Here is a 144,179-nt window from a genome sequence, read left to right as displayed (position 1 = left end):
ATGAGCTAGGCAAATAAAATTAATGTGTCCCAAACCCTCTACAAGAGGATTCCAGAGGGAGAGAAAGCACTTGGCAAACCGATCAAACTGTTTACTCTCTATCCAAGGACTTTACAGCATAAACATACCCATATTATATAGTTTAGGGCAAGGGTGTGCAAGGTAGTTTGGAATCTACTGGCAAATTGCTGGGTGATCTGCAGTAGATTGGCAAGGGCTTCTATCTCCCAGTTATTTAAGAACAGCAACAAAATCACTCATCCCATCTAACTCAGCTGCTGAAATGAAGAATGCTTACACACACAAAGTTACTTTGCTACATACAGATTCAAGCAATGCAGGATGAAATTAAAGAGTCCAACTGCCAGACTCAAAAGATAGCAAGCTTCTATCTAAACAATGGCATACATTAAATAGCTATTGAGTGGAATCTCCCATTCTCCCCCCCCCCCCCCGGAAGACAGATACCTGTACATTTTGACATGTAGATTAAAGCATCTCAGACTTAAAATGAAATTTTGGGCACTTCGTCCCCTTTTATGGCATCCCTCTCACTGCTTGCTTCTTCCTTCAACCCTGTGATAAATTATAATTTCTCTCTCCCCTCCCTCTGCCTCTCATACAGTCATGCAGAACGTGCTGGTAGCTTTGTACAGCCAGTTTTTGTACCTGGAGCTCAACGGCAGACAACCAGCCAGGAAAAAATGAAATTGACATAGGAATAAAAACTATACATGTCTGCTGACTCTTTAAAAACAAATGCAAACTATGTGGCTTAAAAAAATAATCAATGTATTTCATGTTTAGATTAATATAACCCCTCATATTACAAGGACTCCAAATGGCGTGCCCTCTATTACTGATGGCAGAGGGGAAGATCTTTGCCCCCTCCCACATCTCCATTGCCTATGTTTTTGGGTGTGTGGGTGTGGGTGTCCGGGGGGGGGGTGTCTTCCTTCAATTCCAGCCTTAATGTCTCCTTCTTTGGAGGTCTTTAAGCGGAGGCTTGACAGCCATATGTCAAGAATGCTTTGATGGTGTTTCCTGCTTGGCAGGGGGTTGGACTGGATGGCCCTTGTGGTCTCTTCCAACTCTATGATTCTATGGCCAGTTCTATTTCCCATCATTCTGAGTATTGTTCATGCAGTACAAATCCTGGATTTTGAGCTGGAAGGCCTCTGTTCAAATTCTGAAGGAATAGTAAATTTGTTTCCATCAAATCTTTCCATCTCACCCCATTTCTTCCTCTGCAAGTAGTGATGACCCACTGCACTGGGCTGTTATGAAGACAAAATGCACCAGTGTTTTTTCCCCACTGGTTACAAATGTTCCAGAATCAATTTAACTGACAAATCAGGTCCTCCCTGCAAGAGAGGGCATGCGTTGTGGTGGGACCCGGCAATCAGGCCTAGGTGTTGGGGCGGGGACAATTGGAGCAGCCACAACACCCTATTGGTGGTCCCTCTGACAGGGAGCAATTGGGCGAAGGGCATGCCAGTCATAAGAGTCAGAGGGACCACTATTTAACTGCTGCACGTGACCCTCGAGATCCTCTTTTTGGGTCACAGTGCATCGGAACACCCGCCCACCTCTCCCTAATTTTAGGGCTTGCGCTTGACCTTGCTATGCCATCGTGTGTCGCCTGTCGTTGGGACAGGGGCACGGCAGGAATTTCCCCCACTTGGCTGATTGGCTGTTGCCACTTGGGTTTTGCCTGCCGCGGAGCAAATTGACACAACTTGTAAGGTTGGCGGATAGACTCTGGTTCTGGTTGATAGGGGTGGCAGGATTCCTAGCCAACCCTATGCATGGGTATTCCTGTAAAAGGAATCCTAGGACTCATGGTTGGTCTTCCCCGATAGGGGTTGTGCCCTGAGCCAGAGTTCAGGGTGCATCTGGGTGGACCTGGGCTCAGTCATCTGACTGGCTCCCTTCCCAGGTGTTCACCCAGGCTGACTCATGGTGCTACCAGAGTCAGCGCTACCGTAGGTAGCTTTTGAACCAGAGCCTATGCAACCACTCACTTGATTTGTAATCACTAAAGTTGTTGCCTAAATTCTGCCAAAAACCAAACCAAAATTTGAGTCATGTCTGAATTTATTTCTAGGCTGGGTAAAAGGGTCTCCACACACAAATATTTTTATGCTAGTAACAGTGTTTCGTGGTACAAGTGGGACCTGCAAAAAAAATGTTATGGTGTGGAGAGCTCCTGTTCAGGATGCCAGCCAGCCATGCCCCTTTCCAAAATACTCCATTCCTTTCCTACCCACAGTTTTCTGATCTCCTCCCCTGGCAACAGTCAGCATAGCTGCCAAGTTATCCCTTTTTTAAAGGGATTTTCCCTTATGCTGAATAGGCTTCCTCGCAAGAAAAGGGAAAACTTGGCAGCTATGACAGTCAGTCCATATTCAGTGCCCAGTGAGTTAGCTCACTCATCACCAAGCTGTTACCTCACCCGCTTTTAAGGTCCCCCCCCCACAACAGTTTTTCCAAACATTCACATTTCTCCAAGTCTGCTGACATCTCCTTCTTGAGCATGGATGGGGCACTTTTAAGCTTCTTAAGGAGCCACACTTATAAAATATGTTTGCTATTTGTACATCAACACCACCAATTATTTATGTGCTGCCCATCTGACTGGGTTCCCCAAGCCACTCTGGGTGCCTTCCAACAAATTAAAACAATACATCAAACATTAAAAACTTCCCTGAACAGGGCTGCCTTTAGCTGTCTTCTAAAAGTCAAATAGTTGTTTATTTCCTTGACATCTGATGGGAGGGTGTTCCACAGGGCAGGCGCCACTACCGAGAAGGCACTCAGCCTGGTTCCCTGTAACCTCACACCTCTCAGTGAAGGAACTGCCAGAAGGCCCTCAGAGCTAGATCTCAGTGTCCGGGCTTAATAATGGGGGTGGAGATGCTCCTTCATGTATACAGGGCCAAATAGGATTTGTGTTGTGTTTCTGTTGCTAAAGTTTCTCTCATTTAATAAATAATTTTAATGTGAGTTGTTGGTTTGTTTTTGTCTTATGTATTTTGTACTCTCATTTTGATTTTTTCTGTTATGAACCACCCTGGGATAGGAGGAGGAGGAGGAGGAGGAGGAGGAGGAGGAGGAGGAGGAGGAGGAGGAGAAGGAGGAGGAGAATCCCTTCTGCCTTGAAGTCTGCTTTGGGGTGCCTTATAAATGCCTTCTTTTGAAGGCCACAACATTCAGCTTAATGGCTGATACACTAGAATATCCTTTGCCAATCTGTTGCCTTCCGGATGTTTTAGGCTACAACTCCTATAAACTTCAGCTAGGCATGAGGGGGGAAATGAAATTAGTTCACATTTAATCTGACCTCATTCAAACTTTCCAACACAATATGTGAAACCCACCACCATTTGTCAGACCTGGTCTGTAGACTCTTATGTATTGAAAACAGAGGCGCTGTATTTTGCTACCCAAGAAAATCTTTTAATAATGTTTTTAATATAAAAAAAAATCTGCACTTCTTACTTCTGCAGTGCAGTTCTCCAGCCAAATGATGTGTAGAAAAATGCATATATTGGGATTGTGAAAATAGCATACAAAAAGCAAAAATCCCGGACAAAAATGTGTATTTTAGGAGAAATTCACACTAAAATGCCAATGAGTTTTCTTGAGGGCTTTCTTTGAAAAAATAATAGTTTCAAAGTGAAAGGGAGGACTGAAGAGTGGGGAAATAAGAAGCCAAGTCCAAAACTGACAGCTGCAACTATCCCTAGCCTCAGGCAGTACAGCTGTATGTGCTCATGGAAGCTGTAGTCCAAAACATTTTGAGGGCCCCAGGATGGCTAAAGCTGCACTAGAAGTCTTTTTAATTTGCAGTTGATGCCACTACAGTCCTAGGTGGTACCTTAGTTGCCTCACCTCTTTGGTCTCTCTTGCAGAAAAGGAGACTATCGTGGAATGGCAACCATCTTCTTCTGCTCCTACCCACCCCCTACCTGCATGGCTGTCCCTGCCATCTATGGACTCCTCTTACGATGTGAAGCAGATTAAAAACATCTCACAAAGAACACAGGCCGAGTGTAGCACATGTGTTTCTCTTCTAAAACATTTCCATCCAAAAACCCTGCTTCCCTGAAAACAGTTTTAGTGCAAGTTATTTTTGTGAGGCAAAAAGAGTACCTTTTAACTAGTTCAAGAATTATTACTTCAAAAAGATCTTTGGGCTGGGGTGGGTGAGATTCCAGAACTTTACTATCCTAGATACTCTCTTGCGCCTGAATTTAAATTTCTTTCTTTATATATGAAAAAATGGACATCCCACCTTGTTCGGCTCATGAACCACTCCAGGTGACTGACAACAATTTAAAGTGCAGGCTACAAAAATGCCCATAAAACAAAATAAAGACAATAAAAATACATGAGATACAGAACATTTTTTAAAAAGCAATAGAGATAAAAAAATGACGTTCACAGCTGAAACATCACAGACAAAAGTCTTTGCCAGCAGCATAATCAAATACAAAGCAGGAATGGCCTGTGCAACATGGTCTGTCTTCAGTTGCATATTAGTGTACAGAGACATGCAGCCACCTTCCCCAAAGTCAGGGCCGGCCCATCAAAGGTAGCCTCACACAGAGCACATTGCAGTAATCCAAGTGGGAGATAACCAGAGGACATACCACTCTGAAAATACCCATCCACTCCCCAAAGTGGCAACTGAAGTAGTTTGTTTCACCCTGTTGCAAGACAGGACTGATTTTGCATTTCCCGTGGGCATCTGGTTGGCTCCTGTGAGAACAGGAAGCTGGACTAGATTGGCTAACCTTATGTTCTTATGGCTGTGAAGACCAGGAAACAAAACCAGCCAGGAAAGGTATTTATTGCAGCTACGGTACAGCTTTGCCCCAAAGTATTCAGGAAGTTCGCCAACTAGGTCTCATTGGTAAAGGATTTCCTTATTTTCAAACCCTATGCCCTCTTCCAGAACATTATCACTCTATAAAACATGATAGATCTTCCCCTTTTTTTCCCTCTCCAGAACCCTGCAGTTCCACAACACTTATTTCCAAAACTAATTTACCATCCTCCAAGAGGAAGCTTTTTTTACCAGCCACTAACATATATATACTGTGTGTGTGTGTGTGTGTGTGTGTATATATATATATATATATATATATATATATATATATATATATGAGTGCAATTGTTTTACACATTGCCAAAAATACTTGGTTTTGTTGTAGAGCAATGTCCTTCCAGGGGAAACAGAACAGACATCTTGAACTTCTACAATAACCCACCAAAAACTGGAGACCATATGCATATGGGATTGGGAGCGTTTGGGGTGCATCTGGATTTTTTTATGTGCATTTCCATTTCTTGCCAGTGCCTCTACTTAACAAGGCACATGCCATGGATGACACCATACCTTCGGAGGGAGGTAGTGTGGTATAGTGGTTAGAGCATTGGACCTGGGAGACCAGAGTTCAAAACCCCACTTGGTCATAAAGCTCACTGGGTGATCTTGGGCCAGTCACTGCCTCTCAGCCTAACCTACCTCACAGGATAAAACAATTCCTTCCAGTAGCACCTTAGAGACCAAGTTTGTCATTGGTATGAGCTTCAGATACCTGAAGAAGTGTGCATGCACATGAAAGCTCACACCAATGACAAACTTAGTTGGTCTCTAAGGTGCTACTGGAAGGAATTTTTTTATTTTGTTTTGACTACGGCAGACCAACATGGCTACCTACCTGTAACTACCTCACAGGATTGTTGTGGGGGTTATTTTTAATATATATATATATATTGATTGATTGATTGATTTTTTTCTACCCCATACCAGACCATAAATTCATCACACACAACAAAATCTTCAATGCAGAAATTCATAATAGCAAAAGAAAAACAGTAAAAAAAATATTAAAGAAAGAAAAAACACACCAAAAAACTATCATTATATAAACACATTTCATGACTCAGCTTTGACTTCCCCTTTCAAATTATGGCCATATTATACTAAATCATTATACTTTACTATTCATTTATACTCATCACTCATTATTTTTTAAAAAAATATTAAACTAACTTTAATCAAATCACATTTCCAATTAATATATCTTCAAATTAAACCATATTATATTGAATCATTATACTGTATATAACTTCCATTGTTGTTGTTTAGTCGTGTCCGACTCTTCATGACCCCATGGACCATAGCACGCCAGGCAATCCTGTCTTCCACTGCCTCCCACAGTTTGGTCAAACTCATGTTCGTGTTTTCAAGAACACTGTCCCTTCATGGATCAATGCCTTGTCGTGGCGAAGGGGCTTGAATAACTCAGAGAAGCTATGAGCTATCCCATGCAGGGCCACCCAAGATGGACAGGTCATAGTGGAGAGTTTTGACTAAATGTGATCCACCTGGAGAAGGAACTGGCAAGCCACTCCAGTATCCCTGCCAAGAAAACTCCATGGACAAAGACAACAGGCATAACTTTCATATTTTACCATATTTCATATTTATATATAACTTTCATATTTTACCATATTTTACCAACCCTCTAATATCTCCCCTTAGCCTATTATTTTTCTTTTAAAATACTCTATTTTACCCATTCAAAAATCTATTTCTTAATCCCTTACCATTCCCACTACCCCCCTCTATCCCCTGGTTTGCAGTTCCCTGGATACCCTGACCAGCTCCTTCATACAATCAAATGTCAAACCATATAATCCAACCTTCACTTTCAACCCACCCCGTCTCTGATCCACTTCACCCCAGTCTCCTCTCTCCAGTCCATCTTCTGTTGTTCCAATTTCTTAGCCCCCTCCCACCTCCATCTTTTGCTTTTCTTATCCTCCCATATGTCTTGACTTTTGCCTGGTGTTCGCCTCCCTCCTCTCACTAGGAAGGTTCGGACCCAGGACATTTCTTGATCCTTTGCCACTGCATGATTGGTTTTACCAGGACCCTGTGGTCCCTCTCTCTCACTGAGGGAACAGCATCCTGGATTTTTTCTTCTTTTTGAGCTTCCTGGTTATAGTCAAAACTTTGTGCAACTTCTCTCACAAGTTGCACTGTTTCCACATTTTGACCATCCTCTCTTAAAACATTGATACAGTACTTTTAACTTCTAGGACCTCTGCATGTGGTACCTGATCATCTTTGCGGATAAGTTGTTGCAATGCTTCAGTAAAAAACTGTGTGTTTTTTCTATACATCTGCAATTCTTCCAGTACTTCTTGAGCTTGTTCCAAAATACATTGTATCCAGTTCTTTTCCATCTTGTGACTTGATGTTATGACTGGCCACATCCTTTGTCTTCTCATATTACAACATGGAGCTTGGGCTGCTGTGCCAGAGACAATGCATTTTCCTTTTTATGAACCTGTTGTGGGGGTTAAATGAGGAAGGGAGAGAGCTATGTAGGCCATTCCTGAGCTCATCGGAGGAAAAAGTATGATGTAAATGCAATAAATAAATAAATAACAGTTGCTACCAGTTGCTAACAGTTCTACCTCCACTTAATGTTCCACCTCCACTGTCAGAGAGACTATGCTTCTGAATACCAGTTGCTGGGAATCACAGTAAGCAGAGCAAGTCGAGTGTTGTTGTGCTCATGTCCCGCTTGCGGCCTTCAGACACCATCTGGCTGGCCACTGAGGAATAGGATGCTAGACTAGGCGGGCCATTGGCCTAATCCCAGCAGGCTTCTGACTGAGAAATCACCAAAGATCTTTGGACACTAAGCTGAAGGTTAAGAAATATACTTATTAAACTTGAGAAATAGCTCAGTCAATGGAGCAGATTTAATCTCAGAGCCGTGGGTTTCAGCCCCATGTTGGGTGAAAGATTCCTGCATTGCAGGGGGATAGGCTAGACAATCTTCATGGTCCCTTCCAACTCTATGATTCTATATATTGTTGGGTGTGTATTAGAATCTATTTTGGCTCACACATATCTCTTTGATTTGATCAAAGTCAACTAGACGCATATCAGCAAAAATGCAGGAGTTGATCTGGGTTTTTGGAGAGTGAAGGATTTCATAGGCATCCTCCTCCTGTCACTAGTTCCTGTAAAGCTTGTATTCAGATCTTTTATAAATCCATATATCACTCTCAAGTAACTGATTATCTGGGCAGTTCATAAAATAAAATAAAATTTCTGGGGGATAGAATCTGCTTGCTCTGAAGCAGACAAAATCTGGAGGAGATTCAAGCATTAGGTTCTGGTCTACCCATGTCTTGTCTATACAGTTCCCAGATCTCCCTGCATGCAGCCTTCCAGGCAATTCCTTCTGCAGGCTTTGTCTAGGGATTGGTCTTAGTAATGAAAGTGCTCAGTGGCACTGAGTCAGACTCTCCACAGTGGAGCAGTTTGTGATGATCCAGGATGACAACACTTGACTTACCAGAACAAGAAGTTTCCCAGAAAATGGGGAGAAATGAGGAATTTACTGTAAGCTCATGAAACTAGGCTATTTAAAAATAATATTGGCTTTCACTTTCTCTCTCACACACACTCCTCACTGCTCAATCTCTTTTTTTCATTAACCCATGTGTTTGTGATTTGGCAGGTATATTTACCTGTCAAATCAGGTTAGCCATGTATCTGATGAAATGGATTGTAGTCCACTGAAGCTTATACCATAGTCAATTTCTTAGCTGCGTCTAGACTCCCTGTAAGAGAACCTTGACCAACCATTCCCAAATACAACCCCTCTCACATTCTTCCCCAAAGCACACAGATTCATAAGAGAATGGAAACAGATGAAGAGAACAAGGGTGCTAGAGAGGAATCAAATTGTGTCAGGGTGGCAGAGGCAAGGTCCTGCCTTTGTCTGGAATCCCAAAACAGCCTGTTCTATCATGATTAATGAATGTGGATTTTCAGCTCAAATACCTCTTTCTTCCCACAAATGCAGTCTTTATTTTCTAAGGGTGCAACAGTTGTCCTTGGGATGCCCTTGCCATGTACCCTTAATCATTTTGGCAAGGGCTCATCAATTGCCATGACTTTTAAAGAGTCTTGCTGAAGCACAGGGAGAGGACACAGAGGAAATACACAAGACATCTAGGAAGGACGAATGGCTATGGATCAAGGGATAGATGAAAGGGAGACAGTTCAAATTTGAAGTTGTCTAACAATAGTCAAGGCCGCAACCTCACTTCAGGTGTTCCACCATACTTTTAAATACAGAAGCAGAATGAACACTGAACTGGATCAAGTTAAAGTTGACAAACATTACACGTTGGTCACAAAAACAGACACACACGTTGCATTATTAAAATCTGAATTATGTATGTTGAATAGCCCCCACAATTTTCAAGTCTACAGGGGAAAAGTTTGAGAATGGCTGATGGGCTTCTGTGTTGTGAAAGGGCCTTCCTTTTCTTTTCTTTTCTTTTTTTGCCAATGGGCACCATGAAACATGGAACATTTCCTTGACACTATTAAACAAAAGAATGTTTCAGCTAGTTCATACTAGCAGTAGCCTCAGTTGGAAAGGAAGCTGATGATGAATACAAAAAACATGTAACTACAGAAGATGATGGTCATGAACAAAATGTGAAGATATACCATGTCTGTCATAAAGAATAAGCTCAAATTTCAGCCCTACTTTTTACTGAGGTTTAAGGTAGGTTAGACCCAAAGCAGAGCCCTCAATAACTGTAATCCCTGCATGCAGGCCTATACAGAGCTTGTCTGAAGCCCAGGGTGTCTTGTTAAAATGAGTTATAAACTGAAACAAAAAAAGAAGCTGGTCCGGGGGAGGGGGGGCAGTCAGCTTAACCCTCTGAGGCCCAGGACAAGTGTACCGGGCTGTCCCCCACCCTGCACAGGCCTGCATGCATGAGTTACCTTGGACCTAACCCAAGGATGGGAAACCTGTGGCCCTTCAGATGTTGATGGATCTAAACTCCCATTGGTCCCAGGTGGCATGAGCAATGGTCAGGGATAATGGGATTTGTAGTTCAGCATCATCTGGAGGGCCACAGGTTACTCAGACTGTGTATATGTTTAATACTACCAACAGTACTGCAACTAATCCAGGCACCATGTTCCTTGCTCAAAATGGTCAGCAATGGATGGTACAAAGACTTTCTTCTTGTTAAGGGGTAGCCAAGCCAATAGCTAGACTCTGCTGGACCCCTCAGTTTTGATGTGCTCCGTTAACCTGCACTTTCTTCCTACCGATTCTCAGCCTCTCTCCTGCCTTCTTTTTCAGCCCTCCTAAAACTTCTCTCTGCATTTGTAAACCTTCCTGTCTTGGACAAACTCCCTGAAACTCAACCCTGTCCTGAACCCTATAAATAAATAACACTGCTGAGTTATACAGACTGACACCACCTCTCTAATCAAAACCATTTCTGAAAGCAATCAACCACCATGACATTAAAAACCATTTCTAGACACACCTGCACTAAGCACCACACACACACACACACATACACACACTCTTGTGATGAAGTAAACAAGAAATGGTTACTAATGGCAATGCTACCCCTCCTTGATCAGGAAAATAAAGGCATTCCTTGTACACCTGGCATACCTGGCTCTCCTTCAACCAGGGCTGGCCTGAGGTAGGACTTTGTAGCAAAAACACACTGCCCAGTCCAAAATGTAGCAAGTAGGAAAGTCCCTCTAACCCAAACAATGGCTTGATAGGCACACTTCTGTGCCTCAGAAGCAGGAAACAGTGGAAGAAGAACATCCAGCTTGATATTTTGGAAGGAGAAGGAATGGACAAACAACAAGCAAGGAAGATAAGTGGCAGTAGAAAGTAGCAAAGAGATGCCCCAGGACATTCAGGGATGGGTTTGTGACATGGTTAACTGAGCACATAGGCAGCACCAACAAGTAGCTCACTCACCTGCCTCCCCATTGCAGGATCCCTGGTTTATTGGAGGAAAGATACTTTTCACATACACATTATCAGAGTCAATTCTATCAAGGAGGTTGTGGACTCCCTTGGGAGGTGGTGGGGTCTTCTTCATTGGAGGTTTTTAAGCAGAGGCTGGGTGACCATCTGTCAAGGATGTTTTAGTTGAGATTCCAGCATTGCAGGGGGATAGATTAGATGACTCTAGGAGTCCTTTCCAACTTTATGATTCTATGTTTCTAAGGAGGTTTCACTGAGTTATCAGGGCTAGTTGCTCAGCAAGGCCACACCTCCAAGCAATCAGGGTTCAGAGTTGTTGGTCCAAGAGGACAAAGCAGGCAATGTGCTCCTTGCACAGTGGCAGGGCCTCACTGAATTCCAGTTGAGAAGTGACATCAGGAGAGGGCAATCCTCATCTCATTTGTACCTTTTCTAGAAGCATCTGATAGGTGAACGTGTGAGCACAATAGACGTTTGCTTAGATCAAACAGAGCTGCCTTTAACTTCTATTACAGCAAGCAATTAGGCCACGGGGCTACAATATTGTGTGCATTGGACTGGACCAATCCAATCCAGTGTGTTTGTTCTCCCTCACAGGAAGGCTTCAAGCAGCAGCCGGACAGTCATCTCTTTCCTGTTTCAAGCAGGGGAGTTGGACGAGATGGCACCCTCCAACTCTTAAGTGGCTGCAGTATTGCAAGGGATTCTGGGAAGGAGGTCTTAGCAAGCCACAACACAGCCATGAGAATAGATGGGTGGAAGAGCAATGAGATGCAACAGCCGCAGAATCCATTGAATTGATAGGTGGGTTGGCAATGACTTAACAATTTTGGTATCATTGGTGAAAAAAGTAAGAGTGTTGGAGGACAAGCCTTGTCCATCTCTCGGCTCAATTGTTTTGCAAAGTATGTGTGTCCAATAAAACCTGAGGACTGACCTTTCAGCCCAAGCTTTCACAAGGGGTGGCACAGTTGGGTGGCACAATCTGTAGTTTTTGCCCAAGAGAGCAATTCTCCAGTGGAATTACTCCTCACCACATCACACGTCACCACAGTCTGTTATGTAAATAAAATGAAAGAAGGGAAAGTATGCCATCCCTTTCCCTGCTGGGTTCTCCCATTACACATTCCAACCTCAGAGCATTTTTTAAGGACCACAGAAATGCATACTTTAAAACCTGTCTAGTAAACTTCCTTGACACTGAGGCATACACTTTGGATTTAGTCACTTTCTCTCCTCGCACTGCCCCTTGGAAGAATTTCTACTCCGGAGAGTACCTCTACCCCAGACAGCGGGTGATTCAACGTTTTCTGGGGTTGCTACGTTGACAGGATGAAACGAACCTGAACTGGCCACAGGAATAACCCTGTTTGGACTTAAGGAAATGCCTTGGGAGGTATCCAGCATCAGATGGTTCTGATGTTGAGTAATAAGACTATAATTCTCAACAGATTTGTAGTAAAGGTGCAAATGTGTCCATGACACTAGCTAGTAACCATTAGTGTCTGGTTTTCCACTCATAAATCTCTTAATTGCTGTGTAGAAGTCATAGCTGTTCACTGGCTTCCAAAAAGGGAAGAACAGATTCTGAATAGTGATTCTTGCAAGACTAAACATATTGTAGTCAAAGAGCAGTCACAGTACACGCACGGAACCTGGTGTCCTCCAGATGTTGTTGGACTCCAACTCCCATCAGCCCCAGCCAGCATGGCCAATGTTCAGGAGTGATGGCAACTGTAGTCCAAAGCATCAGAAGACATGAGATTGGGAACGCCAATTTATAGCTTAGAGTGAGGATGGGCAGAATATAGATTTGGATCTACTGGTGGATTTCTGGGCAATCAGCAGTAGATCTGCAAGAGTTTGTGGCTCCTAATGGTTTAAACCAGTTGTTCTCAAAGGGTGTGGCGTGCCTCACCGGTGTGGCAGGAGAGGATGGCAAGCATGGAGGGACAACATTTCAGTGTAGCGTAGCAAATACATATACATACTCTATACATATACATACATACACACAGAGGGGGGGGGGGCAGAAGCAGACTCCACACCTCTCTTCAAGAGCATTGCCTATTCTTCTACAGCTCTCCCTAATATTGTTGTGAACTGGGATTTTCAACTCAGACGAATATGAAAGATCAGAAAAGAGAAATGCTTATTTGTGTTGGTGAGGAGATGGGAGTTTGTCTCAAATTAGACCTAATAGGTATGAATTATCCAGCAAAAGCAAGCTCACACATCTCATTGAGTTTGTATACGTACTTAAGGTACATATGTAAGAGGCTCGTTTACAATTCTATTTAGGGAATTATTCCAGTTTTTATGTAGCTGCATTGCTACATAAATGACCATATTATAAAGTAGTGGTGTTCTATGTTATAAATCAAGCACTGCTACGAGTTGTTTCTTTTTGTTTTCCAGCAATATTTCTTATCAATAAAAAATTCAGTGTTGCACAAACCAATTTTTATTCTCCCAAAGAGGAAAAGTTTGAGAACCACTGCTTTAAACCGTAACAAATCATTTTCTTTCCAAATGAGGCCTCTCAAAATTTTAATTAAGGAAGTTTGGAGCTGAAAACCCGGAGTGGGTTTTTGTGTGAAAACTGACTTTTGGTACTAAAAATAATTCCTGTACTGGGCATGTGCTCAGAGGAATTCTGTTCCTTAATTATCTGTGCTCCAAATCTACTAGTTGACACCCACTGGCCTAGCTATTATTATTTTTCATTTCTATACCACTTTATATTTATGAACAAAATCGTAAGAGTTGTTTACAACACATTGAAGCATCAAATAAAACAATCCAGAATGAAACATTATGTAACGGGGAGGGCTTACAGAGAACAGCCCCCCCCCTCATCCGAAGCAGCTTGTCTCCCAGCAGTCATGAGAGCGAAGGGTCTGAGGGAGGGAGTCAGGAAACGGGAAAGAGAGTGCCAGGGCTCTGGCAACATCCAAGAGCCCCGGCTCCATAGGCAGGGAGAGAGGGAGGGGGAAAGAGAGGACAGGAATCAGTCAGACCAGAGACCTTCCCCTCTCCCCCAACGCCGGAATTGAGGAGGAGGAGGAAAAGGAGGCGCTTCTCAGTTCTGAGGCTTTTATGTTGGTCCAGAACGCGGAGGGGGGCAGTGCAGGAATCTGACTCTAGCGAGTAAACATGAAACCAGCAGTTCGTTACACTGTAAATAATGTGCACTAATAAAAGCTTCTGAAAGACAAGCATGTGGAAGGTCATTACTCAAGAGTAGTCACAACAACCCTGACACATTACTAAACAAAACCAAATATAAAGTATACGTTCTAAGCAACACAATTAACAGGAAATTAAAATATTATCTTGAGCATTTCAAAACAAAACATTACTAAAGGAAGTCAAATATAAAATGCACATTTCAAACAGCATAATTGGCAGGAGAATAAAATATCTGCTGCTTCTGCTGTCAACCCTGCCAATGGTGGCTCATGGTGGGCAATGGCTGTGGAAGCTGAGACTCAATGGCCTGCGTCTGCACTTTTGCATGACCTTTTTTTAATTGGCAGGTTCTTCTACCAGGGTTGCTGGATTTTATGGCTCAAGTAATAGAAAAAATAGAACCTGGAAGCCTGAAGTCTGCCCTCCTCTGGCCTAGAGGTAATTCCATCCTTTCAATATTGTCATTGCTTTCAAGATGCAATAGGCTCCTTACAGAGGTCTTGTTTGCCTTATGACACAGCAGTGGTGAATCAGCTCATAATAGTCGAGAAGATGACAAACATGTTGTCCTCGTTGTTCCATTGCCCTTTAATGATGGCTAAAATATAGTGTTGGCTTGCCACTAAGGACAGTCCAGGCTATTCATGAGTTCCCAGAAAGTGCAAAGATAGCCATCAAGATCACACAGAAGCTAGAAATGGCAAACACTTTGACTAATCACAGTCCAAGTTAATTTTCTTGGCTGGAAATAAAATTTGTGGTAAAAAAAACCTTTATAATCATACATTTCACCAGAGCAACCTTCCCCAACCGGGTGACCTCTAGATGTTTTGGACTATATGGTGCTGTGCTGGCTCTGGCTGATAGAAAGTATAATCCAAAACATCTAGAGACATAAGGTTAGGGAAGACTGCTCTAGTGAAAACACATTAGAGAAAAGGGCAAAGGTTCTTGGGCATGTTCCAGCATGTGTTATCTGGACTTGATGGCAGTATCTACTATATCTTTTGGGAAATCATTTGTGCTTCTGTGTGTTCTCTATGTGTTCAGATGCCTCTTGAGATATCACCCCCAAACTCAGCACAAGGGTTCCCAAGGTGAGGACAGTGGTATTCATAGATGTTTGGATGCTGAATGCCATTTTGAATCTAGATGAAGGACTGAAAAATCACTTTGGCATGACTTCACCCATTTTGACAGGTTCGGCTTGTTTTTTTAAATATCATTGCTAAATTTGGCATGAGGGTTCCTGAGGTGGTGGTCTAGGTCAACATTTGGGTGATAGGGTCCATGATGTACATTAGCTATAGGAACTAGGTGGAACCTCTGGGGGGAATTCAATGTTGCACTATCATGATCATTCCATAAGTGCAAGCATTTCTGCCTGCCCGATGAAATAATCTCCCATTGTGCACTGTACTGAGGTGTCCCCTCCCAAGCCAATTGGGGGACACACACAGGGGCAGGTGGAAATCCCTATCACACTAGCAGCACTCATTGCACTGGCTCATGCTACCTCAACTATTTAGTTGACTCCAGCCCTCAATGTTCAAAGACAATATTTAAGGACAGCTGTGATTCTTGCATTGTAGGGGGTTGGATAATGTGACCATTTGGGTCACTTGCAAGTCTACAATTCTATGACCCCTATGAATTCTAGATGTTGTGGACAAATAAGAGTGCAAAGGACCAAGCTGTACTAAAATTATGGCTCTGATATGTTGAAGTTGTCCATCCAGTTGTGCTAGTGTGACTAAAATATGGACAACTCATGCTACATCCCGCTCCGATATCAGCATTATCCCATTATGTCAGCTTGACATGTGATATAATGATGGCACTCATGGCAGCACAGCAATCCCAGGCCATGTCATCACAGAATTTTAGAGTTGAAACAGACCTCAGAGGGTGTTTAGTCTGGGGAGCCAAAATGATGTCATTCAGATGTTTTGAACTACAATAGTCAGGGATGAAGGGAGCTGTAGTCCATAGTAACTGGAAGGCATCATATTGGTTACTTCTGATCTATCCCGATCCCCTGCTCAAAGCAGGATGCACCTTCACCTCTGCCTAAATGCCTTCCAATGAAGGAGAGCCTCTTGCAGAAGTCTGTTCCACTGCTGGAAAGCTCTTGCTATCAGGAAGCTTCTCCTAGTATTTCTCCACCGTAGGCTGCTTCTCTACGATTCCCACCCATTGGTGCTGGTACTTTACTGTGGAGCAACGGAAAACTTCAGCTCTAAGTTCAGAATTTTAGCAAAGGAGTAGCCCTTCACTGTAAGCTGAACTTGGTTATCCAAGGTCCTGAGTTTGTTGTAACATCACTGAGAAAAGCTATCTTGTTCCCTCTTGCTGCTGAGAATTGGCTCAGGAATAAATATTTCTAAACAATGGCTTTGATAACTATAACTGCTTTTTCTGAGCATTTGCCAGATTCTGCAGGTGCCCTCTAGCTCAAAGGCTTCCCCAGAAAGGAAAATATATTTGGGGCTCAAATAATCCCATACAAATATATGAAGCCAAACCTAAACAATTTCATGAGGACTTCTGTTTTGTGACCTGTTTGGAGCCTTGTACCCTAGTGTTGCCTGACAATGCTAACAAACAAAACAAAAAATTCAGTGGTTACAATCAGTGCAGTTTTCAATGGTTCAGTCCACCATCTTGATTCAAAAGTACATCCAATTGTCTCCAAACATAGACAGAAACCTGCTCCTTGATCTCAGGAACCAACATGCAAATTTTGGTCACAATACCTTAACAGACATCCAAATGCATAACAAGCAAGCAAGCTATTAAAATATATAGCAAATAGTTCTGCTGGCCTGAGAAACCAGAATGCATTGGCTCCTGAAGGGATTCATCTTCAAGACTAGTGTGGCCCCTGCTACCTTGCTAGCCAATAAGGTACTTTGTGCCCATTGCTAGAGGAGGTTAATGCCCCTCCTGGCATCTTCACTGGGGCTATTCCAAATCTGTCATTTCTATCCTATAGAAAACCCTGTCATCCTGGTGCCCTTCATGCGTTTTGGATTACAGCTCCCAGTGCTTAATGAGAGCTGTAGTCCAAAGTGCCCAGAGAGCACCAGGTTGAGAAAGGCCGCTGTATACTAATAATGAACTCACTCTCTGAGTGCAGATTCTTATGTAGCCGAAACAACAACATCCACACAGGAAAAGAAAGCTCAAGGAAACACCAAGATTTGCAGATATAACAACAAAACTTTAAGGGAGAAATGAGGACTATGTATCCCCAGTGGGTCCATAATAGTGATTCTTGGGTGGCTGGATTGATAGAGAGGGAATGGAGTATCGTGCAAGTGGGACTGGAACCTCAGCAAGAAAACTTTACCCAGCAGCACTTTGCTCCAGTTCCAGCTTGTTTTACAATCCAAAATCATTTTGAGTTGGCCTGTGGGGGGCTCTGCTGGTTGAGCCAGCCTCCTGCTAGTCACCAGCTGGCAGTGGTGCTGCAAATGGCAGGAGGTCCACTGGTGCTACCAATGGAGCCCAGCAGAAAGCCTCCAAATGGGGCACTCTGATGGGGGAGGCACCAGTCAGTCTCACAGCAATTGGCCAGCATTAGGCTCAATCTGGACCCAATCAGCCTGATTTCCCTGCCATCCCATGCTGTCACCAAGAACAGCTGGGCTGCAGATGCAGCAATGGCCCCACCACTCTGCAGAGCCATGGTGGCAGTGGGAAGTTTGGATTGCACCCTTGATCTCTAAAAAATGTTGAGAAAATGTCACTCGGTGGTATAACACATTCTTTGCATGCAAATGACCTGAGCTTCAATCCCCAGCATTGCCAGGAAGGGCTTGGAAAGACTGAGCTTCACGGGCCAGTGGTCTGACTCAGTATAACAGTTCCCCATGTTGCTAAGGAAAATCAAGAAAGTGTATAATACAAGAAGGAAAATGGCCCCTCTTGCTGGCTCCTTCAGAACTCAACCAGAGCTCCATATCTCTCGGATCCATCAGTTAACAGAAAGGCTCAAGATAATGGGATTCAGGGTTGACTCATTTGAACATAATCAAGCAGCTTCCAACTGAGTCAGACCAATTTTTTCCATTTAGCCCACCATTCATTTTCTATTCTTCTGCACGCAAGGCATGTGGCACCTCCTCAGGCCCGTTGAGTGATTGGGGAAGGGTGTGACGGAACCAAAATAGTAAAAGGGAGCTGTACTTTCCTTCTGCCCTTATTGTTCTTCCCCTGCAGTCTATTTCCACAGCCAAATTCTAATAACAGAAATGGGCTCTGAAAGACTTAGCATGCTTGCAAGCAGGGGCACTGCTAGGGGGTGATCCAGGGGGCCTGCTCCTTCCTTTTCAAAAGGTTTGTTTACATGGTGGCTTGGTGCACTGCCACCTGAAATCCTGGAGAGCTCCTGCCAGTCTGAGTAGACAATATGGAGATAGATCAGGCATCCCCAAACTTGGCCCTCCAGCTGTTTTGGGGACTACAATTCCCATCATCCCTGACCACTGGTCCTGTTAGCTAGGGATGATGGGAATTGTAGTCCCAAACGAGCTGGAGGGCCAAGTTTGGGGGATGCCAGAGATAGATGGACCAATGTTCTAATAAGGCAGCTTCCTATGTTCCTAATTTGTCCAGAAGTACTTTACCCACTTGTTTGTACAACTTGGTGCTCCTGTTCGCATGGAGAGGCACTATGGGAAGGTAACAGGTAGGTTTGGCTTCTCTCACCAACATGCCCTTTTGCTCTAAAAATTCATTTCCTTCTCCCCTTTTATATATACATTGGGGCAGAGACCAGTTTAAACAAATGAAGGGTCCATAGAAGGGTCCATGGGGGAGACTCCATGCCTGGTATCAATTACTGGTATCAGTCCTTTGACAGCTTTCCAAAGAGCAGGGCTTCGAAATACCTCTGCTGGAAATCAAAGAGAGCTGCTGCCAGTACCGGGTTAGATCAGGTGTGGGTCACCTTTTCCAGCCCAAGGTCAACCTTACAAGGACCACATACCCTTGGGGCAATAGGCAAAAGCTGATGGAGCAAAAAACCATTGTACAATAGACTAGTTTCTACGGTACACATACACTATCCCCCATCCAGGTAATTCAAAGGCACATTCCAGCCAGGCAAAAACACTCGGGATACAAATTAGGGGCCATGAGGGGTGTTGCCGGGGATTGAGTTCTGAGAACCAGTAAGAAAGGCTTCCATGCTTGACATTCCCCACCCCAAAGCCTACAGGGCATCTTTGGAGGGCATTTGAGGGCTGGTGCAATAGACTAGTACTAAGAATTACTGTGCCGCCCCCTCTTCTACTGCTCTTGCCTGGCTTAGCTGCCCCCTCCAATTGTGTAAGCATAGGGACAGAATAAAGGAGCAGAAGGAACAGCCTCCATTTGCCTTGAGCTTTTGTCCTGGACAGTGGTGTGGATTAGGCCCAGAGGGAAAGGGCATGGAAATGGGCAGTGGCAAAGAAGCACCAGACAGGGAATACTGATTTAAAGAGAATGAAGATGATCGGGAACCTGGATTCTGGGTCCCAGTTCTATGTGCATTTGTGTAATGTCTTCATGGCATTGTGATATCCACAGAGCCCTGGATACAGTGGCAATATACTCTTAATATAATATCACCCTACGTGATACAGCAAAGGATAGTTCATAACCCATATGATTTCCCCCCCCCCCCCCAGCAGCTACTGAACAAACATCATGGCCATATAAAATACATATCTGTCTAAACCTGCCAACAACACAAATCAGAGCAACACAGCAAAACACTGCTACTACCTATGGAATCTTTTGATGGAAACCTTATATAATGGACAAACACAAAACACAACGAGCTGTATCATCTATGTTTTGACTATGGACACAAAGACATCGTTCTGGGGGCATACCTGCCATCTACAGATGCTGTCAGCATTGTCTGGAACCACCTTCGGAAAGTATGAAAGGCAAGCTTTGGAAAAATAACATTGTGGGCCAGTATCAGAATTCTCAGATACCCTGTTGTTGTTAAATGGTCTCTTGGCCAGAAAAGGCCCACCCAGTGGGACGAAACTGCCATGCTAAACTTCCTGGCAGCAGATTCTCTTCTGTTTACCAAAAGGAAGGGGAAGATGTTGGGGAGGGAGGTGCACCAATGGAGTGAATCTGGTGTTCCCGCCTGCACCAACCTCCACATCACCTCATCCCTTCCACTCCTAGTAAGCAACAGCACCACACCATCACAACCAGACATGGGTGTTTGCAAAAATAATTCTACCGGGAACAGGCAAAGTCTATAACTTGTAACTAAGGGCTCTTGACTTACAACTGAACCCCACACACTGTTACATGATGCTGAAGAGAGAAATTATGGCAATTTGCATGGGATTGTAGATTTCAGAGCTAACTTCTAACAAAGTGCTTTATTTGTCCATTTAACAGCAACAGAGTAAAGCACTAGAAAGACAGACAACTTTTATTTGTCCACTGAACAACAATACTGTCAGACTCTTAAGCCAAATTAAAAACCCCAAAGCTGAATTTCACACTTTTTTTAGGCAACATCAGCCTTGGCAAAGTCTGAAACCAGACTTTTTTTTGTTAATGCTTGTCTGTCCATTATATAAGGGAGGGGGGATAATACAAAGCAGACATCTTTTTAAGCAAAAACTGGATTCTTCCATGGCCTTGGCCATAACTTCTTCTATAAACTTCTCCATGGGATAGGTCTTCAGCATTTCTCTATGGACACAACACACACAAGCCAGAATGAGACCTAAATGCAGAAATATCTGGTGGCAAACAGGGAAAACTTTGGAAACAAAAAACCTCTGAAATCGGTCTCAGCAGCCACAAGAGAAAACATGCTGGAAATCATTTTTAGATGCCGTTTCACACAAATCACATTGAGTGATATGACGAAAGCTCTGAGCAAAACATGGTACCTATTTACACCTTTGGTGGCATTGTCCTATTATCCAAAAAACCTAGATCAGTCTTTGTCCTGAACCCATGGCAGCAAGTCAGTATGCCAAGTCAGCAGTCCAGGGTCAAAAGTCCAACCAAAGCATAGTCCCACAAGGATCCTGAAGCTTCCAGCCTGAGGGGCATCAACATAGGCAGTTGGGCAGACCCAGCACCTCAGCTCTGCTCCCCTTTTGTACTTTGTACTTTGCAAGCTGATTGCAGCATCTGGGCTTAGTGAGGCAGGTGACCCTGTTCTAAGCCTATTCCAGCTGAGGAATCGCACACCTCCTCACAGAACTAGCGGGCCTCACCTGGTCAGCTGGGAGCTGGGCTGTGGGCCTTGCCTGTCTCCCCTCCAACTTTTCCCTATGCCTCAGAGCCTACTGTGTTCATGGAGACCCCTCTGGCTCTGGGACCTACTGCTCTGGTTCCTGTGTTCTGACCCCCCCATCCCCTCATCATCCTCCATCACCTTATGAGTACTTCCTTCCCCATCCCCTGCTTGCCCTGGTGTGTCCCACTCCCGGCTACACCCCTCGCCGGGATCCTCTTCCTTCTCTCTGTTGCCCTGCCAGTTCATGACAGCCTTGCCCACACTGACTAGCAGGAGCTGTCCAATGTTTTGGGTAGGGATCTCCCCGGGATCTACCTTGACCCTAGAACCTCCTGCATGCTAAGCAAATGCTCTCTCCCAATGAGCCACAGCCCTTCCCCACATCGATGAACTGCAACTCTCACGATCCCTGACCACTGGTCATCCTGGCGGGGCTTCTTAGACTCAAGGAACATCTGGATTGCTCCAGGTTTCTTACTCCTGGGCTAAGGTAGAAGCAGCCTGTGTACGGGAGCAGAACATGCCACCATGAGATGCAGCAACCCAAAACAGGAGAGAAAACGGGGGATTTTCTAACCAGAAATTACAAGACAGTTGTCAGCTTATGTTTCATAAAATAAGCATTTGGGGGATCAGGGACAACCCAACTTCTGAACTTCTAACCTTCCAGGAATTTCCCAGGGAACAGCCTGCTTAAAATCTTGCGGCAGTGTGCAGCGTGCCTGTGGCGCATGGTTGATGCTCTCCCTATCATGGCACCTGTTAAGATGAGGCAAGGGGGGCAAGGAGGGGGAATCAGAATCATAGAATCATAGAGTTGGAAGAGACCACAAGGGCCATCCAGTCCAACCCCCTGCCAAGCAGGAAATTCCATCAAAGCATTCCTGACAGATGGCTGTCAAGCCTCCGCTTAAAGACCTCCAAAGAAGGAGACTCCACCACACTCCTTGGCAGCAAATTCCACTGCCGAACAGCTCTTACTGTCAGGAAGTTCTTCCTAATGTTTAGGTGGAATTTTCTTTCTTGTAGTTTGAATCCGTTGCTCCGTGTCCGCTTCTCTGGAGCAGCAGAAAACCTTTCTCCCTCCTCTATATGACATCCTTTTATATATTTGAACATGGTTATCATATCACCCCTTAACCTTCTCTTCTCCAGGCTAAACATACCCAGCTCCCTAAGCCGTTCCTCATAAGGCATCGTTTCCAGGCCTTTGACCATTTTGGTTGCCCTCTTCTGGACACGTTCCAGCTTATCAGTATCCTTCTTGAACTGTGGTGCCCAGAACTGGACACAGTACTCCAGTACTGTACTCCAGTACTGGACACAGTACTCCAGGTGAGGTCTGTCACTCGAGGATTCACTGAATTGTCACTCGAGGATTCACTGTGACACGGCAAAGCTTTTGATGGTGCCAGGATTGCATTTGCTTTGGACAAGCCTGGCTTTGTGCTAATTAGGACCCTCTGGGGGATTTCCGGCCCTGCAGGGTGACAGTTTTGTTGCTGCTACCATAACAGAGATCCCAAACCGCAACACTCTAAGGTACTGAGCATGCCAGCATGTTTTACCACCACCACCCCCTCAAACGGGGGGGGGGGGGGGGCGGCGGCTTTGAAATAGTGAGATCATGGTAAACTGAGCTCTTGTGGTTGCTTGGAAGTTTTTTTTTCTTTCCTACAAAAGGGATTTCTTCAAACTGACTTGTCAAAGTCTCTGCCTTCTTGCAACTTTAAAAATTACTCTATGGTGGCAATTACAAGAATTTGTGTGTGTTACTGGCCAGGCCAGTAGATGGCGCCAGCATGTATGTACAGTACAAGCTGGATCTAGACACATCAAATAAGCATTTCGGTTTAAAGCGTTGTAAATTTAAACAGGGAAAACAGGTAGAGAGAAACAGGACTCCACATCACCATCTGGTGGCACAATGTTATAGCACATATAGGTAAAGGTAAAGGGACCCCTGACCATTAGGTCCAGTCGTGACCGGCTCTGGGGTTGCGCGCTCATCTTGCATTATTGGCCGAGGGAGCCGGCATATAGCTTCCAGGTCATGTGGCCAGCATGACAAAGCCGCTTCTGGCAAACCAGAGCAGCACATGGAAACGCCGTTTACCTTCCCACTGTAGCGGTTCCTATTTATCTACTTGCATTTTGACGTGCTTTCGAACTGCTAGGTTGGCAGGAGCTGGGACCAAGCAACGGGAGCTCACCCCGTCACAGGGATTCGAACCGCCAACCTTCTGATCAGCAAGCCCTAGGCCCACAGCGCCACCTGGGTCCCTCCACATCGCCATCTGGTGGCACAATGTTATAGCACATATACAACGCATATAAATCACTTTTTCTTCACCAGTCCAGCTGCAGAAGAAGCTACAAGCTACCTCAGAAAGCTACCTATGGACCTAGCTACACATGTTACAGGTAAATGCCCATAATAAAGCCCCAAGACATTTCCCCTGCCCCCACTTTAGTGAAAAGGGAGAATTAGCGGGATGTGATTTTGACTAAAGTGTGAAGAGGGACAGGGGGCTGGGGAAAGTGTTATTGCCACCCTTGTGTTACCAGAACAGGGGCAAACAATATTGAAAGTGGGATTGTGTATAACTGCTCCAATACTATCATGATTACAAATAATCATGAATGCACAATAGAAAGGATAATAGTTCTTCCTTTCTGGCCCCAGCATCTCTTCCTTGTTTTTCACTCTTAGCTCACCCTCTGTCCTCAGTTCACCAGCCAGCCTATTATTGCCTCAAAAATAAATGTCTGGTTTCACGCAAACTGACATCAACCACTTTCTTGATTCTCTGTTGCTTACCGTCTTGTCACGCTGCTATATTATTTTCATATGTCTGGACTTTCCAGCGTTCAGTACTTTTGCCTGTACACTTAGTCTAGTCTAGAAACAGATCATAGACATGCTTTGGTCAGAATCTGCACTGGACCTATTTCTGCAAGGGACTGTGCCGACTCTGCTCATTTTGGACTAAACCCCTGAATTTGGGAGTTGCAAAAGCTACTGAACTAGGGGCATTTCTAAGAGGAAAAGGAAATGATAACCAAGGACCACTGTGAAGGCAGAGCATAGGCCAGAGAGTCGGGCTGGAAAAGAGCAACAGCAACACATTCCTCGCCAACCTTTCAGTCCCTGATGGTCTTCCACGTGTACATAGTGCAGACATCAGCATCAGGACAAGACTGCAGGCAGACAGACAGATCCAGCCAATGCTTGAGTCATTACCCAACAAAAACAGATGAGTGAGGGCCAGTGAGGTGATTTGAGCAGAGAGTCAAAGCAGGAGCCAAAGGCTTCTGCATGATTGCCTGGAATTTGAGATTAAACTGCAATTCCCAGAAAATTGCTCACTTGATATGCGAAATGTGACTTTTGAGATTGAAGGCTGAAGAAGAAACAATCTGCAGAGGGGAATAATTTTGGACTTGGCAAAAAAAAAGATTGAAGGCAGCACCATCAAAACAGGAAACCGGGAGAATTCTCTGCAAATGGTGGGATTCAGGTGAGTGCAAAGTTGTGCTCTTCAGAAAGAATTTACACACACACACACACACACACACACACACACACTACAGACATGGATCTAAAATCTCACAGTAAAGCAAAATAAGATAGATAGAGCTAACCACAGAAATGAAAATAAGTTACAAACACAGGTGCACAGTGTGTGGTGGAAGAAGAAGAAGAAGAAGAAGAAGAAGAAGAAGAAGAAGAAGAAGAAGAAGAAGAAGAAGAAGAAGAAGAAGAAGAAGAAGAAGAAGGAGGAGGAGGAGAAGGAGAAGGAGAAGGAGAAGGAGATTCATGCTCTGCATGAATCAAGACTAAAGCAGTTTGTTGAAGGAGCTGGGTATGTTTAGCCTGGAAAAGAGGAGACTAAGAGGAGGTATGATAGCCATCTTCAGAGATCTTAAGGGCTGTCACATTGAAGAGAGAGCGTGCTTCAAGTTATAAGAAAGGAGATTCCAATTAAACATTTGGGGGAAAACTTTCTGACACTACGAGCTGTTTGGCAGTGGAACACTCCCACAAAACGTAGTGGACTCTCCTTCCTTGGAAGTTTTTAAGCAGAGGTTGGATGGTCATCTATCATGAGTGCTTTAGCTGAGATTCCTGCATTGCAGGGGGTTGGACAAGATGACCCTTGGGTACCTTCCAACTCTAAGGTTCTAGGATCCATGACAGATGGCCATCCAACCTCTGCTTTAAAACTTCCAAGGAAGGAGAGTCCACCACCTCCCAAGGGAGATCATTCCACTGTTGAACAGCTCTTACTGTCAGAAAGTTCTTCCTGATATTTGGTCAGAATCTCTTTTCTTGTAACTTGAAGCCGCTGGTTTGGATCCTACCCTCTGGAGCAGGAGAAAACAAGCTTGCTCCACCTGCCATGTGACAGCCCTTGAGATACTTAAAGATGACTATCATATCTCTCAGACTCCTCTTTTTTAAACTAAACATACCCAGCTCCTTCAACTGTTCCTCATAAGGCTTGGTTTCCAGACCTTTGATCATCTTTGTCACTCTCCTCCTCCTGTTGCCTGTGAAATGTTGTGTTTTGATGTGTGTCCCCCCCAAAAAAAACAACAACCCAGCTTTGGGCATAATATGATGATAGAAGATTGGGAAAGGTTGTGGAAGAATATGAAGTTTACCGCGTGTAATGTATTGAAAGAATATGATGAAGATTATGTATAGATGGTATCTTACACCGGTAAAGCTAGCTAAGATTTATCATAAACAGGATAACAAATGCTGGAAATGTAAGAATGTGGAAGGAACCTTTTACCATATGTGGTGGACATGCCCCCAAGTAAAGAGCTTCTGGGATAAGATTTATAATGAATTGAAGAAAGTGTTGAAAAACACATTTGTTAAGAAACCGGAAGCTTTTTTACTTGGTATAATTAGAGAGGAATTACCCAAGAAAGATATTACATTTTTTTTGTATGCCACAACAGCAGCTAGAATTGTATTAGCAAGGAATTGGAAAACTGAAGATATACCTACGGTGGACGACTGGCAGATGAAGCTGAAAGAATTCATGGAACTGTCTGAGCTGACTGGGAGACTCCGGGACCAGGGCGAAGAATTGGTGGAAGAAGATTGGAATAAATTTAAAGTTTATTTAGAGAAGAATTGTAAGATTAGCAGTATTTAGCTCCAGATTTGGAAGTAAAAGAGGGTTGTAGAAGAGTGTTAGTTAAGTGTATTGTGTATTAAGATTTAGTTATTATGGTATTGAATTTTTAAGATTTAAGTAGAATAGACTTATATTTTAAGATAAGTATAAGAGATTTATTGTATTGATAAGGAATTAAGAGTATTAATAGGTTTAAATAATTATTAAAAGATTGGAATCAAGATTTGGAAAGTATTAAGGAAGTAATATATAGAAACGTAGTTGGGAGGGAATGGAGGAAGTCGACAAAGATATGAGATATAAGATTGATTGGGAATATTTTTGTTTTTGTTGTAATGGTGATATTTTGTTATGTTGTGTATGTATTGTGTTTGTTTGTTCTTTTTTATGTTGTGTTGTTGAAAAAATCAATAAATATATTTAAACAACAGCAACAACAACAACCCAGCTTTGATCCAAATCAAGAAAAATGACATACCTGCCCTTTAAGCCAGTCAAGAGCATAGCAGAGAAGAAGTGGAAGTTTCTGACAGATACTCCAGATCCCAAACACTAAAAGTCATTGTGGCCTACAGCCCTGCAAGGCATCAGTGAGAAGACCATGTCCCCAACTGCAACATCTTCACCCTTCCTTCACCCTTCACCCAACTCCTCCACCACCCAAGAAAAAAGAGATGGGCCACTTCCCTGGCAATTATGGGAAACCATGTACAGCACTAACTTTTTATTTTTTAAAAAAAAATATGAAGTCACATCTTTCTTAACAGGTGGAAGCTGTGTCCACACTCACACAGGTAAATGTTCACAAGTGAGTGTTTGCTGTGGCCTTGTTGGTGGTAGATCCCCCATGTGCAGGCAAGGTCCCCAGTGATAACAAAGAGGTGCCATGCACTCCACTCTCCTCATTGCCATTTCTGGTCAAACATTCATGGCTCATTCTTCCTTATAAAATCAGAGCTAGGGCACAAGGAGCAGAGCAAACAGAAACAGATATAGTTGGAGACCAAATTCCTCTCCCACCCCATTTTCACCAGACCACTCACCCCACACACAATCAGAGTGAAAGGGGAATTCACCCTGAGGCTTTATGAGGAGGCTGCTTAGTTACCCTTATAGCATATGTGGTTGCCAAGGGAGAACCACTTTTAAAAAATACCACTGTGGCTGCTCTTCCCAATGACTGTGATGCTCTCCTCGGTCCATGTTTTCCTGTGCCAGAATGCAGTGTAAACAATTCTGTGTAGTGTTGCGTTGTCCTCATATAGGCCTGAAGCAATGCAGTACAAGAGACCCAATGGACAATGTTGGGTTTCACTTGGAAATGGGTTTTGTTCAGTGTTCCACTGTGGACCATTTCCTTACCTGTAACACTTTTCTTTCGCTAGACTCTCTTGCTGTTGAACCATGTTCACATCATTACTACTAGGCAAATGGTCATTAGCACCAGTCCTCTTCCCTTGCCTGTTTGCTCCCTCTGCAGGTGAGAAGTTGAAGCACATGCGAGTCCTGTAGAATAACCAGAGTGCTGCTTTCCTCAACTCCGTACTAGCATGGGGATCCAGCCTTCATCAGGTTTAGGGTGTTGCAAACAGTACAGCTGAATCCGGCACCACACACACACACACACACACACACCTGGCCAAACCTTAATCCTTGGGAATGGGGGAGAGCAAATGCTGCGTAATTACACTTGCTTTCAATGTCAGGAAGGTGAGGTCAGATTAGAATCATAGCAATGTAGATCTGGAAGGGATCCTGAGGGTCATCTAGTCCTACCCCCAGCAATGCAGGAATGTGCAACTGTCCCATACAGGGATCGAACCTGCAACCTTGGCATTATCAGTACTATGCTCTAACTGACTGAGCTATCTAAGGATGGATAATAGCACGACCCATGGGCGTACCCAGCGAGGTAGCTGCCCCCCCGAAGCAAAAAAAATTTCAAATGGTTATAAAGTGATGAAACAAAACTAGGTAGGGCGGTGGCGAATAATCAGTTGTTTACCACATTGAAAAGGTGTAAAAACCGAGACGTATCTAGAGCCACCTAGCAACTGGTAGAGAAATCTATGTCAGCCAGACATTGGGATTCAAGGGAGAGAGAGGTCTCTAGCGGGTTCTAGCAGAGAGAAGAGGGAATCTTATAGACGGGTCTAGTGAGTTCCGCGTCACTAAACTGAGCCGCCCGCTATTAGTTTACCTTCATATTTACATTTAGAAGACATCGAGGCTGCCTAAATGGATATAAGAAACTGGTTCCAAAAAGGTAAGTTAAGTAATTTCTGTAGAAAATTAAATTTTGAAGGGTAAAGACCTGGCTCAGAAGTGCAATGGGAGAGGACAGACTGACTGGGTTGTGTTTGATGAGCATTCTTCAAGGAAAATCAGGACTGGATTGAAACGAAAGTTTTGAACAAGTTTTCTTCAAACCCAAGAAAAATAATATTAGTATAAGACATGTAACTAGAATAAAAAATTTTAAAAAATGCAAGCAAATAATTGTAATAACTACCGTAATAAAGCACTGCTATAATTATATATGATTTTCTTAAAATTTTGGTTTCATTCGCCTTTTCCGTGCTGAAATGTCACTAACTCAACGACCATGGCTTGCGCCCCCCCCCCCTAGTTTTGATCCTGGGTATGCCCCTGGCACAACCCATAGAAATCTCAGCCCTTAATTTTCTGGAGTGGGGAGAAGTGAAAGCAACTCCAATCAGCATCAGCTGCCACTACTTGAGTAGGTGTGGTCCTTACCAGACTGATAGATGCACAAGTAGAGCCCTCCTTTCAAATCATCAGACCACAGCTTCTTCCCAGCTGCTGCTGAGTGGGAAGCATCTTCTAGAATGCTTTCCCCACCAGCAGCAAATGGACCAAAAGTCCTCTCTCTAACCTGCTTATCTGTGGGTGGTACTACTGAGAGGATGATGTCCAAAACCCAACCTTGGGAAATGTTGCCTTCAGTCCACTTTTATCCTGTTCTGCTATCACTGATTTTTTAATGAACATTTTACATCTTTTTAAGTAAACCACTCAGATTTTTAGCAGTATATCAATCTCACCAACAGAAACAAAATGAAAATATTCCTACCAAAGGGCTGCACTGATGGAGTTGCTTCTTCCCTTTTTATCACCCACAGATGTATGGGAGGGATTCCTCCCCTTGCAGGAAATGGTGAGAGGAGCCCAAGGAATGGTGTTGCTTCCTAGAATCCTCATCCATGCTAGGCATCACTATCAAGACATCATCCTCAAGACCACCCTTAAAGATGCCCAATCCTTAAGACCACCTATCTTCTATGGCCATTCACATCACTAGATAGATATTCCCTTAAGCAATATTCTGAGTATTTTAATGAGGATATAGTGCACAGTACAGTACGAAGCGAAATAGTTGTGCTAGCACTATGGGGTTTGTTCCTCTCCACTCATGCATGCCCCATAATGTCCCCATATCTGCTCTGGAGGATGAGGGGAAACCCCAGAACAGATTTAAGGGGCATGGAGAAGATGGAGAGGGGCACAATGCTCCATTATTCAAGGAGAAATCATTGCACTCCCATATAAGTAAATGGTAATAAAACCTCATTCATATTGCAGTGAGTGGCATGATCAATAGGATAACCTATAAATGTCAAACTGGTGGCATTTCTCTTTTGACACAAGGAAACATCACAAAGCTATGCTAAATTAGAGAACTGCCAAGCACTAAGTATTTAATATATGTATCAAAAATGTAAGAAAAATACAAATCATTACCATGTTACATTATTTAATCACATCAAATAATTAAAAATGTCATGTGATCCAATAGTTGTCCAGAAGAGGGGGCTATGCCCCCTCAGGCATAGGAAACAGCAGTATGAATTTGTTTCCTGCCACAAAATCCTTTGCAAGTCGTGTGCCGATTTCAATAATAATAATAATAATAATAATAATAATAATATATTTATACTCCGCCCATCTGGCTGGGTTTCCACAGCCACTCTGGGCAGCTTCCAACCGAATATTAAAAACACAATACAGCATTAAACATTTAAAACTTCCCTAAACAGGGCTGCCTTCACATGTCTTTTAAAAGTAGGATAGTTGCTTATTTCCTTGACATCTGATGGGAAGGTGTTCCACATGGCAGGTGCCACTACCAAGAAGGCCCTCTGCCTAGTTCCCTGTGACTTCACTTCTCGCAATGAGGGAACCACCAGAAAGCCCTCAGCACTGGATCTCAGTGTCTGGGCTGAACGATGGGGGTGGAGATGCTCTTTCAGGTATACTGGGCCAAGAACTGTGTCCCAAATTGTGTAAAGCCACACAGAAAGTGAGGGCATTACTGATGCCATCCAGCAGTGTTGATCTTTTCACACTGTCCTCACGGCCCTTGGGAACTGTAGTTTTCCCAAGGCCTACCAACTTGCAGGTGAACTAGGATTTCCTCGGTGATCTGGCTTTTAATCGAGAGTGGAATTCAGGGGCTCATAAGGCCACCTCTTCTTTAAAGTGCCTGAGCCTGGCAAGTTGTGCTGGCGTCTCTGGTTGTTTTCTGGTTTGGGCAGTGATTAAAGGGAATACAGACCTTATAGGTCAGGAGTAAAACTATGAAAGGTATTTGCAAACTAATTCTTGAATTTCAAAAAAGCTCCTGCTACAAGTCCTGGTAGAAATGAGCAGGACTGTTGATTCACCTCACAAAATGTATCTCTGCTCAAAGGGCTTGTATAATAATGCTTCATTCTTTCCTCTGGTCTTTTTCTTCCCTTTTTCTTTCACATAGTTGTTAAACTTATTTAAGCCCTGGCATTGATGATTTTTAACACCAGGGGGCACCACCAACTCATGAAACAAGAGGCAATGGCTTTGTGGGAATATCTCAGATTTTTACATTTGTTTGATTGTCACATTTACACAAACAAATGAGCAGCACATCCATATAAGCCAATGGGGAACAGAGGATGGGTTGGGTAGCAGAGGCTATTTTTGAAACAACATGTTTTCTGTCACTAACAGAAAACAATCCTCAATCCCCTCCCCTCCCCACCCAACCCCCCACCCATCGGGCAGGGAATGCGGGGAACAGCCATGCACCAAACTGTGAACATTTCCTCTCTCTGGTTTTGTTTCATTTCCTGTTTCCATACAGGTTTTCAGCACTAGCCCAGTGGAATTATATGATTTATAAAAGCCAGAAAAATGCTTTCAGCTTCTCCCAAGGGCAGGCCATCCTTTTCGATGGCACAGAAACAGATTGCTTCCTAGTATTGAGCAGAGAAGAGGTTTGAAGGCTTGGCCAGCTGGAATGTCCTTCAGCAAACAAGTGGCAACCAGGAAATCTGGCTGTCCTGAATTTGTATATGTAGAAATTTGTTGAAAAGACGGTGCTGTCTGCGCAAATCAAACACAAGGACACTGAGCCCATCTCTCACGCAAAACAAGGGAGAATCCAAAGCTTGGAACCTGGGAAGAGGCAATTAGGCTACGTACACGTTACTGGTTTAAAATGTGTCTAGGTCATTATTATTATTTTTCTCAATTCAGATCGAAGCTGGTTTGGGTGGGGGACACCTCAAAATGCAGTATTTCATTAGAAATCTCAGGGCAGAATCAGTATAGAGCAGGCACCCCCAAACTGCAGCCCTCCAGATGTTTTGGCCTACAACTCCCATGATCCCTAGCTAACAGGACCAGTGGTTGGGGAAGATGGGAATTGTAGTCCAAAACATCTGGAGGGCCGAAGTTTGGGGATGTCTGGTATAGAGGCTAATGTGGTGGGAGACACTGCACACAGCCTTAGTCTTCTTGCTTTAGAGCTACTTCCACATGGCACAAGTCCCTCTCTTCTGGCACGTCTAGCAATGCTCTTTACAAAAAAGGCATCTTAAAACACATGCAGATGTCTCTTAAGGATAACCATGCTGAAGTTTATTTAATTAGTGGTGAATACTTTCAGAAAACTTCCAGAAACCAGCTCAACAAAGACAAAAGAATAATGAACCACACACACACACATACCACTTGTAAATTGTCTTTGATGGAACTTAGTGGCTGTTTTGCTCCCACAAAAGATCACGTTAGCACTATGGAGACATTGCTTTCCCCACAATTACCTGTAAGTGGGGTTAAAACAGATTCCACATAGCACAATATAGTGCAAATCACCCATCACTATCTTTGGTCCATCTAGCTCAGTATTGTCAGACACTGATTGGCAGTGGCTGTCTGGGATTTCAGTCTCTCCAAGCCCTACCTGGAAATACCAGGAGTTAAAACGGGGGGGGGGGCTTCTGCATGCAAAGCAGATGCTCTACCACAGAACTATGGCTATCACCATTTCTATGCATCTTGAAACTCCCTCTGGAAAACGCCTTCTTTAGATGCTGGGATGATGTCTACATCAAAGAATATTGCTTCTCCTGGCACAGTGTTTGGATAGAAATATTGGATTATGGGCCTACAGTGGCTACAATCAATTTGGCATATGGCAGCTACAAGCAAAGCTCAGTCTCTGCTGAGTTCCAGCAGCTCTCCGCATGTTTCAAACCAGTGATCTACTACATGCGCCACTTTGTGTTGGATTCGGCTCTTGGCATACAGACGCACAATTGCATTTAGGGTGGGTTGCAGTGGCACAGGGAACACTGAATTCAGGTCGTGGCGATGGCTGAACAGTACAGACTGGGCTGCTCCTTACAGCTACCGCCACATGCTCAATTGATCATAAAGCAGGCCTTGAAAGCTGCAACTCTACATACTTTTACAAGGGGGTAAGACTTATTGAACTCAGTGGGGTGGGGGCATGCTTGGGCTCATGCTGCAATGTGAGTTATTCCCACCCCCACCCCCACCAGACTTTGGTCCCAGTGAGAATGCAAATAAGCCACAATAGCTTCACAAGACAACTAGTATGGCATTGTCTCTGCACGTTAATGTCCCTTCTGCAAATTAAAAGAAATGTAAGGTACTACACTTGGGCAAAAAAAATGAAAGGCACAAATACAGGATGGGTGACACCTGGCTTGAGAGCAGTACATGTGAAAAGGATCTAGGAGTCTTGGTAGACCACAGACTTGACATGAGTCAGCAGTGTGATGCAGCAGCTAAAAAAGCCAATGCAATTCTGGGCTGCATCAATAGGAGTATAGCATCTAGATCAAGGGAAGTAATAGTACCACTGTATTCTGCTCTGGTCAGACCTCACCTGGAGTATTGTGTCCAGTTCTGGGCACCACAGTTCAAGAAGGATACTGATAAGCTGGAACGTGTCCAGAAGAGGGCAACCAAAATGGTCAAAGGCCTGGAAACGATGCCTTATGAGGAACGGCTTAGGGAGCTGGGTATGTTTAGCCTGGAGAAGAGAAGGTTAAGGGGTGATATGATAGCCATGTTCAAATAGATGAAAGGATGTCATATGGAGGAGGGAGAAAGGTTGTTTTCTGCTGCTCCAGAGAAGCGGACATGGAGCAATGGATTCAAACTTCAAGAAAGAAGATTCCACCTAAACATTAGGAAGAACTTCCTGACCGTAAGAGCTGTTCGGCAGTGGAATTTGCTACCAAGGAGTGTGGTTGAGTCTCCTTCTTTGGAGGTCTTTAAGCAGAGGCTTGACAGCCACATGTCAAGAATGCTTTGATGGTGTTTCCTGTTTGGCAGGGGGTTGGACTGGATGGCCCTTGTGGTCTCTTCCAACTCTATGATTCTATTATTCTAAAGGGGGAACAGCCTACTCCGCGGAGCTGATCTGTAAGAAAATAAGATACAAAACTTCACAGACTTAAAATTCCATTGTTAAAAAAGCAGCATGAGTACCAAAGCTGGTATTTCTCCCTTCCTTCTTGCATCCACCCCACTTCTCACAAAAACCAGGGTTGCTGCTGGTTTTCCTTCTGTGCTTCTTTTCCCTTTTCGCAAGTTAATTAGTTCTGCATGTCATTCTGCTGTTATGAAATTACAGCAAATAAACAGAGTAAATAGGAAACTGAGACTGTCTTTGGGTCATCTCTCTCGTTCATATTCATTTTCAATTTCACTGTGCTCTCTTGCAGCAAGCATCCTGCTCAAGAGGCCAAATTAATTCCTAGGCTTAGTAAATTATACTGTTTTCACATGTGACACAAGGCTACAATTGTCCAGACACTCACTAAAGAGAGTAAACCTCACTGAACGCATGCATAGGATTGCCGAGGCTGCAATTTTAGGAAAATGTACTAGGGAGTAAGCTCTGTTCAGTTCTGTTCTCAATGGGATTTAATTCTGAGTTAACAGTTTTTGGATTGCACAGTGACTCACACCTTTCAGCCTCCTGTATATTATTTGGCTCCAGAAAGAAGCACAGACCAAAAAAAAGGTAATATTCTCACCTCAATTTGCACAAATGTAAAATCTGTGATTATAGCAAAGAACAGAGATTTTAAAAATGCTTGGAGGTAATGTGAACTGATTCAAATTTTACCTTACAGATTCACCATTTCCATACGACAACATTTACAGAGAGGTCCGGATTTGTCACAGAAATCCAGGGCTTGATGAAGCTGTGCTATGGAGCTAGAAAGGGGTTTAGGCATGTGAGATTGCAAGAGTGCCTTTTTGATGTTGAAGTTTCTGGGTTAATCTTTGTCACTGTGGGCCGTTCGGTGACTTCCTGCTTCGCAGCTGCAAATATCCTTTTAAGACAGAGAATTTTGCAGAAATGGCCAAAACACTACTCTTCATGAAATGCTTCTGAGAAGAAATAATTGTCAACGGATTACTATAAATCCACATCAGATTATCTCCAATACACCCTACTAATACTGTGTAAAGAGCCGAACATCAAAGATAATGCGCTGCTTTTGACCAAGGCTGTTAACACACCCTTCTGGAAGTGATCAGAATATTAACATAAGACACTTCCTCAGCAGACACAGCTTAGAGAAGCAGCCACAGAGGGCAGGTTATATATGAGAGCAGTGGATGATGCAGTCATTTTTAAATTTCTGCACCCCTTCATCTGGTCACCTTCTGTCTCTGTCCACTGGTATTGCCTCCCCTTTCTCTCCTCCTCTCCTCAACCTTCACTCTCTGTCACTGCCTCTTCCCTCTTTGTTTCCCTTCTCTCTCTCTGCCTATATTATCCTTGCCTTGCCTTTCTAAGGCTGGGTATACACAAATAAACCCAAATCCACCACTCTGGATAAGGAAACCTATAGGCTTTTGTTTTACTGCAAACCTGTGTGTGTGTGTGTGTGTGTGTGTGTGTGTGTGTGTGTGTGTGTTTATCCCATGGGAGCTTTCCATAACAGACCCAACTTTAGGCTTGAGAAAGCCTCAGCTGCTTTTGAAGTTGAGTTGCCAATGATCTCACTCTACTGCAACAGGACTGAACTGGATTCAGATTTGAACAGGATCCAAATCATTCAGAAATTCAGAATGGCTCAGATTTTGCACGGTTACTGTTCTCATTCAGAAATGTGAGACCTTTGAAAACCTGAGGTCCTATATATGCCTAGCTGAGAACTGGTCTTTGGTGAAGGCAAAGCCCTGTTGTGCTTTCGCAAGCACTGGCAATCGGCTGACAGGTGGGGTTAGCAGAAGCACAGGGCTTGATCACAGGCTGCTCACCATCTTTGCCACTCTGCTCCGGAGGCATTCATGATTGTTGATATTGCACTTAAACTGCAATGCCCCAAACTGATTATTAATGCTTAAGAGCAGCAGTGCCAAACCTCCAGCCTCCCCATTTGGCTCAAGAGACTGTTTCAGCTAAGCCACACCCACCTATGACATCTGGTGTTCGGTCAGGTGTCCTATGACATCATATAGGTGGCATTAGGTGTTGGGCAGCAAGGTTTGCTGTGAGCCCTATGCTTTTGTAAGCATCACTGATCACCTGAATATCACGCCTGCACCAAGGTCCGAGGAGCATGAGTTACTGCTCAGAATGAAAACTGTGATTTGGATTTCTGTGAAAAAGAATATAGCCCTGGAATGGTTGGCTGGCAATGTTTAAAATTAGACCAGAAGGTCAAGCTTCAGTAACATGTAGTCTATAAATATCAGACAGAGGAACTCACCAAAGGAACGTGCTAACTGTAAATAGTCTAGTGAGAGGGGAATCTTTTTCCAACTAGTTTTTGCCTCCTACAATATTGCGCGATTTGGTTCTCTGCTTCCTTGTGTCCTGTGTTTGAGTTGGACTGGACTGGCGTTCTCTCCCTTGGAATATGGGAAAACAGCCCAGGCAAAACCTTGGCAAATAACTGCAGAAGGAAAACAAACACTGAGTTGGTTGTCATCAGAGTCCTTAACTTCACTGAAAGACAGTCTTTCCTTGCACTGGGGAGAAGGAACAACACAGCCCCCACCACGAACATGCATACTGTTCATTGCCACTCCAGTTGGCCCAATTGAGGCTAAACTCCAAGCCAGTGGAAATATACCCATCAGCCCAGTAGTTTAATATGGTCCAAATGCTCCATCTCACACAAAATATAGCATTCTTACTTAGCACTGAAATAGTGAATAGGTGGGTGAATACTGCCAGGACCATTTCGGTTTCCTTCCTGTACCAGCACAAACGAACATTCTATTTCTACTAAGCAAATGTTCATTTTGGTAATCAGGGAGAACCAAATACTAGATTGCTGAATACTGTGTGTGTGTGTGTGTGTGTGTGTGTGTGTGTGTGTGTGTGTGTGTTTCTCCTGCCTTTCTTCAATTCATGGTTACACACACATGCATAGAATCATAGAACTGTATAGTTGGAAGGGATGCCAAGAGTCATCTAAAGCAGGAATCTCAACTAAAGCATCCATGACAGATGACCATCCAACGTCTGCTTGGAAACCTCCAAGGAAGGAGAGTCCACAACCTTCCGCTAGGTTTGGGAGAGATCGCTGCCTCAAAATGTTGGTGCTGATCCTTAAAGCCCTAAATGGCCTCGGTCCAGTATACCTGAAGGAGCGTTTCTCCACCCCCATCGTTCTGCCCAGACACTGAGGTCCAGCGCTGAGGGCCTTCTGGCGGTTCCCTCGCTACGAGAAGCAAAGCTACAGAGAACCAGGCAGAGGGCCTTCTTGGTAGTGGCACCCGCCCTGTGGAACACCCTCCCACCAGATGTCAAAGAGAAAAACAACTACCAGACTTTTAGAGGACATCTGAAGGCAGCCCTGTTTAGGGAAGCTTTTAATGTTTAATAGATTGTTGTATTTTAATACTTCTGTTGGAAGCCGCCCAGAGTGGATGGGGAAACATAATAATAATAATGATTAAACCCAGATCTACTGCCAGTCACGTGTTGGCAATTCTGAGCTAGGCTAAACAATAGTGTGTGACTCAGAATAAGGCAGCTTCCTTTGCTCCCATTTATTTAAAAGCATTTCTAAACCGCTTAGTATTTTTAAATGTCCAGGTGGTAGAGATGGCTAGCTATTATTATCACTGTAGTCCCACATTAAATCCAGCTCCCAATATCTGATGGAGACATTCCTCGGCAGCCATCCCTATGACACAGTCCGGCAAACAATTTGGCTTCTCAGGTCCATCAGCTTTGTAGCTCCTCCACGGCTGCAAGTCTCACACATCCACTGAAGGCTCCATGTATGAGCTGGCAGCTGCTCCAGGACCTTCAGACTCAATCCTGATAAAGGTCAACTTGAAAGGTGTTCGTTCATGGAAAGTTTTCGGTGCAACTATGTTCCACTATATAATCTGTCAGGGAAAGGAACTCTCAGTCCCTCCACTGGGCAAAGCACATGTTGTGGTGATTTAATTCTTCCAGGCAACTCAGATGATCAGCATTTCCTATGAGCTAGATATTACTAAAAGTGTGTGTGTGTGTTTCTTTTCATTTAGGTATCAATTAAAATGAAAGACCATTTTCAGCAATATGTGGGAGCTTTTAATTAGTTAAAAGTGTGGCAATCCATGTCAAGACTTTAAATAAAGACATGTACTGAACTCTTCAGGTCATAAGGCAATTAATCACATCACATGGATTAATTCTGGACATGTTTACCCCTCCATAGAGCCCTTTGTATATTCAAACCGAGTCTCTTCTTATATGGCTAGTTCTGAATTCGGAGCAAAAGCAGGACTGGGGCTTGAGCTCTGCAGCGGGAGGGAAATGTTAGGAAACCAGCCTTCTTGCTTGCAAAGAGTTGTCCTAAAACTATGCACGTGATTGGCTGGACTTTATATTCAAGGGTGCCATTTAGGGAAGGCAATGGTGGCTGTTACACACAGAGATTTCAGATTCTTGTAAGGGCTAATCTACACTTCCTCTGGTCCAGGGTAAAACCACTCTTTTGTGCTCAGTCAGAGCAAACGACAATTCAGGTTTTCCCTGGGTTGTCATTTGTTCAGGTCTATCACTAAAGAGCAGCTTCCCTTGGAAAGGAGAGGGGCAAAGGGAAAACTGCTCAGACCGGTGCTTTCTAGGCATGGCACAAGCAGAAGTATAGACGAGCCCTCAGTTGGCATCTGTCCTGGAACTATTTTAAACTTTCTTTATCAATGGATTTGTTTTCAATATAGAATGGGCCTTTTCTGTGGACGCTCCGTGTTTGTGGAATGCTGTCTTCAGGGAAGCACACCTGGCCCTGTTTTAAGGGGCCGTGTGAAAACTTATTTATCTACCCATGTTTTTTTAACTGGGAGAGTTGTTAGATATTCCTGTGGCCTTTGTTGCACTCATCCTTTTAACTGGGGTGGGTAGGACTTATTCCTTTAAACGATATTGTCAGGTGATCATTTCAGCTATTGTTTATGGTTATTTTTATCTGATTTCAGTGTCTTTGTTATTATTATTATTATCTGTGTTTTTCCTGTATTTTTTCTTTATTTTATGCTTTGAGGCACTTGAGTGCAAAATGTGACTAATAATAATATACTGTATGGAGCTGTTTTAAATTGTTTTTATCCTTCTCTTATGGTTGTAACTGTTTATGCGTTTTATAATTGTACATTTTGTTCTTGTAACACATCCTGAAACCTAATCTATAAGTATAGTGTGGTGTGGGTGTTTGTGGGTGTGTGGGTGGGTGGGTGTTTCAGGAGAACCTTCATTTCTGACCATATCACTGGTTCTACACAACAAGTGACTTTTGTTAAAACTATTAGGGGGGTCCGTATACCAGAAATGGAAACCAAAGTGATGCAGGGTGCAGAGCATACATTATGCAGGTAGCTCACTTCATGAATCTCATTGTTGCTCCACATGAACATATGCATCCTGGAGCACAACCCAAACCCTTCTACAACCTGCACATTGTAAACTTTTCTGCTGCTACATATCTTCTCACTAAGGGGCACCTGATAAGCTTTGAGGCAATTCCCCAGAAAAGAGTTTGAAAGCCAGAGTAACCCGTTACCATCCATATTGTAATGTGTCACATGCAGAAGCAGTCAGGGTGACAAGACATGAGGAAGAACATGGCAGAAGAAGCCACAGCTGTGTCCCTGCTAATAGATCAGGGAGGAGGCTATTTGTTCCTTCATTTTGTAATCTTGCAATGCTAGCAGCTATTGGTGAAGGTTGCCTTGCCAGTTTTATGCAGATAGTTTGGCAACTTCTGGCTCTGTTGTTGAAAACATGTTTCAGTTATATAAGCAATATCTACATACTGCTTTTCAATGATAACAGTTTTCAAATCAGCCCATAACAATAATCGATCACAGTAATCAGTGCTTTTTTTCTGGGGGAGGGGGGGCTCAGGGGGGCACATACCCCTAAACATTATGTGAATCTAAGTTTGGCCTCATTGAGAGGCATTATTTCAAAATGAGTAGGAAAAGGAGAGTACCCCTAAACATTTTCTTAGAAAGAAAAAAAGCACTGACAGTAATAATATCAGTGAACTCAATGAAACAATTCACAACTATTACCAAAGCAAAGTGAAACAGTAATTCCCAGATAATAACAAATACGGCGGCATAGCATTAACACTCCAAGTCTATCAGATAATATCAAACAGGAAAGGCATAATGAAGCAGAAATGTTTTCACTCCCTTCTAAAAGTGAATGTACTAGGCTGCTCTTAATAGGAAAAGAATTCAACAGTTTTCCTTCAAGGCACAAAGAGAACATTCTGGTCATATTAGCTTATGTCCCAAGGATTTTATTAATTTTCCGCACCAGGCTCTAATTGTGGGAATAAGAGGTGCTCAACAGTCCCACTCCATCCATGGAGATGAGACCCCCATGCATAACTAGGTTTTTTCATTTTTGGTGGTTGTTTTCTAAGAGAATTTGTGTGCCTTTTACAATTGCATGTCAATATTCAAACAGGTGAAGTTTCCCCTTCCATCTTCTCTGCATACAGATTTGCCTGCTGAATTTGTGGTTTTTTAGGCAGCTGTTAGACACAGAAGCCCTAGCACTAAATATGCTAGTACAACTCCATGTTTTTTTCCTAGGGTTGACATCATCCACTTGCTACTATGCCTTTGGGCTTCTTACAGCAGTCCCTTTCATCTCAAATTTGAGCCTACAATTCTCTCCCAAACTAACTCCCTTAATCCCCACCTTCCCCCAACCCCACCTACCTCTTAACAGCTTATGGGAAACCTAAGCCTTTGAAGTGGGGTAGGGGACACATGTTCTTGCAGATGTTGTTGGACTCCCAGTGCCATCATCTCTGATCATTGGCTCTGGCAGACTGAGACTGATGGGAATCACTGTATTGTACATCGGGAGGATAGCTCTGTACCTTGACATCCCCAGGACCCTAATACCAAAAATGCACACCGTGAGTCCATCCCTCATCCCTACAAGCTCTTCCCCACCAAACAGCTACTTACCTCCAGCATCCAAGTAGACTCATGCAAAATGCATTCAGGTCAATAGAAATAAGCAATTCATTTATAAATGAGCCAACAGCAAATTGTCATTTTTACTACATGTGGGAGTCAGAAAATGCAGTTTTGCTTAAAAACCCTGATGTACAACCCACAGTCAGATGTTTCCTTTTAGTTCTACACAGCAAAATTTGCTTTTGAAATTCTATTCCCCAAAAATATCATGTGAAAAATGTGGTAAGATGACATTTGATTTATACTATTTATTTATTTTTTGCATCCCACTTTTCTTCCACCATGAAAGCAGAATACATGGGGTTCCTGAGTAGTCTCCCATCCAGGCCCTGACTAGAGCCAGACCTGCTCAACTTTAGCAAGGTGTCTACATCAAATACGCTTAGACCAGGGGTAGGCAACCTAAGGCCCATGGGCCGGATGCGGCCCAATCCCCTTCTAAATCTGGCCTGCAGATGGTCCAGGAATCAGCATGTTTTTGCATGAGTAGAATGTGTCCATTTATTTAAAATGCATCTCTGGGTTATTTGTGGGGCATAGGAATTCTTTCATTCCCCCCCCCAATATATATATATATATATATAGAGAGAGAGAGAGAGAGAGAGAGAGAGAGAGAGAGAGAGAGAGAGAGAGAGAGAGAGAGAGAGAGAGTCCGGCACACCACCTGAGGGCCGGTGGATCGGCCCATGGCTGAAAAAGGTTACTGACCCCTGGCTTAAACCATGCCCTATAATTTAGTCTTAATGCTCACTATAAATCATTGATATTGTTGGGTGACACCATTAGTCATATTCAGAGGGCACCCAGTGGATATAACCCATTATCTTCTGCTTCTTCCCCAGTTCAATACACTCCATCTTCTGCACGAGTGAATATTGAGGGTTTCCTGTTTCAACATGTAAAAGAGCATTGGCAGGTGGTGCCAGGATAAAATGGAAGTTCTTTCTAACAGCTACCCTGATGCAACGGCATCTTATTAAATGGTAGCTGAAGCCTTTGTGCTGTAAAGCTGCCATCTGGTGCTAAATAAGAGAGTGCAGTTTCCACATCATTTTGTCCAGAGAAGATTTCGCAAAGAGAACCTCCCACTTGTGTTCACTGAGGATTACTCCAAGGTACATACACATCTTAAATGTAATAGTGTTTTTGGACTAAAACCATCACTTTTTTTTACTGGCCCTGCTCCAGAGCTTTTAAGTACTGCTTAGCACAAGAAATGTATCTGCTAGAGTTTCCTCATCCATGCCCCATCTGCTTAACTTCCATGTAGGACGGAGTCAGCAACCTTGTTTGGGCCAGCTTCTATTCTTTCCAGAACAATTTTGTTGAGGCTTTGCCCTGTGACTCAGAATTATTTGCCTCCCACTCTGGTAAACCTTTAATCACCTCCCAAATCTGTCTCTGTGGCAGAGGTGGAGAACCTCAGGCCCAGGAGCAAAAAATGCAACCCTCTCTGCCTGACCCTCTAGATCCCCCCCCCTCCACAGTTTTGCATCCATCCCTCTTGCTTGCCTGCAGAGAGGATGGAGAAATGGTGTGCAGAAACATCTGACTTTTGGAAAGGGAAGTGTCCCACCAACCAGTATCTGGCCCTGCCCACCACTGACATATGGCCCCCAGAAGTCCCCCCTCAACAGAATGTGCCCTGAAAGTGTTTCCCACCACTGATTTACAGGCTTCACTTTGCCTTATGGTAAGCCTACTCCTGATTTTTCATGTATTATCTGTCTTTAAAAGGTAAAGGTACCCCTGACCATTAGGTCCAGACGCGGATGACTCTGGGGTTGCGGTGCTCATCTCGCTCTATAGGCCAAGGGAACCGGCGTTTGTCCACAGACAGCTTCCGGGTCATGTGGCCAGCATGACCAAGCCATTTCTGATGAACCAGAGCAGCACATGGAAACACCGTTTACCTTCCCGCCGGAGTGGTACCTATTTATCTACTTGCGCTTTGACATGCTTTCGAACTGCTAGGTGGGCAGGAGCTGGGACCGAACAACAGGAGCTCACCCTGTTGCGGGGAGTTGAACCGCTGACCTTCTGATCGGCAAGCCCTAGGCTCTGTGGTTTAGACCACAGCACCATCCGCATCCCTATTATGTCTTTAAAGTACAGCAAAAACAGAAGGGTTTTTTTTATCTTTCTTGGTTTAATGCACAGAGTATACTTGCCCTTCTAGTACTCAATCCCCTTGCTTTGCTGGTCCATGCCATGTGAGTCAAATATCCACCCATCCTTAGCAGGAAAAGAAAATTCTGCAAAATTCTAGAGATGAGATCTCAATAGAGACCCATCTCAAAAGTGCTGACAGCAGCCCCAGCACAAGCCGGGAACTGGTGGAGCCTCAGAGTCAAGTTTTTTTCATGCGTTAAATGGAAAATAAACATTTGAAACAAATTCAGTATTTCACTAGTGTGCTCTTCCAAAATGTCTGCCTCAGCTCCATTTCCTTCCTAGCAGGGCACCCAAAACTGCTCTAATGTGCTCCTTGTGAAGGTTGATTGAGAACTGGCAACGGGAGAAGAACAGAGATGCTCTTTCAGACCAACAGTGAGTTCAGAATGGACAGGGCTGTGCTGGCTTCAGGGTAGCCCACTGGATATAGTGGAAGACAGGGGAGCCAGTGATAGGTAGAGTGAGAGCTAATGACAAGCAATGCAACCCTCTGACTGGTTGTAAGAAAGAATGTGGGGGCTCGCTGAGAACATTCTCTTTGGTTGGTAGGACAGTGCCCCATTTACTGTAATGGACCAGCTTCTACTGCTTCTGGGTCTAATTCAAAGCGTTGGCCTTCTAAACCCTAAACATTTTGAAACCAAGGTCCACCTGCACCCAGGGCACTGCAATCAGCCTAGTTTCAGCCTTCTTCATCCAATAAGGCATGTTCCCTGCTACTTGCCAAACTAAGGAGAATTGCAACAGAGTTAAATTGCTGTGCGAGCTGGATTCTGTAGTCCACTGAATGCCCTACAAACTGCCTGCATCTTTTAACTTTTCTGCCAGGGAGCCTAAAAAGTAGCTTTCCAAGAGGGCTTCCGTCCCAGATTCTTAGCTCCCCTGACGACTGGAAAAACAAATTGCAACAGAGTTGACACAGCCAGCGGCAACCATCTCGCCTTCACGGGTGCTGACAAGTCAGACTGACAACCAGGAGGTTCCCTACCCACAACACAAGCAGTCACTGAGGATGCCCTGGGCTTTCCCAGGAGGTGTGGCTTAGGGCACGAGTCCCTTTATTGGTAGTAAGAGAAGCACCTGGGCAGTTCAAACAGTCTGGGGCTGAACTGAGTGATAGTTTATAATTTTGAGACATTCTCTTATCTGGGAAACCAATCAACCCTTCCTCAGAAACTGGTGATTTGTGGACATGCCCTCAAGTCACACAGGACTGCTGGAGCAGAGGAATGTCTGCTGTATAAATTGTTGGCTGAGTGCAGATTACACAACATGTTTCGTGCCAGGCCTCATTCTGTGATTTAGACTAATGGCCTCCGAATCATTACATCTCGCCTGACTCCATGATAAGGAGCACAGTTCAGTGGTTGTCTGGTTGACAACATACTTGGCATGTAGAAAGTCATTTTAGGCTCAGCTGGAAAGGGAAGAGCTAGGAAAGTCTGCAATTCAAAATTCTGGAGAGTGGCTGCCAGGCAGTGTAGAGCATCTGTGGCTACCCTGCGGCCCTACAAATGTCACTGAACTCCAACTCCTACCAGCCCCAGCCAGCATGACCAATGATCAGTGATGATGGGATTTGCAGTCCAGAAGGCCTCCCCTGGTGTGCCCATGGTGCTGAACTATAAGCTCCCATCATTCCTCTCCATTGGTGTACTGGCTGGGGCCCATGCAAGTTGGAGTCCAACAACAGCTGGAAGGTCAAAGGTGATTTAAACACCTTTTTCCAACATAGTCAACATGGACAGCTACCGGGGGTCATTCTGCACACAAGCAACAGAATGAAACAGTCGGAAGTGAAGAGGTGGCACGGACTGTCTGCACCACTTCGGACGGCAGATTGCCTTTTCCAACGCACATATTCTTACAAGGAAGCAATGCGGAAGAAGAGCTGGGCTCGTTTTCAACCCAACGTGCAAGTTTCCTATTTGCAGGGAGTTGTGTGTTTGTGGGTTTCCACGTGGTTTAAATGTGGTGTTGTTTTTAAAGGGGGGAGAGGCCACCTCGTTCTTTTGCACCTGTAGATCTGGCCGCTGTTGGGATGCGTGGCGTAAAGGCCTGGATTGGTGCCAAAACTTACTCTGGGGATCTGTTTCCACGAGCGGGACTAAGCAACGACGACAGGAAACTGTCGTTAATGTTGTGCTCATTTTGGACAAGAGAGCCAGGCTTCTTCCGGGACAGGGCAGGGGCCTGGGGCGCGTCTTCTTCTCCGGACAGCTGAAGTTCAGCGCGCCTCTTTTACCGTCCGCTGAACCCGGGCGAGGGACCCCGAGGGAGAGGCGGCGGCGTCTCCGGCTCCGCTCCGCGCTGCCCGCCCCGCGCGCGCGCTGCCTCGGCCCCGCCCGGCACCTGCCTCCTCCTCGCAGGCCCCAGCCCCGCCTTCCCAGCCGGGCAGCCACCGCGGGCGAAGGCGTCTATTAGCAGCTGCAAGCTGTTGGCGAAGGAGCGTGTGGTGCCGCTGCTGCAGCTGCGAGAGAGACGCCGGCCATGGGGAGAGTGCAAGGAGGGATGCGATGCGTCAAGTTCCTGCTCTTCATCTTCAACTTCATCTTCTGGGTCAGTGCGGGGCGATCGCGATCGGGGAGAACGAGCCGGGGAGCAAAAGGCAATCGGGGACTACGGGGCTGTGGGAAGCAGTGGGGAAAGATTGAATGGGATTCAGGGTGCCCGGGGAAGGCGAGCAGTTAAGTCTGGAGAGCAATGGTGATGAAGCAGAGAGAGACTATTTCATAGATCGTACAGATGGGACCACGAGGGTCATCTAGTCCAACCTCCTGCGATGCAGGGCTTTTTTTGCCCAACTTGGGGCTCGAACCCACGACCCTGAGATCAAGAGTCTCATTCCCTGCTAACTGAGCTATCCCGCGCCTCCACTTCATCGGGAAGAACAGAGTGAGCCCTTTGCTGTCAGCTAAGAATCTTGCTCCTTCAGGCTGCAAACCGACACGCTTACGTACGTGCTGATAAACAGTAGCACAATCCCAGCCAGCCGGTTTTTCTCTCCCCCTTGACCATCCTTCGTTGCACAACCCCCTACCGCATGCCACCCTTCATGATCTCTTGAGCCTGCTAGAGCGAAATTGCAATAACATGGGCTGGTGTGCAACCGCTCTACCTTGAGCATCTCTCTGCTTCTGATCACTGGGAGGCTAACCTAACAGCTGCTAGATATGTGGGATACTTCAGTGGGGAAGGTCAGGCTTCCTTTTTCCGTCAGACCCTCTCTTTTGTAGATACTCTCTGCAATGGCTGTTTTGCACAATCAATTTATGCAGCTATCAAAGTGGGGAGCAGGCAGGTACAAACTGATCCAAAGGAAATGAAGCTGAGGTGTTCTAGTGCAAAGTGCGTGTTTTGAAGGAAGCAGCGTGTTACGGATCATCTGTCATCCTCATCTAACCCATGACAGCTCAGTTACAGTAAAAAAAAAACACCATACTGTATTGAGTGAATGAGTTACCTTCGTTAGTGTGTCTTTTCTGCATACAATCATCTTTTGTCTTTGGGGCAGATGAGATCATCAGGCAGGCCAGGAGAAGTGTCTGTCTCTGCAACCCTGTTGTGGAAAAATGCTTATAACTTTCAAATTGTCTGAACCTACCGTATGGGCTGGCCATATGGTCACAGGTTTGTGAAGCCTAGTGCCACATTAAAAGCAAGTCAAAAGGGCTGGAACCTACAAAAAAGCACAAATGCTGTATTGCCCCAATAAGCATGTGATTGTGATGGGGTTTAATGTCTCGCTCCCTTCCCCTGTGGGACATCAACCATGAAACTACTAACAAGTATCTTAAATAACACTGACATGTAAGCATTGGTTAGAATTCTGTGAGCTTTTCTATTTGTGTCTCCGAGATGTGTAAAGCTTTGTGGCTTCTTGAATGATTTCCCCAGAGATAAAGTGTTACTCCTTGTTGTGTGTCATCATGGACCCTTCGTATGTTTGGTCAAAAATGTATTTGCAGCATTTGTGAGCATCCACCCTTTGAGAGATGATTAATGCAGGCCTCTCTTATTTGGGTGGACACCACTATGGCTCTGCATGGAAGACCTACCTTTGTATCTGTAGAATGCCCAGAATAATTTAAGCTGGAATTTCCAAGCCAAGTGCAGTACTCTGTGAATACATTTCAATGTCTATCATATTAAGGAGCATGACATGTTGTGTGGCTGTACAGTAGTTGATTAGTATGGAATCTAGCCTTTATTGGTTGTGATCTCCTGAACCAACATACAATAAAGGCATTAATGGTTTGCCAGTCAGCTGCAGCATGTTCCTTTTGTTCCAGATGTACTGAGGCAAACCGCTTTTTCAAATATTAAAAGCAGAGGATATCCAAATAAGCAAGCAAGCTGCTTACCAACTCTTGTGCAGAATGGTGTACACAAAGTACAAGTGAAAGGCAATAATTTTTAATAAATTCTGACAAGCAATAGTACAATATGCACTTTCTTCTAGTGGCTGTCAGAGTTCATGCAAATGTGCAGAATCTGCTCCCTCTTATCTTTTGCTATTGTTGATGCATCACGGGAGACAATTGCACTCCAGTGCTGTGGAGGGGAAGGGTGCAACTTCAGAAGAATTCAGAAAAGCAGAAGCAACGGGGTGGGAGTTTTTGACATTGAGGTCACAATCATGGGGGAAGGGAAGCCTTTTTCTTTTCCACCCCCTATTTTGCTTAAATGGCTGCTCAAGGTTCCTTGCTTGAGTGGCACCAGCTGAGAATACTCAACCTCTGAATAATGTCTTTAGCTAGGACCATCATCTGAGCAGGAAATGTAAATTCCCAGAGACTGTCATCTAGAAAGGCCCTAAAACATAGCATCATAGAGTTGGAAGAGACCCCAAGGGCCATCTAGTCCAGGGGTCAGCAAACTTTTTCATCAGGGGGCCGGTCCACAGTCCCTCAGACCTTGGGGGGGGGACTATATTTTGAAAAAAAATATATGAATGAATTCCTATGCCCCACAAATAACCCAGAGGTGCATTTTAAATAAAAGGACACATTCAACTCATGTAAAAACACCAGGCAGGCCCCACAAATAACCCAGAGATGTATTTTAAATAAAAGGACACATTCTACTCATGTAAAAACATGCTGATTCCCAGACCATCCGCGGGCTGGATTTAGAAGGCGATTGGGCCGCATCCGGCCCCGGGCCTTAGTTTGGGAACACCTGATCTAGTCCAACCCCCTGCAATGCAGGAATCTCAACTAACGCATCAATGACAGATGACCATCCATCTATCATGCCATTGGGAAAGGCCTCTATTAAAGATGACAGACCCTAAGAGATTTGCTGCCCTCCTCGATCATGCTTCTGATGTATCCCCTGTATAACACCAGCAGCAGCCTGCCCACTTCTTCTCCATCACTGACTGGGCAGGCCATACATGAGAGGTCATTAAACAACAATCCAACAACATCAGAACTGGCTATGAATATAAAGGACAATTTTACTACAACAAATATATAAAGTCATAAACCTCCTGGACAATGAGCAAACTAAAGTCCAGTGTGCATAACTGAGCCTGGAGATACTCATAAACATATAATGAACCAGTGTCTCTCTCGTTGCTTGGAACAAACCAAACGTTCTTCAAATAGTCTTTCACTGGAAGCCCAAAGTCATAAACGTAGGAGCAGTAGCAAGAAAGCGTTCTTCAAGTAGTCGTTAGCTGGAAGCACAAAGCCAAATGGTCAATCTCCAGGCTTGGTTATGCACATTGCACTTTAGTTATTGTCCAGGAGGTTTATGACTTGATATACTTGCTCTAGTAAAATTGTCCTTTATATTCATAGCCAGTTCTGGTGTTTTTGGTTTGTTACACCTGATACTTTTACACCTGATACTTTTGGTTTGTTACACCTGATACTTTTTGCGTATACTGTACATGAGAGGTCGCCAACTGTTTTAGGCACAGGGACACATTTTTGAGTGAGTGAATAATATAATTGTAGAGTTGGAAGGGGCTCCAGTCAAACCCAACCTTGGGCACTGCTCTCTCCTGTCACTTCTTGCTCCCGTCCCCTGGAATGACTCCTCTTCTCACCACCTGAAGACCATGCCAAGATGAAACTTAGATTCAGTTGATTTAATCTGAGCCGTGAAAAGCACATAGAGCTGAAAGACAAAGTTTCTCCTCTTTTCAAGGCAGGAAAAGGTGACCACTCACCAAGAGGGGCAATGAATGGGGGTGGGGGACACTCGGAGGCTTCATGGGCACTTGGAAATACCTTCAATATGTTATTGCACCCAAGTTGCCATTGCATTGGTGACCCCAACCATACATGCTCCCTTGGTGGGCAGGATTGTTGTGGAAGCCTGGTAAGATGAAAGCCAAACCATGCTTGCAGATAGCCTTGACCAATGTAGCTAGAAATGAGTTGTCTTTTCCCCATAAGGAGATGCTGTGGACTAATTATGTCTGTTTGGTCAGAGATTTGTTTAAAATCTGCATTCAAGTTGCTGTTTGGCTGATTGGGCTAATTTATCAATAATTTGCTTTTGAAGTTGGCAACAATCTTTAGAAGGTTTGCTTGTTCCGTTGCCTAACATATTATTTGGAGAACTGGGATCTCCTTTCTTAGAAGTGGTTTTCAGTTTCAGCATCTCTGGTCACATGGTGAAAGAAACTATCACTGAGGGTATTGTAGTAGGCCATGTAATGAATACAAGTTTGCTCTTTATCTTGTTATCCATAACTTCTCATATTTGTCTATTAAGCATACCAGAATCTTGTGCTCTGCTGCACACTGACAAGAGTCTTTCCATTAGTAAAGATGTTTAGCCCTGAATTCCAAAAGAATAACATCACTTTAATTGCTGGTACTCTAGTTTATATCTCATCTAACACATCTCTTAGATCTGAGTACCAACATCAACCCGCCAGTAGAAGAAAATAGCTCTTCATTGAAACCATAGAAACAGCAAAGGAAATAAACAGCCACAATGGGGCACATTTGTTTATCCTTGACATTGTTTTGCTATCAACACTTTCCCAGAGCTGCGTGGTTCTCTGTGCCCAGGCAGTGCAGTGGATTGCTAATCTAAAAGGAAGCAAAAAATAAATAACTCTTAAGGAACAGCTTGGGACTCTTCAATTATGGGCACACTTCCATGATGGCTTAAGAATGTCCATTGTGCATATATACTTCTATAACTTTACATAGACTCAGAGTTTATTTCAGTCCTTCTAAGGACATCATTCCTTCATTCTGAAGGAGGAATTTGTTAGGTCTGCTTTTCACAGCAGACTGACCAAACTGACACTCCCAAACTTGCTTGTGAACTGGAATGCAACTCCCAGTTGGATTTTGCACTTATCCAGATTTTGAGAAGCAGTTTTGGTGTGCAAAAAGTGTGCACAGAAATACTTATTTTATGTTCAAAATTCATATTTTCTGGGAAATATTTTCCTATTTTCTGAGAAAGTGCAATGGAAGATGCCTATGGTATATTTCATGTGCAAAATGTGTACAATTTAAATGTGGACTTCTTCTTTTTTGCATTCTTTCCAAAAAGCCCACGCAATATTGTTTTCAACTTTTTCATGTGATTTACATTGTATATTTTTATGTTTTATTGCTGTAAACCACCACGATTTTTAATTGCATAGTAGTATATAAATATGTTTTATAAATTTTAAAAAAATGCAGTAGAATGGACCTGTGACTGCACTTCATTGAAACAAAAATTAGGATGTTCAGTCCATCCCTAGCAATGCAGTACATCAGGGGTAGGGTACTGGAACTGACTGGCAGCCTGGATCCATATTTCAAACACCCATGGGTCAATTTTAACGGGGGGCAGTGTTGCCCACCTATCAGTCACCTGATGTTACAATGGCAGCATATGAGTTGCTTTTCGCTGCACAGTTTGATTCCAAACTGCATGGGCAAAAAAAAAAAATCTGCACAGCGCTGGGGAAGCCCTTTGCACAGCATTACTGAAGCAGTGACAATCAGCTGGTAGCAAGCACCACAAAGCCCATTTTATCTACCTCCCACTGGGTGGATGGCTATAGCTTGGCCAGAACAAGTTTTCAGGCTAATAGGGAGATGTGGTGGACCTGAGTAGACCTGCAAGCCAGAGGTTCCCCATCCATGCAGTCCGCCATAGTACAAACATATCAAACATTTGCTTCAAAGAATCCTCAGTTCTGTGACCTGTAAAGCCCTTGCTTTGGCTGCCACCTTACAATATATCTTGCGTATTTCCTTTTCTCCCTTCTCATCCTCTCTTTCCCATTCCAGACTTAGTTTAGCATCATTATAAATCATCAAATGAGTGGAGGGTATGCTTATCAGGTTTTCCAGTGACACCAAACCGAGTGGGTTAGCCAATTCCTTAGAAGTCAGGTGGGATTCAGCACGATCTTGATAGGATAGGAAATGGAGTGCTCTGCATTTAGGTAGGAAAAAGTAGGTGTACAAATAATGCAGTATGATTAGCATATGGGATGAGTGAAAATGATCTTTAAAAAGGGGGGGGAACTTACCCCCAGTGCCCATCATAGCTGCCAAGTTTTCCCTTTTCTCACGAGGAAGCCTATTCAGCATATGGGAATTTCCCTTAAAAAAAGGGAGAACTTGGCAGCTATGGTGCCCATGTGAGAGGGCTAAAAATGACCGACACCCACAAGTCACAAAATAGCAGTGCAAGGGAGGAGATTGATATAAGCAGCTAGCAGTTGGTGACATTGTTTGTTGTTAAGATCTCATCCTTCTTTGAAAATTGCAGAATTCTTTGCCATGGCAATCTCCATTCTGCTTTCCTCAAGCTAAGTATAGCCATTGGATCTAGACATTGCATAACCTCATTTTAGGCAGAATTTGCTTATCCAGAGGTTCTAAGAAAAGCAGAAGCAACTCATCTGTGCCCCCACTACTGAGAAGCCAACATTGTGGGTCCATTCCACCAAGCAAGTTGCTTCCGAAGAACTAAATATGCCTCTCCTATCATTTATTTCCTTTTCCTTTTACACCTGACTTTCACCCATGCCCATCCTGACACTGCTAGTTTCCCCCCCTCCCAGATCCTTTTTCATTAACTTCTTCTCCTATAAAAACTTTCTTCCCTGTTCCGTTCTGGTATATAAACTGTTCTGTTATATATACACTGAGTGGAATTCAACATTCTTCTATGGCAAAAGTTCCATCTGTGCAAGTGTTGCAGTTTGCCAGACTGTACAATCCCCCGTCTCCCCCTTCCCCATGCTCTTCTGGGGGTTCTCCCAAGACCCAGCTGAATTTGGGAAACACAGGGCACACAAGGGGAGGAAAATCCCATTGAACAAGTAGAAGTCATTGCATAGGGCTTTCACTGATGGGGTTCAGCAGGTGAATCTCACCCAGTATATTTTCTTTGCCCTTTGAAAATGGGGTGGTTGGGGTTCAAGCCTGCAATGCAAATTGCATCCTGAACATGAGTTACTAAAGCTGATTCTGACATCTCATTCCAAAGAAACTTAGAGAGAAATTGAATCCCAACCGTAGTCTTCCGTTTGCTCAGCTAGTTCTGCAAATTAAGGGCATTTGCACAATTGATTCTGCTTCTGTTAAGGGCATCTGAGGCAAACCACAAAATGGCACCCCCCCCTCCCCTTTCGCCAGGGAAGATGGGGTGAAAGAAGCTGTACATCAGGAACAAGGAAGGAATAAAGATCCACACCAGGAATGAGGGGCAAATAAAGATCTATATCAGGAACTGGGAGGGGAGAGACCAGTAGTGACTCCTATTCACCAAGAGGCCACTGTAGAGGCAGCATTTTGGAGGCTGCCCACCTTGCCTCATGGGTGGGCCGGCCCTGAACTTTCAACCTGAGATGCTTTCAAGCCACTGCAGTCCCTCCAGTATACCAAAGCTTTCTTTAGGGAAGTTATGGAGCACTGTATATTAAATGGAAATGACTCTCTGTTAAAAGTACTCAACCCACCTGTCCATCATACAACTATTTCCAGTGGTATTTCTGTCAAATTAAAAAAGAAACGTGTGTAGAACCTCTTGAGTTCTGTTCTATTCTCTGCTTGGAAATAAATTAGAGTACCATACTGAAAGAGAAAAATACAGAGCCATCCATAGCACTAGTAGGTTCAGTTAAGTTCTACTTATGAGCAGGAGGAGAGAGAGTAACACACCAGCACTCAGAAGGTGAATTGCTCACCTTGACCTTATTACATCATGGTAGTGCAGGATGAAGGGACCCAGGTGGCGCTGTGGGTTAAACCACTGAGCCTAGGGCTTGCTGATCAGAAGGTCGGCGCTTCGAATCCCTGTGACAGGGTGAGTTCCCGTTGCTTGGTCCCAGCTCCTGCCAACCTAGCAGTTCGAAAGCACGTCAAAATGCAAGTAGATAAATAGGAACTGCTACAGCGGGAATGTAAATGGCGTTTCCATGTGCTGCTCTGGTTTGCCAGAAGCGGCTTTGTCATGCTGGCCACATGACCTGGAAGCTATACGCCGGCTCCCTCGGCCAATAATGCGAGATGAGCGCACAACCCCAGAGTCGGTCACGACTGGACCTAATGGTCAGGGGTCCCTTTACCTTTACCTTAGTGCAGGATGAAACCATTGGCTCAGATATTTGTAGACAGAATGTCACACCCGTGCTGCTGTGACACAATGGAGAACAACCTCAGTCAGAGCTTATGAAAACTAAATTATGCATTCAGACATGAATCACAGCTCTCTGCATGCAGCTGGAATGGTGGGACTCTGAAAGCTATTGTTTTCAATCACAGACAACATGCCTGCTCTTTACCAGTGTGACTTAAGGGGGGGGGCGGTGTCTGTGTATAAACATTTATTTTTAGATACATGACAGTTAAGAGTTGGCCACTTCGTAACCGAACATGATAAAACCTCCCTCAGACACTCTTCCTTCGTGTTTTGATAGCATCCCTACGAGGCTGAAATGGCATTATTAACTTGCTTATTATGACTCACTAAAGTAAAGCATTAACACTGTTTGACAGCAGTTAGGCAAACAGAGTCACAGTACAGTGGTACCTTGGTTCTCAGACTTAATCCATTCCGGAAGTCCGTTCCAAAACCAAAGCGTTCCAAAACCAAAGCGCGCTTTCCCATAGAAAGTAATGCAAAATGGATTAATCTGTTCCAGACTTTTAAAAACAACCCCTAAAACAGCAATTCAACATGAATTTTACTATATAACGAGGCCATTGATCCATAAAATGAGAGCAGTAAACGATGTACCGCTGTCACACAATCAATCCATCAGTAGCTGAAACAGGTTCCACACAGTCACAAAAACAAAACAAAAAAGTGCCGCAAAAACAAAAGCGCAAAATAAATAGCAAAAACAGACAGACCTCAGCGTAACACTCAAAACGGAAATGTGGCATTCAAATCAGAAGTGTAACACACAAAACGGAGCACGTTCAGCTTCCGAAAGACATTCGCAGACCGGAACACTTACTTCCGGGTTTGCAGTGTTTGGGTTCCAAGTTGTTTGAGTACCAAGGCGTCTGAGAACCAAGATACCACTGTACACTTAACTATAAAGTGTAGTGCAGCAAAGATGACTGGGTAAATTGCAAGTACAGTGGTACCTCTGGTTACGAACTTAATTTGTTCCGGAGGTCTGTTCTTAACCTGAAACCGTTCTTAACTTGAGGTACCACTTCAGCTAATGGGGCCTCCCGCTGCCACTGTGCCGCCAGCACGCGATTTCTGTTCTCATCCTGAGGTAGGCCAAAAGTTCTTAACCCAAAGTACTACTTCCGGGTTAGTGGAGTCTGTAACCCGAAGTGTTTGTAATCAGAGGTGTTTGTAACCCAAGGTACCACTGTAGCACTAGAGGAGGCTCTTGATGGGGCAGGGGGTGGAGACAGCCACAGATGTTGCCACAGGGTAGTGCAGACAAGAAGCAAAAAAAAAAATCCCCAGATAGCTCACATTTAATCAGAATGAGCCTTCACCTAAGATCTTGTTCACACATGCATTAATATTTAGTTATTTTCTAAATCCCTTTCAATTCAAAGGCTGTTCAATAGATAACATCATAGTTGGGCCATGCCCTCAAGCCTGCCTACACTCTCAACAGAAATCACTTGACAACTGCAAGGTCACAGCTCAAATGTCCCACACAGAGTTTCCATGCCACCTCAAAGACAAAACTTTTAAATGGAAGCCATTCATACATTCCACACCAGCGCATCAAAGGGTGAAAGATCAATTGATGGGCATGTGTGCGTTGCCCTGTGTTCCTCAACAGTGAAAAGCAAGAGATCATTGGTTGCTTTTATCTCAGTGGTCCCTTTGTTTATTAAGTGTATTTCTTGGATGGATGCCAAACTGCCCCTCCCCCCCCCGCATCCTTTCATGTTTCATGTTCCCCTGCTTTAGTGTGGTTATAGTTATACTATACTAGCGGCAGAGAATGAGGCTGTATGAGGTGGTAAAATAGTAGCACTTCAGCCTGCAAGTGAATGTTTCTCGGTGTAAACCAAGACACTCTCTGCAAGCAGAAAACTAGTAAGCAAAGAGAGGGGTAGGCTTGAACTCTGTTCCCGGATCTGTTCGTTTTCTATCAACAGGGAGGTTTTTATATGGAAGAGCTATACAAAGCGATGATCTCCTACCTGCAATCTAAAGTGGTGCTTCCTCATTCTGCTCTATGTGTAGACTAGGGCTGCTCCTCAAGTGAAGTCATTTCATTGCGCCCATTTTTGTAGACTTCCATATACCTGCTTTTGACATTTTAACAGAGTTCTTCAATGAGAAATAATAGGAAGATTAGCATGTACACATTACCTACAAAATAAAAAACTCTGTCTAACATAGATGTATGCATTTATTTAGGGGCATTAAAGTACAGTTTTCCTCCAGGAGGGAGTTTGCTTTTCTTCAGTGGCATCCAGAATTTATACGTTTGTTGTTTTTTTACACGATTATTAATTTTCATATATGAAAAAGTAACACAGAAGTCTGTCCTGAGAATTTGTGGCTGCTGTGAGACCATTGGCGGAAAGCAATAAAATGAATGTACTATGTGTAGAAACCATCTTAGGTTTGTCCCTTAAATTTCTTAAGATAGCATTGTATCTCTTTATATATTACCAAAGCTTTAGGAATGAAGGCGTAGGTGAAATTCTCTCCCCAGGGAGGTTTGCCTGGCACATTTATTATATACCCTTAGGTGCCTTTTCAACCAGGCCTTGGGCTGACTAGCATCCTGTTAAAAGTGTTGTGAGTGGGAGCATTGTTTTGTTTTGTTCTTGTTTTTTTATGTATTTTCTGTTTTTATCTTGGATTTTTATACTGTGAACTACCCTGAGATCTACGGATGAAGAGCGACATACACATTTTATAAATAAGAATATACCGTGTTTCTCATATTATAAGACACGTTGTGAGGGACAGGGGATATCGCGAAGTCCCTCCCCTCCTGAGTTCAAGCCCGTCCCCGAGCAAAGGGGAAAGCAGGGAGAGTTCCGATTCCAGTGGGGAAGCAGGAAGTCGTGTCCGAGGCTCAGGCAAGGTAGAGGAGCCAGGGTCCCAGGTGGGACAGGAAGGGGCAAGCAAGGGGGGAAGACCCATCCCCCCAACTCCAGAATTACGCAGGAAAAGGAGGGGCAAGAGGATGGGTCTGCCAAAGCTTTTGTGTTGGAGAAAGACGCGCCAAAAGCCATTAGGAGGTTCTGAAACCGACTGACCACATCACTCCGTGTAAATAGCAATGACTTGAGCACTGTAAATACGCAGCACCAATAAAAGAATAAAATGCAGAGCTGCGTGGCGTCGTTACTCTGAAGTAGTCCACTCCGGCCACCGTGACAGCAACCTCCTAATCTTTTTTTGGGCTACTTTGGAGTTGCCGGGATGAGCGTGTCAGAGGCGGAGAAGTGGCGGCAGATCGCGGAGCAAGCCCAGCTAGAACTGCAGCAGCTGTCGCTGCAGGCGCAGGGAGAATTGAAGGCAGCTAAAGAGGAGACTAAGAAGGTCCAGGACGACCGGCTACAACTTGCGGAACAGGTGAGAGAGCTTCAGGAAAAAGAGCAGCAATTAAGGGCGGTGGCGGTAGACCTCCAAAACAAGCTGGATGCAGAGAAAAACAAGGCGGGAGGGGCACCCCAAGTCCAAGTGCTGCCAGGAAGGAGAGCTGGGACCCTAGTTAGCAAGTTCAATGGAGACCCGAAGGAATTTCAAGGCTTTGAGACTGAGATTGTGTATGCTCTTGAGCTGCACCACGATGAGTTCCCTGATGATGAGCACAGAGTAGCGTTTATTGTGGAGCACCTTACCGGGGCAGCCAGGGAGTGGCTAAGACCGTTAATTGCAACAAGGAATCCTTGCATGAAGAATGTCAAACTATTTCTAGAAGGTTTGAAAACGATGTATTCGTCCGATAGTCATATGGACCAGACTAAGGAGGAACTTCATAATTTACGCCAAGGAAATATGACAGTTCGCGCGTATTGGGCGAAATTCACCATGCTGGTGCACAGATTGGGGTGGGAACTGGGGTCCCCCCCAATGCTAGCGGCGTTCTACTTGGGGTTGCATGAGGAGGTGAAGGATGAGCTCTCGAGAGGTCCAAAGCCCAGTGATATGGATCAGCTGAGCAAAGCGGCTCTGGCGGTGGGGGTGAGACAGGAATCCCGGTGGAGCGACAAACAAGCAACGCGCGCAAAGCGGGCTTGGTTCCCACGGTCGCAGGAGAAACCACTCCCCCAACAACCCTTTCAAGCCACGCCTGGGGCCAGCCAGGACCAGGAACCCATGCAGATTGATAGCGCGCGCGCGCGGGCTTTTCAAACCCCAGCGGCGCCAAGACGCAAGGAGGGAAAGGGCGGGAATTGCTTTCTCTGCAACTCCCCCCAGCATCTCGTCAGAGACTGCCCACATCGCAGGGAGTGGCAAGGCAGGGCGGGAACGGTGGTGCCCTCCCCCACTGACGCAGCACCACAGCAGGGAAACGGGAAAGCCTGGCTGCAGGAGACAAGGGGCAGCAGCCAGGCACAGTCAGCAGACAACAGCCCCAGCCCACCCACCCGCACAGAGAGGAGCAGAGCCAGCCCACCCCTCCCAGAGCAGGAGTGGTTCTAGAAGTCACGCTAACGCTCCCAAATGGCTATCCCCTGACGGTCCTTGCCTTAATTGACAGTGGTGCCTCAGCGAACTTCTTCTCGAGAAACTTTGCAGAAGAGCACCAGATCCAGCTTCTGCAGCTGGATTTTCCCCTTCATGTGGCAACCATTGACGGCAGAGAGCTGCTGGGGGGGGCCATCACTCATCAAACCCCCCCCATGAGAATGACGGTGGGAAGGCACTCAGAGACACTGGCATTCAACGTCACCACCATCTCAGACCCCCCCATCGTCTTGGGCATGAGCTGGCTGGCGCGCCACGACCCCTCCATCAGTTGGCACCAGAGATGCATCACTTTTGGATCGGACTTTTGCCTGGAACATTGCATGCAGCACCAACCAGGGGAGGGGCCTCCGATAGCCACGGTGGCCACCATGCACGTCAAAGGGGGTGAGGCGATACCCAAGCCGTACTGGGACCTGCAGGAGGTCTTCAGCGAAGCGGAGTCCGACCACCTACCCCCACACAGGCCTTTTGACTGCCAGATCAACCTGGTGCCAGGGGCAACTATACCCCCAGCCAAGCTGTACGCCATGTCAGACCAGGAACTGGAGGATCTGCGCGCTTTCATCGACAAGAACCTCAAGCGGGGGTTCATCAGAGAAAGCAAGGCAGCAGGGGGCAGCCCGGTCTTCTGGGTGGACAAGAAAGACACGCAACAGCGCCGCCTGGTGGTGGATTTTAGACGGCTGAATTCGGTGACAGAGCCAGTGGCTTTCCCCATGCCCAGAGTGGATGATCTCCTGACAGCAGCACGCAGGGGCAAGATTTTCACCAAGCTAGACCTGAGGGGGGCGTACAACTTGATCAGGATCCGGGAAGGCGATGAATGGAAGACCACGATGTTCACGCCTCTGGGCTCTTTTGAATATCTGGTGATGCCCTTCGGGTTGCAAGGGGGCTCAGCCTGCTTCCAGGCCTTCATGCACCACGTCCTGGGGTCCCTCCTCTTCAAGAACTGCCTGGTCTTTCTGGATGACATCCTTATCTATTCCAATGACCCAGTGCAGCATGTGAAAGATGTCAGGGAAGTGTTGCAGCGCCTGAAGGAGAACCACCTGTATGTAAAGCTGGAGAAGTGCAAGTTTCACACCAAGGAGGTGGACTTCCTGGGCTACAAGCTGTCAGACAAGGGGCTGGCGATGGACAAGGACAAGGTGCAGGCCATCCTGGACTGGCACAGCCCCAGGACGCGCAAAGATGCCCAACGCCTACTAGGCTTCGCCAACTTCTACAGGAAGTTCATCAAGAACTTCTCTCGCGTTACGGCTCCCATCACTGACTGCCTGAGAGGCAAGCAGAAGTTCAGGTGGACACCAGAGGCGCAAGCAGCGTTCGAAAGCCTCAAGAGGGTGTTCGCCTCGGACCAGAACCTGTTCCACGTGGTCCAGGACGCGCCCCTACGCATTGAGACAGATGCTTCTGAGAAAGCTGTGGGCGCCATTTTGTTGCAACTGGACGCCAACAGGGAGTGGAGACCCTGTGCCTTCTTCTCCAGGAAGTTGACACAGCCCGAGCGCAACTACACCGTGTTTGACAAAGAACTTCTTGCGATCCACGCTGCGTTCAAACATTGGAGACACTTCCTGGTGGGCGCCAAGCACCCCATCCAGGTGTGCACAGACCACAAGAACCTGGAGTTCTGGAGAACTGCCAGGGTGCTCAACCAGCGGCAGATACGGTGGGCAGAGTTCTTCTCGAACTTCAACTTCTCCATACACTACATCCCGGGAGAGCAGAACGTCAGGGCGGATGCCCTCTCCCGCAAGCCAGAGTACATGGAGGAGGAGGAGCCACCAGCCCCAAGGCACATTTTCCCCCCGTCGGCATGGTCCTGCGGAGCAGCAGTGGTGAGCGAGGCAGAACTCACAGCACTGACGGCAGCGGATGACTTTGCCAACCGCATCTTCAGAGAACTGAGAGGGGGGAGGGAGCAGGCAAAAGACTTTGCAGAACGCAGAGGGCTGCTTTTCTACAAGGGGGCACTGTACCTGCCCACCACCCAGCTCAGACGTACGGTCCTCAAACAGATGCACGACAACCCAACGGCGGGGCATTTTGGAAGGGACAAGACCACTCACCTAGTCATGAGACACTTCTGGTGGCCAGGGGTGAGGGAAGATGTTCGAGACTATGTACGGGGCTGTGACACCTGCCAGCGGGCAAAGGTGGTCAGAGCAGCGCCACCAGGGTTGCTGGAGCCCTTAGCCACGCCACACAGGCCGTGGGAAGTGCTGTCCATGGACTTCATCACAGATCTGCCTTCTTCCCGGGGTAAGACCGCAGTGTTGGTGGTGGTGGACCTCATGTCCAAAATGTGCCACTTTATACCGTGTGCCAGGGCAGTCTCTGCAGAAGAGACAGCCAAACTGTTTGTTGATCACGTTTTCAGACTGCATGGATTACCTTTAAGGGTTATTTCGGATCGTGGCCGCCAATTTGTTTCCAGGTTCTGGCGGCGGCTCATGAACCTCCTGCAGGTGGAGGTCAGCTTGTCGACGGCTAGACACCCGCAGACCAACGGACAAGCGGAGAGGGTCAACGCCATTCTGCAGCAGTACCTGAGATGTTACGTCAGCCAGAGGCAAACGGACTGGGTGGATCGCCTGCCACTAGCAGAATTTGCCTACAACAATGCAGTGCACGTCTCCACAGGGGTGTCGCCCTTTAAGGCCAATTACGGGCGCGACCTCAGATCTTTCCCAGAGAGGGAGGGGGAGGAGGAGGAGGAGGGCCCACAGGCAGAGGATTGGGCAGAGGAACTGGAGACGGTGCACCAGCAGCTCAGAGAACACTTGGAGAGGGCCAAGGAAGCGTACAAAAAGGGGGCAGATCGCCACAGGCGACTAGGGGAGGTCATCAGGGTGGGGGACAAGGTGTGGTTGTCCTCGGAGGGCCTTCCCACCAGAGGGAGGTGCAAAAAGCTGGCACCCAAAAGGCTGGGCCCCTTCACGGTCACGCAACAGGTAAACCCGGTGGCATACAGGCTGGCACTGCCAGAGGACATGAGGGTGCATCCAGTGTTTCATAGATCGCTGCTGTCGCCGTACAGGGAAAGCAGCAGGCTCCGAGACAGCGAACAAACCCCCGAGGGAGGGGGGGAGAGGGAAGGCAGGGAGCAACTCAATGAGGCCACGGCCATCCTGGATTCAAGGTGGGGGGTGGGGGGACTGGAGTACCTCATGGCATGGGAGGATGCTCCACCGTCCCAGAATGAATGGGTCCCAGCCACTCAGATACAGGAGGAATTCTTGGTGGAAGAATTTCACGCCCTCTTTCCCCACAGACCCAAGCCCTGGCACATGGAAAGGGAGGGGGAGGAGGAGGAGGCACGGGAGAGCAGCTCACCATGGCGCTGGGAAGCGGAGTTTGAGGAACCAGAGGATGAGGTATGGGTGTCACCGAGATCCACCCAGTCAGAGGAAGGAGCAGATTGGCAGAACGTTTTTACCCCCACCAGCTCTGACGCCACGGACTTTTTGGGATTCCCGTCCGCCCAGGCGGAAGGGGGGGGCTCGCAGGACTGGGGGGAGGTATTCACACCAACAGGCTCGGAGAGCACTGAGTTCTTAGGCTTCCAGTCGTCACCGACACATGAGGGGGGCCTGGGGAGGGGTGAAGGAGAGCTTGGGAGGGGGGTGGATGTGAGGGACAGGGGATATCGCGAAGTCCCTCCCCTCCTGAGTTCAAGCCCGTCCCCGAGCAAAGGGGAAAGCAGGGAGAGTTCCGATTCCAGTGGGGAAGCAGGAAGTCGTGTCCGAGGCTCAGGCAAGGTAGAGGAGCCAGGGTCCCAGGTGGGACAGGAAGGGGCAAGCAAGGGGGGAAGACCCATCCCCCCAACTCCAGAATTACGCAGGAAAAGGAGGGGCAAGAGGATGGGTCTGCCAAAGCTTTTGTGTTGGAGAAAGACGCGCCAAAAGCCATTAGGAGGTTCTGAAACCGACTGACCACATCACTCCGTGTAAATAGCAATGACTTGAGCACTGTAAATACGCAGCACCAATAAAAGAATAAAATGCAGAGCTGCGTGGCGTCGTTACTCTGAAGTAGTCCACTCCGGCCACCGTGACACACGTCTTATATTTATTTTTTCCTCAAAAAAACACACTATGGCTTATTTTCAAGGGATGTCTTATTTTTTTCCTCCTCCTCCTGCCGCGGCCGGCATTGCTGCTGCTCCTATCACTATGTCTTATTTTCGGGGTATGGCTTATATTCCTCGAATGCTTAAAAATCCTGCTACGGCTTATTTTATGGGGATGCCTTAAAATATGAGAAACAGGGTAGAAAGTGCCCACACTGGGTCCCTTGCCCTCCAGGCTTTGCGGTGTAAATGGTAGCTATGCATACCTGGGAATCAAAATGGCAGCTCAGCCTTGTCTGTGGTTTGGATGTCTTACTCATTTGTCAACTAATATGAGAAAGTGTCCCTTACCCCACTTTTTCTCTCTTTGTTAATATTACTGCTCTGGAGATTTAAGTGAAGATTTATTGGTTGTGCCAGCCAATCAGCACTGTGCAGAGCAAGCTTGAGCTACAGGTATCTTGAACAGCCCCTCTTCCCTAATGGCTGGAAAGGAAAATTGCATTAAAAAAAGTTACTGTATGTCTGTCTTCACCCTTAGTGTAGATTTTTAAAATTCTTTCATCCCAGAACATTAAAGAAAATGTTTTCTACAAGTGTGCAGCTGTGTATGGGTAGGAGGAGGTACCACTGTTAATAACACTGTTTGAAACATTTCCCATAGCTGTAGAACTAAGCTTTTGCCTTCTGGGAACTTATTATTCGTGTGATTAAAATCTCATCTCTTAAGAGTTTCCTCTGCATTTAATACCATTTCCTTGCTACCTAGGGCGGGTGCTGCTATGCAGTTCCAGTGATGCGAGGAGACTTTCATTACTCGTTTAAACAATGGCACCAAATCCCATAAAAGGAACATTTTCTGGTGCATGCAGCAGTCAGCAATGGGGTCATGGAAGCAGCTTTAAAAAAATCAATAGAAGTTGCAGGTTAAAGGGCATTTTCCAAGCTACTCATTTCCCCCACTCTTTTTTGCTAGCAGGACTTTGTACACAGCTTTGACAAATATCGAGCTAGCTCATTCCAGCCTTGCATTGCAACATTTTGCACTTGCTGCAGCCACCACCATCGCCACAGGTGCTCCCAGTGATGTGTTACACCTTTTCTCCTGCTGCAGCCTCTGCCACTAATTGATGCTTTGGCTTGCCACTGTTTACTGCCTTTGGAGATGTGTTGATCCTCCTCTGATTATTTATTGCAGAACTTCTGTGCCTTTAACAGATGCATAATAGGAAGTAATCACACAGGAGAAGTTCTCTAAAGCACGGAGCAGGCTAAATGCCAAATGCCATGCATGCATGCATGCTGTCTTGTGTTGAAGTATGCTAGTAACCTGTGCCAAAGTAAATCTAAAGTGCCTTGGTGAAGCAGGTGGGGGGCTTTTGGGTGCCATTGTTGTTGTTGTTTAGTCTTTCAGTCGTTTCCGACTCTTCATGACCCCATGCAGGGCCGTCTTAAGCGCCCCTGGTGCCGTGGTGCGCCGGATCTCTCCGGCACCCTCCTGCCCCGTTTCCCAGCGCGGCGGGCGGGTGGGCGCAGCGCGGCTGCCACAGGCGCTGCTGTGCGGCGGGCGGGCGGGCAGGCACAGCGCGATCTCTCCGGCGCCCTCCCGCCCCATTTCCCAGCGCGGTGGGCGGGTGGGCGCAGCACACAGCGCGGCTGCCACAGGCGCGGCTGCACGGCGGACCGGCCAGCCAGCGGGCGGGTGCAGCTTGCGGCGCCCTCCTGGCGGGCCGGCACCGTGGTGCCCTGCGCCACCCAGCCTGGCCGTAGGGCCGGCCCTGACCCCATGGACCATAGCACACCAGGCACTGTCTTGCACTGCCTCCCGCAGTTTGGTCAAACTCATGTTAGTAGCTTTGAGAACACTGTCCAACCATCTCGTCCTCTGTCGTCCCCTTCTCCTTGTGCCCTCAATCTTTCCCAGCATCAGGGTCTTTTCCAGGGGGTCTTCTCTTCTCATGAGGTAGCCAAAGTACTGGAGCTTCGGCTTCAGGATTTTGGTGCCATAGACTAACACAAAATCTACAGTATTGGGATTTCTATCCTGTGTAGAGCAACCTCTCCCAGCCTGTTGTAGTCCAGAGGTTCTGGAGGGCACTAGGTGGGAGACAGCTAGGCTGTTTTGCTCTTGCTTTTCCCACCAGCATTGCATTTGATGGTCAGAGCACTGTGTCTCTTCTAGAGTCTGGTGGGAAACCACCAGCTTAGAGGAGGTTACTAATCATTATGGCAGGATTCCTTAATTGCACTCTCTGATTCCAAGTTCTAATGATTCTGAGATGGCAAATGGGAATGAACCCTTTCTTCCTTCTCTGGAGGCTTAAGGAAAGTGGGACGCGCAGTCTTGCGATAAATCTTTTATTCATATTTGGAAGGCTGTCAAAGTGCAATGTGTGCTCATTCAGTAGTTCCATAATTTTGAGTTTTTAAATAAAGACTAAAAGATCTACTCTCTGGTATTATAGATCTAGCATAGCCAATGTGCGGCCCCAGCCAGCATAGCCATTGGTCAGAGATTATGGGAGCTGCAGTCCAGCAGCATCTAGAGGAAGGGGCGGACTTTGGTAATATGCTGCCCTTTTGTGAGGCCATTTGACACCCTCCCCCCCCCAGCCCTCATGTCACCAGCTTAAGCTGGGGTTTGGGAAGAAGGCATGAGGCTCTGGCAGGGTCCTAGAGCCTTCCTACCTCCTTCCCAAGGCTGCTTGTCTAGTTTTGGGAAGAAGGATTCTAGGACCCTGTCAGAGCCCTCACACCAGGCTTTGAATTGCACCCTCCTCGGCTGCACACTCAGTGTGTCCGCACCACTCACACTACCCTAAATCTGCTTCTGCTGGAAAGCCCCACATCGGCTGTCCTGTTATAGATTGCATCAGAGGACCTGGAGACTATGGCAGTGGGGGGCCTTTGAGAGGATATGTCCTTTCTGATACACATGTGCACATGATTGTGACTTGTATGGCTAGGTCAGGCATCCCCAAACTTCGGCCCTCCAGATGTTTTGGACTACAATTCCCATCTTCCCTGACCACTGGTCCTGTTAGCTAGGGATCAAGGGAGTTGTAGGCCAAAACATCTGGAGGGCCACAGTTTGGAGATGCCTGGGCTAGGTTAACACAGAGGCATAGCATGGGAGGGGGCTGTGGGGGCCATGGCCCTGAGTGCAATTTTGAGAGGAGGCCAGAAGGAGCTGCAGAACAATTGATGAAAATTTGATGGATGCTTGTTCCTATTCAGCAATAAATTGTGGGCTTTCCCAGGGAAAGTAGTGGGACAAAAGAAAAAAACCTCTCAGACTCATGCCTAGAAATCATGGGTCAAACAAAACTGTGGATGATCCCTGTCAGAAATGTAAGCAACACATATCAGGAGGTCAGCACAAAAATAAATTGTTCTGTATCTGCACCTACAGTTTAGCTGATTCCCCCATTTGTATGGTGGAATGAGGAGGCAAGTTGAATTTCTCCCATGAGATTGCTGTGCCTAGATTCCATCCAAATGGCCCATCAAGCCCATTGCTAATTCTTCCCAATTGCTTTCCATTTTATGTTGTGGCTTAAATGAAACTTTAACGTCTAGTTACGAGAGCAACTTGCTTTTGAATACCATTCGATGTTATTCAAAGCAGTGACTCTCTCTGCAGCTGCCCTATTATGAGTGCATGTGCTTTCGTGTTTGGAATTTGAATATACAAAAGCCTATGGGTGGCCTGCGAAATCCTATAGTGCAGGTCAGCTGCTCAAACCAATATGTAGATCTGTCTTAACTTAAGCATTGCAAGCAGCACACCAGTATGAAAACAGCAGCGCCAGCATGTGCGTGTGGCACACGCCACACTTGCTTCCTTCTGTTCCAAGGTTGCCATGTGAGGGATTGCAATGCTGAACTCTCAGAGCCCACATGACACCTTCTCTATGGACTCATTTCAGTATTCCAGCAATAAACTTGGCAGCATAGAGAGCGTCCCAGGGGAAAAAACAACAACCACACACACACACATTGCCATCTCTGCAACAAGCTATCTGTGCAAAACCTTCAAGGGACCAGCATGGACCTCGGCGCTGATGCCTCCATGTTTTTTGACTATGGACACTGGATGTGTATTGTAGTTCAACATTTTAAATACATTTTAGCCCACCCTTCCTCACCAAATGATCTTTGGGTAGGGTACAAATCGTCACTGGGACATGAAGCAGCCTCTCAATCAAACCTGCCTCACAAGGTTGCTGTGGGGATTAAATGAGGGGGCAGGGGAACCAGCTCCCTGGAGGAAAAAGCTGGGATATAAATGCAATAATTAAATAGAAATCTGATATGCCATTGTAATGGGGATCCGCCAAGGGTGAAATAGACCATCACTCAAACTCTTAAGGGGCAAAGTGGTGTTGTGAAAAATATTACAAAGAAACTTAAAGCTTTTTTCACACTTCTGCACATCCCATGCCTAGAAAGCAGTGAGGGCTGAGTGGTTTTTCATTTGCCCCATTGCTTTCCCCAAGAAAACCCACTGTTTACTGCTGAATCCACAGAAGAAGAAGAAGAAGAAGAAGAAGAAGAAGAAGAAGAAGAAGAAGAAGAAGAAGAAGAAGAAGAAGAAGAAGAAACCAATTGACGTTTGTTCCAATTCAGCAGTTGTTGTTGTTGTTGTTTAGTCGTTTAGTCATGTCCGACTCTTCGTGACCCCATGGACCATAGCACGCCAGGCACTCCTGTCTTCCACTGCCTCCCGCAGTTTGGTCAGACTCATGTTGGTGGCTTCAAGAACACTGTCCAACCATCTCGTCCTCTGTCATCCCCTTCTCCTAGTGCCCTCAATCTTTCCCAACATCAGGGTCTTTTCCAGGGAGTCTTCTCTTCTCATGAGGTGGCCAAAGTATTGGGGCCTCAGCTTCAGGATCTGTCCTTCCAGTGAGCACTCAGGGCTGGTTTCCTTCAGAATGGATAGGTTTGATCTTCTTGCAGTCCATGGGACTCTTAAGAGTCTCCTCCAGCACCATAATTCAAAAGCATCAATTCTTCGGCGATCAGCCTTCTTTATGGTCCAGCTCTCACTTCCATACACCACTACTGGGAAAACCATAGCTTTAACTATACAGACCTTTGTTGGCAAGGTAATGTCTCTGCTTTTTAATATGCTGTCTAGGTTTGTCATTGCTTTTCTCCCAAGAAGCAGGCGTCTTTTAATTTCGTGACTGCTGTCACCATCTGCAGTGATCAAGGAGCCCAAGAAAGTAAAATCTCTCACTGCCTCCATTTCTTCCCCTTCTATTTGCCAGGAGGTGATGGGACCAGTGGCCATGATCTTGGTTTTTTTGATGTTGAGCTTCAGACCATATTTTGCGCTCTCCTCTTTCACCCTCATTAAAAGGTTCTTTAATTCCTCCTCACTTTCTGCCATCAAGGTTGTGTCATCAGCATATCTGAGGTTGTTGATATCTCTTCCGGCAATCTTAATTCCGGCTTGGGATTCATCCAGTCCAGCCTTTTGCATGATGAATTCTGCATATAAGTTAAATAAGCAGGGAGACAATATACAGCCTTGTTGTACTCCTTTCCCAATTTTGAATCAATCAGTTATTCCGTATCCAGTTCTAACTGTAGCTTCTTGTCCCACATAGAAATTTCTCAGGAGACAGATGAGGTGATCGGGCACTCCCATTTCTTTAAGAGCTTGCCATAGTTTGCTGTGGTCGACACAGTCAAATTCAGCAGTGAGCAGCCGATTTTCCCAGGGGATAGCAGGCAGGAGAAGTAGAAGTGTGGACAATCCCCAAGTCCTTGGGACACACCCACCCACACCCAGGGGAAATGGAAATCCTGTTTGGGGAAGGGCCATAGCTCAGCGGTAGAGCATCTGCCCTGCATGCAAGATATCCCAGGTACAGTCCCCAGCATCTCCAGGTGGGACTGGGAGAGAACCCTGCCTGAAACCCTGGAGAAATCACTGCCCTTCGATGGAGACAATACGGAGCTAAGTAGATCATTGGCTTGTATCGGGGCTCATCCACACTTCACTAGACCTGCACCTAGAGAGCACTGGTCTGAGAAGTTTCCCACTTGTCCTCTGCTTTCTAGGCATGAGCCTGAGCAGTTTTCTGTTTGCCCTACCGCTCTGTATCATGGAATCAGAGCAAACATCAATCCACAGAAAAGTGGGGGTTGGGTAAGAATAGTTTTCAGTGCAAGGGAGTGTCCGCATAATGGAATGTAGGTGAGTGGGAGGACAATGAAGCCTCCTCTACTAGACAGCATGTACCGAGTGTCTCGTAAAGTAAATTGTTTGCACTGAATTTCCACTGTTTACTCCTGCATTGAGTGCATGCCCAGAAGATCATTGCCCGCCTGCATGAGAGTTTGGAAGAGGCAGCCTGTCTCTGCAGGAAGCCGTGGGTCTGGTCACTTTGTAGGCTCATTACGAGTGGGTGGTGAAAGAGACGAGATGATGTCCTCACCGTGCCTTGGACTCAGCCTGCTTCACAAACTCTGCAGCCAACAAGCTGCATTTGTTGCATCACAATAAAGCACAGCATCACATCCCTTGAACAATGACTCGGTCCATCTCTTCTGTGTGGAGACTGTGTCACCAGGAACTGTGGGGCTCTTAGTGATTGCTCAACTGCAGCTGTGTGTGTGTGTGTGTGTGTGTGTGTGTGTGTGTTACTGAGAAGGCTGGGAGACAAGAGGGTTTAGAAATCTCACTGGGGAGAGAGGTTAAAAAGAAAGCACCATAAGCAATGTTAATGGGGGGTTTTTGGGGGGGTGCTATTCATTGTCGTAGTACAGAACTCACCTCTTTCTCTCTCTCTCTCTCTCTCTCTCTCTCTCTCTCTCACACACACACACACACACACACACACGCCTGGGGACCACCCACTCAAGATCTGACCTCAAATCAATTTGCAGGCAGGGCTAAACCCTAACTGAACATCTGGATGGGGAAGGAGACTCTGTGTCTCCTCCTCCACCCCTATGGAGAGCCGAAGTGTTCAGTCCTGTGGAGGTCCTGCTTCACCTGCACCCCACAGGATCGAATCTTCTGCTCACTAGCTGGTGAGCAGAGGATCCAATCCTTCTGGGATCTGCTTCCTTTCCTGCCTATGACAGAGTAAGATCCACAAGTGGCTACTAAGCCTCTAAAACGCTTTTGTCGTTCCCATTCCTTGTAATACATGAACTGAAAACCTGATAACAAAAGAACTTTCCTGGGGGAAATGTACTGATTGCCTAAATGCTACAATGCTCCTCACTACTGAGGTTTGTCCCTGCCATCACTGAAAAAGTTGTGTAAAACCGACGTTAGCTTTGGACTTGTACATGCGGGCGAAGGGTGAAGGTGGTTTTACACATACGGTACCTATGCAGAGCAACTCTTCGTAGTAGCTGCAGCACTTTTATGTAACGTACCAGGAAAAAGCAGCTGCTTCTGAGTAGCATGTTACTTTAAGCAGGTTACAGGAAGTTAGTTAGTCAGACTGTGCGCTGAATCTCTTGATGCCAATATCCTGAGTACCGTGATACAGCATTTTTATGCCTGACAGTACGCTTAAATGCTTACAGGCTTAAATTTACTCTTTTATCATTATGATCAAAGAACTGTACAGCTTTGATATGTACAATTTGAAAGTTACTATTTTCACATTCATCATCGAAACGTTCTGCCCTTTTCTACAGTGTCTCAGAACTTGCATGTGCATTGTTGTTTCTGTGGAGTTTTGCGTGGTGACCTTAAAAGCCCTCTATGCTTCAACAGGAGGGGTCTGAATTGTGCATCTTATGGGCCTCCACTCCCCTTTTCTTCTCTCCCAGGGTGCCCTGCCCCTCAGAGTCCCTCCTGTTCATGCCCAGCTTCATTCTCTATTCCACCTGCACCTTCTTATGTGCCCCAGCCATTCATTTGAACAGCAGACAGCAGCAGAAGTGCAACAGGAGTCAAACTCCACAGAGATGGAGGTTTTAAGTAGCTCCAGCTTGCTACATTGATGGCTCTTTGCTCCCTGGCTGCACAGTAAACAGCAAGAGAGAATGCAGAAGGGTGATCTTGCAGGTTGGAAGCCTGGTGAGATCTGATCTTTCTTTTTTCCCTTTTTTTAAAAAGAAAGATGAGTAAAGTAAATGGTCAAGGAAATTGGTTTACTTCAGGTCTTGTTTTAATGGAGTAGTTTTTGCCAAACAGGGAACCATGTGGGCATCTAACTGCAAGGGAAGCTATTCTGAATCAGATCTTTGGGTTGTTTTGTCAATAGCAGCTTGTTTGCTTGCTTGCTTGCTTGATTTATTTGTACCTATTGTGTGGCGCAGTGGAACACGTGTAATGAAGTGACTGAGGCGTATTGCATCTGCGGATTTGTGGGTGTTTTATCAGAGGTAGGAGTGATTTAGCCATGTGAAGATGTTGATGTTTTTGTTGGAGGGCTTCTGGGTTTTTTGTTTGTTTGTTTGTTTGTTTGTTTGTTTCCTGACATGATCACCTTGATCAGTTGAAATGTTTGTTGATCTTCCATGATACTGCAGTAGCTTGGCCAAATCAGAGCCATAGGTTTCACCACTGATGCTGCTTTATAAAATAATCCTTTGTGTTGGGTGAGCGGGCTTGAAGGAAATGGCCTTGCAGGCCAAATTAGGATTCCCGCAGAGCCAAATTGCGCCCGCCAGCTGGAGGTTCTGCATGCCTCCCATATAGATTGGTCTCCCTGCTGGCTACACAAATGTACCAAACATTGGAGAAGCCTCCAGTGTGAAGGCTGTACAACAAGTCTGCAGTTGAAGTAACTGTGTGACTAGCCTATGCCTGCCACAAAAACCAATGGAGGGTGTCTGATACCTGCTCTTTCTTCCTCCTACCATGGCGATAACTGCCATGCCCTCTCCACCTGAAGTTCAATTCAGCCATGAACTCATTCATTAGCCATCTCTCTCAGCCTCGGCTGCCCACCTGCAGTTATGAGCATAGCCATACTTCTGGGCCAAATTACAGGGCTGTTGTAAAGATTCCTGGTGCATGTGAAGCGCTCTAAAGCTTTATATAAATGCTAGATGTTATTACCATTACAAAATGCTGTGGGGTCTGTATCCACTCACCTTGATCTAAATTATGGATTGACCTAATTTGACTGATTGATCAAATGTGTCTTTACCTCTCACCTGAGACAGTCCTGAAGTGAAATCATCAACTGAGTGTTAAACACAAAGCAATATTTTGTAAATATGCCTATCACCGTTTATGCCCTGGCATATTTTCCTCTCTCTCTTACTAGTTGTTAGTTTTGACTAGAATGAGTTTACACCGAGAAAGATTCTATTAGGATAGAGGTGCAGTTTGTTTCTCTGCCTAAAGTGGCCCTGCATTCCTCCATTGTAGCTGAAAGGGATGGGATCAACTTCTCCCTCTCCATCATCTATTGGAAGCACAAAGAGAGCTCATCTTTTCCATCGTAATGCACCACTTCCTTCTAAACAACTTAGTCTTTAGGACTCGACTGCTCCCAGCTGCCACACTCTTATGCCTGCTATGCATACAGGTCTCCGCTTTGCAGAGCTGTAGAACCGCCCAGCAGGGTCCTCGAAATTGCTCTCTACCAACAACCCAGTCTCTCTGGGAGTGCACTGTTAGGTGAAACTGCCAGGGGGGTGGGTTTATTTCCATTTGGATCTGTGATGATGTAAAGGGATTTCTTTGCCAATGGCAATTTCTGTCTGCTTGAAGCAGGTCGCTTCCTGGAACCACAATATTTGTTAGCTTGGGCAGATTATTGTTCAAAAAAAAAAACAGGAGGTATGGAGGCAGGCACTACTAAAGCTTGTCCTATGCAGAGTGCTGCATCATATTTTATTGCAACCCCTTTCTTCTGGTAATAGTTTTGTATATATTCCTTGGAATGGGAAATCCACCCGTGGGAAAGATGCAATAGTGGGTGTGGCAAATTAGGTTACCGGCAAAGGTAAAAGAAGTACTGTTAAAAGTAAATGTTCCAGATCTCTCCTGAATATTTATCCCATACATAGGGAGTGGAGAAAGAAGCAGTACAATGCGATCATTTAGCTAAGGGCCATGGGTCAGTGGTAAGAGGGGTTCGAGAACAGGCCTTCTCTGCAGTGGCTCCCCATCTGGGGAATGCTCTCCCCAGGAAAGTTCGCCTGGCGCCTTCATAATATGCCTTTAGGTGCCATGCAAAAACATTCCTTTTTAACCAGTCCTTTGGTTGATTTACATCCTATGCCCTTTTAAAATGTGGTTTTTTTGGGGGGGGGAGGTTGTTGTTTTTATTAGGTATTTTGTGGTTTTACATCTTGATTTTATTCCATGAACCACCCTGAGACCCAGGGTATAGGGCGGTATAATAATAATAATAATAATAATAATAATAATAATAATAATAAAGCATACGCTTTACATGTGAAAGGTCCTGGGTTCAGTTTACAGCATTTGCCAGTAGGACTGGGGGAAATCCCCTTTCTCAAAGCCTAGGGAGCCACAGCCAGTCAATGTATACTATTGCATACCATACTATATCTCCAAACGGTGTGAGTTTCCAGGGGTTCCAGGTGCTTACCCAAGGTTCGGTTTCCTTGGAATGAGGGACAGCGGAGACTGTGGCGTCTTTATGATATACAGTTTATTTATACATATATACAATAAGATGGAGGGGCTCGCAGCATTAACACCCGAGAAGGTCTTACTTCTCCCATAGAGCTTTGGATCCCAGCAGAAATCAGGCACAGCTCTGCCTCTCAGCTGCCAAGCCTGCTTCTAGCCCTCACACACCTCTTGCTTTTTGTCTTTCTAACGGACAGTTGAGGCACAGAGCCACTTCTGCTCTTGCCAAAATTTTTGGGCCAATTCTTTTGGAGCCATTATGGCCCATGCCTGGCTCTCTACTCTCTGCATGTTTATCTGGTGTGTGAAGAGGCTGTACTGGATGCAAAGATTGCAAGAGTGTGTACCTGCTGGGTCAACAGCACTGTGTGGCCTCACATCCCCCCCCCTTTTGAAAAAAAAGATATTTCAGTTCATTGTGTTCAGTACGCTGCCTTGGTATTTCTTATAAATGAAAGGTAGTGTAGACATGCTTTTAATAAATGCAAATAAATAGCTACCTGCCCACCTGCCGGCAATGGAGAGCTGGACTTGTGCTTTGAAAATGAACAGCAGTTTGATATACTGTCTGTTAGTCTCTCGTAATATGACATGGAGCGATAGTTTTTGATTGTCTGGTGTTTGATTGTCTGATGTTTCAGCTGTACCTCCACTTATGCTCAGCCTGTATATTCGCAAATAAATGCAAATTTTACAAAACACCAATAAGCTTTGGTTAACCTCCTTTCCAGTCCTCTGTTTTACCTCTCTCTGTGGTTTCTGGGAAGGAGCAAGAGCTTTCTCCATCTTCCTCAGACTAGGTGGCTGCATTTCCTGTAACTGAAATTTGGTCCGCCCATTCACATACCTTCCAGTTTTTCACAGATGCAGCAGGTGCTTATTTGTGCATATAAGGATGCATCTCACACTGAGGACCACTGCCTAAAAGGCGGGCAAGGGGAGCACACAAACACAAACACACCTTCTTTTCTGACTCATTTACTCTGCGATAGCTGCTGCTGCTGCTGCTGCTGCTGCTGCTGCTGCTGCTGCTGCTGCTGAAACAGGATGTGTTCATAAACTGACCACAACTGTTTTCTTTTTTCTTCTTTTTCCATTTTTAAGCTTCAGAATCATTCCCTCTATTTCTGGTGTTCAGTCTGGAAGTTCCATTGCTCATGTAACCAAAATGGCACCACCCACAGACAAAAGGGAGGTATGGACAGACCTGGGGGAACTCCCAAGTTTACCAAGTAGAACAAATATTTAAAGGGGGGGATCAAGGGTGGGGGGACCAGACCAATGTGGACTGCGCATGCTCAATGGCTGCAGCACACTGAGTGTGTAGGAGCAGAGGGGGAAATGGGAGCAGGGGGAATGGAATGGAGTGACTGGAATCCTGGACAGCAGCATTCCACACTATAAAATTTTGCTGCAGGTTTCACTTGTGTTTAACCAAATTTTCAGCCTTACTACGGATCAGACTGTTTTGGGGGGTGTTTAATATCTGCAACACGTTTAGCAATATTTACTAACTGTTTAGGTTGTTCAATAGGGAGAGGATTCGAAGGGACGCAGGGCATCCTTAAGAATTATAACAAACATGTGGGCCCAGCAGTTTAAAGTAAAAGTGTTCCCAGCATCTTACAAAAAGACAAACTACCATAACAATGGAAACAGTGTTTTTACCAAGGACAGACAGGTTCCAGAAAGTAGCACCTACCACCCATGGTAACTAAGGACAATTGGAATGTATGAATGCCTGGGATATGAAGATGCCTTTTCGGTTTCTAACTATTTTTGGATGGTCTCAGTTTGATTGTATTGACCTGAATCTTTGAGCAAAGAGCCCCCTTCCACCTTAGCGTTCTTGGAAGGAAAGGGCCTTGCTGAAAGCAGGAGAAGGGATCCGTTGTGACTGATGGAGCTGCATCTCGGTGATGGGTTTTGACAGCCAGCCCCACTTAAAGGGATTGCTTGTGTTTGCCTTGCTAGGCTCCTGTGCGGGCCTTTCTTGTTTGGAGTAGTTAAGTGAAAGGCAGCTCACACACACTCTGAATAAGCCACTCATTCTCCCTGTGAAGTCTGAGGACCTTTTCAGTGGTTTGGCAAAGGCAGAGCTTGTAAGCAGCATATTGACAGTATCTCATCTGCAGATTTCCATGACAAGGCTTCCCTGAAAGATAGTATAACTTGCACCTTTGGGGCGTCACTGTCTCTTTTACTATACAGTAGAGCAGTGTCTCAGTGTAGAGTTTGAAAGGACCTTAGTGCAGTGTGACAAACAGTGGCACATTGTTAGGAAGAATATTAGTGGAGTGTTACAAATAGTAGTGTTTTGAGAGAATTCCGGTTTGCAACCAAGATATTCTGGGTGGCATTCAGAATAAACCAGATGGGTGGTATTCAATGGTTGTTCCATTTTCACAAGCATTTCAGCTTGCCAGATGGAACGATTCCACCGCCGCCCCCCTGCCCCTCATGTGCTGTTCCAGGGGTTCTCCCGACCCACCCCATTTTTGTAGGGAATGTGGGGCTGCACAGGGAGGGGGGTAACCCTGTTGCTCAAGCAGAAGTCCTTGTGCAGGGCTTCCACTGATAGGACTGTTTAGGTTAATCTATGGTTATCAGACGTCTTCTTTTCCCAGGGACAGTCCCCAGATTTACAAATTTGTCCCCGGACAAAATCTGTTCCCGGAATGTCACCGGATTTCATTTGATGTCCCAGGATTTATATTTTATGTGTTGTAGATTTATTAGTAGGGAATGAATGCGTGATTGGTTCAACGGCACAAGACACATCATATGGGGACTTCCGGTGAGGCAAAATAGCGGGCGCCACGGCAGTGAGCAGCTCCTGAAGCCAGCCAGAGCCAACTGCACTACCAGGCTCGCTCCGGGCTGTTGAGACTGCCGCTGCTGCCGCCACTGCCAAGGGGGAACCGGGGAAGCCCGGCGCCTCAACTGGAGGAACCACTGACACTTCCCCTGCAACCCAAATTGAGCCTGGTGCGAGAGCATCTGGCCACCCGGCCAAGTGCCCAGTGGCACTCAGGGGCAGGAAAACCCCGGAGCTGGGAGAAGGAGGAGAGGAGAAGGAGAAGGAAGGGAGAGAAAGAGGAAGGAGGAAACAGAGGGGAGCCCTGACCTTGCTGCGCTGCTGCCGCCACTGCCGCCACTGAGGAGGAGAAGTAGGAGAGCACTGGGAGGGCAAGGGCACATGGTTGAGCCCAGGCCCGACCTGAGCCTACTCCACAGTGGCTAGCACTCCAAGAGAGCAGACCAGGACCCAGAGGAAGGCCGCACAACAGAGGAGACCACAGAAGAAAAGTGTCCCCGGATTCTTTGAAAAAAATCTGGTAACCTTAGGTTAATCCTGCCCATCAAAATTAATGAACATGACTTAGGGCGATTAATTTCAGTGGGTCTACTCTAAGTAAAACTTAGTTGAATACCACCCACTGTTCCTATATACGCAAGTGAACTGGGATTTTATTCAGACTGTTTTGGGGAGTTCAGTAATCTGTAGCATCACAGGGACATAGAAGTCTTGCCTTGAGGCAGCAGAAAAGACAAGTCCTCGAAAGCAGAGCTCTGCCCAGGCAGGCCAGCAAGACTACATCTGATTCAGAACTAAGTGGCTCAGTCACAACAGTTGTCCTGTTGGGTATTCATTTTTGTAGAGAGGGGGGGGCACCTCCATTTTGTGTATCTTTGAGAAGCCTTTGCTGTGGCTCAGAATAGCCTCCAACAAAAGAGGGTTCCTGTAACTACTACAGAACTATGCTTCTGCATGAAGAAAAAAAGAGGCCACCAGAGGATGACACCCTTCCCTCACACGAATGAGGTTCAACTCTACTACAGTGCAAATGGGTACAGAGTTGTGAGGCGGGTGTCCCTCAGCTGCAGCTGCGAATCACAGCAGCACAAAGCTCTGTGTTGTGTGGCCTTGCAAAAGTGCTGGCTATTGTCTTTCTCTCTTCCATGACAGAAACAGGGTTGCTTCCTCAGCCTGCACCCTGGCCTCCTCTCCCTTCAACTTGGTTGGGGGAGGCATACTCTTTCATCTCTCTCTCTCTCTCTCTCTCTCTCTCTCTCTCTCTCTCTCTCTCTCTCTCTCCTTTGTGATTGTTTGAGGACTTGAACTGCCCTAGCAAAGAGATTGCCTTCCCTCCACACTATATGTTTCTTTAGACATTTTCTCCCTCTTAAAGGAGCGGTTGACAACTGACTAGCCAGCTGACACCAAAACTCTGGATTGAAGGGAAGCCATAACCTCCATAGTTAGGGAAACCATCCTGAATTATTCTGGCCTGAAATACATTATATTCTAGGGTTAGTCTCTGCCTTTGGGGTAATATGTTTATGGGTCTGCCATTCTAGTGATGAACTAGAGCAGTTAAGTGTTTGCTAACATCCCTTCGTTCAAGATGAGGTGACTTAACTTTTGCCTCCCTGCCCAAGGAAAAAGAGCTTTTCTCGAAAGCAACATGAATGGGATATTTATAAAGCAAGGGGCTGATTTAAACATTTTGGAAACAGCTTACAGGCTTCATGCAGAGAGGCAATCATCTCATGTTCCATGGCCAGAGAAAATGCAACTCCTCACTAAATGGATGTCAAAATATGAGTGCATGTAAAGGAACTGTCAGCTTATTTTGTATGTGTAGCCTAGGGGTGTGTACAAACATATATGCATGCAAATCAGAACTTACCACAATTCTTTCTTTGACATCTCATGCCTGGATTCCTGCTTCTAAGGTGGCACATTTAACAGGCATACTGGCCAACAACACTGACTTGTCTGCCTTGCCCTGCTTCAGCTGGGCTGTTCAATTTATTTATTTTTAAAGCACTGTGGATACATTTATTCAATTAAATGTACTTTCCCCTGTGTTGCTTTTAAAACAAAAACAAATAACGAATCATAGAATCATTTTTACATGTTTGAATGCTGCTTTAGGAATAAGGAGGGAGTGGGCTAGTGATGTCACCAGTTTTTAACCAATCGGTATTGTGCACAACCAGTTTCTGCCATAAACACACACAACTAGTTTCCCCTGAGTTCAGTTAATGAGAAAAGATAGTATATTAAAGTTTAGATTCTAAATGGAAAGAAAGCAAACAAACCAGAGAGCATTTCTGAGGTTATACATCAAAATGTCTACTATATTCATCCTTGTTAGCACAGGAATGTTACAGTTTTTGACAGAGACAAATGTGTGTAAATGCCAATAGCAATCTTTATACTGTAGTGTAGCATGTGAAATTGGAATCATCTGCTCTAGGAGTTTCCAAGAAGTAAGAAGTTGTTTGTGGATTTTCTGTGCGAACCAACCCTTCCTTTAGCTATTAACCTTTTGAATTTCGTTTTGCTTTTCCAGTTGGCAGGCTCGGCTGTCGTCGCGTTTGGGTTATGGCTGCGGTTTGGAAACATATTAAGAGATTTAGCGACTGACAAGGCCTCTCCAGAATACATTTACATGGGTAAGTTCTGTGCAAATGCTGACTGTGTAAAGATAAGTTTTCTGCAACCTTCAGACCAAGAAACTGAGTACCTGAATGGCATATTCTTCCACGACACACTAGTGGCACCCTCTGACAGTTCTCTTTTTCTCTCTCTCTCTCTCTCTCTCCCTTTCTCCCTTTCTCTCTCCTCTTAGTGCACACATTTACAGCCTGCTCTCTCTGAGCAGCAGTAGGAACAGAAGAGGGAAAGGCTGGGAGTGTTGGCTCTTTAGGGTTAAGAAGCACATATCTGTGCAATGTCAAACACACAGCATAGTAGAAAAATGTTTATGATCACAGGGGTTTTCTATGCTAGCAATCCCTTGCTGGCAGATTAAAAAAAAATCCAAATTATTTTTCTGTAAGTACTGCAACTTAGACAGTTTGCAAGTGTTTGCTCCAAGCTCCGTGATGTTTATTGTGAAGGGAACCCATGGTATTTCAGCTCTTTTCGCCACTGCCCACCTCCCCACCACCACCTGAGGAATAGAGGCTGTAGCCTGAAGTGGAACAGGAGTGCATGAGGAAAAGGGCTTCTTAACCCTTTCCCTTCACACAATTTTTCAATTGAACCTCCCGCCCTGCCCCCCCCCAGCTGCTTTTACTCCACAAAATAGAAAATATAGGGGCATTCAATGTGTTTTTTTTATATGCCTATAGCTTTCTCTTAGGACAGGGTGCAGAACCTTTCTCTGCAAGGGCCACACTTCCTTTCAGCAATTTGTCAGGCGCCACACATCAGCGCTGGGTGGAGCTGAAGCCAGTGGAAGCCAGTGGTAGGTGGAGCCAGAGCTAAAAGTGGGCAGCCACCCACCTTTGCCACTCACTTCCTGCCATCTCCTTTTCTCTCCCATGCCCATCTGCCTGCCTGCCTAGCGGCTTGCTGAGGAACTGAGAGAGATATCTCCCTTGCTAGAGATCCAGGCTCATTGCTGACAGGGTGTTTTTTTTCACTTCTTCACTTTCCATTGCTTCTTACTTTGAGAGATTTCCCCTCAATTTTCCCCACATGAAATTAGGCCGTGTAAAATTAAATTTACCACATTTTAGGATTAACCAAAGGTCAGACTCGGGAGGAAGGAGCTGTTATCTTTCTTCTCACCCCATTTGGAGCAGATGCTGACTATGGGCTTATCCCCACCTCTGTTCAACGCTCCACTTTCCCCCGGGGAAACCCATGCTTTAGTGCTAAATCGGAACAATGGGCAATTGGGTTTTCTGCAGATTGCTGTTTGTTCCAATTTAGCACCAAAGAGCTGGTTTTCTGGGGGAAGAGGCAGCACAAAGGCAAAACCTCTCGGGCCCATGCCTAGAAAGCGTGGGACAAGCAGAAAACCACTTGGGCCTCTGTTTTCTAGGATAAGCAGAAGTGTGGGGTGATTCCTAAGTTGATCTCTGTTTGGCTGAGCTGAGTCTGAGATAGGGAGGACCTGTTGGAGTTTTTCAAACTTTTAAGCAGTTGATCCATTTTTCTATTTAAAAAACCACAAATAACTTTAAGGAAAAGAATGTCCCTGCTGTGTTCAAGCCAATAAAAGATGGGCAGCTTTTTGAACAGAGCAGGAGGGGGAAGACAAGCTAGTAAACTGGCATTCAGTTTGCTAATTAGCATATCCATCCAATGGGTTGCCAAGGCAAGGGGAATCCATGCAGAGACCCCATGTCTTACATTGTGGATTTGAATGTGAAGTGATCCACATGAGCAACATCCAGAAAGCACAGTCACAATACGTGGGCTGTGCCAAAAAGGCATTTGAATCCAGTTATTTTAGGGTTTTTTCCATTTGATGTGGATCTTGTGACAAAATTTCATTGTTCATGCTTGTTTCATCCTTATCCAGTCCCACATGTGTAGGAAGGAAGGAAAGCACAAGCTTGCTTGCCTGGCTGGGTATGCTGACTGTCAGGGCGAGAGAAATACTGGCAAAGCTGAACTTGTGACAAGGCTGAAGTATCACAGAGCCTCTGTTATTCCTCCCAAGGGCTGACATCTCTCCAGAGAGCTTTAAGTGTATCTCACAGAGTGAGGAGCTGGCCCACAGCCCGGTGTTTCAAGCACAAAGAACCATCAGACCTGAAGCAGTACACAAGCCAGAATGTAGAGTGATTGGCACCCATTTTTTGTTCGGCAAGGTTTTAGTCAAAGGGGGAAATAAGAACTGGATTCATTAGAGAATCTTTCTCCATAGAACTATTAATTCATCCAAGAACCAAAATACCTTCCAAGCTGGACTGTTAATGCAGTCAACAGGAGAGGCCCTGCTTGGTGGTGGTGGTGATGAGGTTTGCTGCACACGACAGGGCATTCTTGGTGTTGGCACCTTACTTGTGGAACTTCCAGGTGAAATCAGGTTGTCCCCACTCCAGCTCAACAACACAATTTGAAAACTTGCCTGACTGGTGTTGTGACAGTATTATCTGCTACTACTGTTATTGATGAGTATTTATTTGGTGTTTTGGTGCATTGTTTTATGTTGTGAGCCACCCTGTGGCTCTTGTTTTGGGAGGAAGGATGGGAAATAAAAATGACAGTCTGAGAAATGCACAAATTAATGTAGGGCTCCTTCTCAACAGGTATATAAACGAGTCTAGGGCTTCAATCACATACCCACCTATCTAGGAGTAGGCCCCACTGAACTCCTTGTTGCTTGCTTTTGAGCAGACATCTTTAGGGTTATGCTGTTAGCCTGCATTTCTGTTGATATTTTGGCCCCACACCCTTATGTATCTGTTAGTACACCCCAAATCTGACCTCAATGTGTTTCAAGTTACATTGGCTGCGGGAATTTGAGGCAGACAATGTCCATTTGAACTAACCTTCAGATAATCCTAGAGGTTCTTATATTTGTTCTATGTCCCATGGATCTGTTAATGTATACAAGTGGATCATTTCCTTGCTTTGCAGCTTGACAATACAGAGAAGCATACTGCAGTTTGAATAAAACTTCAGTTTCACAGGAGCTTGGGAGTAGCATTCATTGTGGTACAGTAAATCAGTATTTATGGTATGGTCAAATCTGGTTCAGCTACTGCTGAAAATTTTGCTCAAAAATTATGGTGTACTAGAGGACAAGCAAAACAAGATTCATTTTCAATTATATATATCAATGATTATAACAATTTTCAAATGCCTCCTGTGAAATATGCTACTATTTGGAATTCTTAAAAACTTTTTAACTTTAACTGACAATGGCATAAGACCTTGAGAAAAATATCCTGATATTTATAAACAAAACATTTTTTAATGTTACTAGCCCCCAACACCAATAATATCATTAATATATTTCCAGGGATTGTGAACAACATGACCCAAATTCGTATTTTGTATATGTGTATGTTTCATCTTCATTTCCATTCAGTGACTTTTCTTTGATACTTTATTGTTCTATGTTATTTAAATATATGCTGTTGCTTAAATAAATAGATATCAAAAGAAAAATAAGTAGGAAAGGGTATCCAGGATTGGGGAAGTAACAAACTCACTATTTTAAGTTGTAATCCAATTGGAGGCCTTTAGGTCACAATGTTATCAAGTTGAATGCCATGTTTCTCAGTTACTATTCCTTATTAAACTACTTTTTTCTTGTCTCTCAATCAGAGACTCTGGAGGTAGCTGAGGACATATTAAAACAATAAAGTGATAAAAATTTAAAACCAGATAAAAGCCCCCCTAAATAATAAAACAGATTTTTATTGCAGCAGTGGCAGTGAAAATCAGCAATAAAATCATATTCCATTAAATGTTAGAGAGGTTTTCAGCTGTCTCCGAAAAGCAGTGAAGGCGGGCGCCTGACAAATTGAAATGGGTAGGGCATTCCCCAAGGGAGCCTTGCCAGTTCAATTTTGATAAGATTTCTCAGTAGGAAGAGGGAAAGAGATATAAAAGAAAAAAAATTATACAATCTAAAGAGAAAGCAGAGTATGGAAAGAGATATAATCTTTGCAGAATTTCTGTTACTTTTGATAGAATACCCATTCATGAAGGGTATAAAAAGAAAGACATTTTCCCCTCCCACAGGGGAGCCAACTTGAATAAAATATGGGGGGGCAGGTAAGCCCTTACCGATATGCACACCATTTGAATGACAATGCCCATTAAAACAGGGGGAGGCCCCCTCAAGTATTTTATTGGGGGGACCAAAGGGACCTCGGCCCTTTCGAGTTGGCTCCTCTCCCCCCCCCCCGCCCAGTGACCCATTTTTTGTTAGTCATATTTTATTATTTATGTGTGTGCAATTTTGCAACAAGAAAATAAAGAGATATTTAAAAAAAACAAAGAATGACGTTTTGATTTATAGAGTGCCTAACTGCCTTTGTAAAGGACTCAATAGGTACACAAGCAGTCATGTCTCCCAGATGGGAAATGGTACTTTTCAAATGGGTCTGATATATTTAGTCATGCACAGAGACAGTAATAGTGTGTCATAGTGCCTTATGTGGTAGAGTATCTGCTTCCTGGTCAGATGCCCGCACAGTAGAAGTTGCTCCCAGTAACAGTCACCATGCAGAAGCAGAGAAAGATTGCAGAAGATAAAGCTCAGTGGTACCTCGGTTTGCGACCGCCTCGGTTTGCGACCCCTTCGGTTTCCGACCACCGTGGACCCGGAAGTGTTTACATCCAGGTTCCGCGGCGCTCGGATGTGCAGAAGCGATCCACGCAGAAGTGCTCTAACGGCACTTCGCGCAGAAGCGTACCTCAGGGAGCAACGAACTTGGGGAGCGACCGGCTCCCCAGAACCAATCGTGGTCGCAAACCGAGGTACCACTGTTTACAGCTTGTAGGCTCTTGCAGCTACAGATTTATACAGAAGTACAAAGTATCTCCATCACTCTAAATACAGTGGTAACTTGGTTTGCATACGTTTTGGATTACAAACACGTCAAACCTGGAAGTGCGTGTCCCAATTTACAACCTTTTTTTTTTGGAATGCAAACAAATTTTTTGGGGGGAGGCCCCATTGGCGAAACTGTGCCTTGGGTTACAACCTGTTTTGGTTTACAAACGGACCTCCGGAACGGATTATGGTTACAAACCAAGGTACCACTGTAAATTCAGCTATTCATTATGTTATGCTGGGCAAGTAACAATGACTAACAGTCAGATTAACCAGACCGACACCACTGAGCTAACATGCATTAACCACAGATATAGTGAGTGCACTGGGCCATCACCATAGCAACTGGGTTTGCTGAACTTGCACCTCCAATGAGCTCATCCATGGGGTGATTTACGCTCATGGAGGAAATGGACCCCTTCTCATTTCCAGCATTTTCCAGGTTTGACTCCCATACTCTCTAGGCAGGACTGGGAAACATTCTCTGAAATGCTGGAGAGTTGCTTCCAGTCAGTGTAGACTCATTGCTTTGGCTCAATATGAGACAGCTTCCTATGAACCTATGTTGTGAGATCCCTATTTAATTATGCTGTGGAAAATAATAAAAATTGGTTCATACGATGCTGTTCAATAGCACACCAACTGGTGGACGTTTGGCAAAAAGCATCATTGCACATGTGAGCAACCTTGGGAACTTTTCTCTGTCAAAAACAATTATGTGAAATTACCCTTGCAATTCCACAGTACAACTATGGCATTCGATGATGATGATGTTCCTAGATGCCCAGATAAGTGTGGCTGGCGCAAGGCCTTAAAGTAGATTAGATTAGTTTACAATTTGGACTAAAACTTTTGTGCTGGTTATTGATTGTGATCACTGTTTCTAGAGTTGTCATGTTAACAGTAGGGCCACCAAGGACAGCTCCGTAACCCATGGGTGGATGAAACCCATAGGAAGGCCATCCACTGGTGTTACCCCTGTAACTTTGAACTGTTGTTGACATGCTGTACTCTCAAGGATGTTCCAATAGTCTTGGGCACATTATGTAGGAAAGACAAAGGCTGTAAAAGTGGTTCACTGGATAAAAGTGCAAGCCGAGTGAAGAATCAGATGGGGGCAGCACACTTTCCTGGTAAGAGTTTCTTCTCGTGTTCTAACCCTTTGGGTTGCGGCATTCAGAGTCATTCTCCCGGTTTTGGATTCAGCAGTACCTTTCACGAAGGCATGCTCCTCTGGAAGGGCTCTGTGTGGTGTTCTCAGGTCCATTAAAGCTGGCAGCTGCAGTTTTCCAGCACGAGAGGGTTTTGTGGCTTTATATTTGTTCTCTTCGCTGGGGCAGCTGCTCAGGAGCTTGGCAGAAGAGAGGGATTCAGATAATCAATGTGACAGGGAGATGTAAATCTGTTCAGTTACATTAAATATCCCTCTTCCTCGCTTGTTTACATTGGCAACCGTACAGATCTTCTTTGGCTTTGGACAGCTAGGCGCCTCCAATGAGATTGGTCCAAAGGCAGTGCTCCATTGCCTTCTTTGGGCATCCATCATCTGTGGGTGCTGGGCAACAGAAGAGACACTTGCTTCCAAAGTGCAAGTACCTTCTCTTTCCATTAAAAATACAGCAGAATGCTTTTGTGGGAGATTATCTTTGCAATGGTGCTGGCTTTCCTGAAACAAACCCCAGAAACTAAGCTCTAATCTGAGACTCAACCTCATGTGAGGTGTAGATTCTGGTTGTGACCACCTTTTTGAATGGAAAGGAGCTGAAGTTGGAAGCACCTTTGCACAACTTTGCTTTCTGCAACGTGACTTTTAGTTCTTCCCCATTGATCCAGGGATGGGTCAATGGGGAATAACTGCCTTCGAGAATTCCACCTTCCATCAGCCCCAGCCAGGGTGGCTAATGGTCAAGGGTGATGGGAGTTGTAGTCCAGCAGTGTCTGGAGGGGCCACAAGTTCTCCACCCCTGCTTTAATCCAAAAGGGCAGACATTCCCCCAGCAAGAAAATGAGCCCTGTGCTTCCATGTTGAACCATAACATTACCTTGAATCAATATGCTTAAAACCTAAGCAGAAGTTTGTAAATTACATGGTTAGTCAGGTCTCCTCCAGTTTTACCTATAGAACCAGGGCTTGTAGCAGAGTCTGGAGCAACATTAATTTCAACTGTACAACTATTTTCTCATTGTACACAGGAACTGATGTGTACTGAATTTGCTAACAGCGCCTATTTTATCAGGAACAATACAGCCTGATTTGCTCAGAAACTGGCTCTCAAACGCTGGCTGAATACTGAATGTTGAGATGTGCTATAAATGTGCATTGCAAAACTTTTGCAGGAAACACACATTTTACAGCCAGGATGGAAAAAGGGTTGCCAGCTGTTACTGTAGTAAAAAGCCTTTGTTCATTTAATATAAGCAGGTTTAGCGATTTTCCTTGACCAGCTGTTGAAGGGCATATTGGGCAACCCCTGTAAACTGGAGACTGAAAGGTTGGGTTATCCAAGGGAAGGGGAGTGCTGCAAGAATCAGGCATGTGGGGTTTAAAATGTAAAGTCAGTTGCTGCTGCTGCTCAGATTGGCCTATCTGGTATTCACATGGCCATTTGGAACTCCTGGCTGGATATCCCTCCTTCCTGTCTACAGCTTGTTTATGGAGGGATTTTCCTGGATCTGCAGTATTTTTGACTTTATAATCATTGGTAATTACAGTCCTGTACTTTCCACTGAGCTGGCTTGCGCCTGTCGTGCAGAATCCCGACTCTACCCACAAGCAGGCCTCCCCTGCCCTCTTGGATGGATCCCTCCCCTGGCCTCCCTCTCAAAGCCAGGTCACTGCTCATCTTTTCCATCCACTGACTCCGTCCCCTCAGCAACAGGCAGGCAGCTGTGCTAACAGCTCCAGCGTGTGCCGTGGCGCAAGGTGCAGGCCCCGGCCAGGTGGGCTGAAATTCCACATTGCTTTTGTGCTAAATATACAGCACAGGAGTCAGGCTGGCAGGAAATGCAGCTAAGCAGCACCATAGAAACCAAACTATTTGATCCCTGCAGAATCTATCCACCTGCCATCTGGGTATGAGACAAGAGCTCAGCAAATATAAACAAACAGCCAGCGGTAAGGAGGGCAAGTAGCCAAAGGCTGAACTGGTTATATATAGCCGTGGCTCTGGTGTTCGCATGCCTGTCTGCAGAAGTGCCAGCGCCTTTGCCATCTTTCATAACTTTCATCTAAACCGGGGCATACATAGAGTTGCTAACCATTCACAATTCTTGTAGGCTGTTCATGTTTCAATAGCAACGGAGACTCTCGTGATACTTTTGAAGACATACAGAGTTATGTAGAAATCCTATATACACTAACAGTATCTGCAAATAAGTCCCATTGAGCCTGCAGGATAGCTCCGTCAGCAAGACTCTGAATCTCATGGTCATGGGTTCAAAACCCGTGTTAGGCAAAAAGATTCCTGCATTGCAGTGGGTTGGAGTAGTTGAGCCTCATGGTGCCTTCCAAGTGAACAATTCTATGATTCTATTCTTCTAAATAGGATTGACTTCTGCATGGACATGCACAGGATTGCACTGTGATCATGGGATAAGGATTTTTATTTTTTTTATTTTTGTGGCCCACTGGTCAGCTTTATCATTTGGCAGGCCTGCACACACACATGCAGGTACAGACTGGCAGGGAGTGTAGAGAAGTGAAACAGTAAAGTCAAAATGCCAGAAAATCAAAAGGCAGCAGTAGATCTTTCATGTTTCTGTGCACAGCCAAAATGTGTGCAAACGTAACAATAGCCACCCATTCGCTGCCATAGAAACTTTATTTAACATATTCAGAGAGAAACTCACAATCCTGATGAAGTCCAGTTTTAATAATATCAAATCTGCTGATAAACCCCCATAATTAAAAAATGCCACTAGATGTCATAGCTATGCTGGTGTTATGGTACAATGAATGGCTGGACTGTCCATAAATTGCAAGGTTAAAAGGTGACAATTCTAGGTTTAGAGTGGAAGCTATTTGAGAAGAACAAGGGGGTTCTTATCCTGCTCATATAAGTGCTTGAATAGGTTATATGGGTTATCTTGTTGCAGCTCCATGCTTAGAAATGCTCTGCCCACTAGCATTCAGCAGAAGCCTGTTCTGAATGCCCCTGGTCATCCTCTGTCCTATTATATATAGATGTGCCATACGGTGTGCTTAATTGTCAAAATGAGAGAGGTGCCTGGAAGTCATGCCCATTTCTGTAAATTTTATGTAGGTTAGAGAGAAGTAGCTGTGATTTATTTAGTGGTAAAGAAGGGAAGGGAAGATACTCTCCGCATACCCAGTAGCACCTCCTACCTTATTATTGTTGCATGTATTTCAGGGTCAAGCACCGGTATGTGAGCTCAGGTGTCGGCCGGTTACCTCATTGGTGCGGATAACTGATTTCCAATCTGTTTGGGAAATAGAGTAGCCCTGACGGTTACCTTTAACACACAAGAAGCAGGGCATGAAAAAGTGCTTAAAGGCAAAGGACAACTTGTGCAAGAAATAGCTTATATAGACGGGAAATCAGCAGAGAAGGGGCATTAGGTAATACAAAGTTGGGTAATGGGATAAACAGTGTCAAATCAACTCCCAGCATTAATCAAACAAGAGCTGGATTTGAAGATTTTTTTTGTTTCAATGTTATTTGCGACATGCACACAACAATTCTCCTTATCCAAGTGGCAGCCTGCTTAATTAGGATTTTCCCAGTCTGTGAATAATCTGAAGAGGAAAGAAAACCCGATATTAAATTGCATGTTGTTGTTTAGTCGTTTAGTTGTGTCTGACTCTTCGTAACCCCATGGACCATAGCACGGCACGCACTCCTGTCTTCCACTGCCTCCCGCAGTTTAGTCAGACTCATGTTGGTGGCTTCAAGAACACTGTCAAACAATCTTGTCCTCTGTCGTCCCCTTCTCCTTGTGCCTTCAATCTTTCCCAGCATCAGGGTCTTTTCCAGGGAGTCTTCTCTTCTCATGAGGTGGCCAAAGTATTGGAGCCTCAGCTTCAGGATCTGTCCTTCCAGTGAGCACTCAGGGCTGATTTCCTTAAGAATGGATAGGTTTGGTCTTCTTGCAGTCCATGGGACTCTCAAGTGTCTCCTCCAGCACCATAATTCAAAAGCATCAATCCTTTGGCGATCAGCCTTCTTTATGGTCCAGCCATAAAGAATTAAATTGTATATTGGACACATAGCATGGCCAGATTTTTTTACATGTGTTGTGACATTTCACTGGGTGCCATTTATGACCATGCCCCCTACTTTCATTTTGCATGTTTATAGTATTTATTTGTTTTTAATGACTATTTTATGCAGAACTGCTCTTTTATAAAACAGCTGCATTAAAAAATTAAAATAAAATTTGCCCTTGCAGGTACAGGAGGTGGGGAAGGAAAATGGGAGGAAAGGAAGCAGCAGCCTTTCATGTGAGTGACTCCAACGCCTTGCCTGGCTTAGAGCAACACACACACACTTTAATTATTATGTTTGACCGCTCTTTTGTGCAAATATTGAAAAACTTGTAATTAAAAATATAAAAGGTGCATACACACAGTAAATTGACCTCGGGTTTCCTGGCTTGGAGTGGCACACACACATGTTAAAAAATTACTTTTGACCACTATTTTGTGCAAAACTGGTCAGTTGAAATCTTGTATTTCAAAAATAAAAGAATTTTCTGTGCCTACAATGGAACTCAAGTTTCCAGGACTTGTGGTGGGCAAAAAAGCACTAATTGAAGGGAGGGGTTAGCAAATACATCCCATCAAGCACTGCTCACTTGTGTAGCCAGGAAACATTGAGATAGATTTTTGGAGGTCCTGCTTAGAGGAAGGCACACATATAGAAATGATTATCTACATACACATTAACACCCTAGTTAATGTGGTTTCCATTGGATGCCAGATTCCACCTCTGGTTCTCTTTCTACCTCTTCTTGCTTAACTTTTTCTCTCTCTCTCTCCAGTATATCATAACCACAAGACATCTGGCAATATCCTCATAATAATAAATGTCCACTCAGAAGTTACCCCCAATGAGTTTAGTGGGACATACCCCCAAGTGGTGTGTTTTGTTATAAGGAGGATGTAATAGCTATAACTGAGGCAAAGAGATCCATCGGTGTAGCAGAGGGATGGGGCAAATAGCCCTGGCTGGCAGTTCAAGGGATGGGTTTGGTGTTCTTATTTTGGCAATGGTAGGAGTTATTGAAATGAAAGTTCTGGGCCCGTGATCTAGTGTTTCCAGTCTACCTAAACATTCAGTGCCACTGGCATCTAGAGTACTTCCATGAAACCTGGATTGCTGGAGGCGTGAGGAGAAAAGGAACGTTTCTGGTCAAGGAGGAGGGAGAAGGCACTATAAATAAATCTGAGACCCACTCTAATAAATTCAATACTTTCTGCTATAACTCAAATATAGGGAGCGTAAGTGGTTCATCCTCAGTTTTACTAGCCTCACTTCCTTCCCTCTTTGTGTAGGCCAGGCTTCCTCCACCTTGGCCCTCCAGATGTTTTTGGCCTACAACTCCCATGATCCCTAGCTAGCAGGACCAGTGGTCAGGGATGATGGGAATTGTAGTCTCAAAACTCATTTAATGTGACAGGAACACTCCTTCTGCTGAGCCTTTTTTTTCTTATCATTTGTGGGTGCTGAATTTGCTGTGGCCAGAACATCTGTGCATGGCGAGCCTGTTCTTTGTTTCAGAGAAGCCCTAATGAGACAGCTTCTGCTTTTCAAGGTATGAAGTCATGTCTGCCCTGGAAGGATACGAGCAGGTTTCCTCCATAGGGTTGGGCACCCATGCAACACAGCACAGTTGCAGCAAGAGCAGGTCGCATCTTGCTCCCTGGTGTCCAATCCTGCTGCAGCTTTGCCTCGCTGTTAATTTAAGCACTGAAAGCACCTGCTCAAATCCTGTCCTTGCAAACAGGAAGAGCTGAATAAAAACTGGTGCCCAAGCCAGAAAGTAAGCCAGAACTGATTATTATATAATGAGTGCAATTCACTACAAATAGAAAACGTGCATCGGGAGAGGGGGTGGCTTGATGCGCCACATCAGATCTAGGGTAGAAATAGGCAGGGAGTGAGAAGTCACTGAGAAGTCACTGCCATGCTAAATACTGTTTTAATGAAAAGGAGGTTGGTGAAGGTAGAACATTGCCAACATTGTCAACATGTCTAACAGCCATTGATAACCTTGCCCTCCATGAATTTGTCTTATCGTATTTGAAAGCTATCCAAGTTGGTGGCCATCACTTCTTCCTGTGGCAGTGGGTTCCATTGTTTAACTATTCACTGTGTGAAGAAGTATTTCCTCTTATCTGTCCTGAATCTTCTGCCTCACTGGGTGTCCACATGTCCTGATGTTATGAGAGAGGGAGAAAAACTTCTCCCTATCAACTTTCTTTGCGCCCTGCAAAATTTTATAAACTTCTATCATGTCACTTCTTACTTGCCTTTCTAAGCTACAAAGTTCCAAATACTTTTAAAAACAATGACAGATGAGGAAAACGTAATCCTGGAACATGTAGCTTGAGAGAAAAATCCTTCCCTATCCTGTAAGACCATTCTATCATATGAACACATACACACTAAGATTGCCTAATGATCACAATTTGTGAGACTGCTCCTCAGCCTCCGTTTCCCCTGTCTGCCAAATGTGAAGAACTCTGAATTCTCAGGTCGTTTGAGGGACTGAAAACCCCACAAAGTGTCAAAATGCTTCTGTATAGCACATTTAATGTACCACAATCAATATTCAGGCGGATTTTTTGAGCAAAGGGTCGTTGCAGTAGAACGTATGAGATTTGTGCCTAGTTTTCTGTGTCAGTAACTTTGCACCTGTGTAATGTGACCTGCAGTGCAGGAGGTGATAATGGACTAAATTCAAATCTGCCTCTGTGCCTCAGCTTCAGTTTCCATTACTTGTTTTGCACCTGCTTTCAGGAATTCCCCCGTGGAATTTACAGGCAAGCGGCACTAAGGGGACAAGCCACTCTGTTGTTTTAGCATTAAGAGCCAGCTGCCTTAGATTTCTGTAGGGAATTGCACAATATTTCACATAAACAGAAGCAGCAGCTTATAATATGGGAATAGCCTGAAATGGGGAGTAGAAGGCATTGGTCAGGACATGGGTTCAGTTTCATACATTACCTGGGTCTTGATGAGGTTGTCCACACTATAGCCATACCTGCCAAGTCTCTCACAGAGAAATCCGGGATCGGCAGCTGCACGACACCGGAAGTTGCGTAGACTCAACTTCCAGTGTCGCTTTGCCCATCTATGGGCACCGAAAATGGCCAGCGCTAGCGCTGGAAGTCACATCTACGCATGTCCGGAAGTATGTAGACGCAACTTCTGGGGTTGCTTTGCCCATCTATGGGCACCAGAAAACGGCCAGCGCTGGTGCCGGAAGTCGTGTCCACGCATGTCCGGAAGTGCGTAGACGCAACTTCTGGTGTCGGCGCCGGCCATTTTTGGTGCCCATAGATGGGCAAAGCGACACCGGTAGTTGTGTCTACGCACTTCCGGACATGCATAGACGCGACTTCCAGCGCCGGCCATTTCCTGGTGCCCATAGATGGGCAAAGCGGCACCAGAAAAATGGCGCCAACAGGAACAGCCATAAGGGAGATTAACGGGCGAGGAGCTGAAACGGGAGACCTCCGGGAAACGGTAAGGAAAAACGGGGGTTTCCCGGGAAATATGGGGTACTTGGCAGCTATGACTATAGCCAGTACAAAGCTCTTATTTGTCTTACGCACTATGCAGTGATTATGAAGTCTCCCATAGTCCTTGGACCTTTACTTGAAGTTTTGTTCTGTTTTTATTGTTCTGTTGGGAGCCGCCCAAAGTAGCTGGGGAAACCCCGCCAGAAGGGCGGGGTATAAATAATAAAATTATTATTATTATTATTATTATTATTACTCACCAAAGCCTAAGCTAATGCTGTTTTACATATACAATGGCTATTCCATACAAAAAGGAGTTTCCAGTTCCAACTCTTCCCTGTTTCTTTGTTGATTATTTCTTCTATTATGGGGTTAGTAATTGGCGTTCTTATTACACCGCAGTTTTTATATCTGTATCAAATTACATTTTAATTTGAGCAAAACGGAACACTAATTATTACCACCGCTAAAGAACAAAAACATGTGTACGTAAAAGCCAAAAGGCACGTGTGCTTGTGTGTTGGAGGGTTGGGGAGTTGTTGTTTTATATATTAAAAAATACATTTTCTTTTCAGCACTTTGGCAAGAGTTTGTCACTTTCCTAGGCACATAAAACCCATGAAGAAATGTGTTCATGTTATGCCAAAATGATACAAAGTAATGAGTGGTTGTAAAACTCATAAATACACACAAACCAGGTGGAAAATAAGCTTGCCCCCATCTGCAATAACTTGGGAAGAACAATACAATTGTGGTGGGAGAGGGGGAATATTTGGTGGTATAACCACTGCTTTTTTCGGGGGGGGGGGACGCAGGGGTATGCATACCCCTAAATATTTTGTGAATCTAAGTTTGGCCTCATTGAGGGGCAATATTTCAATATGAGTAGGCAACTTAGAGTACCCCTAAACATTTTTTTTTAGAAAAAAGCACTGGGTATAACCACTATAATCCAGAGTGCTATGATTCTGATGAAGGTTTGGGGGAAGGGAAAAGAAGTAGTCGGTAATTTAGCTCCAGGGCTGGCATCCTTTTCCCCGATCCTGGGGTCCTTCCAAAGAACAGGGGGAATTTGAGACCATACCACTTCTGATATGTCCCTCCCAGCACCCTCTTTTAACCCTCTCCTGTTTTAGAACCCTAACTAGGGATAGGCAATGGTGGTAGTCCTTTCTGCAGTGGCTAGGAGGTAGTTTCTGATAGCACACCTCCTGAGAGCCAGTGTGGTGTAGTGGTTAAGAGCGGTAGACTCGTAATCTGGTGAACCGGGTTCGCGTCTCCGCTCCTCCACATGCAGCTGCTGGGTGACCTTGGGCTAGTCACACTTCTCTGAAGTCTCTCAGCCCCACTCACCTCACAGGGTGTCTGTTGTGGGAGAGGAGGGGAAAGGAGATTGTTAGCCGCTTTGAGACTCATTCGGGTAGTGATAAAGCGGGATATCAAATCCAAACTCCAACTCCTCCTCCTCCTCCTCCTCCTCCTCCTCCTCCTCCTCCTCTTCTTCTTCTTCTTCTTCTTCTTCTTCTTCTTCTTCTTCTTCTTCTTCTTCTTCACCCACAGGGAGGGGATCCATAAAACCCATAGCTGTCAAGTTTTCCCTTTTCTCGTGAGGAAGCCTATTCTGCATAAGGGAATTCCCCTTTTAAAAAGGGAGAACTTGACAGCTATTTTAAAATCCCAGGCCCCTGGTACACTCCCCCAGGGACTATAGGATTGTGCCCTGAAAATGTTTCATGGAATAAATTTATTTTTCCAGAAAAAGATAACATGTGTTAGATAACAAAACCAAGTTGTTTCAGTGCTTGATCTTTATAATATGTATTCCAATACATATTAATAAATGCATTTCATTTGCCTACCTGTGCTAAATCTCCCCCCATATGATTTTTGTTACTTTCTATTCCAGCATTGGGGATGCGGGTGGCGCTGTGGGTTAAACCACAGAGCCTAGGGCTTGCCGATCAGAAGGTTGGCGGTTCGAATCCCCGCAACGGGGTAAGCTCCCGTTGCTCGGTCCCTGCTCCTGCCAACCTAGCAGTTCGAAAGCATGTCAAAGTGCAAGTAGATAAATAGGTATTGCTCCAGCAGGAAGGTAAACAGCATTTCCGTGCGCTGCTCTGGTTCACCAGAAGCGGCTTAGTCATGCTGGCCACAGGACCCGGAAGCTGTATGCCGGCTCCCTCAGCCAGTAAAGCGAGTTGAGCGCCGCAACCCCAGAGTCGTCCACGACTGGACCTAATGGTCAGGGGTCCCTTTACCTTTACCTTTATTCCAGCATTGTCAATGATTTTTTTCCCTTAATGACTCAGAAATAGATGCACAAGAGTCCATTTCCTGTATTTAGTCCAGCCAGATTTTGTGGCCGCTAACAGCATTTTCTCTCCATTACATTTAACAGGATTCAAGGCACCAAATTTACTACCTGGCACACACACACAAAAAAACACCAAGTAGTCATTTAAAAGATAGACACTCAGTATTGATGAGCTTTTACACTCACAGTAGCTAACTCCAAGCTCATGAGCCTGAACTGGCCCGCAGGCAAATTCTTCTGAATCTGACACCATACGTTTTGGCAGCAGTAGCAGAAAGAGGGATGGAGAAAATAGACATAGAATTGAGCAGAGTCCAACGCCTCGCTGGGAATACAAATGGCCCCTTCCCCAGCCATCGTGTTCATAATTAGCTGAACGGAGAGGGGATAATAACCCTCCTTTCCTTGACTGAACAGTGTGGATCAGCTGAGGCGGGGGCCTGGCTGTTTCTGTGTGCCCTGAGCCTGAGTGTGAATGTGTGTAAGGGGGAGTGTATGATTGGGGGGGGGACACCCATTTTTGGTCACATCCAACATGGGTTGGTGACTCCCCCCACCCCCCAGGATTGGCCAAGGTTGAATGCGGCCTTTGGCCAAAACAGGCAAGCCATCCCTGTTTTCCACAGTCCCGGCATCCTGTTTAATGTTAAAAAATGTTAGTATGGTGTACCCTCTTAAAGTTTTGCTACGGTCAGAGACCATCAAGCAGCACTTAACTCTGAGCTACTCATTTGTATCACTATGTCTCTATGTCTCAGGGATACCAGGTCTTGTTCTTTTATCCATTTTCTAATTACCTGATAGATATTAATGCTCTTATCATTATGTCATCATTTTCAAGAGAGTCGGCCCTTGGCTCCAGTTTCCACCTCTGTTCATTTTATCACAAGGATGCAAAGGTCGTAATCACACATTTGGTAAGACAGTCATACCTCAGGTTGCGTACTTTCAGGTTGCGTACTCAGCAGACCTGGAAGTGTTTACTTCCAGGTTCCGCCACACGCGCATGCGCAGAAGCGCTGAAGTGCCACTCAGGTTAAGTACTTTTCGGGGTGCGAATGGCATCCCGGTACTTAAGCCGATGTACCACTGTAAAGTGATTGCAACTGAAAATACTGGCGATAAAGTGGCTGGTGACCAGCCAGGTTCTCTTTAAAAATCCAAACTGGTGAGGGAAATAAATACTTGCAATCAAATATTTGTATGCAAACAGCCTCTTTTGTCCTTACAGAGAAAAGTCACCAAGATGATAGATAGAAGATAGATAGATAGATAGATAGATAGATAGATAGATAGATAGATAGATTAAAGGATTTGTGTCAAGTGCTTATTTTTTTTTTGCAATTCTGCCTGAGTCGTCTTTCCATCTGGTTTCATTCTGTTAGAAGTCGCTAAATGGTTCAGCTGTGAAAGAAAGCAACAGTGGAAAAAGACAACAGATCGACCATGTGGCTTTTTAAAATCTAAATTCGGGGCTTTTTTTCAGCCGGAAGTCACTTCCGAAACCTCTCAGGTGGGCGCCATTGCCATTATAATATAACAAGGGAGGTGTTCATGGTGAGTTCTGACACCTCTTTTTCTAGAAAAATAGCACTGTTTAAATTCATTCATCAAATTACATAGAGGGTTTATTAATTGGCATATATAATTTCGTTGCATTTCTTGAGGTTTTGCCCAAAGGCAGTGTTATGTATTGAGCTGAATCCTGGAACAATAGGATCCAAAATGCAGCAGTCTGATTGGTTCGCAGGAGCCACCCAATCCAGCTCCAGGTGGAAGTGAATCAGCAGCCTCATTGGCCTGCAGGAGCAGCCAATCAGGCTGCTGGCAGAAGTGAATCTGCAACCTGATTGGCCTACAGGTGCAGCCCTGAAGTAGCCAATCACGCAAGGCCCATTGTGTAAATAATGTATATAAGCAGACGTTTTGGGAACAGAGCCATTCTTCTCCTCTTCTTCTTTGCTACTACAAGCTGAATAAAGAGCATGAAATTCACTCTCAACTCCAAGTATATTTCATGCAGGGACTTCTGAAGCCTTAAACATATCAGACCACTCTTCCCTGGTCCAGGACTTTAGCAGCACCCCTGACCAGGGTCATTACTTTGTGTAATTCTGAGCCAGGAGCCCATCTGATTATAAGCCATGCAGAGAACTCGCTTCTGATTTGATGATGCAAAATAAACTCTGCAAGTACATAGGAAGCTGCTTATACTGAGGCCGGCCATTTGTCCATGTAGCTTAGTACTGTCTGCACCAATTGCATACAGAAATCCAGGGTTCAGACAAGAGTCTTCCCAATCTACCTGGAGATGTCAAGGACCCTTGGCATGCACAGCACATGCTCTAGTACATGGGTAGGCAAACTAAGGCCCAAGGGCCGGATCCAGCCCAATCACCTTCTAAATCCGGCCCTAGACGGTCCAGGAATCAGCGTGTATTTTACATGAGTAGAATGTGTCCTTTTATTTAAAATGCATCTCTGGGTTATTTGTGGGGCTTAGGAATTCCTTCATCATCTTCCCCCGAAATATAGTCTGGCTCCCCACAAGGTCTGAGGGACAGTGGACCGGCCCCCTGCTGAAAAAGTTTGCTGACCCCTGCTCTAGTGCTTAGGTATGGCCTGCCCCCAAACTTGCTTGCAGTCTGGTTTCTCCACCAACATAACTTCTGTCTTCCTAGATTCAGTTCCAGCCTGGAAAAGTGGATACTCTGCACTCCTTGAAATGCACAAAGAAATGTGCATTATGTCTCATGCACACTATGATTAAGCACCATTATAGTTGCCAGTGTCTGTTCTTCTACTTTCCCTTAATGGAGAGAAGGGCTTCTTTTCAACTTTCTGCTATTGTGTGGTGGCCATTCCATGTTGTGTTTATCACCTGGTGACATTTTCATGTGAAGCAGCTCACCACAGGGATCATCCAGTTCCCCCCCCCCCACTAAGTTACTTCATGGGGTCACGAAGAGTCGGACACGACTAAACGACTAAACAACAACAACAACAAAGTTACTTCATGCAGCATAAAAAATTTGTGGCAGCAAGGTGAAATCACCTGCTCTGAGTGTCTTGCTATGCAAATCAGGCCATTTTCACCATGTCTTTCTGTACCACATTGAGTGATTTAAATTAAACCAGTCCTCAGTAAGGGCACAGAAGTTCTTTGGAGAACAATAAAGAAGCCCCCCAAATCCATTTTAATCCTCTGTTTTCTCTAGTTTAACATACAGCGAAGCATGGCGCCTACTACAGATACTGTGGTCTGTTATTTGGAAGCATTGCATTCCAAGTTTGTTAGGATAAATGTACAGCAGTAACAGAGTAAGCATTTGCACAATGTTTTATTACAATTGTGAATTGTGTTCTGATTCCATAAAAGCTTCCAAATGCTACTGCAGTAAAAATAAGAGAGTGGAAAATTGAATTTCACTGATGAGGAGTTATGAGAAGAGAAAAGGAAGGGTGGACAATTGTCTAATTACTGTTTGTAATTATCTTGAACCATTTACTTCCTGGGTTGTAATTCACATGGGAGGAGACTTTAATTTCTCCTTAATATCTGGCTAAGTAGACTTGTCACTGGGAACCTTATTTATGGCTCTGAACAGGACCAATGTTCTTGATAATTAAACCTGAAAAATTACTCAGTAAAAAAAAAGGAAATTTGTTGCTGAGACAAATATTCCAAGATACGGGTCACAGTTCTCTATTCTACATTACCGGCTCCCTGCAGAGCTTAGCTTCACGGCACTTCCATGAAAAAACACCAATATATAAAATCACAATTAAAACAGGCACAGAACAATCAATATGGTTCTGCTGAATCTTTATGGCTGTCTTGATTGTTCATGTCTGTTCTAACTGTACTGTCATTTTTATTGAGTGATACAATGACAGTTTTACTGGAATTTCTTTGGGGTAGAGCAATACAAACCCTCCTTCTACCAGTGTGTGTGTGTTGCATTGCACAGAGGTCTCCCTCCACCCTGCTCTCCCTACAGATCTGACCTCCTGCCAGCTCTGGGCAGTCCAAGCTGCTCACCCTCTTCTTGAGGGTGGGGAGGGCATGATGCTCAGCCTGCCTGGGATCCTAAGTGTAGCTGTCAACCCTCCATTTTTTTGCTGGAAATTCCCTTATTCCAGCGCCATTTCCTGCTGCTATCCTGGATTGTTAGATATACTGTAGACTGTCCCCGGGACAGGTGAGGCTGCTGATTCCTTATTTTCATATCCAAAAGCTGACAGCTATGATCCTAAGCTTGTCTCACTATGGCAGTGGCATTGGGCCCGATCACTGTGCCAACCAGGAGCTGATACAGCAGTTGGGACTGCCCCATCCCACATTCCGCTGTGTGACCACCGTGAGTGGCAGGGCTGTGGCTGTGACCCCATTACTCTGCAAAGCCCCATTGGCAAGGAGGTGGGAACTATATTTCTCATGCTTCCAGGTGCCTAATGGGGTTGGGGGGGAGTCAGAACTGATTTAAGGAGTGCACAGAGGGAAGAGGTAGAGCTCGGTTGCATGAGCGGAATCCTTGAGCTGACAGAATGAAGTGCAGTGGTACCTCCGTTTAAGAAAAGTCCTGTTTACGAACGATTTGGTTTATGAACTCCTCAAAACCAGAAGTAGTGTCCCGGTTTGCGAACTTTACCTCAGTCTAAGAACTTTACTTCAGTCTAATCTGCCTTGGTTTAAGAACGGTTTCAGTTCAAGAACGGACTTCCGGAACGGATTAAGTCCGTAAACCGAGGTACCACTGTACTTGGAGCTACACTGGATACAACTCAAAAAGTAGCACACAATTAACAGAATGACCACGAGCACATTTAAACTAATTAAACTTACAAGTGTCTTGTTTTTGTTTTTACTTACTCCCAAGTCTAATTTGTGTTGTGTAGATGGAAACGAAGCTTCATTTAAAAGTTTCTGTGGATGTTTCCCTCCAAACTTACATAATGATGATACAGTAGATATTTTCAAAATCAGCCTGAACATAAACCACCACAAGCTCCCTGTCTAGCAAAGAATTGTCTGTTCCCAACTTGGGCTCTTTTACAATAGTAGCAGTCACGGACTGTTCTGGAAAGGAGTTACATCATTAGGCAGGGTGTTATTGGTGCCGTGGGGTTTCGGGCGTGTTTCATGCCGGCTGCACAAACAAGTAAACTTCCTCTGAGGTTAATTATGTTGCAGAACACTGGCTGTAAGTTTGCATGTCACCTTAGAGACAGGACCCCAAAGCGGAGAAGGAACAAGCAATGTACAGCTTGTCTGCCTGGAAGAGAGCCAGTTTGTGTCCTCAGCACACACAACACCCCCATCCAAGTTGCAGCTGCAAAGTCCTCTCTGCCCATAAGCAACGCAGGGAGATGGAATTCTGCATTCACCACTTGAGACAAAGACCCTGTTCATTCATGGTCATCGCACACACAAAAAGCCCTCCCCCCCCTTGTTACTAGGTGCTAAGCCATGTTGTGAGGCTGCTGCTGTCACCTCCACCACCACCACGCTCAGAGGGAGCTCTCTGATTGCTCAGAGCGAAATGGAGGCGAAAGAGCAGCCGCCTCATAGGAGGCAGAACTAAGCAGGCGGATCCCTGGCAAACTCCTTGAAGTGTCTTTTGCGTGGTCTAAACCAGAGGTGGAAAACTGGTACCCTTGAAGCAATTTCATTTGACCCTGGAGGATTTACCAAGGATGCTCCTGCCCCAACCATCGCATAGCGAAGGGGTGAGGGCATGTTGACAAGCAGGTGGGACAAAGTGCCAATGGCAGCCATCATCATCATCATCATTTTATTTGTATGCCGCCTTTCCACAGTTTAAACATTGTTCAAGGCGGCTTACAATAGGAAAAGATTTACATAATTACAAACATAGCAAGGTACTCATAAAAATAAATAAAACACACCAAAAGCTACATAACCAAACTGAACAATTTCCACATAAAAATAGAGATACAAAAAAATATCAGTAACAGCAGCAAAAACTCCCAACAAAAATTCCCCCCAAATACCCCAGTCCTCCTGGGCAGCAGCAGCAGCAGCAGCAGCAGTCCTTAAGAGCCTGTCAGGCCCCACCTTAGGCCAGGTGGAGAGAGGTGGAGAGAGGCAGGTCAGCCAGATGGCTACAGGTGTTCAAATCCAATTGGAGGAGGCCAACAAAAAGTTACCAAGCAGCTTGGTGCATGCACAGACACACTATCCCTTGGCATATGGTAGGATGAGCTGGTCATTCAGGACCCTGTAGAAATTCCACCCTCCAATCAGCATTGACCTTGCAGTGGTTGTTTTTTTTAAAATCTTGCCTATCCTGTACCAGTATCCTGATGGTAGGTGGCCTCAAATGGGTTCCTTTGGGTTCAAGAGAAAGTAGTCTATTAGCAAGCACCCTCAGAGCACTCTGCCATGTGTATCAAACTGCAGAGAGCAAGAACACTCTTGGGGACATGCCTTGCTCACCCCCCTGGAGTAGGCTAGTTCAAGAGCATGTATGAGTCAGGCAAGGTATCCGTCAACACACTATGAGTGGTGTAGGGATGGTGATCCATAGGCAGTGCCCTGACAGCTTCTGGTTCAGAGCCAAGCTAGAGCTTACTCAGAACAGGCGGTCCTTTAATGGAAATCCTCACACTGTAAATTAGCTAGCAAAGTTGTGGCTCCCTGCAGATCCTGTTCAATAGTTCATAAAGTTGTAGGCCTTGCTACCTCCCAAAGGTTGTCTCTTGCTTCTTCATTCACTTCTGTGCCCCCAAATGTCTGAGCCTGGAGCTTTCCTGCATAGCCGGCTGCTTTCTTTATCTCAATAAGCTCTGATGCCTTGAGGCAGGATGCCAGACCCTGGCCACTCCACAGCGCCCTAATTGCTGGGCAATTTGCCCTCACTTCAGTAGCTTTTAGTGCTTCACTTTGTGTGACTCACTCAGCTGAACTGTCATCTTTAAGCAAAGCTTCCCTTTTAAGGCATGTTAAGGGGAAGCACCTCTAACCTTACTCACTGAATAGACTCTCTTGTGGAAGGGAATGTGTTGCCTGCCCTTTGGAGGGCTGCCCTGGACAAGGATGAAAAATGGGGAAAAAAAACTTCTCACATTTCTCTTTAAGAGGGCTTGACCTTTGCCTTGCAAAGATCTAGCAGAGCCTGGTACATCCCCACCCCATGCTGACCAGCTGGAAAATATGAATGAGAGAGATTTAAAAGCCCTCATTGACATACATATCCACTCAACATTACTCAAGCAAGATAAGGTCATCTTGGTTCACGACTGGTTTTATAATTCATAGCATGTTAGGCCATGGATGGTCAACTCCAGCATTTTCCCTCTAGACAATGTCCATGGGGCTAGGCCAGGACTGGGGATTTTTTTTAGCATGGGGGCCATGTTTTCTTCTGGGCAGGCATCTGAGGGCCACATGCCCGAGTTGGGCAGGGGCTAGAAGTGAAAGTGGGCAGAGCATCAGTATCAGCTTTAACTTTGTACAATCAGCATTGACCTTGGCATGGCTTTCTCCCCCTGCCTATTCTGTACTGACCAGGCAGAGAATGGTACCTTATGGCAGGTACCAAGAGACTGTGATCTACTCACAGAGTTAAAAACTGGGAGTGATCTACCCCCTTTTGGGGGGTTCAGGTCAAAGCTTGAGTTTTTTTAAGTAAGGGAAGCCCTGTTTTTGGCGGTTTAGGTCAAACTTGTTGAGCTTCTTTTAGGAGGGAGGGAGGCCCATTTTTGTTTAGGGCTTCGGGTCATAGTTGTTCAGCTTTTTTTAGGGAGGAGGAAAATTTTGGGTGAGCTTTTTTTTAGGGGTGCCACTGATCTAGCAGTGATCTACCACAGACATCCAGTAATCTACTGGTAGATCACAATCTACCTGTTGGACGTGCCTGCCTTATGGGATGGTGGCCACCAATGGATTCGTTTCGGTCGCTACAAGAAGGGATATTGTGAGCAAAAGAGAGAGCAGGCAAGATGATCAAACACCCTGGGACTCAAATATCAAACTTGGGAAGGGAGGGGCAGGAGCACTCTTGGGTATACATGCATTATTCACCCACCCAGAGGTAGCAAACTCAGGGGTTGGTGTAACTCAGGCATGGCATCCCTCAGCAGGGGCTAGTTTCTACACAACCTCACAACCTCTCTGCATACTCCATTCAACTGAGCAAGAAGCATATCAGAGGTCAAGGACACATTTCAGCCAGACAAAAAGACTGGGGGAGGGGTGAAGCTGTGGTGTGTGCAGCTTGGGGAGCAAAGGGGTGACTTTAGGAAAGTCCTGAGGCCCAGAGAGAGGGGCTTGGAGGGCCACATTGAACCCCATGCCTGAAGTACTCATGAGTCAAACATATGAATTAGCCGTCCTCATATTATATTATTATTATTATTATTATTATTATTATTATTATTATTATTTCATTTATTTCACACTCTTCACCAGCAGGTTCCAAGGTGGGTTGCGACAATTTAGAATTGAACAAATTACAGTTAAAACAACTTAGAGTCACAGAAACAGGGCCCAATACAAGCACAATGCCTGTAATAAGTGGGTTTATTGAGGTTGTGGTGGTCACAATGGCTCAGGGCAGGCATGTCCAAAGTCCGTTTTGGGGGCCTAATCCGGCCCGCTGGTTGGTTTAATCCAGCCCCTGTGGGGGCCCTTTGGTCGGTCCCCACGGCCCTTCACTTCATCAAATCTGGCCCTCTTTGAAAAGAGTGTGGACACCACTGGTTTAGGGTGTTATTTTATGAAATCATCACTCTGGCATTTAGACTACAGAAGAAGGGAGCCCATCCTTCTCCCTGGCATTTACCTGGATGGGGATAGGGCACCGTAATAGGACAGTGAGCCTGGGGGCCAGGCCTGTGTGGGTGCACCAGTGGTGGCAATCCAGAGCTCACACTGGTGTGTCTGCACAACCATAACCTCACTGCCACCCTACCCCATCCCCATCCAGGCAACCTGCAGTGATGCCAATGACTCTGCCCCACCACAGACGCACTTCTGAAAATATGTTGCACATTTACACAGGGTGGCACTACGTCTAATACTGACATAGAAGTGGTATTAGGAGAGAAAAGGCATCTCACATCTGTGGAGAGGGAGAAAAGAGGGGACTAGCCCAAATCATGTGGATGTGATTATTCTGCCAAAATGACGTTCCTGGAACGGTTTGGAAACTGCAGGGTTCTCAGAAAGAAATCCATCTTGGTGCTAGAGAATATATCTTGAAGGTTCAGGTTCAAGCAACTTCTTCGCTTGGGGAAACTTTTGTCTGAAATTTCAAAAAGCAGCTGAAATTTCAAAAAAAAAAAACAGGGAAGGTAGACCATTTCGACACATAGTATACATCAGGTCCCCGATACATACTGTACGTGCTTCTGGAGAAACAGAAAACATGGTGTGCTTTATTTCTAAAACAACCTTTTGGGGTTTTTAACTAAAGAAACGTAAAACATTTTTGTATCAAAAGCCTTGGAAATAGTGCCTTAATGGGCAACATCAAGTGGACCCTAATGGGTAGTTCTGCTGCCCTCTGGTGGAACAGCTTTGGCTTTGCATCTCAGCACTCGGAAGGTCTTGTTGTCTGTGCAGCCACACACTTCTCAGAGGGTTAATGCAATCTAAGTTCAGGAGAAGTCTATGGAGGTTTGAGAAATACCTCTAATTAGGATAAAAGCTTTCCTGTGGATGAGCAACTGGAACTCTGTGCCCATAGTCAAGAGAAGCATCGGCTGTTATCTCCAACAAATGAGGTAGGACAGGGAGAAACTTGGAAGATGACGGTGTGTTTTGCCACATACCACCATGCTGTTCAGACCGCCTAGGAACAAGTGCTATTGTTTGCCAGCATTGTTCACTTTCAGCTAGTCAGTTCTAGAGGTGTAATTATGCTCTTCTCTGCCACCCTCCCTGCAAAATATGGCTCAGTATGAAGCCATTGGGTGGAATTATGCTATTTCCCTGGATCAGGCCAGGTAAAGGTTGTAGCTCCACAACTGATATTTCTCAGCAGTCACAGCCAATGAAGCGTACTGCCTGGGGCTGCTTGGAGAGCACCAAGAATGCTTGAAGAATGCCGACTTTTAAGGAAATCTCTCCTCCACCACTCCAATGCCCCAAAATTGGCATGCTCTCCTGTATGACTTCGATCTTCTCTCCTGTCTCAAAACCAGTCTGGATATTGCATTTGCCCTATGGAATTCTTTGCAAAAGGACCATAGCAAATGTCCCTGTCTGTGACACCTGGAGAAACTTCATTGATACCTTGTAGAAGTTTCATTGATACCTTGCATAGAATCCTTAAACTAGCAAAACCAAACTTCCCTGTAGATGTCTTTCTTCTCTGTAATATGCCCTTTCAGAGTCCACATTCAAGGCAATATTCTGGAATTCCACACCAAAGCTCCTCAATTCTTGAATAAGAAGAATAATGCAAATAAGCTAATGTGTATACAGTGGGTTAAGACATGGGTGGCGCTGTGGGTTAAACCACAGAGCCTAGGACTTGCTGATCAGAAGGTCGGCGGTTCGAATCCACGCAACGGGGTGAGCTCCCGTTGCTCGGTCCCAGCTCCTGCCAACCTAGCATTTGGAAAGCACGTCAAAAAGTGCAAGTAGATAAATAGGTACCGCTACTGCGGGAAGGTAAACGGCGTTTCCGTGTGCTGCTCTGGTTCGCCAGAAGCAGCTTTGTCATGCTGGCCACATGACCTGGAAGCTGTATGCCGGCTCCCTCGGCCAATAACGCGAGATGAGCGCCGCAACCCCAGAGTCAGTCACAACTGGACCTAATGGTCAGGGGTCCCTTTACCTTTTATACAGTGGGTTACTGTTATAAAGCAGCCACCATATAGAATGCTTCGTTACTGTTATGAAGCAGCCACCATATAGAATGAGGCTCAAGTGCACACAGATATGTTATGATTGTGATACAGGAAATGATAGAGGAAGAAAACGCAACAGATGCTAGGAAGAACAGCCCTTGTTAAGGGCTGTTGCCTTCATGTTCTGTTTGTCTTTCTGTTCTGAACACCTTCATCTTGTACCCCACCCAGATATCTGTATTGACAAAGGGCGAGTTATAAATATTCATAATAAAATAGTTAACTCTCCTGATTGTATGTTTCCCATAATCATTTGGCTGCCACTGTGGGAACAAAATGCTAGACAGGATGAACCTATACACCCAGTTCAAACACAACAATAAATATTCGTTTATTATCACATGTTAGAGCATTGGGCTCATGTGCAGCTGCTGCTTCTCTCTCCTCCAGCATAGTGCCAAAGAGGTGATTAAAAGTTTCCAGTTCCACTTTTTATTAACCACCATTTAATGTTGCATCCAATTCCTAAACTATGGATAATTTTAACTATGTTTTTTTTAATAAATAAAAAACACAAGCCAGCTTCATAAGCTAAGGTTTGGTGTTAGCTTGTTTCAATGACTATAGTTGAGACTAATCGCAATGTGTCAGGGTTTCAGACTGCAGTTAGTCTCAAGCAGAAGTGAAACTTCTGAGCTCATCCTTTAGGCCAAGGAGAGCGCCTATCCATTCTATTTTAAGAGAACCTGCCTTTCATCATAGAGCCCCAGAACGGGTGATAATCATATAATCATGCAGTATTGAAATCCAATAAAACAATTTAAATCAAACTATTAGAGGTCTTATAATTATCAAAGGCTAGGATAAAGAAATGTGTCTTCAGCAAACAAACAACAGAAACCAAAAAATGAAGGTGCTTGGTGCAGCTCTAGTAACCCAGGACATCATTGGCCTACTTGGTGCCAAAAAAAGGAATCGCACAGTACAGTCTCATTTGGGGAGGGAGGGGAGGCAGGTGAGAACCATCCTAACGCACAGATAGGAAATGACATGGGGGAGATTCTTTCTCTGATGATTCTGTCTTCCCCATAGGACTCTATGTGCTAATAGGAGCAGGCGTGCTGATGATGACCGTGGGGTTTTTTGGGTGCTGTGGAGCTGCACGAGAATCTCAGTGCTTGCTTGGAGCAGTAAGTAATGAACTTATGCACAACTTGGGTGTGAAATTAGGGCTTTTCAGACATAATATTTTGGTACCCCTTTCACCTTGTGGCAGAACCAAAACACCTAGCAAGTGTGAGGTCCTCTCTTCTCCCCTTCCCTTCACACTCCAGCTTTGACACTTCCATCCTAGAATTCTTAAAACCTGAGTTCCCTGTTACATCTGAAAAGGGAGGATCTATGTTAATGTCAGTTTGCTAACTAGAATCTTAATCCAATATCAAACTATGATTTAAGATCCTCCATAATAAACCAGGATTTCCCTGTTTTGGACATACATGGATGCTTTCTTATACTGAGTCAGACCATTGGTCCATAATGCACAGTATTTTCTACACTAGCAATGGCTCTTAAGCAGGAGTCCTTCCCAGCCCTCCCTGGAGATGATGGGAATTGAACCTGGGGCCTTCTGCTTGTAAAGCAGATGTCACAGCCTGCGTAATATATTTACTGTAATATATTTACCTAAGCCTGTAATCCTGTCTCCATCCTTTTGCAGTTCTTTACCTGTTTGCTGGTGATTTTTGCTGCTGAAGTCACTGCAGGAGTTTTTGCTTTTCTTGGCAAGAAAGCGGTGAGTTAAATGTTTGCTCTGCACCACCCCACCCCCAGAGTCTCATGCCAAATGAGTAGTTTATAAATGGATAAAACAAACAAAAGGTCAATGTGTCTTTGATGTTAAACAGAGGAGGTTAGAACCAGATTAACATGTCATGATATAAGGAGCTGCCATGGGTGTAGAGGTCCCATTCATAGCTGCCAAGTTATCCCTTTTTTTAAGGGAAATTCCCTTATGCTGAATAAGCTTCCTCGTGAGAAAAGGGAAAACTTGGTAGCTATGGTTCCATTGATTCCAGCGCATTTGAAGGTGTACACCTAAAAAATGTTAAAGTGTGAATTAAACAAACACATGCAGACTTTTCAGGGAGCCAGTGGCAAATTCAAGTTTGCTGCTGCTGGAAACAATTCTTTCTTGCATAATGCATACTAAGTAGTTTATTACCCCAAGTACAAAACTGCATTGCCCTGACAGATTTTTCTTGCCCTTCACCCATTGGCTTCACTGAACATGTTTGGTCGTGAACGTGGTGATGTTCCATATGGGGTAGCTCAGTTGGTAGAGCATGAGACTCTTAATCTCAGAGTTGTGGGTTTGAGCCTCACATTGGACAAAAAAATTCCTGCATTGCAGGGGGTTGGACAAGATTACCCTTGTGGTCCCTTCCAACTTTACAGTTCTATGATTCTATGAAACCTGCCAACCCAAGAGGTGGTCAAATTCCTGCCTAGCCTTTTCCTTTGGTACCTTCTTAGCGAAGTCCAGCCCCCAGCTGTGCCTCTGGGTTTTCATTTCTATAAAGCTATGCAGTAAAGTCAGATTTCTTCTCTTCTGCTTGTCTTTTTTCACTCATCTCTCCTTCCTGCCAGGTAGTAGAGGAACCAAGAGCCTGGAGGGAAGCCAAGAAACTGCACAATAGTCCCTCCAATTGTCACCATCATGATCTCATTGAGGTTGTCTGTCTGGTTTACTGCAGGCTGTTGAAGAGGTCCAGAACATCTATGAGGAAGCTTACAAAGACTTTGTGAATAATGTGGGGACAAGCAACAAAACCCTTATCCAGTACCATGAAGCAGTGAGTAACTTCTGAATTCAGATCTTTTGCTTATCAAGGGTGCCTTTATGAAGTTTCAAAAGAAGGCTGTAAGTCAGGCATACGGGAATGGAGGTTAAGGCTTGCTTCATCTTCACTGCTCTGACCTGGTGGTGCTCCTTACTTAAAGTACCCGAATTTCCCATTCCACAGGAAGTGGGCAAGATTCCCTATGACATCTGGCTTAAACACCTTTAACAATAAAGACCTTCGGTCTATTTATTTACATTTATTTATTACCCGGTTATCCTGCATAATTTCATATATATATATATATATATATATATATATATATATATATATATATATACATACATACACACACACACACACATATCCTCACAATAACCCTGTGAGTTAGGTAAGGATTTGCCATAAGCCAATGATGAAAGCTAGATAAAAATTGCCTAATCAAGCAGATATTTCTATTTGCATACAGATTGGAATAGTATGTGAACCCTGACTTCAATAAGTCCTTTAGTTTGCATGGTTGTGCTTGAATTCACTTAGGTTAATTGACTTTGCTGAAAATTGAGCTTAATGAAATCCATTCAAATTGTCAGGTTCAGCAGATTTTCAGCACTTCTCCCCCCACCCCACCCCCGGGCAAGACTGTAAAAAAAAATGTAACAAGAATATGCTAAACATGTCTGCTTAGAAGTCCAATTAATTTCCTAGTTAAGGAGCCTGTTGGAGGCACTACCTTTGGCCTAACCTCTGTTACTGCTGTACCAACTAAGGATGTTGTTAGGAACTAATATTGTCTGCATTTTCAGTGCTACAGAAACCAGTGAGGAAACATCACAGGGAGATATGGACACATCAGGCCAGTTTCAAATCTCTTTAAACTATCGTCATGTCCAGCCTACAGCTATGCTCAGCTGAAGGTTTCCCCACTGCTGGTTGCACTGACTAAACCAAGAGTTCAGGAGGCAGTACTCCATCAAAGAGATGCACAACAAACAGAAAAAACAGTAGTAGAAGGGCAGACTCTGGGCAATATTATTGGTGCAAGTATATTTTGAAGCATATGAACCTTCAGCCTGGCACAAGAGTTTAATGTGAATTTCCAAGTTGATGAGAGAACACTGTTGTGGAGTGACTCATAAATATAATAAAGAAATTTATTATTTATGAGAGGGATTTCTTTATTTAAAAAATCTGTCTGGTGTTTAGTTGTTTGTTTTTTTAACATGTTATCTCTGTCTTTCCAGCTTCAGTGCTGTGGGAGAGGAGGAAATGATGCTGCAGTGAAGCCCACCTGTCCAAAAGACATTGAACAGCCCAGAGTAAGTGTCTCTGATGGACATGTTGCAAAAAATAGCCCTGGGATGTGATAAGACATGTAAGTCAGAGAAGCTGGTGGGAAGCCAGATGAAATGCTCTGGACAAGGGCCATTTGGCACTGGTCTTTTTTCTTTCCGTTAGTCATTTGAGATGCTACTGGGGAGTATGCCAGTAGGACTGACTTTCCAGCAGCTGTCAATCCTGCTAACTCTGGGCATCTTTATGGATCTGAACAATACCACTGCAAAGCACAATCCAATACTTAACGAAGGGAGAGCAAATTCATTGGCAGCCTGCTTGCTTCCCTTATCCTTGATATCTGCTTGCTGATTCATATGTATTCCTGCTTCATGTCACACCGAGAAACAAGGCCAAATTAGGCAACACATGAAATACATCAGGCATCCCCAAACTGCGGCCCTCCAGATGTTTTGGCCTACAACTACCATGATCCCTAGCTAACAGGACCAGTGGTCGGGAAAGATGGGAATTGTAGTCCAAAACATCTGGAGGGCCAAAGTCTGGGGATGCCTGAAATACATTTATCTGTTTTTACCTGCACTTCTTTCCAGGGCAAAAGGCAGCTTTGTGGGAGAGGTGACTTTCACTAGGACCACGGCATTGCAAGGAAGGGTAAACCCATGCAGTGAAGTCCTTAAACGTCTCTTGACAATCAAGAGGCCTAGCAGAATCTGATGGAACCTGGCTGAATTAAATAAAGGTGCCCAAACTTTCATAGCAGGTTCCACCTAGTTAAGCCATGAATCCTCTTGGAGGTCTTAATTCTGTATTAGGTGAAATTAAGCAGCATACCTTATTGCAAATGTCATGTGCAATTTCTGGCACACCGACTCCCTTCCTCTGCACTGTTCATCTCTCTGCTTCAATTCCTGGCGCACAAATGCCACACAACTTTGTTAGAAAACCAAGCAGGAAACAACTAGGAGTAGCTGCAATAAGGAAAGGAGAGAACAAAAGTACCTGGTATGCCCAAGATTGCTTCTTGCATGCTTGTACCTGTCAGAAGGAAGCAGCAGCAAATTGATCCTTGTTTACAGGTTTCACCAAGCAAATTATAAGAAGAGCATCATCAAAATCACATAAAAACTTTGTGGGTGCTATTCAATGCTATTCCTACCCAGAGTTAACCTACTGAAGTTGATGAACATTGCTAACTTAGGCTTATTAATTTCAGTGGGTCTACTCTGAGTAGGACTTGATTGGATATGTGTATGATCTTAAATGAAGAGTATAGTTTTAATAAATGTCATCAGAGCCCAGGACTCAGGCATGCTAGAGTGGTGATGTGAGGTCCAGTTGGGCTTATAATAAACACAAATATCAAACATTTAGGAGATTATGGTGGTTCAAGCCAGTGCTTCTGTAGTGGCATGCTGGGTTGCCTCAAAAAGCAGAATCCCAACCACAGTAAAGGCAAGGAAGGCAAGATGGAGCAGAGAGACAAGCTGGTAAGGTATGGTGAGAACTGCTGCTGCTGTCAGAAAGCTCCTCAAAGCCAGTCTTCTCAGAGGAAGCAAACGTGGGAAGGCAATTGCTACACCAAACAGGACAGTCAGGGGCAGAAGTTGTGAAGAGGAAAGGGGTTTACTAAGGTGGATTTTCCCCGTGGTTGCTGCCAAGAATGTGTTAACTGTGTCAACTGGTCCTTAGTAGAAACCGGAAGGGCTCTTCAAGACTGCTTTGATGTTTAAAGTGTTTTCAACATCTTCATGTCTCTAACAGAGTTGTCTGACTGAAATCGAGACTCTCATTGACACAAATCTTCGTTTAGTTGGCATTGTTGGGATTGGAATTGCTGGGATCACAGTGAGTAATTATCTGATGAATATACTGGTACTGCTGCTTCTGTTGTTGCTAGCCATGTGTTTGCAAATCCCCCAGGTCCTTCCAAGCCAGTGGAAATCAGGTTGCTGAGGAGCACAGAGTATGAATGTAGATGTCCCATGTGTGGAACTTAGGGGCTCGTCCTCACTTCTGCTTGTCCTGTGCCTTGAAAGTATGGGTCCAAGTGGTCTTCCATTTGACCTGCTCTTTCTTGGCATGGGTCCAAGCACTTTTGCCTTTGCGCTGCTTCTTTCTTCCAGAAAACACGCTCTTTAGAGTTAAATCGGAGCAAATGGCAGTCCATGGAAAACATGACAGAGGCAGCCCTGATTATTCACATGTCTGCACCAACCCCTTCATACTCTTCTGCTTCAGGCACCTTTCTCCCCAGGTCAGCTCTGATATTGGAAGCAACTCCTATTAAAATTAGATCCCCAAGCCACTTGTACACACCCCATTTTGTACATGAGTGGGGCAAACATATGAACAACAAGATGGATGCCCTGTTCATGTCTAGTTTGGCCTGACTCAATGCGTTCTGCTGAGAACATTGTTTTCCCCGCTCTGAAGCTGGCTACTTAGCCAGTTGTACCATGTAGCCTCTAGGTGTCAGCATTATATCAAAATTAAAAAAATAATAATCCTTCAGTAGCACCTTAAAGACCAACTAAGTTTTTATTTTGGTATGAGCTTTCGTGTGCACACGAAAGCTCATACCAAAATAAAAACTTAGTTGGTCTTTAAGGTGCTACTGAAGGAATTTTTTTATTTTGCTTCGACTCAGACCAACACTAGCATTATATCAATTTGAATTGATTTTATGTCTGTACTGTTGTTTTGAACTCTTTCTCCCTCTGTGTGTGCATATTTGAAAATTGCTTCAGGATCCCTCATAGAAAGCAATTCATAAATGAAATAAGTGATAATAATTATACACAAAACTGACAGTTGTAGCAGAGCCTCAGGGCCAGAATAAATGTGGCCTTAATTGCATAAAAGGAAGCAATGTGCATGATTTTTTTTTCAAATGTAAAAAGGCAGTGCTGAGAGAGCCTGAGTAGGACTGAGACATGGCAGATGGGAAAGTGTGGTTTAACCCCTTCCCCTACACCACAATTTATATGAAAATTCCTCTTCCCCCAAAGCTGCTGGCATGCCTCAGAGGAAGCCAACCGAGGTTTCCCTCACAGGACTAATAGCAGCTCAAGGAATGGGATAGTTTCATCAGTGCGGTATAAATGACAATATTAAGACCCCACCTACCTAGCATGGTTTAACCCCCACCGCCCAGCAGCTATTTGCATTCTTTAAAAGTGCATCTTAAATGCTTTCATACAACTAGCATTGCGTTTTAGTTTGGCTCTAAGTCATCAAATGGACAGAAACACACATCAGATGAATATAAATTTGGATATGTGAGGATTGCTCCAAGGCGAGTCCAAGCGATATCAGCCATGCCCTGCTTCCCTTTAAGGATTATGCTCCTCTCTGATGACTTGACTCTCCACGTCTGCCTGAGAGCAATCAGTAAAGTTTTCTGAGCTGCCAGACATAGTGACAAAAATCTCCCCGCATTTCCTGGGCATCCTTTAAAATACGTTCCTTGTGTTCCAGATCTTTGGCATGGTCTTCAGCATGGTCCTCTGCTGCGCAATCCGGAACACAAGAGACATGCTCTAGAACTCTTGCTTCGTAGCATTATCTTCACCCTTAGGGACCAGAGACCGGAGGACTTCTGGATGAATCTGCAAGTGCATTTGTCCGCTGAGCTTAACAACTGTAACCATTTTAATTAGTGGTGTTAACCAACTGACAGAGAGAGAGAGAGAGAGAGAGAGAGAGAGAGAGAGAGAGAGAGAGAGAATGAGAGAGATAGATGTTTGGTGAGCGTGAGAGTTTTTCATTGTTTGCATTTAAATTAAGACAAGGAAATCTGAAGCAAACAAATAGGATGGGCGTAACAATGTCTTCTTCAATGCAGTGGCAGCATTAGAAACTAAAATTTATTTGAAACATGACTTTGCACATGTGTGCAGGTGATCAGTGCCTATATCTCCATGTTCAAGTACATGTGTGTTTGTTTGTAGGCACACAGATGCATGTGGTGCAGCTGCGCAGATATCTGTATATATGGTACTCCATATGATTGTATGTATGTTTCGTGGGTGTCTGTATTTGCATGCACATTCCTGCAGTATATATATACACTTGGGTGCAGACCCAGGCTAAAGCCCTTTCCAAGTGGCCTCCTCATTGCTGATAAGCCATCTCGTTTTTATCCAACAGTGTCCATAAGTGACTACATTTAACCAATTGGATTGGAAGTAAATGATACACGATTGGCTCTGTTCCTGGACATCTCACCTTGGAGAGTTTCGGTAGCTTTCTTTGTCACATGCAGAATTGTCTTTAATCCCTGAAGGCTCCATGGGGAACACTCTGACCTGCACAAAAGAAAGTGGAGGTTTTTCTTAAAAAGGTGGCAGCATCCAGTCAAATCAATTAATAAGTGTAAAATGGAATTAACTGGGAACGAGGGAACTTTTTATGATGTTTTTGAAAAGGACCTCTCTCTTTTTTCCTTTTCCAAAACTCAGGTTGCCCTTGATGGGAAGCTTAACTTTGTTCTATATACACTGGGCTTCCTGACTGTTGCTGTTTTCTCTAATAAACACCACTTTGTGCCTTTTGATTTAATTATTTTTAATATCCGCAAAAGGAAAGGTCCTTTCTGAACAATCAAAAAGCTGTGCCCCCAACTACATTGGGTACCTAGCATCATACTCACACAAGTTTCTTTAACATTTATATCACACCTTCCTACTTTTGGCTATGAAAACTGTGCCTTTCACAACTGTGCACTAATATTTCCATATTCTGCCACACAGTCCTAAACACATTTATTCAGACGTTATGTGTCTCTCTGTTCCATATGACTGCAGCATTCATGAATAAGAATTATAGATTTGCTGAAGGGTATAATCGTGCTGCTGTTCACAACTTTTTGTTTGCTGCATGAGCATTTCTGCACTGGCTTAGCGCAGAAACAGTTTAAAAACAGCACTAAACAAGCACTGAAAGAGCACTGCAGTATTGTAGTTGCACAGTTGCTGAGGACACGGAACAATTTTTTAAATTACTGTATTTTTTTCGTGTATAAGACGCCCCCATGTATAAAACGTTCCCTATTTTGGAGGACTCCAAATGAAGAAAACACCCTTCAGTACTACCCGTGTATAAGACGAGCCTCAATTTTAAACCTAATTTTTTGGTTTTAAAAAAACCTATAGTCTTATACATGGAAAAATAAGGTACATTTAAAATAAATGTTCCCAATATTTTGCAGACATAGAGAGGAGCAGGTGGGCATTGGGTCACTTGGCATTAATGAGATCTCAGACAACAATCAGTTGGTTCCATGAAGCAGTTATGCTGAGAAGCTACGGGGAAGTTGTTTGAACTCTGTGCAACAAACCAGTAATAACTGTGGCAAAAGGATTCTTGCTTGCACAATGGGACTTGCCCCTTCCTGCCCCATGTGTGTCCCATGTCTTCCCCAAATCTGCTCCAGAACAGGCTTATGGGTAGGATGTAGGAGGAAGGGGGGGAGTCCCATTGCTCATGTGAGAATCCTTGTGTTGACAGGATACTTACTTAGCACTCCAGTGAATCCAAGCCTGAACATGTATTTTACTAAAAAAATTGATTGTTTGGAAAGGACTAGAGACAAAAATGAGAAACTCTGGGTAGTTAAGGTGCTGTGAGCACCCTTCCATGTCATCCGTAGCACAGTAAGATGTAGCTGCCAAACTAGCCTTTAGAGATTAGTTTTTAAAGTAAATGTCAAATGGTCTATCTTTGCCTTATCCCTGTTTTAGGAATGAAGGTAGTTGTCCCGGACTTATTGCTTGAACAGAGGCTGCTCAGTCTCCTGGGACTATGTGTGCATAGGATCCACCTTATAAAGCTGATACCAGTGAAAAAGCTAGCTTCTCTGGCTAACATGCACTGACCTTTCTGGAAATCATGTCCCTGGGGTTCTGGCTAACCGAGTGGGGGGGTCACGATTTTGGAATGAGAGAAGTAGCATTACAACACCCTTTATTTCCATCAATTCTTTCTGAGAATCTGAGGCTGGCTTCCAGCAGGGCATTTCAGTTAGGTCCTCCTCCTACATGTGACCAAGTCATGTTTTTATTGTCCAAGATGCATTGTGGGTGAAAAAGAACTGTATGATTGAAATACCTCAGGAGTTAGTTTACGGTTTGCCTGTGTGTTTTACATTGTTTCTATTTATTTCTACTAAAAATGTTTCATGGAGTAAAATAATCTGATGGAATTAAACCAGCCAGTCGGTGGGAAATATTTTATGGTGCAGTATTGATTCATCACAATCCCCGGGGCCTTGAGCTGCATCCTTGGAATATTTATATATATATGGAGCCCATTTCTGGCAAGCTGCCATTTTAGGAGTCAGAACTCTGTTATTTTGTCCTTTTTATTATTCAGTTCTTTTGTTTTGTTTCATGTGAGCGTAGGCCTTCAAAAAGAACAGGTTAGTGCAAGAGCACGTGTTTTCTAAAATGCTACGTACCCCATGAGCCTTTGTTCCATCAAAACTTCTTCAAAGGTTTGAGAACTTAGGGAAAGTGTAGTGTACACCCAAGTGTGTATATGTGCATATGTGTCATAGAGAGAGGGGGGGACACACCAAGTTGTGTGTAGCCTTTTCTTCCCATTTCCCCAAACATATGTTCATATGCACCCCATTTCCCCTAGATTTCAGTTAAACCACTTTATCAGTCTCTACTGCTTGGCCCAGTTCATACATCTGGACACACAGTAATGCCTTTCACATGTTGGGGGCTAGGCACAGTCTCAGGAATGGATGCATCATGTGCACAATTCGCCCTACTCACACAAGAGGTCATTTGCTGCAAGCCGCACATGCTCCTAGCGCCCAAGCCCAGCTCCCAATTTATGAAAGACACTTCCAAGATTTTAAAATGAAGACTTCAGGAATTTCTGCCAATTTTCCATGTGAAACATAAGATTTTGGCAGGGAGAGTAAAGCCCACTGTAACTGCGAGTGGTATATGTGTCCTTTTATTTATTTATAAGCATTTCTACTTTGCTCTTCTATTTGAATAATTAGTATTTCCCTTAGGAGTCATGTCATCTTCTCCATTAAAATGCCCACAAATTCTCAAATGAAGCCAAATGCGGAACAGTCACTCGAGAACAAGAACTTCTGGGCTGTCCATAGACTACCCTATCCTTCCTTCCACCTGTGAGCTCTGCTTTTGTCCCTGCCTCCTCCATTTTCCAATCCTGACCTTTCTTTTGTCCCTTACAACTCAGGGACAACTTGTGCATTTGGATCCCATTTCAGGGACTAGGAGTGTTGTCCTAGACCCTGTAATACAACTTTCTACAGTGTTTTCACAGTTGTGCTGATCCTTGTCAGCTACCATCCACTTTGGGAAATGCCTTGCCCTCCCAGCTTTATGCTTCAGGATCAACCCAGGAAGCACTATTTAGCTGAGCTCTATTTTCATTTGCATACCTGCCTTATGCTTATGAGACAAGTGAGCCATTAACCTAAATGCAGCTTGAAGGAAGAGTTCTACTCTGCCTCATTCTGGCAGTCGCATTCCTTACTGGCAGGCGGAACTATACCTACTCCCTCTGCTAAATGGGAACTATGAAAATCATGGGGTGGCACCAGTTCAGAAAATACTACAAGCTGGCAACTTCTCCACTTTTGTCATTTCTGTGAATTGGCTCTGTCCTGTGCAGACCTCACCCTTGTCTGCTGAATAGTGCTGATAACTGAGCCGTGGGTTGCAAGCCAAGGGTGGGGATGTGGTATCCACACACACAGATTGGGTAGTGCTGAGAAAGCAGAGCAGCACGGACATACACAAGCACACACATGCCATTATTTTGAATTAATGGGCACTGCTTGTTCGGCCTCAGAGCAGCAATGACATTCTAGCTTTTGTCTCTTTCATCACCAACTTCAGAGTTGCCAAGCTTGGAGAAATCAGTCTTGCTTCTCCAATGCCATCTGTTGTTGCTTGGTTGCTTTTTTCTTTTTTTTAACCTCTAAGTGCCTTCTTGGAAACAGGGCTGAGAACCAGTTCTGCAAATAGACCTGTCCTTTTTCTTTTTTTAATCAAAGTCAGACTTGAACTCTATTGCTTTCTGGTGAATTTTCACTTCCCTGCATGTCTTTCTATGCATGAAATTGTTATACCTGTCCTCAGCTGCTTTCCAGAAATAATAAAATGATTAGTTTGGAATTTTAGATCAGAATAAATGTAGTGGCACCTGGTGCCTATTTTTTCTGGATTATTTTTGTGTCCCAGAAAGCAGAATATATTAACTCTTTCAGTGCCTTTAAAAAGTTCACAGCTGTAGCCTTCCTTCCCACCTCACCATTGTCAGAAATTATTTACAATTGCATCCTGAAGGTTACATCGGCAAATACTGGTGAATTACTATTTAGTTCTATCGCTTTCTTAACCTTTGTACTTTTCTAAGGTGTTTACCAATGGTATGCAATCGGGGAGCATGCTGTCAGTCTGTTTTTGGGAAATACATGTTCCAAACCATTGCCCAGGCTACAGACATTGTTTCAACCAAGTTGGCAGCTTGGCACATTCAGATGACCATGCCAGGCCTTGATGAGAGTAGCACAAAGAATCATGAGACAGCTTCTCCCTCACATTTAGTAGATAATAATGCTTACAGTGAACGAGAGCTGTGCCTATTGGTGGTCCTTGCTGTGGCACACAGGTGCCCCCTTGGGTTCCTGTGGGGAATTTCCCCGTTTCAGTGCACTGCTACTTCTTTGCCTGAAGCATGATAATATTCTCTTTCTATTTCCAAGCTCTGATAAGGAATGCAGTGTCTTTCCTAAGAGGGATTAATGTGAGAAATGTAGGGATCCAGCAGGAACAGCAGAGAGAGGACACCTTGGAGCTAGTGTGGTCAGATTCTCCCAAACGTCTTCAGGATATCACTGCTGCTGAGCAAGCAACACTCCCCAAGCTACCAAACACAGCACATGTGGTCTACCTCAGCACTAGGACTCTGCAGACTCACCAAGCGATGTCATGCTGCTTTATGCAAGGGGGGGGGAGTGAAAGAACAATTTGAGAGCCCTTTAAAATACATTGAATAAGCCCTTACTTGGAGGGGGTGCTTTTCTAATCTTTGTCCCTTGTGGAGCCATGGGTACATTATGCATCTAATAGATGCTCTGTCCTCCTGCCTAATGTAAATATGGGCATTCTGACTAGCCATGGGAATGACCATTCACACTGAGTTCGGACCTTTGGTAAGTGGTGTGTCAAAGTGTCTATTGAAGAGTAGGACCTGGCCACTCCTGGGAACTTGCAGGGATCAAAGCAAGGCCTGAAGACACAGAGCTGCAAAATAGCCGTGCCTCCTTTACTGATACCCCCACTGGAAACGTGTGCCCAGTTTCTAGCGAAATGGATGTGCAAAAACTGTTTTTATTTCCACCTTTTAAAGCCTATGTGTTAAAGTTTGTGTAAGAGACTTTATTAACTCTTCAAATGTTAGTTTCAAATATAAATAAACATAGTCCTCCTTCACAGCGTGGTTGATATCTGACAGCATCGGTGCATCAAGTTCCTATCATGGGAAAGCAAATATGTTCACCATCTAACCATTCCCTCTGGCTGTAAATGTTATTAGCCTTTGTTCTGTTAATGAAACATGTTCTAGTTTGGCCTGCTTTCTGAATGCATTTTTTATCAGCCTTTCTCTACTGAAGTTGATGCAGAAATCTAATAAAAATAATAATCTGAAATGAAAGTCGTGGTTGTCTCTTTTTGCTGACCAACATTTTAATGCACATTACATGTATTAGCATCCTTTCTCAGATATCTCTCGGATGGTATGTTGTGCGTGGAACAGACTGGTTTGGAATGTGGAGGGGGAAAGTCTATGGCTCCAAAGAACATTTGCACTAACAATGCATTGAATGTGCTAGGCAGTGCTTTTTTCTTTTAAAAAAATGTTTAGGGGTACTCTCATTTTCCTACTCATATTGAAATACTGCCCCTCAATGAGGCCAAACTTAGATTCGCAAAATGTTTAGGGGTATACACTGGTGCTAGGATATATACTAGTAGCATGTTGAGCCATGTGAATGATGGGCATGGCATGTTTTGATCCTGTGCATTGCACCTCATTCAAGCTGTAGTTCTGTATACATAGCCCCAATGAACTTAATAACATATCCAAGTAGACATGCATAGGATTGTGCTTTTACTCTCATTTTGCCTTTTCAATATTTGGTTGCTCTCCTGCAAATACAAAATACATAGACAACCTGTGGCTCTTCCTTGTAATGCAGCATTATTTCATTCTGCCTGTGGTGGAGGGTTACTGCTTTTATCTTTGTGCTGCAGACTTAAATGACTGTGTAGTTTTGCTTCACTGACTACCCATTTTCTTAGTATCAATTAGGGAAGGTTTTCCCCCCCCCCCAAAAAAAAACCACATATCATGGAACGAGTTCTTCAGGAAGCCAAGCTAGCTGCCTCTTGTTTCTTACAAAGTCCTTTTTTCAGATGACTGGTATGTTGTGGTATATGATATTACAAATATACCATGGAAAGGGCACTTGTAGAGCAAGGAAAATGTAAGGAAAACAGTTCGAGAGAGCTGTGGCACATATTTATATAGGTGTCAAAGTCAAAATGGCTGCTGGTGGTTTTTTACCTCTTTAATATTGCAATCTTACTCATAGGTTAGTCCCATTGAATGCAGTGGAACCTACTCTCATGTAAGTGGGTATAGGATTGCAGCCTAAAGTGCTCCGTGTTCGTTGGACAGCCATGCCAGCCTCCATTGGTGAAAAAGGATAGGATGGGCTGGATTGGAACCACTAGACAGAAGAGGTGGGTGGAGGATCCCACCTGAATGTAAAGTATTTATTTATTTATTTATTTATTTATTTATTTATTTATTATGTGTTACTTACCTGTGAATTAAGTGGCTTGGCTGTGAGAGATGTAGTCCAAAACTGTATCAGATCAGCTAGTATGAGCCTCAAGAGCACAGATATCAAGAAGGGGTATTTCCAAGCTCTTACAGTGTTTAAATCAGGTGTGAGGAACCTCGCTAAACAACTCCCATCAGCCCAGCAAGCTGCAAAAAAAGAAGGCATAAACAAAGGGTGAGGAATCACTCCATTTGGCCCTCTGAACTCTTTCCCCTTGTAACCTGCTTCTCAGCAGCACCCTCTCTCCCCCCAGCCACACCTTTCACTAACCTTACCTATCCTGGAATAGCCGGACCGTATCGCTGAACACACTGATAATGCCTCTTGCTTGCCTGGATGGAAGATGGAGCAGGTATGTGTGTTTAAAACTGAACTACTGTACAAAGGTAGCATTTACCTTTGTTGCTCCACCCACTTTTACCTGGGGCCCTGCCCACCATTGGCATGTGGCCCCTGAAAGGTTACCCAAAAGGGAATGTGGCCTTTGGTCTGAAAAACGTTCCCCACATCTGGTGCAAACTATGGATTTTATTGTGCATGCTTTTTCTCTCATTGACCTCAACGGCATTCAAGACCTATGCACCAGTGTAACAAACTGCAGGCAGTAAGAGTAATTGAGCAGTAGGGATAAATTTGCACACAACCATAGCCAGTTTTCAAGGGGGTGGGGGGGGAGAACACTTTTGACACAATTTTATTAATAGACCATCTTTCTATACATATTATGCTCAAATTGGCTCGTGTTTTCTTTATTAACAGCAATAAAACAAATAGATCCAAATAGTCCAGTACAACCTACAATATAAAAAACAAAATATTTTGGCATAAATCAAATTGTTTTAGGATTTCTGTTGTCATGGAGCATTAATTTATCCCGTGCTGAACATAGTCCATATTGCACCTTTCACTCTCTCACCTCTGCAGATTTTCCTGGAATAGAGGCATAAAGTAACTGAAAACAATGTGCCTTTTTGCACTGCTGCTAAAGCTACAAGAGCCCCAATAGGGGCTGGGGAAAGGGGAGCAAGCCAGAGAAAAACGGAACATTATATGTAAGCCACCCCTTTCTCATTTCTCCCTCAGGCAGTACAGAGTATCAAATAACGCTGAACTGAAGCTGGTCTTGCACTGAGGTATCTGGGCTTGTGCTGAGATGAGCAACTGCCTGCCCCACAAACCAAGTTCCTGAGAAGTTTCACATTCCTTCTCCTTGAGAGCCCTATAGCTTTCTCTGCTGCCAAGATACAGCAGGCAGGCATCAGTGGTTCTAAAGCAGGTTTGGGGAACCTTTGACCCTCCAGATGTTGCAAACCGCACCTCTCTTCAGTCCCAGCAAGCATGGCCAAGGGCCGAGGATGATGGGAGGTGTGGTTCATCAAAATCAGGAAGGCCAAAAGTTCCCCTCACGTCACGTGTTCTAAACAGAGATGTAACAAAACTATTTGTCTGAAAAGTAGCCCTTTTCTTTGATCCTAGATGTAGGCTGACCAGGTGGGGGAAAAGCAGGGCTTCACCGACCCCAAGACACACACATGAATCTTGCTTTAAGCTCCATCCATGAAACTCTTCTTTATTTATTGAATTGAATTTATACCTATCACCCTATACCCAGTATATAAATTCTTGCCTGCATCGTCGCACTGCCTCAAGTGGGTTGCCTTCTCATCTTACATTTTTAACCCAGCCAATACCTTCAGCAGAAACTATTCCCGAAATATTGGCAGGTACATTGCAACAACATTGGACAAAGGAGTGCACAAGAAAGCAGGAATTCGTGTGGACTTGTAGCAGCCCGCTCAAACGGCTCTGTCGGTTCTGAGGTCATGGCAGCTAGCCTTGTTGCCAGCCACCTGCAAAATGAAGTTATTGATTGATTGATTGATTGATTGACAACATACACAAGCTGCGCCTTTAAACATGGTCGAGGGCTGAGGACCTGGAAGAGCGGAGCTGCGGGTGCAGAGGGTAGATAGGAACGAGTGGGGCGCTGAAAGGAAGGAGATTAACGGTGAACGGGCTGCCAATGTGTCCCATAGAGTATTTTGAGCAGCGCGCCTTTACTGCCGGCGACTGAGGGGCGGGGGGGAAGCGAGCGAGCCCAGCCTCTTCCTATCATTGGGTGGGTGGCGGCAGCTCTAGCCAATCGCAGCGCGCCTTCCGCGCAGGCGGGAGACGCACAGCCCGCTGAGCGGTGGCGGCGATTCTTTTCTACCTGCCTGTCAATGGAGCGGCGGCTCTTCTCGCGGCGGCTAGGTGAGTAAATGCGTAGAATTTGAAACCGAGAGCCGTTGGCCGTCAGTTGACCCGAAGGGAGGGACAGCTCGTGTTGCCTGGTCACCGCTCCGTTGCCATTTGATTCCAAATACCGACCCCCTCCTTGGCATGGCATATAAGGGCTAATAACATTCATGGCCAAGGGTGGTTCCTTGAGATAAATGGTACTGAGCTGAGGGGCTGGGATATGGGCAGGGCCGGATTTAGGTTTGATGAGGCCCTAAGCTACTGAAGGTAATGGGGCCCTTTATATGTCCAGCTGTCCTTTGTCAACAACAAATTGTCGCTGTATTTGTGTTGAATATATGCTATACAGTATGGTGATGTATGGACCTAATAGGTACCTAAAGCTATTTGCACATTATAACAAAATATATATTTTATCAAAGTAATTGTTGAACTGAAACACAATTAAGAAGTATACTGTATTAATAGTGAAATACAATTAAGTATATTAATAGTCAAATACAATTAAGTATATTAATAGTCAAATAATTATTAAGCTCTAACTTAAAATGATTTTTATTCATAACAAACTTAATAATGCAAACACATTGGCATTTGGAAATAACCAATCAATCAATATACTTTATTTGACCGATAGTCAGAAACAAACAAACAAAAAAACATTTCTCAATACAAGGATAAACATATAAAACTGAAGGCATCAGAGGGATACATAAAAATATAAAAATATAAAACTGAAGGCATCAGAGGGACACATAAATGGGGTATGACCGCGCTACTAAACCTCCTACAGATAACCCACATCAAGACATTCAATTATACGTTTCCGACACTTGAGCGCCAGGAAGAGGAATTTAGCCACTGAGAAGGTTATTTTCCCAGTGGGCTTGTTTAGCGAATATGCTGCCTGCCATTCTCTTGGTCGGGAACTAAACTCAGATAAATACGGGTCTATAAGATATTGCCTTAAATCATTATAAAAGGGACAACTCAGTAGAATGTGTTCTGTGGATTCTACCTCACCCAAGGCGCAATGGCACATTCTCTGACCGTATGGGACTCCTCCAAATCTTCCCCTCAAAACCGCCGAATCAAGGACATTCAGTCTAGCCGCAGTAATTAGTCTGCGGTATTCCACGTAGTGGATATCCGCCAGGTAACGGGCTGGTGCAGACCGATACACCTGCTCCCCTAAAAACATCCCAGATTTCACGCGGGCTATGTCCTCCTGTCTGGCGATATCCCCCAATCTCTGAGCGATCATCGCTTTAGCGCGGCTGTATGTCATGGACTCAATATAAAGGGAGGACAGACCGCACTTTTGCACTTCCTCTACCACTTCCCTTTCCCATGGAGATTTAAAATTATCCCTCAGAATCAGGGGGGCCAAACCCATCGGTCTGAAACATAGTTTGAGCCATAGCCATAATTTCGCTTTCAGGGCCACATACGTAAAGGCTTGGCAACCGGTCTCCAATCTCATGATCGCACCCGCAACAGAAGGGGGGATCCTGAGAATGGCCCTGAGGAATTGTGATTGGATAGATTCCAATCTTACAAAGTCCCTACGCGAACCCAAGGCAATGCCCACCAGCAGTAGTGGGAGAACTTTCATTTTAAAGAGTCGCAGGGCAACATCTACTGTTTGTGCCTGTTTCTTGGAATACAGGGATCTAATCAACAGAGCTGCTTTAGAAGCATTTGTGGCTATATATTCTCTGTGTGCCAAGAAGGACCTGTTTGATCGAACTATCTGACCCAGGTATTTGAAGCAACTAACCTGCTCTATGGGAATACCATTAATTGACCACAAATTAGGTTTTGGTCGAGCAGCAAAGACCATTATTTTGGTCTTGGCATAATTAAGATGGAGCTCGTGTTGGGTCACGTATTCATGAAGAACTCGAAGCATCCTCCTTAACCCAATGGGGGAGGTAGCTAAGAGGGCGGCGTCATCCGCATACAGTAGGACATTCAAGGCTCTACCTGCTAATTTTGGTGGATGGAAAACAGCATTGGTCATATGGGCCACTAGTGAGTTAATATAGAAATTAAATAGGGCAGGAGCAAGCAAGCAGCCCTGTCTTACCCCTCTAGTGGTGGCAACCGGATTAGAGACTAGCCCCTTGCCATCTAGCCTAATTCTCAGAAAGGTGTTTGTATGCAAATTCATAATCAGCAAAAGGAGGAGGCGGTCGATAGATGTCGCTGCCAGTTTTGTCCATAGCTGGTTCCTGGGGATTAAATCAAAGGCCTGCTTAAAGTCTATAAAGGCGACATGGAGGGCTTTTAGGCCTTTGCCAGCATATTTGTTGGCCAGATGGTTCAGGATTAGAATTTGGTCTGTTGTCGATCTTCCAGGGCGGAAACCCGCCTGTTCCTCTGCGATAATGTTATTGCTCTCCATCCAGATCGTTAATTTATTGAGCAGAAATCTTGAGTAAATCTTCCCGATAACATTCAGCAAGCTGATTGGCCTAAAATTGGCCGGGTCAGTACACGGCCCTTTCTTATGTATTAATACAATCAGTGCTGAGTTCCAGCTTGGGGGGAACTTCGCTGTTTTATTTATATGAGTATAAAGTGCTGCTAGGAGTGGGCACCACCAATCCTAATTGGCTTTGATAACATCAATGGATATAAGGTCATCTCCGGGTGCCTTGCCCGCCTTAAATTGGTCTATAAGTGTTTCCACTTCAGAGTAGGTAACTGGGTCCCACTCAGGCAAGGGGGCCAGCATTTGGAAATAACTAAAGTTCATTTAGAAACATAATTTACAAAGACTCATAATCTATTTTATTTGTTTATCTTATATTTTGGAAATGTACATCCAGGGTTTTTTTGTTTAATTTTTTGGGGGGTCCCAAGAGAGTGGGGCCCTAAGCTATAGCTTGTTTAGCTTATACGTAAATCCGGTACTGGATATGGGTATGCGTATTTGTGTTAAAATGCCCTTTTCTAGAGCTCCTGTGTCTTGCTGAACTGCTGGCTGACAGGCGGAAAACAGATGTTTCTAATGCTGCATTGATAAAGCTGCACTTAACTCAATTTTTATGTCTGCTGTGCAGCTGTGAAAAGAGTGTGGGGAGAATATAGCGCCCTTTCTTGAAGCCACCCACATAATTTCCAAGAGGGTGAGCTGTTCTAAGTCTGTTGGCAGCAAAAATAATGAAGCGGTGGCACCTTAAAACCACCTCATTTATTATGGCTTAAGTTTTTGTGGGGTATAGTCCATCAGAGGCATGGTGTTTGTTGTGAAATGGCACTCTTACCCACCCACCGTCTGGCAATGAGAAAAGTGGAGAGAAGCAACATAACCACTAACCCCACCCCACCCCATGTACGTTCTGTGCAGACCTTTCCCCACCCACCCAACCTCACCTTCTCTGCTTGGAAAAATAAGAGGAATCAACCACAAAACGGTAGTGGGGCTGGTACCGTTTGGGTTTTTTTTGCAAACAGTATTAAAGTTGACAACACAAACACCCTGCCATTGCTTTCCCCTGCATGCCTTTAGTTATTTGAACCTTTAGTTATTTGAGATTCCCAAAATGGCTTGCATAAAACCAGGTGGATTAGTAAAACAATAAAACCAGAGCAATTAAGACCCTACTGTGGGACTTGCTCCAAAGTAAGTATAGGACTGCAATTTAAATGCCTCCCCTTTAAATCCAGCTTTTAAAAGCATGGGAAAGCCTGGAGGATGAAGAAAGTTTCAACTTTTGCCAAGAAGAAAAGGACACAGAAATGTAACAAATGCAGCCTGTCATGAAGGTTTGGTGATGGAGAGTGCTTTATGTGTATAACCAGGGCCGGCTCTACGTAGAGTCCCGGTGGTGCGGGGCGCCAGACCGATAGGCAGGGTGCTGCGAGGGCGGGGGCGCCGGAGCGATCTCCGCCCCTCAGCACCAGGGCGCGCAACCTGCTTGAGACTGCCCTTTGTATAACTGTTGCCAGGGCATGGAACTGTTAAAAGGCCCAGGAGACCTGCCAGAAAAAGGCTGTAATCTTAGAACGGCATGCAGAGTATATGGACTAGAATTACCGGGAGCATTTTGTAGGATGCAGGTTGAGAGAGCCAGTACTTGCAGACCATCATTGGGTGAATTTGAAGGAAGCAGCTGTGGATGGGGCTGGAATAAGCTATCATTGCTTGCAACCCTGTACATGCCGTCCCAGCGGAAGGTCTGCTGGCAAAATGCTTCAGAAAAAATAGACGACTAGAAAGTGCTAACCAATTCTGAACCAACAACTGTTGTTCTAACTACTTCCTACTTCTGCCTCCTGCTGATGGAAGGAGTGAAATTTCATGCGTATAAGTGTTTGGTGTGTCTCTCCTGGTCCAAATTGGTAATGGCCCAGAACTGAGCCTTGGAACCAGCTCAGAACACCCTGGGCTTGCCTTGCATTCTATAAGTTGAGCCCCATATCCATTTCTCGTTAGTATTCACTTCTGATCTGATGAAAAGTGGCTTCAGAGCACAACAGCCTCTCTTATCACTTTCCTACTTCTACAGTCAGTAGCTTCTCCAATTTTTGTGTATTGTACTTCCTCTGGGGTGTATGGAGTGTTAGGGGAGGGATAGTACTTCTGCTGGGGGACAGGTCCTACTACTTCTGGGGTAGTTTGTCCACCTTTGGTCCCCACCCTGCACTCAGCTCTCACCTGCAGCTCCCAGAAGCTGTCAGAATGCAACAATGGCCACACCCCAGGAACAGCTTCAACTGGCCGGCTAAACCAGGTGAGGATAGTCGATGGGTTTCAAGCCCTCCTCCATCCAGAGAAGCAAGAGTCTTTATTGGAGTTCAAGGACATATTCCAGCCAGGCAAAAACGCTCCAGGGGAGATCCAGGGCCACTGAGGGGTGTGGCCAAGGAAGAATTTTAGGGGTAAGGTAAAGAAGCCTGGGGGAGGGGCCTGCATTCAGCCCCTGTGCCTAAGATTCCCCACCCTGCTCATGTGGTATGTTGTTTCTGCTTTTGCTCTCCAACCACTACTATTTTGCAACTGGCTCCAACTGGTGGACTTCAGGGTTTTGTTTTATTTATTTTTATTTTTTAAAGGTCCTGCAAGCCTGAAGGTTACCACCCCTGAGCTAAAACACACTGCACAGAGAGAGAGAGAGAGTGAATTTCATATCTTACCTCCCTTGGAAGTTGAGAAAGAGTTTCAGTAGCAAGGGAATGTGAATCAGCAGGTTTTAGGGTTTTACGTATCTAAATCATTGCATTTTGAATAATATTTTGCTATGTGTTTCATTTATTTGTGATGCATGTGTTTTTAGTATTGCTTTGCTAAATTGCACCATTGTGGGAATTTGATACAAGAAGAATTGACAAAAGAAATATGGGATGAGCAAAGCAGAGATCACTTTTCATTGTTTTTCTCAGGCAAGAGCAATTATATAATTACACCTGCCTTGAGCAGTCACAGGAGAGGATAAATCAAAACTGTCACTATATTTGTTTGCTGTTGTACAAAATTAAAAAGCCTTTTTGAAACTGGAAACACTTTAATGCCGCAACTGAAATTTCCCTGTGGGCTTCACAGACTATGCATATCAGATGATCAGACTGTAGGCTAATAATATCTCACTTTTTGTACAATGTACTCTTCTCTGATGCTAGCAATGGAAACTCTACCTCCAGGCTGGTCATTGCTTCTTGGTCATTTGCTCTTTATTGCATGACACCCCCGGTGGGCACTGGGAATCCCAATTACTAACCTGGCTACCCATGTGATAGTGGCATTGCTCTGATGCATTTTAGCATGGTCTTCCGTGGAAGCACTGGTGTGTTGTCTCATCATGGGAACGGGGAACCCCAATTAGTAACATGGCTGCCCATGTGATAATGGCATTGCTCTGACACATTTCAGCATGGCCTTCCAGAGGTACTTTCCATAATTGCCCTAGGAAATATTATTAGTATTTTCTTCCTCTTCACAGATATGCCCATTCCTTGAAGTCATGCAATGCAATCCTGTGTATGTTTATGCAAAATTTGGTTTATTCCCATTGAGTTTAGTGGCACTTCCTCCCTGGTAAGTGTTTTTGGATTGTAGCCTAAGTTACTATTTTTTCATTTATGCTAATAGTACATTATGATTTTAAATTGTTTTGTGCATGACTTCTCACCCTCAACCCTGTGTCGCTAAAGATACCATCTTCCCTATAATGTCCCAGTTCCTCAGTCATTCCTACATCAATATAATATATTTCAGTTGCGTCTCTTATGGTATAAATTAATCACCTAGGTATTAATAACGGATGATGACACTTGGTGTAACAGTAGTGGTTAGAGGGTATTCTGATTTGTCATACTGAATTTGAGATGCTGTGAGCTGTTTGAAATGCGTGTATGGTGAAACAGCCAATGAGATAACTTTGGATTATTTATAGAACCACAGATGGATTTTAAAGCTTCAATTCACTCTGCAGATATTAGACAGAATTGTCTCTTTGAGGAACCAACTTATCACCATTGGCAGCTTGTATTACTTACTGACCAAAAACATCTTGGAGCACTTTTTCCTTTGTAATTCCAAAAAAGATGGCTGAGAAACAGATTAGGTATGTGTCCTTCCCAAGTTTTTAGAAATATAGTGAGCCTCAATGCAGGCGTTGGAGAAACAGTGCAATTGATTTACAGAATGAACATGACAACAAATGCTGCAAAATGAAGTATGTAAAATGTTTGGTTTTTTATTTTATTTAACTTCAGGGTGGTGATTTGTCCAGTCTAACTTTAATTTTAATTTATTTGAATTAATTTTGGGATGCATTTTAATCGTTTGTTTGTTTTTATGTATATTGTGTTTTATATGATGTTAGCCACTCTGAGCCCAGCTACAGCAGGGGAGGGCAGGATACAAATAATTTTTTATTATTGTTGTTATTTATTTATTTGATCAATAGTTTTATAACAAATTTCAAAGACCTGTTTTTTAACATATTTGAGATTAAATTGCAACAAAGATGTATTTAAGAGCAGTTATAATGGGTTATTTTTACATACTTCATAATAGCTAGAAGTATATATGCTCCTGAATAATAACTGCATGTGGTCTGAAATGTAGCAGGGCCATTCTCTCCATTCCATAAATAGCCTCTCTTGTCTCTCTAGACAAGGTGGAATGAGAGACCTAAAGGAACCAGCCTGATTTGGCATGGAATAGTAAGGGAGACAAGAAAATAGAGGTTGTTGTGGCAGAGAGTCATAACTGTAATGCAAGCCTGTGCATATGAAGCATCTCTAGCATGCAATAGTCTCAGTATGATGTGTTCATACCAAGCACATAAGAAATTCTTTGAGGGATGTACATATATTAAACACATATTTAGAAACACTGCAGGTTATGCACTGTATCCAACATTGCATGAGTGGACTTGTGTTTGTACAACTGGACTTCTCCCTGCACAGTCCAAAAATACACTGTAGAAGGTCCCCAAGACTGTGGAACAGATTTTGAGGATGAGGGGACTGCAGAGGAAAAGAGAAGAGGAGGAAGTTCTATTGTGTGAGTGGAACAGCAGCTTTGGCTACAACCCTGTGTTTTTTCATGTATGTTACAGATATGTACCATTGTTATATGAAGTGCTCTAAAAGCTTCATTGTGGCAATGCTGAAAGCAACACAGTCTGTGGCCAGTCTCAAGGAAGTCAGAATTTGGTGCATCCCAGAACTGAATTTGATATAAATCAAATAAATATGCAGCATAACTCTTCTCCAGCCTAGTTTTGGAAATTCTTGGTTCAATTGCATACAATGGAATTCTGTTTTCTCTTGTTCAGTTTGCCCGCTAAACTTATTAATGGAGGAGCTGCAGGGATCATTGGCGTTACTTGTATATTTCCAATTGACCTGGTTAAAACCAGGCTACAGAATCAGAGAAGTGGACAGCAAGTCTACAAAAGCATGTAAGTGATCACTGGAAATGTATTGCATCTAGATTGACTTAATATTTGAGCAGCTCTTTCACCATTTGCAAGTACCTACAGATAGATGTAGGTGTTGGGATGAAAGAAGAAATCCACAATTATTAATGGAATGACTCCATCAAGTATGGGTCTTTATTTGTATGTATAAAATAAAGAATAATGTACCGGTGAATGAAATAAGGTAAATGAAAAATGAAAAAATTAGCCTCATTTTGGATACTAGGGAACAATAAGGGTTATAAACAAGCAATTATATGTTGCATTTAAATAGCTATAATGAGGTATTATTTTATTTTTCTTTGTAAAATACATATTATTAAGACTTGATGTGATATATTTTTGTATTGTATATTACATTGGTCACTGCTGCTAAGCTCTAATATCAAATATGACGAGTGTCTTAGTGACAGGGAATCTCTGACTATATTGTTGTGTCTTGATCAGGTTGGATTGTCTAATGAAAACACTGCGTTCAGAAGGCTATTTTGGAATGTACAGAGGTAAGTCTTTTCCTTGTTTTTGTAACTGGCTGTAACTAACACAGTTATACTACTTCATGATAATTGAGGACTTATTCATTGGGGTCTCATCCATTATGATTAGGGGGGACTCATCTTGAAAGGTCAGAATTGGAGATCTCAATGTATTTACTAGTGAGTTGGCTGCATTGTTTCTGGAACTTACTTTTAAGTAAACATGCATAGAGCTGTGCTGTTCAAAGCTCAGACATTTGAAACAATGATGCGCAAAATGAGATGCAGTCTGCTCACACAACAGGAAATGAGATGCAGTCTGCTCACACAACAGGATTTCCATTTGTTCTCCTTCTGCCACAATCTCCTATTGCTTTTAAGATTGGAGTTTTGTAAATGACTGTATAACTCCAATAGCTGATTTGAAGTTTCTAGACTATTTCCAATGACTTTGAAAACTGGAATTTGAGTCCCTGTCACAATAAACTATGTGGGATACCTATAATCAAAATATATTTTAAAACAAAGAAAATCTCCTAATTTCAATTAAGCTTAAGTGTGTATTTATTTTTAGGTGCAGCAGTGAATCTGACCCTTGTAACACCCGAGAAGGCTATCAAACTGGCTGCTAATGACTATTTTAGGCACCTTCTTGCCAAGGATGGGTATGTTAACTTGAGATACTAGAGCTGTTTCATTTGTACCGTACATAAGTTAAGTCTGTATTCATTGCAGGCTCCATTACGTGAATGGGACAAATTGTGCAAAGCTCATTAAACAGTTTTTTGATCACCTTTGAGAGCAGAATGAACAATAATATGTTTATAGCAAGGCATGCAATATTATGAATCTTCTGAACAAGTAGAAGATAATAAATTATTGAAAACAGAAAGCAAAACTTACTGTGTGCTGGATAGACTACTTTGAAGGGCCCAATGGGCTGGAAGAACAGGTCATCTTTGTGATGCGCATAATCTAGCTCGTTCTCATGATTTCTGCAATGCACAATCATTCATGCATTTCTATCCCAAGCCACTCCTTCCTCATTTCCTTGATCATTGCTACCTCCAAAGTTATTTTGTTGAACTTTGTGAAAGTCCAGATATTGCAAGGAGGATAATATGTGTGTATTAAACACATCTTTGCAAAATTTCATGATTTCAGTAACTTGCTGCAGGATGGGCAGGGAAAGGGAGGGAAGATCTAACACAGAACATTGATATTCCAATATGCAACTTTATATGGACTGACAAAATCTGGTGATTTTCATTGTAAACATAAATATTATAATCATATGTCCTGATGGGATATTGACTGCAAGAAGCTATTGTGTCATTTTTCAATGGGTTTGATTCTCAAAGCCCCTTGCTAATCTGAAGATAAATTATGTATTTCCTTCATACAGCCTTTTCCTTTTCTTGGATATTGCATGCTTGTATATTTTAGTGTTTAAAATAATATTTTTAGTGTAAATAATACATTTAATAAATATTCTTTTTATTACAGGGTAGCCCTTTCTTTATCTAAGGAGATGATGGCCGGTTGTGGTGCTGGAACCTGCCAAGTTATTATCACCACTCCAATGGAGATGCTGAAAATCCAACTTCAAGATGCAGGACGACTAGGTAACAGTTCTTGCCTATCATCTCTGAGAACAGGTTATTGGATGTTCACACAAAGCTAAAGTAATGGACCCCTGGATGGTTATGTCTAGTCAGATTTGACTATAGGGTGCAGTGCTCATCTCCACTTTCAGGCTGAGGAAGCCGGTGTTTGTCATCAGACAGCTTTCTGAGTCATGTGGCCAGCATGACTAAACGGCTTCTGGCGCAATGGGACACTATGCCGAGTGCCAGAGTCCACGAAAATGCCGTTTCATACAATAGTCTGGTTCACACATAACACTAAGCAAAACTATCCAACTATCAACATGAGTGTGCAAGTACTCATGGTAACAATCATGGTCACTTCACTCTTCCCCAAGTCCTACTGCTGCTAGGCTACCTGAGGTTAAGCTATGGTTTGGCTTAGCATTACGTGTGAACCTGGACTTGTAGTCTGTAAAGGGGAGACAAACTGCAACTCCATGTTCAGACATAACACTAAGCCAAACTTAGCAGGACCCAGGGGAGGAGTTAAGTAGCTGCAGTTTTTGCTGCAAGTACTGAGTACCTATGCACACACCATGATTTGGCTTGGTGTTACATACAAACTCTAACATGAACTGTTGAACAAGAGATGTTCAGTTTGGCGTAGGTTTCAATTACCATTAGTTTTGGCTGTCATAAGCGAGGTCAGTAGTAACTTGGTGGCTTGTAAAACAAGAACAGGGATTAGGAATAATATTGTCCCTACCCATGGTTTGATCTGTTTTGGCCAGTGAGAGACCTAGTGAAGTGTGTGTGTGAGTGAGTGAGTGATGAGTAAGTGTCTGGTATTTTATCTCATCCTGCTATGGATGGTGGCTGCAGAAAGTTATGTACCATAAGGGATCATTTGAATGTATTGTCTAACTGACCAGAAATGGTAATCTAAGGCACAACAGTGCTTTAATCAGTACCAGAACTCAGTAATGCTTTTAAGTTATTGAGCCAGATAAGTTAGAAATTGAGTATCTGTACTGTGTTGTCTGTATAGGAGCAAAGTCTTATGTAGGGAATTGATGACTCAGAAATATGGAACACTGTTAATGAGCAAGGCAAGACACCAGAAGTCAGCACATAAGCTAGAGCTCCCTGCTGTGCAATCAGGATTTCAGATTGCAGGGGGAACCTATGTGCATATAACAGACTCCCTTCTTCGGACCTTCCCTCAGCTCATAGATGGCAAGGCCAATAGGCATGTCCTGTTCCATGTGATTGTATCAACACTTATATTTTGCCCCATGCTTTCCAGGCACAGGTCTGCACTTTAAAGCTCTGTATCCAAGTGCTCCCCTCCCCCCAGAACTTTTCCGCAAAAACCCACTATTTAAAGCTGAAGCGCAATGAATGGCAATTTAGGTTCTCAACAGATTGTTGTCAGCTCCTATTCAGTGGTAAAGAGCAGGTTTTCACGGTGAAAACTCCAGAGCAGAAAAGAAAGTACACTCAAACCTCGGCTCCCAAATGCTTCCATTTTGGAATGTTTCGGCTTCTGAAAGCTGAAAACCCAAAAGTAAATGCTCTGGTTTTCCAACATTTTTCAGAAACTGAACATCCGACACAGGTTCCGCTTGAGTGCAGGAAGCTCCTGCAACCAATCAGAAGCCGCACCTCAGTTGTCAAAAATTTCAGAAGCCGAACGGGCTTCCAGAACAGATTACGTTCAAGAACCGAGGTTTGACTGTACTTGGATACAGAGCTTTAAAGCACAGGCCACACTTGGAAAGTGTGGAGGAAAGGTAAGAGTGGATAAGCCCTTAGAATGTCCAAATAGTGCTTATGTTTCACTATCACAGAGCTGCTTATAGATTTTGATACAGGAGTTGAAGGGATTTCCAGGGATCAGACCTTCAGGTATTCAGATTTAGAATGCATCTCAGACAGACTTGTTTATGTTCAGGGTGAAATCATAAATTTCAGGAGACCAATGGGCCTGATGTATTTTTAATTGTGCTTTCAGCATCTCAGCAGCTTGTGAGCAGAGTTCCTTGTTCATCTCCTGGATGCAAGCTTGTAGCTGTCAGCCCTGTTCTAACCAGAGCATACAATGTAGGACCAATTACCTTTCCAAGGAGGATATCTGCCACACAGATAGCATTCGAGCTTCTGCATACCCAGGGCATTAAAGGACTCTACAAGGGTCTTGGAGCCACCTTGCTGAGGTAAGGATGGAGCATCTTGTCCTTCCCATTCCCAGCCCAGTTTTTACAGTATATGCCTTTATAAAAAATGCAATAACTCTTGTGTTTTAGGGATGTCCCATTCTCGGTCATCTATTTCCCACTGTTTGCCCATCTGAACAGAGCAGGACACAATTCCCTGGAAGAGAAAGCCCCTTTCTTTTGTTCTTTTCTTGCTGGTTGCATGGCTGGTTCAGTGGCAGCTGTGTCTGTCAATCCCTGTGATGGTAAGAGAAGATTTATATCTCATCTCTTTTGTGTTTCTGTGTTTCATGTGTTTCATGCTTCTCCATACAGTAGTTATAGGGAAATATTGGGAAAAGTGGATTTCCTTGTGAATCTCGGGAAGCTACCCTTCCATCTGTTAGGGCTTTCTGTGTAGGGAAGCTTGTTGTCTTCAGATTAACAGATTAATGCTTGCCTGCATTAGTCTTCTAACCTGGCAAACGATATTTTTATCTTGCAGTAATAAAAACTCGCCTTCAGTCAATGGGCAAGGGAAGAAACGAAGAGAGTTATAATGGAATTATTGATTGTGCACGGTAAGTAATAAAAGCACTATGAATAACTGACTGTTCAGCCAGAGTGTAAGCAAATGTTTGTAATGTTAAACAGTGTGTTAAATGTGGAGGAGGTTTGCTGTTTGAGAAGACATGAAAAGTACATGCATTCACACTAGGCCTTTTAAGCTGATCTTCAGACATATGAAGGCAGTTTCCCCTAATTTGCCACTGTAACCTCTGCAGTCAGAAGGCAGCTGTGAATCTTATAAAAGTAGGAGTAACTGATTGACCCTAAGCACATGGCTACTTCCAACATGATTTATTCTGGAATATGTGCTGAAGAACCAGCTGTCAAATATCACAACCATTGCTTGAAGTATAGCCATACAGAAATGGTTTTCAGTAGCTTCCATATGGAAGCTATACCCTTTGAATTGGCCATAAACTTGTAGGAATCATGCCAATTTCTGGTGTGTTCCTTTCTCTTTTAAGACTTCTTTTTATAGGGTGAGAGATGAATTACAGCTGCAGGAGGGAATCAGGTCTTCAGGTTTTTGGCAGGAGTATGCATAGAGAACATTTTTGGGTGAATGTTCAGATCTGGACACAGGAGTTGTGAAATGATACGTGCAGAATTTAGTAGTCAAGTATATATCTGGTATTGTTTTCTCTCTTTCAGGAAACTTTGGGTGAAGGAGGGTCCCTTAGCCTTCCTTAAAGGGGCTGGTTGCCGAGCCTTGGTCATTGCACCTCTTTTTGGTATAGCTCAAGGTATTTACTTTATTGGTGTTGGAGAATTTCTTATTGAGCTATACCAGTATGGAAGACTTTCTCCTTAGACTTCCTCCTTATTCTTTGGACCTACTGGAATGAATCCAGAAGAATCACCAGACAAGACACAAGAAAACAGTGAAATTTCAGATTGAATTATCAGTGTTTCTTCTGTCAAAACTTAGACTCAAAGCTAAGTCCACCTGAGCTCCTTAAATGTTATCAGGTTTTGGAGCCAGACTGAGTAGGCACGTAGTTCTCTAATGGTGATGTGTCTCTTTTTCTTATGAAGTAAAAAGCCAAGAGTTGTGACACAGTAGGACAGCCATCTGAATATGTAGAATGCAGCATACATTCTGGGAGTTAGAAGACTGAAGCCTCTGGTAATGGAATGGCAATGGCTACTTTTTATTAAGCCTGGCTATGGGAGGATATATCAGAAAACCTTTTTTTATGAGTGGAACAGGAAAAGAAACTTTAAACAAAATAATTGGGGGAGGGCACTTGCAATCGTTCCAAGCATGGTAAATTTATCTGCTGTTAGCAAAGATTTAAAAAATGGGAACAAATTTTGTGAATTTTTTTATATATCTTTCTTTTATAACTTATAACTTTACATAGAGTAAAGAATTTGGTTCCTGTGGTGACTGCTAAATACAGAGCAATGTAATACAATACAAGGGTTAACAGGTGAAGGAAGCAAGATAGGCTATCGACCTAAAGGTTTTCAGAAATGCTCTCTGGAACCTAGTTATAGGGACTAGCGATCTCTATAAGCTACATGTTGTGCAAATAAACTGCTAAGCAGTTTTTCTTGGGCTGCTGCAGCTATGTTTTTGTGAAGCTATATTGTAGGTTTTACTGTTCATAATTAACTACAAAATTTCTCTATCAAAGGTGTGTGTTTTTCTAATGAATTATAAGATGGTCTCTAGACATACCATGAATAATGTGTTGGCAGTGCAAGAATGATCATTTTTCTTTGCTCTTATCCTGGCACAATAAAATGGTTCAGACCAGTTCTGTGTGTGTTGTCTTTCCTGTGACTTTGCTAAGTACCCTTTGATAGCTACATGTGTTATTGACAACTTGGGTGGAACTGTTTCTATTTTTCTTAAATCGCTTATTCTTCTATCGTCACACATTCTTATGAATACATTTGTGTAAGCATTGCCAATTTTCTAGATGAATTGAAATGACCCCAGTCTTCTGAAAGACCTGCTTTATCTATATAGCTCACTAGGCAACCACCTGTCACTACGTCTGCTCAGCAGAAATCGCTTTTCCTATGCTCTGGGTGATGGTTCAGTTTCTAGCTATACCCTGCCTGCCCCCCCTGCAGTTGTCTACCTTCATTATACACATGATTATTTTATATGGCTAATTAACAATGTTACAATGAACACAACTGGCACTCTAGCCCAAAGAAAACCAAGAGTCCTGTGGTACCTTAAAATGACCTAATTTATTACAGCATGAAATTTCTCAGAATCATAGAGTTGGAAGGGACCAAGGAACATCTAGTCCAACCCCCTGCAATGCAGGAATCCCAGCTAAAGCATCCATGACAGATGCTGTCTACAATTATTTGTGATATACGTAGTAAGATAGTCTTTGGAGTGCCACAGGGGTCTTGATCTCCATGGTTATTAATACTTGATGCAGCAATGGCAAAAACTGACAAGCAAATCACAGGAGCTAATGGAATATTGGTGTAGCTGTCAGTGCTGAGAACAGCATAGCAATTCTGGCCGAACATACAACTTCCCTCCTCTGTCAAGGCATGAATGGAAGGGGCTGGCTTTTTTCCCCTTTTCCCCCCCTTTTCCTCAGGAAGGAGAATGAATCCAACAAAGAAATGTGGATTCCTTGTGTCTGTCTGTACAACCACATGGTCAGAGGCACCTTTATAACACTGCTGAAAATTATTTTTGTGTCTGTGAGTCCTAGGTAAAATGGAAAACACAGCAACTGGTTGTTGTTATGTAAAATTATTTAGACACTTTTTTAAAAAAAATAACAAGTGTTGGATATGCTAACCATTCTATTTATTCTTGGATGCCCCAAACTTGCCATGTGACAGGAGGGATAGTGTGTCTTTGTGCACGAGAGAGAGAAAAAGAAGGGGCCTCATAGGTTATGTAGCTTCTGAGGTGTAGCGCAATAATCAGTGCTGCTTGCCTCATGCACACAGTCGCTATAGTCAGTGTTGCATTTCCCACACTTGCAGCTCATGGCCACAGGATAGGAATAGTAGGAGACGACATGGTGTTGACAGCCAGGGATCATCGCGGTCTTGTACACCATGTCCTTGTATGTGCACACTTCCTGGGACCGGGCGCTCTGGGGCAGCAGCTTCTTACCATTGCTGTCCTGTAAGAGAATGCCAGTGGTTATTGCTTTTTGCTTAATCCTACCCAGATAATTTACAGTATGTTGTGCTCAGATAGAAATCTCTCCATCTCATCCCTCCCCAACAGTCACATTTTTGTAACTGTGTTGCTGAAGCAAGAAAGGCCATTTCATCCTTGTGAGGGGTTTTCAAGCTATGACATATGCACATTCCCACCATAATGTTGAATTTGTGGTTCGAGCTTGGTTCCTTGTGTGGTTCCTTGGTATTTGGGGAAGGGTTGCTCAGCAGGATCAAATTCCTAAATATGCACAGAACAGATTGGTTGTGACCTCTTGGCCCTCTTCTTTTGGTTTGTCCCATTACTTTAATAGTTAATCTGAAATTATATATTTTGGTTTTTTCACTTTCTGAATTGGCCCTCCACTTTTCCAGTGGCCATTTGCTTCCCGAACATCTGCTCATTCTTTCAACATTTACCTTCTTTAAACTGGTGGAACTTTGATATCCCTGCTTTTCAACCTGTTGCTCAGGCACCCTTTTGAGTGGAAAAATTCGCCATGACCTTTAATTCTTCAAATCCAATTTGTTGCCAACACATACTGCTCTTAGTTCCCACCCATCAGTTATTGATGGTCATCATAATAACTGCAATTCCTCCCCTCCCCCCCCCCGGCCGCCCCGCACATTCTTCTCACCTACGGCCTGTCATCGCTGTTCTTTTGTTTTGGTTGATATTTATGAGTGTTGTATTGATTCCATCTCTCTCTACCCCCACTCCTGGCACTGCACAGGCAACCATTACTGAAGACCACGAGGAAGAACTACTCTAACCATCACGTGATGGGTGAGGGCCTGCTGTGTGCTGGTGGGGTGAAGTCACCTTCTCTACTTCCTTTAGCGGAGCCCTATAAGCCAAATGGCTAACCCAAATTTCAAGAGAATAAAAAAAGCAAAAAATAATTCTTGAATGTGCTCAAGGAAAATTATTTCCTTAGAAATTAAGAAAATGTCATAGTAGGAACAAGATGATAGCTTGCGACAGATAACTGTCCTTGATCACTTCCATGTCTCTGAAAAGTCCATTGATTCAAAGCCAGGACTACCCCAATGTCTCCCATTTCACCTCCACATTCAGTATAATGTCTCAAACCGTTATATCACCTCATTCGTCTTCTCTGTTGTCTAATAATCCTTTCCTATTTACTCCATGGGACGCAGGTGGCGCTTTGGTTTAAACCACAGAGCTTGGTGCTTGCCGATCAGAAGGTCGGCAGTTTGAATCCCTGCAACGGGGTCAGCTCCCATTGTTCAGTCCCTGCTCCTGCCAACCTAGCAGTTTGAAAACATGTCAAAGTGCAAGTAGATAAATAGGTACCATTCTGGTGGGAAGGTAAACGGCATTTCCATGTGCTGCTCTGGTTCGCCAGAAGTGGCTTAGTCATGCTGCCCATATGACCCGGAAGCTGTATGCTGACTCCCTCGGCCAGTAAAGCGAGATGAGTGCCGCAACCCCAGAGTCGTCCGCAACTGGACCTAATGGTCAGGGGTCCCTTTACCTTTACCTCTATTTACTCCATAGGTTCTAAGCTACTTATTAAAACTCTCTCTTTTTTTCCTAACCAACCAAGAAGGGACTCAATAGTGTGTTGTAAGAACGTACCCGTGTCATGCAGTATCCTTCACAGATTGTGGTGTTGATGGCCAGGCAGAAGGCACATTCTCTCTTCTCCACGTGGATGATGTACTCAACGGGGACACAAATGGACATACTCTGCCCCAAAGTCAGGGCAAAGACTAGGAAGAGAGAGGTGAAAGGGGCAGGATTCATGCTGCATGCAAAAACAAAGCAAGGCAAAGTCACATTAGACATTCTGAAGTCAGGAGTAGCTTATTAACAGAATATAAGGGACTTTCCCAGTCTCCATTGCCAAATTCTCTGATCTTTTTTCTGTGCAATCAGGTACATGGTTTTTCTGTGTACATAAACATAAAGTAAGCTACCGTGTTTCTCCGAAAATAAGACACCGTTTTATATTTATTTTTCCTAAAAACACACACACCGTGGCTTATTTTCAGGGGGTGTCATTATTATTATTAAGTATTAAGCCTATCACTATGGCTTATTTTTGGGGTATGGCTTATATTCCTTGAATGCTTAAAAATCCCGCTATGGCTTATTTTATGGCTACGTCTTATTTTTGGAGAAACAGGGTATTTGTGTCCTAGCTAGATCGAAGGAGGGCAGGTCCAAGTGGGAAATTCCTAGTTAAACTATAACATGTACATCTGCAAAGACAAGGAATATCTTGAAGAAAGACAATTGTCCTGACACAGAGAATCTCTGCATCAAGGCTACCTTGCCCTTCTCTTTCTCCTGTCATTCCCGTGCGCTTGCATATATAAGGATCAACAATGTTTAAAAAGTACCCTTGAGCTTCAGGGTGCATGCACATATAACTTGGACAATAATGATTATGTTCTGCCAATCATAAAGTAGCAAGCATTCTTAAATGTTGGAATAAAGAAGCAATAGAAAGTTTTTGAGCCTCCCTTTCTTTAGGCTGAGCAGAGAAACACATAACATTCAGTACATGGTTGCCTCAGTCTAAAACCTCTGTGCAAACTAAGAACAACCCCAGTAAAACCAAAGATACCATGTTTCTCCAAAAATAAGCCATACCCTGAAAATAAGCCACCGTGTGTGTTTTTTGAGGAAAAATAAATATAAGATGGTGTCTTATTTTTGGAGAAACACGGTAATGATACTGTAAAAAGAGGTCAAACATAATGCTCAGGATTTGTAAGCCATAAGCTAGTATTATAGTCATTGCTTGGGAAAATAGAGCTCCTTCTGGTAAGAGTGTCAGGTTGAATGAACAAAGCGATGACAGAGTGGCAAGCCTCTGGCTGATGCCACAGAATGCTCCCTAGGAAAAGTCCTTTTTCTGAGGGCTCCTCCAGATGACCTACTCATTGAAGATTCATTCTGATTTGCTTGCAGAAAGCTTCCACAGAGGTTAGACACTGCAGTATCCATTTTCCTCATCCCGTCAGGACACCTACTTGTGCAACAGGATCCCCCCCCCTCTTCTCCCTGCATGCAGTGTCCATACATCTTCCTGCAACTCATTAATTCATTCCATGCTTTTCAATACATTTCCTGTGACTTTTCTTACTGCAAGCAGCCTGTCTTTAAAAAAGTAGATTTGTTGTACTAGGGTGAGCAAGCAATTTAATTGCACAAGTCTAAATTTATGATATACACTTAAATCCCTCCTGCAAAATAGTGGCAGCATGGATTCTGGAGGCACCCTGACAGTAGGGCACAAGTTGCCAACATCTACAAATATGCAGTCATTCCTAAATTCCCCACATACTTACATAGAGACAAAACCTGGAACACTGGCCAGACACCCACCTATCAGCTGTGAAGTGATGCCAAACTGGAAAGACCGTCAACCGGCTCTTTCCTTCACACAGGAACCAGATTCTTCATTGATTCTGCTTCAGACGCAATAACTCCAGCACAAACTCTGAGTGCTTTTTATACTCTTCTGGTTAATTCCTGGCTGATCTACCTGTTTATGTAATTGCATTAATTGCTACTTCTAATCTCAGTAATATCTACTGAAGATTCATACTTGTCCATTCAGGAAATGTAATTGAGATACGGAGAACTATAACATCTCCGCCTAGCAGCTGGATGGCAAAGCTAATTAATTTAATATTCATTCTTCACTTACCACAACATGAAAATACATATATATGGATTTAGGAAAGCCTTTGTTGACTTTGGTAATTGTTGGGAAAGAACTGCCATGGAAGAGAAGCAGACCCAGTCTGCAGATCAGCGGGTCTTAGGATAGATTTGAATGGTGATGGAAGAAGAGAGAGGTCTATATGTGAAATTCTCAGCAACCCTTAACAAACTACAGTGGCCAGAATTATTTGAGAGAAAGAATGTGCTTTGAATGTGCCTTAAAGGTATAGGTAAAGGTGGGGACATGGGACACGGGACACAGGTGGCACTGTGGTCTAAACCACTGAGCCTCTTGGCTTGCCAATCAGAAGGTTGGCAGTTTGAATCCCCATGATGGAGTGAGCTCCCGTTGCTCTATCCCAGCTCCTGCCAACCGTTTCCATGTGCTCTGGTTTCCGTCACAGTGTTCTTCTGCACCAGGAGCAGTTTAGTCACGCTGGCCACATGACCCGGAAGGCTGTCTGTGGACAAACACCAGGTCCCTCGGCCTGAAAGCGAGATGAGCGCCGCAACCCCATAGTCACCTTTGACTCGACTTAATCGTTCAGGGGTCCTTTACCTTTACCTTTTTTTAAAAGGTATAGCATCTATGTGGCCTCAACTGAATGCATCCCCGTAGTTCAGGACTGCGCCTAGAAAGCGCAGGGCAAAAGGTAAGTGTGGATCATGTGGCTTGCTGCATAGGGCTGGTGACTGGTTTATTTGACCGCAATGCCAGAAGTCATTTTCATTATTCAGTCCATGGGACATTATTGTTTCTCTTCTCTTCTCAAGGTCTCAAAAAATAGATCTACATCATGGCAAAAGGGGTTTAAGTGTCCAAGAGCAACACTAATTAATTTGACTTTCTATAATAAATCTCTCAAACATATGCTATGATGAGTCAAGTACTTTATTATAGTCATGGAGCAAAACATCTAAAGAAATAGCATAACAGTATGGATCTAAGCCAATGACTATTAAATAAATAGGAGCAAGAACCAAAAATATACATAGAATACTTAATTAAGCATAGATAATGGATGAGTAAAAATTTATAAGAAAAATTAAAAGATTGGTTAACACAGCTATATGGGGTGGGCTTCAGAAGTGCAGATCTAACAATATGGGCCTTCAGTTTAGGATTGAATTGTAGCATAAACCATTCCTCGTCGAATATCTATCATGGCAGCACAAAATCTGGCGACTGAATATGTGACTTCTGGGCTCTCGTCCTGTAGTAATAGGGAGATGTTGTGTTGTTCTGAATGCCCAGGAAACTTATATAAGATGGGTTGGATAAACCTAGTTCGAATGTCTATATAATATTGGCAATGAAGAAGAAGAGTTTGGATTTGATATCCCGCTTTATCACTACCCTAAGGAGTCTCAAAGCAGTTAACATTCTCCTTTCCCTTCCTCCCCCACAACAAACACTCTGTGAGGTGAGTGAGGTTGAGAGATTTCAAAGAAGTGTGACTAGCCCAAGGTCACCCAGCAGCTGCATGTGGAGGAGCAGGGATGCGAACCTGGTTCACCAGATTATGAGACTACTGCTCTTAACCACTACACCACACTGGCTCCGTTGTTTCCTGTTGCCCAGAGACACATGGACATGAGTTTGTTATTATCTCAATGTAATATACTCTTTCCCAGGTGGCCCTAATTCAGAAATGAGCACCCACAGCAGATGGGTGGATTTTTGCAGGAAATAAATTGTGCAGGAGTGAGGAAGTAAGCAGGGGTACATTCAGAGAATGGCTGTCAGGTGCTCTGTCTGAGAACCCAGGAGAGTCTTCCCATATGATATCTTTGGAACATTGCCACATCTAAACATAAGTACAGCATCAGTACAATGGTCCTATTAATTTTAGCAAGATA

General features: G+C 44.3%; 3 protein-coding genes across 7 annotated transcripts; 2 read left to right on the top strand and 1 right to left on the bottom strand.

The window, feature by feature from the left end:
- The first annotated feature begins 45,692 nt into the window (after positions 1–45,692).
- TSPAN2 (tetraspanin 2) lies at positions 45,693–117,500 on the top strand. Its single transcript, XM_035122248.3, has 8 exons — positions 45,693–46,001; positions 78,604–78,706; positions 106,497–106,594; positions 107,125–107,199; positions 108,161–108,259; positions 109,492–109,566; positions 111,308–111,391; positions 113,024–117,500. Exons 1-8 carry the CDS (start codon positions 45,933–45,935, stop codon positions 113,087–113,089), a joined length of 669 nt encoding a protein of 222 aa, XP_034978139.2. The 5' UTR covers positions 45,693–45,932; the 3' UTR covers positions 113,090–117,500.
- A 5,115-nt stretch (positions 117,501–122,615) lies between these two features.
- On the top strand, positions 122,616–137,222 carry LOC118089314 (mitochondrial glutamate carrier 1). 5 transcript variants are annotated; one of them, XM_088674434.1, is made up of 11 exons: positions 122,616–122,705; positions 128,642–128,736; positions 129,134–129,265; positions 130,487–130,612; positions 131,078–131,133; positions 131,681–131,771; positions 132,613–132,731; positions 134,710–134,911; positions 135,002–135,156; positions 135,396–135,471; positions 136,112–137,222. In XM_088674434.1, exons 3-11 carry the CDS (start codon positions 129,246–129,248, stop codon positions 136,269–136,271), a joined length of 1,005 nt encoding a protein of 334 aa, XP_088530560.1. In that variant the 5' UTR covers positions 122,616–122,705; positions 128,642–128,736; positions 129,134–129,245; the 3' UTR covers positions 136,272–137,222. The 5 variants fall into 5 exon arrangements, with proteins under 5 accessions (XP_088530560.1, XP_088530559.1, XP_034979762.2 ...); XM_088674433.1 differs by having other exon boundaries at positions 129,095–129,265; XM_035123871.3 differs by lacking the exon at positions 128,642–128,736 and having other exon boundaries at positions 129,095–129,265.
- Positions 137,223–137,650: 428 nt separating this feature from the next.
- TSHB (thyroid stimulating hormone subunit beta) lies at positions 137,651–140,390 on the bottom strand. The gene is made up of 2 exons (XM_035123480.3): positions 140,220–140,390; positions 137,651–138,576 (listed from the first exon to the last, which is right to left on the bottom strand). Exons 1-2 carry the CDS (start codon positions 140,385–140,387, stop codon positions 138,334–138,336), a joined length of 411 nt encoding a protein of 136 aa, XP_034979371.2. The 5' UTR covers positions 140,388–140,390; the 3' UTR covers positions 137,651–138,333.
- Between the last annotated feature and the right edge of the window lie 3,789 nt (positions 140,391–144,179).

The sequence above is a fragment of the Zootoca vivipara genome, chromosome 7, assembly GCF_965207765.1.
Source record: "Zootoca vivipara chromosome 7, rZooViv2.hap1.1, whole genome shotgun sequence".
Lineage (NCBI taxonomy): Eukaryota > Metazoa > Chordata > Lepidosauria > Squamata > Lacertidae > Zootoca > Zootoca vivipara.
This window is presented reverse-complemented; position numbering and strand designations above follow the sequence as displayed.

Excerpts from the sequence above, each read along its gene's own strand:
- TSPAN2 (XM_035122248.3), top strand. The coding sequence starts at position 45,933 with ATGGGGAGAGTGCAAGGAGGGATGCGATGCGTCAAGTTCCTGCTCTTC. Across the intron at positions 46,002-78,603 it reads TCTTCAACTTCATCTTCTGG|TTGGCAGGCTCGGCTGTCGT; the intron begins GTCAGTGCGGGG and ends TTGCTTTTCCAG. Across the intron at positions 106,595-107,124 it reads CTCAGTGCTTGCTTGGAGCA|TTCTTTACCTGTTTGCTGGT; the intron begins GTAAGTAATGAA and ends ATCCTTTTGCAG.
- LOC118089314 (XM_035123871.3), top strand. The coding sequence starts at position 129,246 with ATGGCTGAGAAACAGATTAG. Across the intron at positions 129,266-130,486 it reads ATGGCTGAGAAACAGATTAG|TTTGCCCGCTAAACTTATTA; the intron begins GTATGTGTCCTT and ends TCTCTTGTTCAG. Across the intron at positions 135,472-136,111 it reads GGAATTATTGATTGTGCACG|GAAACTTTGGGTGAAGGAGG; the intron begins GTAAGTAATAAA and ends TCTCTCTTTCAG.
- TSHB (XM_035123480.3), bottom strand. The coding sequence starts at position 140,387 with ATGAATCCTGCCCCTTTCACCTCTCTCTTCCTAGTCTTTGCCCTGACT. Across the intron at positions 138,577-140,219 it reads AAGGATACTGCATGACACGG|GACAGCAATGGTAAGAAGCT; the intron begins GTACGTTCTTAC and ends ATTCTCTTACAG.